The following is a 144179-nucleotide window of genomic DNA, read 5'->3' on the forward strand; positions in this document are numbered from 1 at the left end:
TCCATAAAAGCTACATTTATTATCCGATTTTGCTGAAATTTAAGACTGTGAGTTGCCTTAGGTCCTTCGACATCCTCCGTTAATATGGTTCAGATCGGTTCAGATTTGGATATAGCTGCCATATAGACCGATCCTCCAATTTAGGGTCTTAGGCCCATAAAAGCCACATTTATTATCCGATTTTGCTGAAATTTAAGACAGTGAGTTGTCTTAGGCCCTTCGACATCTTCCGTCAATATGGCTCAGATCGGTCTAGATTTGGATATAGCTGCCATATAGACCGATCCTTTAATTTAGGGTCTTAGGCCCATAAAAGCCACTTTTATTATTCGATTTTGCTGAAATTTGGGACAGTGAGTTGTGTTAGGCCCTTCGGCATCATTCGTCAGTTTGGCCCAGATCGGTTCATATTTGGATATAGCTGTAATATAGATGGATACTGCGATTTAGGGTCATACGCCCATAAAAGCTACATTTATTATCCGATTTTGCTTAAAGTTGGGACAGTGCGTTGCCTTAAGCCCTTCGATATACTTCGTTAATATGGCACAGATTGGTTCAGATTTGGATATAGCTGTCATATAGACCGATCGTCCGATTTAGGGTCTTAGGGCCATAAAAGCCACATTTATTATCCGATTTAGCTGAAATTTAAGACAGTGAGTTGTCTAAGATCCTTCGATATCCTCCGTCAAAATGGCTCAGATCGGTTCAGATTTGTATATAGCTATCATATAGACCGATCCTCCAATTTAGGGTCTTAGGCCCATAAAAGCCACTTTTATTATCCGATTTTGCGGAAATTTGGGGCAGTGAGTTGTGTTAGGCCCTTCAACATTCTCCCTCAATTTGGCTTAGATCGGTCCAGATTTGGATATAGCTGCCATATAGACTGATCTCTCGGTTTTATGTTTTGGGGCCATAAAAAGCGCATTTATTATCCGATGTTGCCGCAATTTGGGACAAAGAGTTAAGTTAAACCCCTCCACATATTTCTGCAATTTGGTCTAGATCGATCAAGATTTGCATATAGCTGCCATATGCCATATAGACCGATCTCTCGATTTAAATTCTTGGCCCCATAAAAAGCGCATTTTTAATCCGATTACACTGAAATTTGACACACTGACTTCTGTTATGCTTTGCGACATCCGTGTCGTATATAGTTCAGATCGGTTTATTTTAGATATAACTACTAAAAAGACCAATATTTTGTTATACACAATTAAATAATGACTTGTACTTATCAGCATTTGGTTCAAATTGGATCATATTTCGATATAACTGCTATGTGACATAAGATATGCAATTTTCACCGAGGTGGTGGGTATCCAAAGTTCGGCCCGGCCGAACTTAACGCCTTTTTACTTGTTTTTAATAATATTTCATGAAAATATCGATCTGGGCCACATTCAACAAAAAGTTGTGGGGATTCTGTCAAAACTCGCTGTTCCAAACTTCATCAAAATCGGCTCCTTTTATGGGCTCAATAATCCACACATGAACGATTTGTTGGGTGTGAGTGCAACCCAAACACAAAGAGAAAGAGGAAACTCAAATTTATAATTACTTTCCAAGATTGGCTGAGTTGGTAGCGCATTTGACTAGCAAACGAGAGGACCCATGTTCAAACCCCACTGGCTGCAAAAAGTAAAGGAAGCGCTTATATGGTAAAATGGTGCAAACTAAGAGTTTAATTAAAAACAACAACATTTTGATGTAAAATAAACAAAGAAAAAAAACAACAGGAAATTTTTTTATTAATATAAAAATATTTAATTGGATCTTTCATATCTGATGCCAGATATAATTGGATCTTACCATATCAACTTTTTTACTTTGGTAGGCAAAATGATGTGTCGCAAAATGCATTGAGTTGGCACCAAAGATTTTATTGAAATGTTGGCTTTAAAAAATAATCTCGATGTCAGGATGTCTTTAGAAAGTTTTTCAATGAAATTTGGTATTTAAAAAAGTGCATTAAAATGTAGTCTTTAGAAAAAAAAAATATTAAAATTTTTCTTATAAACATTTTGTTTTTAGAAAAAAAATGTATTTAAAATTTTGTCTTTAAGAAAGTATGCTTAAAATTGATTAATAACCTAATATAACTCCCATATAAACCGATCTCGGATATTGACTTCTTGAGCCTCTAGAGGCGCAATCATTATTCGGTTTGGCTGAAATTTTGAGTAAAGTGTTTTGTTATGTATATAGCTTCCATATAAACTGATCTCGGATATTGGCCTTATGACCCTCATCGCATTTTGCACGAAGTGTTTTGTTATGACTTTCAACAACTGTGATTAGTATGGTCAAAATCGGTTCATAACCTGAACAAGCTTCCATATAAACCGATCTCGGAACTTGACTTCTATAGCCTCAAGAGGGCGCAATCATCATTCAATTTGCCTGAAATTTAGCATGAAGTTTTTTTTTTGGGTTTTCAACAGCAACGCGAAATTTGGTCTGAATCGGTTTATAACCTCATATAGCTCCCATATAAACCGATCTCGGATATGGACTTCTTGAGCTCCTAAAGGGGCTTGTGCCAAGTATGGTCTTAATCGGTTCATAACCTGATATAGCTTCCATATAAACCGAACTCGGATATTGACTTCTTGAACCTCAAGAGGGCGCAATCATTATTCAATTTGGCTGAAAATTTGAGTGAAGTGTTATGTTATGATTTCCAATAATTGTGCCAAGTATGGTCTCAATCAGTTCATAACCTGATATAGCTTCCATATATGGTCAGTATCGGTTTATAAACTGATATAGCTTCATATAAACCGATTTTCCTATACTATTGGGTTGCCCAAAAGTAATTGCGGATTTTTCTTATAGTCGGAGTTGATAAATTTTTTCACAGCTTGTGACTCTGTAATTGCATTCTTTCTTCTGTCAGTTATCAGTTGTTACTTTTAGCTTGCTTTAGAAAAAAAGTGTAAAAAAAGTATATTTGATTAAAGTTCATTCTAAGTTTAATTAAAAATGCAGGAGATATCGGACAAAGAAGTGACAAATGCGATCTTAGCACGCTTTTATTTGTTTCTCCTGTTTCTTCGGACTAAAAGGTAAAAGTGAATTTGATTGTAACTTGAACCTGATCGAACCTGCTACTAACTATTATTTCTCTTGACAACCATTTTGTCGTGAGATTCCGGACCCTTATGTGGCTTTAATTTTTTTTTCACTTCTTAACAATAGAATTGAGAATAGAATTTAATTTCTGAAGTAAGATAAAGTAGTGGCGACTTTCACCATACAGGCTAGAGGTGTGCACGTGAGACGTGAGTTGACGTGTCACGCGTGAGATCCAAATCCACTCACGTAATCGTGAGACCGTGATTGAATTTAAATCAGGGGTGCACAGAATTAAATATTCTTTAGCGCTAACGTTGTAGCTGAATACACACCTATTCTTATTCTCTTTGCTTTCGTCGTTGTTGAGACAACGAATGAGCACACGCATGACTGTACACGTCATGTTTGTATTTTCAATTCAAAAACAATGTTTTATTCTGATTTAACCCTTGCCAACTTCATTCGTTCTGTCAAATAATTCAATTTTGAGTCTCGGAGAGAATCAGAAAAACTTTAAGAGCGGAAATCCCACATACAATCTCATTTTTATTTTGTGCCCCTCTGATTTATATTCTTCATGCGTGAACATGAATTAAAAAAGTCATGTTCACGACACTTATTACAACTCACGAAACACTCATGACTGACTACTCAAGTGAAAACCACGATTTACCGTAAAAAAAAATAACGAGCAACAAAATTTTTGCATGTTTTCAAATCATACGGTATTTTAACGATAGAATTCAGGCACACTGACACTATTTCGGTAGTACGAGTATGAAAGATGTAAAAAAAAATTTGTCTCGTGAGGGCACGTGAACGTCGACGCTCACGTCGACATTAAAAAGTCGTTAGTGAGCGTGCGTGAGTAACATAATATCTCCTGAGCGTGAGCCACGCGCAAATCTCTAAAACAGGCTCTTTTCCATTTGTGGTACAATTGTAAAATGATATCGGAAAGCGATTTTGGATTTTTTTCTCTTTATTATTTATATCCTATTACCTTAAACAAATTACAACTTTTGAGGATCCATTACATCATCCTGGAGGGTATATAAACTTCGGTTTGCCCCAATACTTGGAGGTTCTCTAGTTAATGGTTCAAATAGCATCAAAATTATCTTTGTAAAGAAGAAAGAAAAAATCATCAATACCTAATTTCAAACTAAAGTCCAATTTCTTGAATTAGTCATAAATCAAGAGCTCTATAAAATTTTGCATAGGTAAGTCCTGTATCGATAAGTCATTTAGGAATCTGCTTCGAAATTTTCACCAGGACTACATTTTTGGTTTATACAAATTAAACATGGTTAATTACAGCATTATAACAAAAAATCACAAGTTCCAGATTTCGAGGTCTTGTATCGATTGCTATCAAAACACAAAAACATCAAAAACGTTGACATATCATTCAACTGAAATCTTTACAAAAAAAAAAAAAAACAATAGCACTGTTCCCTCAATGAATGCAACCTGATAAGAATATTCTTGGAAGAATTTATCAAATATTTTTTTGCATATTTATAGCGACTCGGGGTTAGAACAGAAGCATCAGTCGTTGGCATCCATTCGTTACGATAATACTTCGCAGCCACAAAAATCTCACAACACCACAGTTAAGGAAAAGGAATACCAAAAACTAGGCAGATTGCTGGAAATTTTGAACCATTAAAAATTTTTTGCTTAACATATAAAAATGTTCAAAGGTAAGAAGATTTTCCTCAATGGCAAAAACATAGACCTTCATTTTGTCTTTTGTAGTTTGCATGCTCTCAATGGCCTTTTTGGCTTTAGCCTCAGCCAAATCTGTTGCCAATGATGACAATACTCCCACCGTCCCAGAGTTGTGTGCTCTGTTACCAGGTGCCACCATTCTTCGTCCAAATTCCTGCACCAATTGGGTTAAATGCCCGCCGTTTACAAATTCCACGGACTATGAAGAGGGCTCCTGTGTTTTTGGACTGTACTTCAACAAGGACGAGGGCATGTGCATGTACAAAGAAGAAATGGAATGCCCCTATGAATCCTCCAACACTGTAGCAGGAAACCGTTGCGCTCGTGAAAATGAAGGAACCTTCATGGCCGACCATGGAAATTGCAATGGCTATGTTTACTGCAAGGATGGCAAGGAAATGAAATCCCAGTGTCCCAATAACCTGGTGTTTGATCCTAAACGCTCTGAATGCGTTTATGAATTCCAATACACTTGTCCGTCCGCCAGACCCTCAAATAAGAGCAACCCCATTTGCTTGTCTTTCCCCAATAATGTCTATTTTGCCGATCCCGATGATTGCACCAAATACAGTCATTGCCTCAACGGATCTCTAGTAACCTACGAATGCGGCGAAGATCAAGCCTGGGACCATCACAAGGGTATTTGCGTACCCACCTCCGAAGTTGTTTGCTTGCCCACATCCAAGAAACCTGAACCAGAAAGTGAAGTCTGTGGCACCAAGACCACGGTGCTGGTTGGCCCCATTAGCGATGGTGTCTCATGCAGTGGCTACTACTTCTGCAAGAAAATGGAAAATAACACACGCGATCGCAAACCTGAACATTTCACCTGTGCCCCCGGCTACTTCTTTGACAACGATACTCTCTCGTGTCGCGATCGTTTGAATGTCAAATGTTCGCATGACCGCTGCGAGGGTATGGATAATAAATATGTCAATGTACCTGGCGACTGCAAGGCCTATGCCTTGTGCAAAAACAATGTGTCAACCACCAAGGGCAATTGTCCCAACAATTACTTCTTTGACGAACGCACCCAAGGTTGTACACCTAGAGTGGTGAGCTATGCTGCTTGTTCCGCCTAAGGAAGTGATGGAAAAAAAAAATAGTGAAAAAGAAAGAAGAAAGGCGTTGAGTAATTTTCAAGGAAGTTTTCAAACCATTGTCATTGATCTTTTTGGTGAATTTTAATAAAAATCCCTAAACAAATTAAGCTTGGCATATAAGTTTGTTCTAAAACTAAAAATATTTGTCTGAGACACATTTTAACTACCGCCTGTTGGGCGCCATTGTTCATTGAAAGAATTTTTTTTAGTATGATTTTTTGGAAAGTAGGAGTCATGACGGATGATAGTTTGGTTTAGGTAAGAGGTCATAGTATACGACATCATATGGGAATAAACGGCATAACTATGAGCACCACACAGGCTGGAGCTTTGACCTTCGATCTGTGTGGTGTTCATCGTTAGCTGCAAGCTACCAGGCTTTTGAGTCCACAGGTTGCAGCTACTAGAATGCTCCATTCGGAGTAGCTGATACTGCAGTCGCGGACAATCAGCGCGATCGAAAAAAGAGTTTCAGTGAGAGGCCGGGCGGCACCGGCTCTTGCATAAATTCTGAGCGCCAATGATATCAGTAGACGAGTTATTGGCGCCTTGAATAATCAAAAGAATTTTAACCCCCAAAATTTCGAAATCAAATTTAAAATTTTTTTGTATTGTAACCAATACTATTTTTATACCCTCCACCACAGGATGGGGGTATACTAATTTCTACATTCTGTTTGTAACCACTCGAAATATTCGTCTGAGACCCAATAAAGTATATATATATATTCTTGTTCGCCGTGACATTTTATATCGATCTAGCCATGTCCGTCCGTCTGTCTGTCGAAAGCACGCTAACTTCCGAAGGAGTAAAGCTAGCCGCTTGTTTTTTTTTTCTTATTAGTGTAGGTCGGTTGAGATTGTAAATGGGCCATATCGGTCCATGTTTTGATATAACTGCCATATAAACCGATCTTGGGTATTGACTTCTTCAGCCTCTAGAGTGCGCAATTCTTATCCGATTGGAATGAAATTTTGCACGACGTGTTTTGCTACGATATGCAACAAATCGGTCCATAACCTGATATAGCTGCCATATAAACCGATCTTGGGTCTTGACTTCTTGAGCCTCTAGAGTGCGCTATTCTTATCCGATTGGAATGAAGTTTTGCTGGACGTGTTTTGTTATGATATCCAACAACTATTTCAAGTATGGTTCAGATCGGTCCATTACCTGATATAGATCCCATATAAACCGATCTTGGGTCTTGAATTCTTGAGCCTCTATAGGGCGCAATTTTTATCCGATTAGAATGAATTTTGGCACGAAGAATTTTGTTATGATATCCAACAACTGTGCCAAGTATGGTTCAAATCGGTTCATAACCTGATATAGCTGTCATATAAACAGATCTGGGGACTTGACTTCTTGAGCTTCTAAAGGGCGCAATTCTATCCGATTTGGCTGAAATTTTGCATGACGTATTTTATTCTTACTTTCCACTACTGTGTCAAATATGGTTCAAATCAGTACATAACCTGATATAGCTACCATATAAACCGATCTGGGACCTTGACTTCTTGAGCCTCTAGAGATCGCAATTATTATCCGATTTGCCTGAAATTTGTATATGGCGGATTCTCTCATGACCATCAACATACGTGTTTATTATGGTCTGAACCGGTCTATAGCCCGATACAGTTCCCATATAAGTCGATCTCTCTATTTTACTTCTTGAGCCCCCAAAGGGCGCAATTCTTATTCGAATTGGTTGACATTTTACACAGGTCTCCAACATATAATTTAATTGTGGTCCAAACCGGACCATATCTTGATATCACTCTAATAGCAGAGCAAATTTTTATACCCACCACCGAAGGATGGGGGTATATTCATTTTATCATTCCGTTTGCAACACATCGAAATATCCATTTCCGACCCTATAAAGTATATATATTCTTGATCAGCGTAAAAATCTAAGACGATCCAGACATGTCCGTCCGTCTGTCTGTTGAAATCACGCTACAGTCTTCAAAAATTGAGGTATTGAGCTGAAACTATGCACAGATATAGACCCATATAGACCGATCCGCCGATTTTGGGTCTTAGACCCATAAAAGCCACATTTATTATCCGATTTCGCTGAAATTTGGGACAAAGAGTTTTCTTAGGCCCTTCAACATCCTTCGTCAATTTGGCCCAGATCGGTCTAGTTTTGGATATAGCTGCCATATAGACCGATCCTCCGATTTAGGGTCTTAGACCCTTAAAAGCCACATTTATTATCCGATTTTGCTGAAATTCGGGACAGTGTGTTGTCTTAGACCCTTCGATGTCCTTCGCCAATTTGGTGCAGATCGGTCTAGTTTTGGATATAGCTGCCATATAGACCGATCCTCCGATTTAGGGTCTTAGACCCATAAAAGCCACGTTTATTATCCGATATTGCTGAAATTTGAGACAGTGAGTTGTCTTAGGCCCTTCGATATTCTTTGTAAATTTGGCTCAGATCGGTTCAGATTTGGATATAGCTGCCATATAGACCGATCTCTCGATTTAAGGTTTTGAGCCCATAAAAGGCGCATTTATTGTCCGATGTCGGCGAAATTTGGGACAGTGAGTTGTGATAAAACTTTCGATATAATTTTTAGATTTGGCTCAGATCGGTCCAGATTTGGATATAGCTGCAATATAGACCGATCTCTTGATTTAAGGCTTTGGGGTCATAAAAGGTGCATTTATTGTCCGATTTCGCCGAAATTTGGGACAGTGAGTTGTGTTATGCTCTTCGAAATGTATCTGCAACTTGGTCGAAATCGGTCCAGATTTGGATATAGCTGCCATATAGACCGATATCTCGATGAAAAGCCTTGGCCCTATAAAAGGCTCTTCTATAATCCGATTTCACTGAAATTTGACACAGTGACGTATGTTAGGCTTTTCGACGTCCGTGTCGTTTATGGTTCAGAGCGGTTTATTTTTAGATATAGCTACTAAAAAGAGCAAAATTTTGTTTTACACAGTTGAACAATGACTTGTGCTTATTAGTATTTGGTCCAAATCGGAACATATTCTATATAGCTACTAGGGGTCATAAGGTATGCATTTTTCCCCGGATTTGACGAACGGTGGTTTATACCAGGACCAGTGTTTATCGATGGTACCAAAAATACGATAGCGGTGCTTCGAAACACGTCTATGACATCGCGATAGGTGATGAATCGTGGATTTACGCGTATGAACCCGAAAGTAAGCAACAGTCAACTGTATGAGTGTTTCAAGATGAGCCAAATTCAGCGAAAGTTGGTCTCGCACGAGGCACTTCCCAGCAAATGATCGCCTGCTTTTTCGGAAAAACTGGACATGTCGCAATCGTACCACTAGAACAATCAATTCTGAGTGGTACGCAACCACTTGTTTGCCAGTTGTCTTCCATGAAATCAGGAAAATCAACCGCCGAAGACGGACCACTCTTCACCACTTCACATTGGCTCGAACAACTGCATTTTTGAGCAATCAAAACATCGATTGGATTAGTCATCCGCCGTATAGTCCTGTCTTGGCTCCGAATGAATTCTTTTTATTTCCGTACGTAAAAAATAAGATGACAGGCCAACGTTTTTCGACATCTGAACAAGCGGTTGGTGCTTTCAGAATGCATGTTTTGGAGATACCTCAATTAGAGTGGCATAAGTGCTTCGACAATTGGTTCAAACACATGCAAAAGTGTATAGATCTTAATGGGGAATATTTTGAAAAACAATAAAGCTATTTTCGATGATTAATATTTGTTTTTGTTCTCTTATCCCGAAATATGAATGGCAACTCTCGCTTTGAACCGATTTAGATCATACTTGGCACAGTTGTTGGAAATCAAACCAAAACGACCTTCTAGGAATCAGGAAATCAAATCAGGAGAACGGTTTATATGGCAGCTATCTCAGGATATGTATTGATTTAAACCATACTTCACATATTTGCTGGAAGTCATGCCAAGACGATATGGGCAATTTCAGCCAAATCGAATAAGAATTGCACCCTCTAGAAGCTCAAGAAGTCAAGACAAAAGTTTGGTTTATGTGGCAGCTATATCAAACCATGGACCGATTTAGCCCATTTACAATCCCTACCTACCTAGACTTATAAGAAATATTTGTGCAAAATTTCAAGCGCCTAACTTTACTCCATAATTAGCGTGCTTTCGACAGACAGGCGGACAGAAATGGCTAGATAAACATAAAATGTCATGACGACCAAGAATATCTTTACCTTATGGCAGGGACGTAGCCAGGGGGGCCCTCGGGTCCAAAGCCCCCAAAATGATGTTGTCTATAGAAAAAAAATTTAATTAAATATATACCAAACACTAATCTTTTGTAAAACTTTTTAAAATGACAAAATTTTCGATCATTGAGCTCGTCTCGAAAGAGAAACAAACAAAAATTGTGAAATTTAATAATCTTTGACCTAACAGGCAAGAAACTTGAAAATGAAAAAAAAAAAAAAATCGACAGAGCCCGGCCGGGATATGTAACCTGGGCACATTGAGCAACAGCGAGTGCCGTTGCCTTGTCTAGCGTTCGAAGCCTTCAATACAGTTTCTAACAGATGCACAGAATCATGTGTACCATGGAAGTAGTGTAATTGTCGTGGGAAAAAATTAAACACGAAAACACATGCACTGGGAAAAGTGCAGCTAATAGACAGGGTTGTTGAGCATGGTTAATGTGATAATTGTATCATAGAGGCGTTTTCGTAATAAATACGATTCGAATACAACATACCAACGCAAGGCCCTTAAAGCCATCACACCTAATATGGTTGAGAAGTTTTCTAACTAAAGACGAAACGTGTCCCATAGTAGTTGGTGTATTGCGATTTCTGGCTTACCTTTTCCATTTGCAAAGCAAATCGCCGATCATTGAACTCGCCTTGAAAAAGAAACAGGAAACATTTCAAATTTATAATATATTACAGAGACAAAATTTTGATCAGACCAGGACCACCTTAAAATTATTTTTCTTAAGTACAAAATTTAATGAAAGCTTTTTGAAGACAAAATTTCGCCGTAATATTTTTAAAGGCTAAACTTCATTACAATTTTTTCTTAGGACGAAATTTTTATAAATCAGCGAAACATTCTCTTCAGTCCGGGCCGGACCCCCGTCGAATTTTTTTTTTTAGACAAATTTTCATTAAAATTTTTCTTAAAGACAAAATTAGAATAAACATTTTTCAAAAGACTGCATTTTGATGATTTTTTTCCAATGACAATATTTCATCGAAAATTTTTCTAAAGACGAAATTTGCCCAGCCTATCTCGAAATTATTTTGTAAAGCCAAAATTTCAATACAATTTTGTGTGCCTGTTCAATATATTTTGCGACACTACATTTTGCTTAAAAATTTTTAAAGTTATTTTTATGTTTTTCTGTCAAAAATAGAATCAAAAACAAATTGAAAAATCACAAAAAATACAAAATGAAATTCTTTCTATGTGAAATAAAGCATAAAAGATTTTTTTTCTGAAGGCAAAATTTCAATGAAACAGGAAAGGAAATGTTGCTCAGGATCGGGTATACTCCAAATTATTTTCTAAAAGAAAGATTTCGATAAATTTCAATAACATATTTTCAAAGGTAAACAATTTCCTAAATACTTTTAAAAACAAAATTTTAATCCAAAGTCAAGCATTTCGAAAACCTTGTTCATAACTAAGAGCATTTATATTGACGTAGTAATTTTTTTTGTGAATTTTTAACAACAATTTTATTAAAATTTTTTTTTTTAAATTTTTGAGAAAATAAAAATTTCCTTTTGTTTCCTAACCACAAAGCATTTACAACAACAAAAATATTTGTTTTTTAATATTTTATAACCATTTAGTGATTTGGTGCAGGGATGTTTTTCGGTCTATAGATGAAGTCTTTTTTTTTCTTTTTGAATTATTGATTTTCTTCCAAAAAATCTTTTACAATGAACATATTATGAATGAAAGATCTTAATATCCAAATTATGTGAGAAAATGTGTTAAAATAATATAAGTCAGCAGATTTTAATCTACGAGAGGAAGTTTTATATTACACTTACGGTTGTCGCTAGGTCATTTGACGTCAAATATTTATTTATTTCATTTACCGATTTCAAATTAGTGGGCAAAGAAAGAAACAAGTAAAAGCGTGCTAAGTTCGGCCGGGCCGAATCTTATATACCCTCCACCATGGAGCGCATTTGTCTAGTTCTTTTCCCGGCATCTCTTCTTAGGCAAAAAAGGGCATAAGAGAAGATTTTCTCTGCTATTAGAGCGATACCAAGATAGATTCGAATAAGAATTGCGCCCTTTGGGGGCTCAAGAAGTAAAATAGAGAGATCGACTTATATGGGAACTGTATCGGGCTATAGACCGATTCAGACCATAATAAACACGTATGTTGATGGTCATGAGAGGATCCGTCGTACAAAAAATTTCAGGCAAATCGGATAATAATTGCGACCTCTAGAGGCTCAAGAAGTCAAGGTCCCAGATCGGTTTATATGGCAGCTATATCAGGTTATGAACCGATTTGAACCTTATTTGACGCAGTTGTTGAAAGTAAGAATAAAATACGTCGTGCAAAATTTCAGCCAAATCGGATAGGCATTGCGCCCTCTAAAAACTTAAGAAGTCAAGTCCCCAGATCTGTTTATATGACAGCTATATCAGGTTATGAACCGATTTGAACCATATTTGGCACAGTTGTTGGATATCATAACAAAACACGTCGTGCAAAATTTCATTCCAATCGGATAAGAATTGCGCACTCTAGAGGCTCAAGAATTCAAGACCCTAGATCGGTTTATATGGCAGCTATATCAGGTTATAAACCGATTTGAACCATACTTGGCACAGTTGTTGGATATCATAACAAAACACATTGTGCAAAACTTCATTTCAATGGGATAAGAGTTGCACACTCTAGAGGCTCAAGAAGCCAAGACCCAAGATCGGTTTTTATGGCAGCTATAGCAAAACAATAACCGATGTGGCCCATTCACAATCCCAGACGACCTACACCAATAAGAAGTATTTGTGCAAATTTCAAGCGGCTAGCTTTACTCCTTCGGAAGTTAGCGTGCTTTCGAGAGAAAGACGGACGGACGGACGGACAGACAGACAGACGGACGGACATGGCTAGAACTGTAATAACGTTTAAATCTCTTCGTATTTCTAATTTCTAGTTCTACCACGTTTTCCTATTTTATCTCCAATAAATAAGGAAAACTTTAGGATGCAAATTATAGCCATATACGGCAATAGTTGAATGCAAGTTTTACCAGGCATCTTTTTTATCAAAAAGGATTTTCGATTGATTAATAATATTCGTAGAAGAAATCAACGTCATCATTTAAGCAGAATCTACGTTCGTCATAAAACTTGGTCAAAATATTTTTTTTTTTTTAAATATTTAACATTTATTGGTGCTAAATTTTTAAATTTGTTCGCATTAAATTTTATGCAAATAAAAGTCATTTATAGCCAATTGGCCAACACAAACAATAATCTGTTAAAATCATAAAACTAATTTGAGAGCAAATAAAAAGAGCCCAAAAAAATCTATTTCGCCAAAACTCTCACCATAAAACTAAGAAATGATATTTTCAAAAGAAAGTTTGAGGTACCTTTACCAATTTTACAGTAACAGAAGAATTTTTGCAATCTTTGATTTTGAAAAAAATGTGGGGTGTGCCATCCTATGGTGGAGGGTATAATAACCAAGTAAAATGATGCTAAGTTCTCAAGAAGTCGAATCGAGAGATCGGTTTATTTGGGAGCTATATCAGGTTATTGACTGATTTGGACCGTGCTTGCCACAGTAGATGGAAGTCATACAGAACACTACGTGCAAAATTTCAGCTTGTTGTGCGCTCTAAAACCTAAAAAGTAATCCCAAAAAAGAAAATTTTAAGTCAGGAATTCCGTGCTACTTACAAAACCCTTAATTGTCGTTTGGCACGTGACCCCACCTAAGTTCCGGTTAGCCGCGAAAGCCGAGCAATGACATAGGAAATGCTCCAACGTCTCTTTATCTTCCCCACATGTCCTATACTTGCCGCATCGATTTTGCATAAATGAACTCTTAGTCCTATGTGTCCCATTATACTGACCTCCTCCTAGGATTTTCGCCGTCCTACCGACTGTTCCGCTGTTCCACAGGGCGTTTGTCGCCTGTGCCCTTAAATTGGACTGCGTCGACCCGAAAGGCTTCGGGTTAACCAAGTTTATCGACGGCAGTTCTCTTGCCTTCAATGCCAAATCGTCTGCCCTTTCATTCCCCCTTACTCCGTTATGGCCAGGCACCCAAACTATGCGGATTGTGCCATCCTCAGAGGAGGCCTTAATCTCCTTCATACACTCCAAGACTGTTCGTGACCTTACCGACCTGGTTGCTATTTCCATTATCGCCATTTTACTTTCCGTAAAGATGTTCCTCGCGAAAACACCACGTCACCTGACGCATTCTGTGATCGCCGGGATCTCTGCCCGCAGGACCGTATTATGGTCAGACAGTCTAAAACAGATCTCAGTCCCTGGGCTCTCAATGTAGACCTCCAGGCCCACTCTGTCCCCTAGCTTTGATCCATCCGTGTAAATTGATGGCGGCAATACTAGGGTTCCGTCAATCCAAGACTGTGCCGCTGGCAGCACTGTCTCGCACCCCACCTCAAGTGTCGTCTCAGGTATCCGATCGAAAACCTCTTCCGTTCCTTTTTGGTTTCCTATCGTTGTCTCGATTATACCGCGATGCTATAACCTTCTCCTATCTTCTATCCATTCTCCCATCGCCTTAAGTCTCATAGCCGCAGTGGCTGCCTCACATTTAATATGTATCTCAATGGGTCAGATAGTCCCCAGTGTCTTAGTGGGCGTGGTCTCCATCGCTCCGCCAGTGCCAAGACAACATGTTCACTGAACTTGTTGTACGTTGCACTTTTTCTCCATAGCAGTCCACCAAACTACTGAGGCCTAATATAAGTATTGGTCTAATCACGCTTCTGTAGAGCTTTGGACTATGCTCGGATTCAGGCTCCATTTCGAGCCTACGGCTTGTCTTTATAGTGCCCAACATCTGTGAGCCTTTTCAGTACGTTCCTGAATATGACACTTTCAATAATGTTTCCCATCCAAGATCACTCCTGAGTATTTGACCTTGTCAGATATCGAAATAGTTTTATTAAGGAAACGTGGTGCGTCGTGGCATATTTCTGTCTTCTCTGGGTTAACATTGAGTCATATCCCATATGCAAGACCCTCTTGGCCCTTCTGCATAGCTAATTCGGAACCTTACCACTGTTGCAACGGACGTTGACAACTCTCGGGAAAATACATAAATGGCAGCTATATCCAAATATGGTCCCATCTGGACCACATTTGAGGGAAATGGGTAGGGGTCTACCAGAATACACTGTGCCAAATTTTATCGAATTCTTGAAATAAATGGATCTTTTATGGCCTCAAAACCCTATATCGGGAGATCGAGCAGTTTTTGTAAGGGCAATTTATTGCCACAAGCCTTTAAGTCTGGATATCGGTCTATATAGCGGCTATATATAACTAAAATCCGATTTTATGAGATCGTAAGATCAGGTTTATATACAAAGGTAAACGTTTTTATACCCAAGATATCGGCAAAATTATAAATACCCAAAAAAAGTTATTTATTGGGTAAATATCCAATAAATACCCAAGCGTTGGGTTTTACCCGGTAGAAACCCATCTCTAATCATTGGTCCTCAATTAGATGGGCTTCTTGGGAGTGGGTGATGGTATCATCGTCTGCTCCCTGTTCTTTAAGCTGAGTATTCTGTTCAGCTTTTCAGGCGGAATGATGTCAAACTCCATATTAAAACAAATAAAAAGGCATTAAGTTCGGCCGGGCCGAACTTTGGATACCCACCACCTCGGGTATATATGGTCCGATTTGGCCCGTTCAAGAACTTAACCAGCACACATAAAAAATACGTATCTGTGCCAAATTTAAGCTCAATATCTCAAGTTTTGAAGGCTGTAGAGTGATAACAACAGACGAACGGATAGACGGACAGACACACAGACATCGTTAAATCGTCTTAGAATTTTACGACGATCCGAAATATATATACTTTGTAGTGTCCGGATTCGATATTTCGATGTGTTGCAAACGGATTGACTAAATGAATATACCTCCTATCTTACGGTGGTGGGTATAAAAAACGTCGGCGAAATGCTGGAGGAAACAAGGTGAAAAAGAAGTACTCTGTTTATAATGGGTGAGAAATTTTAGTGGCAACGCTTGACATCATTGTTGGAATATTTTTTGCTTTATTGGTTTCAATGGTTCGTTTTTTCTTCTTGTTTTTTTTTTTTTTTTTTTTTTTTGTTTATTTGCGAAAATAAATCAACCCATAAGTGCAGATAAAAAACATCGTTTGGTATGAAGCTAAAAACAAACATAACAGTCAAATTCCGCTAGCGGAACAGTTAAAGATTTCCGCGACTATTCCGAAAGCAGAATAGAAGACCAACCCTTAGGCTGCATTGAGTTTCCCGTCAGTGCGTCCCAGTCTTCCGAATTTTGCGAAAGTCGATAATGGTTCCATCACCGGATCCCTGTTCGTTTGGCTGTATTGAGTATACCGTCACGCCACTGCCTGATGTTCCAATATTAGCATCTTTGCCTATACTAGTCTTCCAAATCTTGAGTAAATGGGCTTCTTCGGAGTTATGGTCTCATCGTCGGCTCCCTGTGCGTTAGGCAGCATTGAGTTCTCTGTCACTGCACTGCCTGATGTTTCAGCATTAGGATCTTTATCCATCCTAGTCTTCATAATCTCGAGGAAGTCATTGATGGTTCCGTCGTCGGGTCCATGTTATTATACTAAGTATCTTTGCAAAGTTTCAAGCAGCTAGCTTTACACATTCGACCACTATAGTGATTTTAACAGACGGACGGACGAACATAGCTAGATCGACTTAAAATGTCGTGACGATCAAGAACATATATAATTTATGGGGTCTTACACGAATATTTCGAGGTGTTACAAACGGAATGACTAGATGGGTATAAAACATGCTAAGTTCGGCCGGGCCGAATTGTGGATTTTACGAAAAATGTAGTTGAAGCGGACATGTGTATTTAAGGTACAAAATTTGTGCCAAATCGGCCACAAATTGAAGCTTCTTGGGGACGTAGAAGACTTATCGGAAATTCGGTTAATATGGAAACCATTGGAGAAGCTAGGAGGCCCCGCAGGCGGCAATGCCCCCACCAGCGAATCTGTAGCCTGCCATATATAAAGGGTGATTTTTTTGAGGTTAGGATTTTCATGCATTAGTATTTGACAGATCACGTGGGATTTCAGACATGGTGTCAAAGAGAAAGATGCTCAGTATGCTTTGACATTTCATCATGAATAGACTTACTAACGAGCAACGCTTGCAAATCATTGAATTTTATTACCAAAATCAGTGTTCGGTTCGAAATGTGTTCATTCACCGTAACGTTGCGTCCAACAGCATCTTTGAAAAAATACGGTCCAATGATTCCACCAGCGTACAAACCACACCAAACAGTGCATTTTTCGGGATGCATGGGCAGTTCTTGAACGGCTTCTGGTTGCTCTTCACTCCAAATGCGGCAATTTTGCTTATTTACGTAGCCATTCAACCAGAAATGAGCCTCATCGCTGAACAAAATTTGTCAAAATTTGAACACATTTCGAACCGAACACTGATTTTGGTAATAAAATTCAATGATTTGCAAGCGTTGCTCGTTAGTAAGTCTATTCATGATGAAATGTCAAAGCATACTGAGCATCTTTCTCTTTGACACCATGTCTGAAATCCCACGTGATCTGTCAAATACTAATGCATGAAAATCCTAACCTCAAAAAAATCACCCTTTATATATTTTCAAAAAAAAACTCCTGTAGCTCCCCATACATTTTTTTCAAAATTCTGGTAGAACATTTTTAGTTCTGTTGGCTTTGACCTTAGATTTGAGCTCAGTGAAATATTATATGAAACATTTTAAAATTTACTTTTTAAATTTTTGATTTTCTCCCGACGAAATCTTTTTACAATGAAAAGATTTTGCGAAAAATGATTTCCTTATGTGTAATGTACGATAAGTGTTATCAAAATTCGACAAGTAAAATTGCATGTTTACAAAAAGGTGGATACTAAGGTCGTGTTTCACAGTGAAATCAAATGTTTTTTCACGAATACGCTTTTGAAAACCTACTAAAATATCACTGATCACTTAGCACTTAGCACTTTTTTTTAAATTTTATCATAAACTAGCTGACCCGGGCCCGCTCCGCTGCGTCTTCTTTTACTTTATATATAACAAAAGTTTCCTTGGAATATTTATTTTCGACAATTAAAGATCTCTTAGTGAAATACCATGCTAACTTGATTAACAGTTTAACAATATAAGCGTCTTTATCTGAATCCCATATAATCTTTACGAATTTAAGTTGGATGTAAGGTGTACTCCATTCTTGAAATACTTCATTTCAGCCAGATATTCTCATGATATCTGATTTAGTGGCGTTTTCGGGGGAGATGTGGTCCCCCAGATACTTAGCCCTGAAAAAATATCAGCATCGTGCTCTTCTCTCAAATACCATTTATATAAACCCCATATTGATATTGGCTTAAGAGGAGTTTACAGGATGAGGCGTCCCCCAAACACATGGCCCCAAAAAAGGTTATCAAATTCGTTTTCTAATCTCAAATACCTTTCATTTGAGCCACATATTGGCATGGTCGAAAATTTTTCTCCCTTTGGGGGGTGTTTTGGGAAATGGGTGATGTCCTAAACACATGGTCCTACATTTGGATATCAAATTCGAATTCTACTCCCTCTACTTTACTTTAATTGGCTATGACAGAATATTTCTTCCACTAGCCGAACGTGGAATAGCGTTCCAAGTGCCTCGATCTTCTGCGCTCATTCTAAAATCTCTGACACCAAGTTTCGAGGTCTCTCCCACAACTTGATCTTTCCATCGGGCTTTTGGTCTTCCCGGTTTGCGTGTACCACCGTGTTTGCCTTCAAAAGACTTCTTTGCTGGAGCTTCTTCATCCATTCTGACAACATGACCTAGCCAACGCAGCCGTTGTATTTTGATGCGTGTAACTATGCTATCGTCGTCATACAGCTCGTGGTTCATACGTCGCCTATATTCTCCGTTAACGCAAACTGGTCCATATATTTTACGAAGAATCTTTCTCTCAAATACTCCAAGCACTGCCTCATCTGCTTTCACAAGTACACAAGTACTCACAAGTCATGTAAAGTGTAGTCTTCGTCTGTCGAGAGATGGCCTTGTTTCTAAACTGCTTACTTAGTCCAAAGTAGCATCTGTTTGCCAGTATTATTCTTCGCTTTATCTCAAAACTGGTGTCATTCGTTTCGGTTAAGGCGGTGCGGAGGTAGATAAAGTTACTGACTATCTCAAAGTTGTGGTTCCCAACTTTCTCCATGCTCTTTATCTGCTCGGTTGTACAAGGCTTTTTGGGAGTGGAGACTATCCATTTCGTCTTATCTCCATTTACTGCCAGACCCATTTTCACTGACTCTTTTTCGATTCTTTCAAAGGCTGCAGTTACTACTTCCGGTGACCGACCTATGATATCGATATCGTCGGCATAGGCAAGTAGCATGTGCTCTCTTGTGATTAGTGTGCCATATCTATTCACTTCTGCATCTCGTATAATCTTCTCCAGCAGGATATTAAAAAGATCACACGAGAGGCTGTCTCCTTGTCTGAAACCTCGTTTGGTATTAAATGGTTCGGAGAGATTCTTTCCTACTCTTACTGAGGAACGCGTATCAGCAAGTGTCATCCTGCAGAGTCTTATTAATTTTGCAACAATACCAAACTCAGACATGGCTTGAAATACCTTTGAACGTAAAGGAGTATCGAAGGCGGCTTTGTAGTCAACAAAGAGGTGGTAGGTGTTGATTTGTCCTTCTTGGGTATTTTCCAGGATTTGGCGCAGTGTGAATATCTGGTCTAGGGTGGATTTACCAGGTCTAAAGCCGCATTGATAGGGCCCAATGATCTCATTGACTTTAGGTTTCAATCTTTCACACAGTGCGCTCGAGAATATCTTGTATGCGCTGGGGAGGAGACTTATTCCTCTGTAGTTGGCACATTCCGTCTTGTCTCCTTTCTTGTGTACGGGATATAGTATGCTGAGGTTCCAATCATCGGGTATGCGTTCTTCTAGCCAGATTGCGCAGATAAGCTGATGCATACGCCTTATCAGCTTGTCGCCTCCGGTCTTTAATAGTTCAGCGGGTAACCCGTCGGCTCCAGCTGCCTTGTTGTTCTTTAGTCGGGTTACTGCTACTTGGACCTCATTCTGACTAGGAGGTAAACATTCTATCCCATCATCAGGGATTGGTTCTGCGGTATCCCCTTCGCCTCCAACATCGGACACTAGCAGTTGGGTAAAATGTTCTTTCCATATCCTCAGCATGTTGTCTGTGTCAGTTACCAGATTTCCTTCTTTGTCTCTGCAGGAGGATGTGCCTGCACCAAAGCCATCGGTTTGGTGTTTAATTCTTTGGTAGAATTTCCGGACTTCATTCTGACTCCTGTACATCTCAATTCGCTCACACTCACGTCTTTCCATTTCCTTTTTCTTTCTGCGGAATAGACGTTTCTCCTCTCTCCTTTTCTCCCGATACCTCTCCTTCATCTGGCGCGTTGCTACTGATTGCAGGGTTGCTCTATATGCCGCATTCTTGGCTTCAATAGCATCTCGACACTCTTGGTCGTATCATGGGTTTTTTTGGAGGAGGCTTTCGGTACCCAAGTACGGATTTCGCAGCATTTTCCATGGAGTGGGCAATAGTTTGCCACTGCGCCATTATATCATCGGAACAAGGAGTGCTTTCATCAAGCAGTTGGGTCAGTCGGGTGGAGTATGCCGCTGCCATTTGTTGTGTCTGCAGCTTTTCAATGTCCAGCTTCCGTGCAGTGTCAGATCGTACTTTCCTCGCCATGTTCAAACGGGTGCGAACCTTTGCTGCAACAAGGTAATGATCCGAATCTATATTCGCTCCACGGATCGATCGTACATCTAACACGCTGGATGAATGCCTTCCATCTATCACAACGTGATCAATTTGGTTTCTCGTGTTTTGATCGGGTGACAGGCATGTGGCTTTGTGGATATTTTTATGTTTAAATCTGGTGCTACTAACTACCATGTTTTTTGCCGCGGCGAAATCTATCACCCTCAACCCATTACTGGACGTTATCTCGTGGAGGCTAAACTTTCCGACTGTCGGACCAAAAATGTCTTCCTTTCCTATTTTCGCATTAAAATCTCCCAGAACGATTTTAATATCATGGGCGGGGCAGCGGTCATATTCTCTCTCTAGGCGCTCGTAGAAAATATTCTTGGTCTGCTCGTCTTTGTCTTCCGTCGGGGCATGGGCACAAATAAGACTGATGTTGAAGAATTTGGCTTTTATGCAGATTGTGGCTAGCCTCTCATCCACCGGAGTAAAGCTGGAGACTAGGTGTTTCAGTCTTCGACTAACCACAAATCCGCAGCCAAATTCATGCCTCGTGTCATGGCAGCTATAGTATAGTTCGTCACCGTTTGGTGTTGTAGTGACGCCATTTCCAGTCCATCGCACTTCCTGTAAGGCGGTTATTTCTGCCTTGTACTTCTCTAATACATCCGCCAGCGCGTATACTGCACCTTCTCTATAAAGAGTGCGGACATTCCAGGTGCAGATCCGCAAATCATGGTTCTTTTTTCGTTTGCGTGGGTCGTCAACGTTGGGGGGTCCGTTTTTACTATTTTCCGGGGGCGGGTTACTGGCCCAGCGCCCCAACCGCATGGGTTTGTGGGATTGCATGTATTCCTCGTTGTGGCGAGCCGCTTGCTCCAAGATCCGACGCTCGCCGCCAGCCGCCCCTAACCTGGGAACAGACGCTGATGTTGGCCATTGGTTATTTGAAGGCGCCAATAACTCGCCTTGTCATCTCGAGTATCATTGCACTCAGTATTTAGTTAAGAGCCAGTGCCACCTGACTCCTCACTGAGACTCTCCTCTCGAAAATCGCTGACTGCCCGCGGCCGCATTTGCAGCTACTCCGCATAAAAATGGAGCTTTCCACCATCCGCAACCTGTGGACGCGCCCGGTAGCTTTCAGCTAAGCTTCCCGTGATAACGTTGGGCACCACACAAGTCGGAGCTCAAAGCTCCAGCCTGTGTGGTGCTCATAGTCATCCTGTATCCCAAATACCTTTATTTGAGCCCCATATTGCGATGGTCACTAAAAAATTGCTGTTTGTGAGGTATTTTGGGAAAGGAGTAGACCCCCAGAATATTGGTCCCGAAAATGGGTACCAATTCTTGCTCTACCCCCCCAATACCTTTCATTTAATCTCCACATTGACATGGTCGGTAAATATGCCCGATTTAGGGGTGTTTTTAGGATTGGATTGATCCCCCAAACACTAAGCCCGGAAAATATATCAGCAACGTGCTCTATTCTCATATTTCTATATATCATTTATTTGAACCCCATATTGCCATTGCCCTTAAAATTGGATATCAAATTCGTTTTCTAATCTCATTTAAACTCCTTATTGCAAAAGTCAGCAAATACGTCCGGTTTGGGGTATTGGCCCTAAAAACTATGAATATTTAGTTCCACTCTCTTTAAGACCCAAATTGTCTTGGCGAGCAAATAGGTCCTGTTTGGGGGTCAACCCTCAGTGTGTTGGCCTTGAAAATATATATCGGATTCGTGTTCCACTTTAAAAACCCTCTTATTTGAGCCTCATATTGCAATAGTCAGAAATTACTTACTATTTGGATTGTGTTGGGGGGGTGGGGTGGCCCCATAGACACTTTTCCCGAATATTGATATCAAATTCGTGCTTTACTCCCAAATATCTTCATTTGAGTCCCATATTGCTATGGTCGTAAATTTGTCCCCTTTGGAGGATGTTTTTGGTGAGAGGCGGCCCCCCAAACACTTGATTCCATATTTGATTATCAGATTCGCATTCTACATTCAAATACCTTTTATTTAAGCCCCATACTTCCATGGTCAGTAAATAAGTCCAGTTTGGGAATGTTTTGGGGAAGTGGTGGAGCCCCAGAAACGTGGTCCCATATTTGGATACCAGATTCGTATTCTACGCGTAAATACCTTTCATTTGAGTCCCATATTGCCATGGTCGGTAGATATGTCCGATTGAGGGGTGTTTTGGGGTTTCTGTTGGTCCCCCTAGCACTTGGTCCGACAATTGGATATCAGATACATTTTCTTATCCTAAATACTTTTCATTTGAGTCCCATATTGTTGTGATTGGTTTAAATATATGTTTATAGGTTTTAGGGTGGGTAGCCCCCCTAGGTACCCCATCCGAAATTTGGATACCAAATATTTATTTTTAGGGTACTATATGAGCGCACACAAAATTTCGCTTAAATCGCACCACCCATCTCCGAGATCTGGCATACCGAGTAGAATACGAATCTGATATCCAAATATGGGACCATGTTTCTGGCGGTCCACCCCTTCTCCAAAACACCCCCCAAACTGGACTTATTTACTGACCATGGGAATAAGGGGCTTAAACAAAAGGAATTTGAATGTAGAATTCGAATCTGATATCTAAATATGGGACCAAGTGTTTGGGGGGCCGCCTCTCACCAAAAAAATCTCCCAAAGGGCAAAAATTTACGACCATAGCAATATGGGGCTTAAATGAAAAGCACGAATTTGATATCAATATTCGGGAAAAGTGTCTATGGGGACACCCCATCCCCACAACACCACCCAAATAGTAAGTATTTTCTGACTATTGCAATATGAGGCTCAAATAAGAGGGTTTTTAAAGTGGAACACGAATCCGATATATATTTTCAAGGCCAACTCACTGAGGGTTCGCCCATTACCCAAAACACCACCCAAGCCGGTCATGTTTGCCAACTATGGAAATATGGGACTCAAATTAAAGGTTTGTGGGAGTAGACCACTAATATGATATCAACATTAGGGGCCAACTGTCTAGCGGACGTCCCACCACCATAACAACCCCCAACTAGGACGTATTTGCTCACCAAGATAATTTGGGTCTTAAAGAGAGTGGAACTTAATATTCATAGTTTTTAGGGCCAATACCCCAAACCGGATATATTTGCTGACTTTTCCAATAAGGAGTTTAAATGAGATTAGAAAACGAATTTGATATCCAATTTTGAGGCCAATGGCAATATGGGGTTCAAATAAGTTATATATAGATATATGAGAATAGAGCACGTTGCTGATATATTTTCCGGGCTTAGTGTTTGGGGGACCAATCCAATCCCCAAAACACCCCTAAATCGGGCATATTTACCGACCAACAGCAAATTTTTAGTGACCATGGGTATATGGGGCTCAAATAAAAGTATTTGGGAGTATAATACGAATTTGATATCCAAATGTAGGACCATGTATTTATGGCATCACCTCCTTCCCTAAACACCCCCAAAGGGAAAAAATTTTCGGCCATGCCAATATGTGGCTCAAATGAAAGGTATTTAAGATTAGAAAACGAATTTGATAACCTTTTTTGGGGCCATGTGTTTGGAGGAAGCCTCATCCTGTAAACTCCTCTTAAGCCAATGGCAATATGGGGTTTAAATAAATGGTATTTCAGAGAAGAGCACGATGCTGATATTTTTTCAGGGCCAAATATCTGGGGGACCACCTCTCCCCCGAAAACACCACTAAATCAGATATCATGAGAATATCTGGCTGAAATGAAGTATTTTAAGAATGGAGTACACCTTGCATCCAAACTTAAATTCGTAGACCAATAAAGATCCTATGGGATTTAGATAAAGGCAATTATATTGTTTAACTGTTAGTCAAGTTAGCATTGAATTTCACTAAAAGATTTTTCTAGTCGAAAATAAATGTTCCAAGGAAACTTTTGTTCCATATAAAGTAAAAGAAGGTGCAGCGGAGCGGGCCCGGGTTAGCTAGTAATCTATATCGGAACGTAATATGATATAGATGTATTAATGTATAGAGATTTCGCGAATAAAATTCTTGCATTATAAATTTAGCTTTTTATCGTATTTAAGCCAGGCCGAACTGAACATGTTTTTACGGGGATTTGAAGTGACCGAAATTGGGCCACTCCGCTCCCTTCGTCCAAAATATATAAAATCCGTAAAATTCTCCCCAAGTCGTCGAATTCAAATCCTATATTTTCAATCGGCCAATATATCGCTTTGATGGTTTGCTGGAGGCTGGGGCTCCCGTCACGTACTTAGCCCTGCTTTTAAACAACCGATTCGTACTCTACCTGCAAATATAAAACATTGATATTTTGAGATTGATTGATTGACATGATAACTTATGTATTTTTTGCAATTATTGTTTAATTTTTTGAGGTACTTGTGTCTGGGGAAAATACTGCAAGTGCCCTTCGCTGTCACAGATTTTATCTCTCTAAAATTAAAATGGCACTTATCAAATTTGGCCCTGATCGGTCCAGATTTGAATATAGCTGCCATATAGACCGATCTCTTGATTGAAGGTTTTGGGCCTAAAAGGCGCATTTATTGTCCGATGTCGCCGAAATTAGGGACAGTGAGTTGTATTATGCTCTTCGACATTTTTCTGCAACTTGGCCCAAATCAGTCCAGTTTTAAAGTCTTGGACCCATAAAAGGCGCATTTATAATCCGATTTCACTGAAATTTGACACAGTACATATGTTAGGCTTTCGACATCCGTTTCGTATATGGTACAGCTCGGTTTATTTTTAGATATAGCTACTAAAAAGACAAATATTTTGTTATATACATTTGATCAATGACTTGTATTTGTTAGTATTTGGTCTAAATCGAAACATATTTCGATATAGCTGCTGCTGCTAGGTATGCATTTTTCGTCGGATTTTGACGAAAGGTGGTTTACATATATACGCGAGGTGGTGGGTATCCAAAGTTCGGCCCGGCCGAACTTAACGCCTTTTTACTTGTTATTTAATAAATCATAGCATATCTTAGATTGAAATATGTTTTTTACATATGTATCACTTCTTCGGCTGGTGCATATAGTGATAACAAAAAATGTGCAAAGATAACAATATTTTTGGCACTTACATCTTTTTCCCTGTCACATAAATGACCTTGTTTTAAGTAATTTAGAGATAAGTTCAATTAATGCCATTGTTTGAAAGTGAGCTGGGAGTTTCAATTTAAATCCGATTTCAATGCAATTTAGAACAGAAAATCCCATTAAACAACTACACATTTATTCCAACTTTCGTCCTTTTCCGACCATATTTGGATATAGCTGTGGTATAGACCGATCTACCGATTTATATGCTGAAGCTCATATATTATCCGATTCCTATGCATTTTGGAACAGTGAATTATATAAATCCTCGTGACATACAGACAGAATATGGATCAGATGAGACTATATGTGGGTATAGCTGCTATTAAAATGGCACTTTGTTTTTATTGTAAAATGATAACGGCTTGGATTATTGACACAAAATTTTGACACAGGTGGAAACGTCAGTTATCGATTCCTATTAAAAACTGAAAATCCCAAAATTTGGCACTTTAATCTTTTTGGCGGTAAGGGGACGATATGTTCGTGTCTGTGACACTATACGTCGACAAATATGCTTTCTCTTTAAGATCTTATTATATTTTGGCACCTCAATAAAAAAAAGCAAGTAAAAGCGTGCTAAGTTCGGCCGGGCCGGACCCTCCACCAAGGATCGCATTTGTCGAGTTCTTTTCCCGTTATCTCTTTTTAGGCAAAAAAGGATATAAGAAAAAATTTGCTTTGCTATTAGAGCGATATTAAGATATGGTCCGGTTTGGACCACAATTATATTATAAGTTGGAGACCTGTGTATGTTATTATGTTAAGAGTTTTACAACGAATAAAAAATTTATTTTTTCTATTTATACAATATGACAAATTTACAAAAGCAAACAAACTATGTTCTGTTTTAATTACTCAATACAAAGTAGTATATTAGGTTGTTCATTCTCTTTCTTCAACACCCCCACTAGATTGAACTCCTAATCCCATCAGCTCACAGCAATGTAAGTGTCTTATTCTTGATAAAGGTTTCGTAAGGACATCGGCGACCATATCATTAGTGTTTATGTATTCGATAGCTATTTTTTATCTTCGACTAATTCCCTCACGAAATGGTGTCTTATATCAATATGCTTTGATCGTGCATGGTATGTGCTATTATTGGTCAAATTTATCGCACTTTGGTTGTCACATTTAATTTTGATAAAAGAAGAATTTCCCAATTCTTTGAACAAGGATCCCAACCATAATGCTTCTTGTGCAGATGCTGATACTGCCATATATTCTGCTTCAGTTGTTGATAATGCGGTGGTTGACTGTTTCTTTGAATTCCAGGAAATACTCCCATTTTGAAACATGAAAACGTATCCTGAAGTAGACTTCCTTTCATCAAGGTCACCTGCCCAATCTGCATCAGAAAATCCTTGTAGATACTCATTATTGTCTTTTGAAAATTGAAGCTTATAATCCACTGTGCCTTTAAGGTATCTCATTACACGTTTAACTGCTTCCCAGTGTGGTTTTCCATTATTATTGTTATATCTTGACAAAACCCCCACTGCGTATGATATATCTGGACGACAGACTTGTGCAGCATATGTCAAACTTCCTACAGCTTCTTGATACGGCACGTTACAAGTTTCACTCTCCTTTGATGAACACATATCCTTCGTTAGTTTTTGATTTACATCCAATGGCGTAGAAACAGAATTGCAATTTTGCATATTAAACTTTTTCAATACATTTTTGATAAACAGTTCTTGATCTATCCACAATTATCCGTTTTCTCTATCTCTTGTGATTCTCATTCCCAGAATATACTGCGCTTCACCAATATCTTTCATTTTGAAACCTTCTGATAGTTCTTTCTTAATATTCATTTTAGAATCGTTGTTGTTGGTAAAAATCAAACTATCGTCAACATATATTGCAACGTATGTTATTTCAAATTCATTTAATTTGTAGTAGACGCAAGGTTCGGTTTTAGACTAAGTAAGACCAATTTTCTTTAAAGTTTCGTCTAACTTCTTATTCCAAATTCGACTAGCTTGTTTAAGACCATATAACGATTTCCGTAGCTTACAAACTTTCCCATCGTTTTCTTTAAGGCCTTCCGGTATTTTCATATAAATTTCTTCGCTCAAGTCGCTTTGAAGGAACGCCGTTATTACATCCATTTGGTCTATGTCAAGATTATGTTGCACTGCCAAACTTAAAAGGAGACGTATTGAGGAATATCTCACCACTGGAGAGAAGGTTTCCTCATAATCTATCCCATACTTTTGAGAATACCCCTTCACGACAAGTCTAGCTTTATATCTCTCAATTTCACAATTCGAATTGCGTTTTATTTTGAAACACCATTTACTATCAATTGGTTTTTTTTTTCTTTTGGCAAGTCAGTTATTTCCCAAGTTCGATTCTGTAACAAGGCTTGTATTTCGTCATCCATTGCCTTTTTCCATTCTTGTTTATTAATTCCTTCTAGTGCTTGTTGTACGGTCTTGGGTTCCTCATCTTCATCTGATGTATGACATGCATTTCCATATCTACTTACCGGCTTTGAAGTTCTTGTAGATTTTCGTAAATTTTTCGACGGTGCGATTTCAACTTCTGATGATATCGGATTTACATTCTCAGATTCATTTGCAGGCCCATGAGGTAATGAACCATTCGCTTCGTCCGAGTAGTATTCAGATTCTGAATTATCTTGCTCATTTTGATCTTCTTCAGCTGTTTTATCATTTGAGTCTTGCAAGGTATCGTTTAAATCGTCATCATCAGATATTTCCCCCACTGAATCACAACGGCGAAAACTATAAAATGGATCGTCATTTTTAGGCACATCTTCACAGAATTGATTCTCCAAAAATTTAACGTCTCTGCTCAATACGATGTTATATTTCTCAGGATCATAAAAACGGTAAGTTTTCTTATGATCACCGTAACCAACAAATATTGCTTCTTTCCCCTTTAAATCCAGTTTCTTCCTTTTTTGTTTAGGGATGTGTATCACGGCTTTGCATCCAAAAACTCTCAGATACTTTAAACAAGGTTTTTTACCAGACCAAACCTCTTCCGGCGAAACATCGTTGAGTATTTTGGTTGGAATCAGGTTAATTAAATGAACTGCGGTGTTTGCTGCTTCAGCCCAAAACTTTTTTGGCAAACAAGACTGAGCTAAAAGACATCTCGTTTTCTCAACTATGGTACGGTTCATTCTTTCGGATACACCGTTTTGCTGAGGTGAATATGGTACCGTAGTCTGATGATAAATGCCGTTATCAATCATTATCCGCTTCATTTTTCCATTGCAAAATTCTGTGCCGTTGTCACTTCTTAAGGATTTAATTTTTCTTCCTGTTTGATTTTCAACATAATTTTTGAATTCAACAAACTTATCAGCAACCTCAGATTTTCGTTTCAAAAAATAAATAAATACTTTTCTTGAGAAGTCGTCGATAAATGTAAGAATATATTGCGAACCACCAATTGAAGATGTCTCCATTGGACCACAGAGATCAGTATGTATTAAATCTAGTGTACCACCAACTCTTGTTCCCGTGTCGTTAAAAGGATTTCTTGATATCTTACATTTTAAGCAAGAGATGCCGTTATCATTGCTTATTTCACAGTTCACACCTAGAACAGCTCCTGAAGCCATTTTTCTCAACGTTTCATTATTTACATGGCCGATTCGCTTATGCCACAAATTGCTTTCTTCAACTTTTCTTTGAGATATCATAGATTTGTTACTTGAAATATTCATACGAAACATTCCATCTACCAAATCTCCAGTAACAATGGTTTTGCCACTATCATTGATAACTTTGCAACCTTTTCCGTTAAATACAACTTTGTATCCGTTTTCAACAATTTTTGAAACTGACAGTAGGTTAATGCACAAATCAGGAACATGAAGAACATCTTTGAACGAAATGTTTTCCCTGGAGTTTCCTACTGCCGAAACCATGTCAACATTTCCAATTTCATCAACACTCATTGTGGTGTTATTTGCAATTATTACTTCTGTTTTCTTTTCTTCATATCGACTACTAAACAATTCCGAACTTGAACACATGTGGGCAGTTGCACCCGAATCAAAAAACCAGTCATTGTTATTTAGATTACGTACCGAAAAAGCTCCCATCGCAGAATTTCCGCTCTCGTATTTTTTAAATGTTTTCTTGATTGACTTGCTAGGACATTTGGCAGCAATATGACCATATTGATTGCAATTGTAACATTTTAGTCCTTTGTTATTTTTTCCAACTCTCTTTTTGTTACCTGCAAGCGCCATTTCGGTTCCTTCAATCTTAACATCCTGCAATATCTTTAGTTTTATGGCATCTCCTGTAATCTTAATACCTGAACTTTGGATTCCCATAATCATTGGGTTATACTCGTCGGGCAATCCAGCCAGAAGCATTGATCCAATCCATTCTTCATCCATATGAAGTCCAACAGCTCGCAATTTATGGGCGGAGTTGATTATTTCATTCACATATTCTTCAACGTTTGTGCAATCTTTCAATTTTGTTGAACAGAATTTTTGAATTAATCCAACTCTCCTTACCAAACCATTGTCTTCATAAACTGTGGCTAATGCAGTCCAAATTTCCTTCGCACTACCACATTCTCGGATATGGGGATAAACAGATTTGTCAACCAATAAGATTAATTCCCCCTTTGCTTGGATATTCTTATCCTCTTTTTCTTCTGTGTCTTGAAGGGATTTCCACAGACCTTTCATTTGAAAATATGCCTCAACTGCAAACTTCCAGTCTTCAAAGTTTTCACTTCCACGAAGTTTTTCCAATTGCATATTCGTTGCCATCTTGTGCTCAAGACCTCGTTATAAATCACAGAATTACCCTTATTTTCGATCTTAAAACGCGGAAGGGCCCATAACCTGTTATTATGTTAAGAGTTTTACAACGAATAAAAAATTTATTTTTTCTATTTATACAATATGACAAATTTACAAAAGCAAACAAACTATGTTCTGTTTTAAATACTCAATACAAAGTAGTATATTAGGTTGTTCATTCTCTTTCTTCAACAGTGTAAAATGTCATCCAATTTGAATAAGAATTGCGCCCTTTGGAGGCTCAAGAAATAAAATAGAGAGATCGATTTATATGGGAGCTGTATCGGGCTATAGACAGATTCAGACCATAATAAACACGTATGTTGATGGTTATAGGAGGATCCGTCGTACAAAATTTCAGGCAAATCGGATAATAATTGCGACCTCTAGAGGCTCAAGAAGTCAAGATCCCAGATCGGTTTATATGGCAGCTATATCAGGTTATGAACCAATTTGATCCATACTTGGCACAGTTGTTGAATATAATAACAAAACACGTCGTGCGAAATTTCATTCCAATCGGATAAGAATTGCGCACTCTAGAGGCTCAAGAAGTCAAGACCCAAGATCGGTTTATATGGCAGCTATATCAGGTTATAAACCGATTTGAACCATACTTGGCACAATTGTTGGATATCAAAACAAAATACTACGTGCAAAATTTCGTTCCAATCGGATAAGAATTGCGTACTCTAGAGGCTCAAGAAGTCAAGACCCAAGATGGCAGCTATATCAAAACATGGACCGATATGGCCCATTTACAATACCAGCCGACCTACACTAGTAAGAAGTATTTGTGCAAAATTTCAAGCGGCTAGGTTTACCCCTTCGGAAGTTAGCGTGCTTTCGACAGACAGACAGACGGACGGACATGGCGAGATCGACATAAAATGTCGCGACGATCAAAAATATATATATATATATACTTTATGGTGTCTCAGACGAATATTTCGATTAGTTACAAATAGTATGACGAAATTAGTATACCCCCCATCCTATGGTGGAGGGTATAAAAACAAATAAAAAGGCGACCTTTCATCAAAATCCGGTTAAAATTGCATACATTATGTCCCATAGCAATATATATCGAAATATGATCCGATTTGAACCAAATACTAATAAGTAAAGTTATTGTTTAATTATGTATAACAAAATATTAATTTTTTTAAGGATTTTAGTATAAAAGTAAACCGATCTGACTCATAAAAAATATGGATGTCGAAAACGTAAGTCAATGTGTCAAATTTCAGTTAAATCGGATTATAAATGCGCCTTTTTTGGGGCTAAGACTTTAAATCGAGATATCGGTCTATAAGGCAGCTATATGCAAATCTTGATCGATCTAGACCAAATTGCAGAAATATGTGGAGGGGCTTAACTCAACTCTCTGTCCCAAATTTCAGCAACATCGGTTAATAAATGCTCATTTTAAGGGCCCAGCTATATCCAAATCTGGACCGATTTGAGTGAAATTGAAGAAGGATGTCGAAGGGCCTAACAGAACCTACTGTCCCAAATTGCGGCGACATCGGACAATAAATGCGCTTTTTATGGCCCCAAAACCTAAAACCGAGAGATCGGTCTATATGGCAGCAATATCCAAATCTGTATCGATCTGTGCCATAATACAGAAGTATTTCAAGGGTTTTAACTTAACTCACTGTCCCAAATTTCGGCGACACCGGACAATCAATGCGCCTTTTATGGTCCTAAGACCCTACATCGGAGGATCGGTCTATATGGCAGCTATATCCAAATCTGGACCGATCTGGGCCAAATTGACGAATAATGTCGAAGGGCCTAACACAACTCTACGTCTCAAATTTCATCAAAATCGGATAGTAAATGTTGCTTTTATGGGCCTAAGACCCTAAATCGGAGGATCGGTCTATATGGCAGCTATATCCAAATCTGGACCGATCTGGGCCAAATTGACGAAATATGTCGAAGGGTCTAACACAACTCACTGTCCCAAATTTCAGCAAAATCGGATAATAAATGTGACTTTTATGGGCCTAAGACCCTAAATTGGAGGATCGGTCTATATGGCAGCTATATTCAAATTTGGACGGATCTGAGCCAAATTGACGATGGCTATCGAGGGACCTAACACAACTCACTGTCCCAAATTTCAGTAAAATCGGTTAATAAATGTGGCTTTTATTGGCCTAAGACCCTAAATCGGCGGATCGGTCTATATGGGGGCTATATCAAGATATAGGCCGATATAGCCCATCTTCGAGCTTAACCTGCTTATGAACAAAAAAAGAATCTGTGCAAAGTTTTTGAAGACTGTGGAGTGATTTCAACAGACAGACGGATGAACATGTCTAGATCGTCTTAGATTTTTACGCTGATCAAGAATATATTTACTTTATAGGGTCGGAAATGGATATTTCGATGTGTTGCAAACGGAATGACAAAATGAATATACCCCCATCCTTGGGTGGTGGGTATAAAAAACATTACAGCACGTTAAAAATGAAACATCATGAAAGCAAAGAAGCACGAAAAATGCTTTGGAACTCTTTTCTTGCACTCAATCGGCTTTGCTCTGCTCTGCTCGTCGTTCAGTATGTTATGCACAAGCCTATTTGTATTGACATATATGTAACCAGTTTTCTCGCACTCACAACCTTTATCGCATTGTCAATTCGGACCGTTTATACGTGTTATGTTTCAAAACGACTTATAGAGGGTATAGAAAAAATTCAAGTTCAACAGAAACAAAACATTCGATAAAGCAACGTCAGACAATTTATTTTACTAACCTGCAAGAAGAATATTAATCCCAGAAGTCTAATAATAAAAGTGTTTTAATATCTAAATTACGATACAATAAAAAAAACCTACCTTCGAGTTGATACCAATAGCATTATTCGGATCTACCAAATGCTTGATATTACTTTTATAGAACCATACATTTGTTTTATGATATTAGGTTCCAGAAAGTTCGGCCAGTGACCAACTGATAAGAAAATGTTTAAGGCCAATTTCTTTTTGTATCGTTTTATCTAAATTCATTTTTATCTTTTTTGCGTAGAACTAAAATTTACATTTTTTCTTTGATTTTGGACATTAATATTCGATGGTAGGTACTAAGATATACTGCGATCTATCCTTTGGCACAGATGGAGGTACGGTTGTGGGCTTTCTATATGATGTTGGAGTTGAAAGTGGTGTTGATGTGGTGGTTGTATTAGTAGTAGGTGATGCAGTTGTGGAGGAAGTTGTTGAAGCAGTAGTAGGTGGTAATGCATTGGTGGTTGTTGTAGGGTTCTCCGTTGTTGTCTGAGGTGTGGTGGTAGGCTTTGGGGTTGTGGTCGTCGTAGTTGTCGTCGTCGCCATTGTTGTTGTCGAAGGCATTGTGTTCGTTGTTGTAGGCAACACAGTGGTGGTTGTTGCGGTCGCCATTGTTGTGGTAGTTGTCACAGTGTCATCTATTGCACAAGCTGTATACTTAACCTCCTCTTTTACACACAATTCAAATGTCTCATCGAAGTATCGACCTTCAGGACATTCATTTCTCCCAATTTCTTCACCATGTTGGCACATGGCATAACCCCTACAGCCATCACCCTGTACATTAACCATTTCGATGCGATCCGTGCCTTTGGTAACACATCGATCGAAGGAACACGAAACATTTGCTCGTGGCAAACATTGACCACCTTCTTGGGAATCGAAAAACCTGCCCACCGGACACTTGCCATGGATCTTATCAAAACCGCCACCCTCTTTTTTAGCACTACAATAATAATAACCGTTACAGCTGATACCATCCGAAATAAAGACACCATCACTGTAGCATGGCACATTGGGGGGATTTTCGGGTTCTTTCTCACTACACTCCACATTTTGAGGCAGATCACAGATACCTTTTTGGGCATTGAAATAAAAACCCTTTGAACAGCTACCATTATGCAACTGCGAGTTCCAACAGGTTTGATACTCCTGACATGTTTCGGGTACCTTAATGAAGACCCCCTCGGGGACAATGTTACAATAGTCCTCTGGCAGCATTTCGATGTTGCAGGAAAAATCCTTAACGCAGTTTAAGGTTTCCGGATTAAAGAACATATCATTACCGCAAACGCCTGGCTTACCTTCGCCATTCTCACAGTAGTAATAGCCATTGCAGGAGTATGGGTCAGGTGTAAATACCTTATGTTTCCCCAAACAGGGCTGGCTTGAAAGGCACTTAATACACTCAGGCTCTACACAATGCCCGGTGTTGCGATCGAACCATAGATTATCTGCACATGTGAACTTGAAACCGTGGCCATTTCTGCATTCTATGTGAACACTGCAGGAACTGGGATCCTTGAGTTTTGTTCCATCTGCCACTAATGTGCATAGATGCTCAGGATCAAAATTTTCCCCATTTTGACCCAGAACTTGGCAGGTAAAGAGAAGTAGGATTAGTAATAAAAATGTAGGAAAGGATACTCCAAAATTTTTAACTGAAAGATAAGAGAAAAAGGTAAACTTTTAATGAAATAAAACGTAACAATTTTGTCAGAAGCTACACTCAAAAATTAGAATGGAATGGCAAAATTTGGGCGGAGCCGACTGTGCAAGATCTTAGACACTTACACTAAAGCATCAAATTGGGCGTTAACACTGGATGCTTACTCTTAAACTGACCTGATTTTAATAAATAAAGATATCATGACAATCAAGAATATGAAAACTTTGTTGGGTCTCAAGTCAATGTTTCGATGAGTTATAGACGTTAGGACAAAATATAACAAATTTGCCAACAATGTAATCTGTACTTTGTATACAAATGAACAAGTATATGGTAGACGGTCAAGGCTATCAGGAAATGATTCTGATTCGATTGGTTAACGTTTGTTGTTGTTATCATTTTGTTGTCTACACATCGGATACAAAATGTTTAAAGAACAGAACAGATCTCTATCTTTACCTCAAAATTTGTTTTTATTTTTACTCTACACCCGAAGACTTTTCATGTTTGGTTCCGATCAGTCTACATGTTTGTCGCTCGAACCACAAGTTGTGACAGATAGCTTAGTAAAATATACTCTGCTTATATCTGCATCAAATATATATTTTTAGGATAGACAAGGCAATTTTTATTCCAAAATCAGAAAAACTGCATCGCGAAAGTTAATCAATTTTATCCTATTAGTTTGTCATCCTTTATGATAAAGACTCTAGAGAGGTTGATGCATAGTGTATAATGAACCCGTGGTCAGAAAAGGGTACTTCATTTTTTAATTTTTCTGTATCCGAAGGGTAGGAGTAGAGTGGGGGCGGGGCGGACCCTCCCCCTAACTCTTACTTTCAATAACGCCAGATTAACCTTTGTTTGCATTTTTATATAAACATAAAAACAAGCAAAAACCTCTCTAAGTTCGACCGGGCCGAACGTACACACCACCTCTTGTATAAATGTAAACCAACTTTCCGGTGAAAAATGCACACCAGGTATATCGAAATATGGTCTAATTTGGAGCAAATTCGGCACGGACATTGAGTGGTCTAATAAGAACAAGTCATTGTTCAATTTTGTAAAACAAAATATTGGCTCTTTTTGGTAGCTTTATCCAAATATAGACCAATCTGAACCATATCACTGTGTGAAATTTCAACGAAATCGGATTAAGAATGCGCCATTTATGGGGCCAAGACTTTAAATCTAGAGATCGGTCTATATGGCAGCTGTATCCAAATTTGGACCGATCTAGGCGACATTGTAGAGGGATGTCGAAGGGTCTAACTCAGCTCACTGTTCCCAATTTTGGCAAATCGGACAATAAATGCGTATTTTATGGGCCCCAGAACTTTAATCGAGAGATCGGTCTATATGGCAGCTATATTCATATCTGGACCTATCTGGGCCACATTGCAGAAAGTTGAAGGCTATAACACAACTCACTGTCCCAAATTTCGGCGAAATCGGATAAAAAATTTGGTTTTTATGGGACTAAGACCTTAAATCGGTCCAGATATAGTTCGATATAGCCTCGAACTTAACCAGCTAATTGACAAAAAAGAGACCGAGTAAAGTTTCAGCTCAATATCTCTATTTTTATACCCTCCACCATAATTTCGTTATACTATTTGTAACTACTCGAAATATTCGTCTGAGACCCCATAAAGTATATATATTTTTGATCGTCGCGACATTTTATGTCGATCTAGCCATGTCTGTCCGTCTGTCTGTCGAAAGCACGCTAACTTCCGAAGAAGTAAAGCTAGCCGCAGGAAATTTTGCACAAATACTTCTTATTAGTGTAGGTCGGCTGGTATTGTAAATGGGTCATACCGGTCCATGTTTTGATATAGCTGCCATATAAACCGATCTTGGGTCTTGACTTCTTGAGCCTCTAGAGTGCGCAATTCTTATCCGATTGGAATGAAAGTTTGCACGACGTCTTTTGTTGTGATATGCAACAATTATGCCATGTTTGAACCAAATCGGTGCATAACCTGATATAGCTGCCGTATAAACCGATCTTGGGTCTTGACTTCTTGAGCCTCTAGAGTGCGCAATTATTATCCGATTTGAATGAATTTTTGCACGAAGTACTTTGTTCTGATATCCAACAACTCTGTCAAGTATGGTTCAAATCGGTTTATAACCTGATATAGCTGTCATATAAACAGATCTAGGTACTGAGCTTCTAGAGGGCGCAATTCCTATCCGATTTGGCTGAAATTTTTAATGACGTATTTTATTCTTACTTTCAACAACTGTGTCAAATAAGGTTCAAATCGGTTCATAACCTGATATAGCTGCCATATAACCCTCTCAAATAGGAAGAGGTCAAGATCCGAGATAGGTTTAAATGGGAGCTATTTCAGGTTATGAACCGATTTGAACCGTGCTTGTTACAGTTATTGACGGTCAAACCAAATCGGATAATTATTGCGCCTTGTTCAAGCTAAAGAAGTGAAGATCCCTGATGGGTTTATATGGGAGCTTTATCAGGGTCGATATGCATGGCCAAACCAAAACTCTTCATGCAAAACTTCAGCCAAATCGATGATAAATGCGCTCTCTAGAAGCTGAAGAAGTCAAGATCCGAGATCGGTTTATATGGGAACTATATTAGGTTATGGACCGATTTGAACCATACTTGGTACATTTATGATGGTCAAACTAAAACACTTTTTTCAAAATATCAGCCACTTCGAATAAAATTTGCGCCCTCTAATAGTTTTTATGGCAGCTATATCAAAACATAAGCCAATATATCCCATTTACAATTCTAACTGACTCACACTAATAGGAAGTATTTATGAAAAATTTCATGCCCCTGGCTTTATTCCTTCGAAAGTTTGCGTGCTTTCGACTAACGGACGAACAGGGCTAATTCGACTAAGATTGTCAAGACGATCTAGAGTATAAATACTTTGTTGCGCCCTAGATCAATATTTCGATGTGTTACAAACGGAATGACGAAATTAGTATACGCCCCATTATATGGTGGAGGGTACAAGAAGTAAAATAAAACAAGTAAAAACTCGTAGAGTTTCCATGCTTCTTCGCCCATCGTGGACGACGGTTGTCGCATAAATAAAATATGCGGGGCGAAGCAAAAAAGTTTGAACGAGCAGGGGGTCCCGCTTGCATGGATACGAAAACGATGGGACCGTGCATTAGGGTCGGCAGCAGATGAGCCAAAGCTCCAGCACTAGGTACCGATGCGATGGTCCAGTCCATCATCCATCTAAAAATACGATAAGAGAAACATCAATAAGAAATAATAGAACTGACATGGATTCAAAATACAGTTTATGATTGTAACATGGAACATCAAAACTCTCTCAGAATCATCGAGACTGTACCAAGTCCAGAACAAGATATCAAACTGCAACCTAGACATTCTCGGTTTGAGTGAAGTACGATGGCCCAAATCTGGAACTATGGATCTTCAAGGTGGCTACTACTTAAATTTTTCGGGCAATGAATTCACCGAATAAAAGGGGTCGGTCTTTTATTGTCACAAAGCGAGCTCTTCTATCATACAATTACGCAAAATATCTATTGTACAATGCTACGCACTAACCAAACCCGATGACGACGAAATAAAGGATCAATTCTCTTTCCAAAACGATTCTGTGACACGCTCTCTACCAAAGGGAGCCATTAAACTTGTTGCGAGGGATAACACCAATAATCTACAATCAATCATGGGAATGCAAGGACCTTGCGATACCAGGAATGACAATGGATATGTTGATGCCTACGCAAGAAGCCGGCTCTATATTGGAAGCACAAAATTCCCTCATAAAAATATACACAAATAAACTGGGGAATCCTGTGATGGAAACACCGTTAAAAAACCTACCAAAAATTTATCAGCAAACTCTTCCTGGGTTCGAAGATGGATGTGAAAACTTGACATGGAGCCGCCATCGATAACGACCACATGCTCTTAGTGGAGACTCTACGTCTACGCACAGCCGTCGTGAAAAGGACTCAAACAAAAAGTACAAAGTTTAACCTCGTTCACCTAAAAACCCCCGAAACCGCACGCTAATACAAGACAGCTTTAACCGAGAAGCTACAAAGTATCACCCAGACTTGGGCAGTATTTACGGAGACGGCCACCTCTATCATAGAAATTGCTAGACGATCCCAAAAATCATATATAAGTAACGAAACTATACAGGAAATAAGACACCGGAAACGTCAATAAAACAAATGAGCGGCAACAAAATAAGACCAACGGCAATAATTTGTTTGTTTTTGTTTTGGATTCGCTAGTTTATGGATAAATAAAACGCTCTTCCCGCTAAAGGCTTTGTATTTAAACGTTGGCAACACTGACGCACATCCGATATAATAAGATATCAACAAAACAAAAAATAAGTACCTTTAATTTTAAATAAATGTTTCTCGGAGTTCATTAATGTGATTTTTGCATTCCAGAACCTTTAATCTATGCATTCCAGAACCTTTAATTTATGCCATTCCGATTGAATGGTAACACCATATGGCTTAACATACGGTGATAATAAGCGGGGATATATCAAGCTGCTCAGTGAGCATTTTTCTGCACCACTTATAAAAGATGAAGACGGATCGGTATTAAAAAAGTTTACGATCAAGAAGAACACTACGTGCAACATTAAGATTAAGATTTTAACTTGGTAAATCGGGCCAAATCAGGTTGTACACTGTCGTAACAGAACACTATGGGCCAAATTTCGGTCAAATCAGCTAGCAAATTCAGTTTTCAGGGGCTCAAGATCTCAAATCGGGAGATTGGTTTATAAGGGAGCTATGTCCAAATTGTACAAAATTTCGAGCGGATAGAGTGGACCCTCCCCCTTACCCTTATTTTCAGAAACGCTAGATCTCGGAGATGGGTGGTGCGGTTTAAGCGAAATTTTGTGTTCCCTCATATAGTACCCAAAAAATAAAAATTTGGTATCCAAATTTCGGATGGGGTACCTAGGGGGGCTGCTCCACCCTAAAACATACCAAACATATATTTAGACCAATCACGACAATATGGGACTCAAATGAAAGGTATTCAGGATAAGAAAACGTATCTGATATCCAATTGTCGGACCAAGTGCTAGGGGGACCACCCCAACCCCCCAAAACACCCCTAAATCGGACATATTTACCGACCATGACAATATGGGACTCAAATGAAAGGTATTTGCGAGTAGAATACGAATCTGATATCCAAATGTGGGACCACGTTCCTGGGGGTCCACCCCTTCCCCAAAACACCCCCAAACTGGACTTATTTACTGACTATGGGAATATGGGGCTTAAATAAAAGGTATTTGAATGTACAATATAAAGGGTGATTTTTTTTAAGGTTAGGATTTTCATGCATTAGTATTTGACAGATCACGTGGGATTTCAGACATGGTGTCAAAGAGAAAGATGCTCAGTATGCTTTGACATTTCATCATGAATAGACTTACTAACGAGCAACGCTTGCAAATCATTGAATTTTATTACCAACATCAGTGTTCGGTTCGAAATGTGTTTATTCACCGTAACGTTGCGTCCAACAGCATCTTTGAAAAAATACGGTCCAATGATTCCACCAGCGTACAAACCACACCAAACAGTGCATTTTTCGGGATGCATGGGCAGTTCTTGAACGGCTTCTGGTTGCTCTTCACTCCAAATGTGGCAATTTTGCTTATTTACGTAGCCATTCAACCAGAAATGAGCCTCATCGCTGAACAAAATTTGTCGATAAAAAAGCGGATTTTCTGCCAACTTTTCTAGGGCCCATTCACTGAAAATGATTTGCAAGCGTTGCTCGTTAGTAAGTCTATTCATGATGAAATGTCAAAGCATACTGAGCATCTTTCTCTTTGACACCATGTCTGAAATCCCACGTGATCTGTCAAATACTAATGCATGAAAATCCTAACCTCAAAAAAATCACCCTTTAATACGAATCTGATATCCAAATATCGGACCAAGTGTTTGGGGGCCCGCCTCTCACCAAAAGCATCCCCCAAAGGGGACAAATTTACGACCATAGAAATATGGGGCTCAAATGAAAAGTCTTCGGGAGTAAAGCACGAATTTGATATCAATATTCGGGAAAAGTGGCTATGGGGCCGCCCACTCCCACAACACCACCCAAATAGGAAGTATTTGCTGACTATTGTAATATGACGCTCAAATAAGAGGGATTTTAGAGTAGAACACGAATCCGATATATATTTTCAAGGCCTACTCACTGAGTGGCCGTCCATCCCCCAAAACACCCCCCAAGCCGGTCATGTTTGCTGACTATGGAAATATGGGGCTCAAATAAAAGGTATTTGCGAGTAGACCACGTATAAGGGACCAACTATTTAGGGGACGTCCCACCACCATAACAACCCCCAAATAGGACGTATTTGCTCACCAAGACAATTTGGGTCTTAAAGAGAGTGGAACTAAATATTTATAGTTTTTAGGGTCAATACCCAAAACCGGACATATTTGCTGATTTTTGCAATAAGGAGTTTAAATGAGACTAGAAAACGAATTAGATATCCAATTTTGAGGCCAATGCCAATATGGGGTTCAAATATATGATATATAGTTATATGAGATTAGATCACATTGCTAATATATTTTCCAAGCTTAGTGTTTGGGGACCACTCCAATCCCCAAAACACCTCTAAATCGGGCATATTTACCGACCATGTCAATGTGGAGCTTAAATGAAAGGTATTGGGGGATAGAGCAACAACTGATACCCATTTTGGGGACCATTTTGCTGGGGGTCTACTCCTTTCCGAAAATACCCCACAAACAGCAATTTTTTAGTGACCATCGCAATATCAGGCTCAAATGGAAGGTATTTAGGATTAGAATTCGAATTTGATATCCAAATGTAGGACCATGTATTTAGGGCGTCTCCCCTTTCCCAAAACACCCCCAAAGGGAAAAAAATTTTCAACCATGTAATATGGGATTTAAATAAATGGTATTTGAGAGAAGAGCACGATGCTGATATTTTTTCAGGGCCAAGTATCTGGGGGACCACCTCTCCCCCGAAAACACCACAAAATCAGACATCATGAGAATATCGGGCTGAAATGAAGTATTTCAAGAATGGAGTGCACCTTACATCCAAACTTAAATTCGTAGACCAATAAAGATCATATGGGATTCAGATAAAGGCACTTATATTGTTAAACTGTTTTGTCAAGTTAGCATGGTATTTCACTAAAAGATCTTTAATTGTCGAAAATAAATATGCCAAGGAAACTTTTGTTATATATAAAGTAAAAGAAGGCACAGCAGAGCGGGCCCGGGTCAGCTAGTCTATTATATAACAAGTAAGAGCGTGCTAAATTCGGCCTGGCCGAATCTTATATATCCTCCACCAGGGATCGCATTTGTCGAGTTCTTTGCGCAGTATCTCTTTTTAGACGAACAAAGAATAATGGAAAAGGATTGTTATGCTATTGGAGATATATCAAGTTATAGTCCGATTCGGACCATAGGTAAATTGAATGTTGAAGACCATAGTCGGAGTCATTGGTTAATAATTCAGTCCATTCGAATAAGAATTGCGCCTTGTAGCGGCTCAAGAAGCATATTCGATTTAGACAATGTTTGAAACGCATGTTGAAGATCATTGTTTGTTTGTTTGTTATACCCTTTACCATAGGATGGGGGTCTACTTATTTCGTCATTCCATTTGTAACAAACCGAAATATGTATCTAAGACCCCATAGTGTATATATATTCTTGATCGTCATGACATTTTAAGTCGATCTAGCCATGTCCGTCCGTCTGTCAGTCGAAAGCACGCTAACTTTCGAAGCAGTACAAATTGTACAAATACTTTTTATAAGTGTAGGTCGATTGGGATTGTAAATGGGCCAAATGGGTCCATGTTTAGATATAGCGGCCATAGAAACCGATATTGGGTCTTGACCTCTTGAGCATCTAGAGGGCGCAATTCTTAACCGATTTGGCTTAGATTTTGCACGTGGAGTTTTGGTAACACTTCCAACAATTGTGCTAAGTATAGTTCAAATCGATTAATAAGCGGTGAAAATAAGGTGCTACATTTTTTGATATCAGAAGGGCGGGAACCTCCCATTACCACAATTTCCAAAACCGCCAAATATCGGAGATGGGCGCATCGATTTAAGCGAAATTTTGTATGCCTCCTCATGGTACCTCAAAAACACGAAATTCGTATAAAATGTTGGAGACAAGTAACAGGGTGGACGCCCCATTCCAAAACCCACCCGAACGGAAAAGTTTACCGACAATATGGGTATGAAATGAGTACGAACTTGGTATTCAAATTTCAATATAAGCGTTCGGCCCATCCCCCAAAACCCCCCGCAGAACTCTTTCACCGCTTTGGGCAATATGGGTATCAAATGAAAGATGTTCACAAGTAGAGTACAAATATAACATAAAAATGTATTCCTTGGTGTCTGAGAGGCCCCCCCATCGCCCAAAACCCCTCAACAGAACATATTTACCGATTGAGACAATATGGATATCAAATGGAAGGTATTTAAAAGTAGAGTAAGAATTTGGTAAAAAAATGTATTCCCCAAAACCCCTCAACAGCATATTTACCGATTGGGACAATATGGATATCAAAAGGTTTGAAAGTTGAGTACACATTTGTTATAAGAATTTGGTCCAAGGTGTCTACGGGGCCTCCCCAACCTTAAAAACCCCCAAAAACGGACATGAATGTCCAACGTCACAAAATGGTTATCAAATGAAAGGTCTTTGGGAGTTGACTACGAATCTGGAATACACATTTGGCATACACATACCCTTAAATAGGACTTGTAGTTCGATCGAGATAATATGGTAATTCAAAGAAAGGTCTATGAGAGTACAGTTCGAATCTAATATTTATATATGGGTCCAAGTGCCTGGGTCACGTTCAGCAGGACATGTATATGGCGACAATAAAGTACTCAAATAAATTGTCTTTTGGGTCTTAGAATCGGGAGGACCGACCCTCTCCTTCCAATAAAAACAACATCAAACTGTCATGTAGGACGACCGACAATATATTGTATTCAAATGATAGGATGTGTCAAAGGGCAATCCCCTTCCCCCTAAACTAACTAAACAAAAGGAATTTAAAAATAATATATTAAGGCATATCAGGATAGAATAGGACAACAATAAAAGGGCTTTGGTAGTAGAGCACACTTTTAACCCTCATATTGGGATGGGCACAGGAGGACTTGCGGAACTTTAAACATATGGTATCCCAAGTGGTAGCTTTGAAATATAATTTTGAATATAGATAACCAATCTGTGGATCTCAACGAGACCCATTGTCCTGAATAACTTCATAGCCACCATCAAACTGTTTCACATTGTAGAGCTCAAACAAAATTGTAGGACTCAAACAAATAGGTATTTGATAGTAGAAAATGAATTTGATATCCAATTTTGAGGCCACATGTCTGGAGGTAGTCTCAACCCATAAAATCCCCCTAAGCCAATGGCAATTGGGGCTCAAATAGAAGAAATATGAGAGTAAAGTACGATACTTATATTTTTTCAGAGCTAAGTACTGGGGTGGCCGCCCCACCCTACATACCCCTCAAACTGGACATATTTGTAGATTATGGCAAAAAAGGCTTCAATCTGAGATCTGTTTTATGGCCAATGTTTCTGTGACGTCTCACCTTATAAACCCCTCCTAAACCACACATATATACTCACTATAATATGTAGCCCAAATATGGTATTGAGAGTAGAGTATGAATCCGATATCCACTTTCGGGCAAAGGGTTTGGCAACTCCAATCCACCACCAAAACCAACCAACCACTTCCTTGTCCTATTTTTAAAATGCCAGATCTCGGAGGTTGGTGGGGCGATTTAAGCGAAATTAAGTGTGAGTTCAAAACAGAAAGTTGGTTTCCTTATTTAGGGTGGGATATCTAGGGGGCTGCACCACCTCCAAGCCCCGCCAGTATAGGGCTCAGATAAAACAAGAGAGTGAGAGAAGGCGCAGCGGAGTGGGCCCTGTCCACCTAGTCATATAATAACAAGTAAAAGCATGCTGTGTTCGGCCGGGCGAATCTTGGATACTGCTAAAAAGCTCTAAGAACAGAACAAGGATGATCGAGAGAACGGTTTACATTGAAGCTATATCAGGTTATTGACCGATTTGGACCGTACTTGACACCGTTGTTGGAAGTCATAACGGAACACTATGTACAAAATTTCAGCCAAAATTGCGTCTTCCAGAGGCTCAAGAAAATCAGTTTATATGGGAGCTATATTCAAATCTGAACCTATATGGCCCATTTGCAATCCCCAACGACCTACGTACTTGTGCAAAATTTCAAGCGGCTTGCTTTACACATTCGAGCGCTATCGTAATTTCGACGGAGCTTTTAGTGAAATACCATGCTACTAAAATAGTATATCGTTTGACTAACGTTTAACAGTATAAGTGCCTTTTTCTGAATCCCATATGATCTTTATTGGTCTACGAATTTAAGTTTGGATGTAAGGTGTACTCCATTCTTAAAATACTTCATTTCAGCGCGATATTTTCATGATATCTGATTTAGGGGAGTTTTCGGGGGTGAGGTGGTCCCCAAACACTTGGCCCTAAAAAAATATCAGCACCATGCTCTTCTTTCAAATACCACTCATTTAAACCCCATATTGCCATTGGTTTAGGGGAGTTTTCACGATGGGGCGTCCCCCAAACACATGACCCCAAAATAGGTTATCAAATTCGTTTTCTAATCTCAAATACCTTTCATTTGAGACACATATTGACATGGCCGGAACATTTTTACCCCTTGGGAGGTGTTCTTGAAAAGGGGTGATGCCCTCAATACATATTCCTACCAAATACCTTTATTTGAGCCCCATATTGCGGTGGTCAGTAAAAAATTGCTGCCTGTGGAGTATTTTAGGAAAGGGGAAGACCCCCAGAAAATGGGTCCCGAATGTGGGTATCAATTCTTGCTCTACCCCCCAATACAATTCACCATTGACATGGTGGGTAAATATGCCCGATTTAGGGGTGTTTTGGGGTGGTCCCCCAAACACTAAGCCCGGAAAATATATCAGCAACGTGCTCTGTTCTCATATATCTATATATCATTTATTTGAACCCCATATTGCCATTGGCCTCAAAATTGGATATAAAATTCGTTTTCTAATCTCATTTAAACTCCTTATTGCAAAAGTCTGCAAATATGTCCGGTTTGGGGTATTGGCCCTAAAAGCTATAAATATTTAATTTCACTCTCTTTAATATCCAAATTGTCTTGGTGAGCAAATACGTCCTTTTTGGGGGTTGTTATGGTGGTGGAACGTCCCCTAGACAGTTGCTCCCTAATGTTGATATTAGATACGCGGTCTACTCTCAAATGCCTTTCATTTGAGCCCCATATTTCCATGGTCGGCAAACATGACCGGATTGGGAGATGGGCGGCCACTCAGTGATTTGGCCTTGAATGTATATTTCGGATTTGTGTTCTACTCTAAAAACCCTCTTAGTTGATCCCTGTATTGTAATAGTCAGCAAATACTTACTATTTGGGTGGTGTTGTGGGGGTGGGGTGGCCCGATTGGACCTTTTCCCAAATATTGATATCAGATTCGTGCTTTACTCCAAAAGACCTTTTATTTGAGCCCCATATTGATTTGGTCTTAAATTTGTCCCATTTGGGGAAGTTTTTGGGGAGTGGCGGCCCCAAACACTTGGTCCCATATTTGGATATCAGATTCGGGTGATATCCACTTCACCAAAACACCCCCCTGTTTGGGGGTGTTTTGTTGAAGTGGGGGACCCCCAGAAACTTGGTCCGACATTTGGATACAGATTAGTAATGTACTCGCAAATACCTTTCATTTGATTCCCATATTGCCATGGTAGGTAAATACGTCAGATTTAGGGGTATTTTGGGGGTTGGGGTGGTTCCTCTAACACTTGGTCCGACAATTGGATACCAGATACGTTCTCTTATCCTAAATACCTTTCATTTGAGTTTGTCGAGTTCTTTTCCCGGCATCTCTTCTTAGGCAAAAAAGGGTATAAGAAAAGATTTGCTCAGCTATTAGAGCGATATCAAGATATAGTCCGGTTTGGACCACAATTAAATTATATGTTGGAGACCTGTGTAAAATGTCAGCCAATTCGTTAAGAATTGCGCCCTTTGGGGGCTCAAGAAGTAAAATAGAGAGATCGATTTATATGGGAGCTGTATCGGGCTATAGACCGATTCAGACCATAATAAACACAATATTGATGGTCATGAGAGGATCCGTCGTACAAAATTTCAGGGAAATCGGATGATAATTGCGACCTCTACAGGCTCAAGAAGTCAAGATCCCAGATCGGTTTAAATGGCAGCTATATTGGGTTATGAACCGATTTGAGCCTTATTTGACACAGTTGTTGAAAGTAAGAATAAAATACGTCATGCAAAATTTCAGCCAATTCGGATAGGAATTGGGCCCTCTAGAGGCTCAAGAAGTCAAGACCCAATATCTGTTTATATGACAGCTATATCGGGTTATGGACCGATTTAAACCATACTTAGCACCGTTGTTGGATATCATAACAAAACACCTCATGCAAAATTTCATTCCAATGGGATAAGAATTGCGCTCTCTAGAGGCTCCAGAAGTCAAGACCCAAGATCGGTTCATATGACAGCTATATCGGGTTATGAACCGATTTGAACCATACTTTGCACAGTTGTTGGATATCATATCAAAACACTTCGTGCAAAATTTCACTCAAATCGGATAAGAATTGCGCACTCTAGAGGCTCCAGAAGTCAAGACCCAAGATCGGTTTATATGGCAGCTATATCAAAACATGGACCGATATGGCCCATTTACAATACCAACCGACTTACACTTATAAGAACTATTTGTGCAAAATTTCAAGCGGCTAGCTGTACTCCTTCGGAAGTTAGCGTGCTTTCGACAGACAGACGGACGGACATGGCTAGATCGGCAAAAAATTTCACGACGATCTAGAATATATATACTTTATGGGGTCTCAGATGAATATTTCGAGTAGTTACGAACAGAATGATAAAATTAGTACACCCCCTATCCAATGGTGGAGGGTATAAAAAGTATTTCTGCAAAATTTCAAGCGCTTAGCTTTCCGCGTTCGTGATTTCGACAGACGGACGGGCGGGCATTGCTAGATCGACTCGAATGTCTAGATAAGCATACCTCCATCCTATGGTGACTGGTATAAAAAGGAGGTCCCTTATCATTGACCTTTAATTAGTATCGGAAAGCACTAATTGATAAGGGGGAAGTATTTTTGCTGTTCCTTAATGAAATATTCATGAGCTAATTTGCATTTTTGTACCCACCACCATAGGATGAGGGTATACCCATCTAGTCATTAGATATGTAACACCTCGAAATTATCGTCTTAGACGCCATAAAGAATATATATATTTTTGATCTTCTCGACGTTCTGAGTCGATCTAACCATGTCTGTCAAAATCACAACAGAGGTCGAACGTGTAAAACTAGCCGCTTGAAATATTGCAAAGTTGCTAACTATTGACGTAGGTCGTTGGGGGTTACAAATGGGCCATATCGGTTCAGATTAAAATACAGCTCCCATCATGGACGTAGCCAGGGAGGCCCTCGAGAACGAGCCCCGCAAAACTGATTTTGTCCAAAAAAAAAATGTAAATTAAATTTATTCATAACAAAAAATTCCTGTAACATTTTTTGAAATGACAAAATTTCATATTTATAATATTCTACAAAGACAACATTTTGCTGAGCCTGGCGCCGGCTTGAAATAAGTTTTCTTAAGGACAAGATTGCAATGAAATTCTTAATAAAAACAAAATGTTAATGAATTTTTTCTAAACAAACCTATATTTTTCTAAGGACAAAAGACAAAATTTCAGCGGAACATTTTCTAATGACAAAACTTCATCACGGTTCGGACCCCCTCGAAAATTTCAAGAGGATATCTTGAATTTTTTTTTGAAGATAACATTTCATTTAGTTTTTTCTTAAGACAAAATTTTTATAAAAACTAATTTCAATAAAATTTTTTCTGAGGTTAAATTTTAATAAATTTTTTTAAGGACTAAATTTCAGTCAAAGACTCTCTTAACACAACCCAACATCGAGATTCTTTTATAAAACCAAAATATGTTACATTCTGGGACTTTACATTTTGTATAAACATTTTTAAAGTTTTTATACCCTCCACCATAGGATGGGGGTATACTAATTTCGTCATTCTGTTTGTAACACCTCGAAATATGAGTCTTTGACCTCATAAAGTATATATATTCTTGATCGTCGTGACATTTTAAGTCGATTTAGCCATGTCCGTCGGACTATCTGTTGAAAGCACGCTAACTTTCGAAGGAGTAAAGCTAGCCGCTTGAAATTTTGCACAAATACTTTTCATTAGTGTAGGTCGGTTGGGATTGTAAATGGGCCAAATCGGTCCATGTTTTGATACAGCTGTCATATAAACCGATCTTGGGTCTTGACTTCTTGAGCCTCTAGAGGGCGCAATTCTCGCCCAATTTGACAGAAATTTTGCACGTAGTGTTTTGGTATCAATTCCAACAACTGTGTTAAGTATAATTTAAATCGGTTCATAATCTGGTGTAGCTGTCTTGGATCTTGACTTCTTGAGCCTTTAGAGCGTCCAATTCTCATCCGATTTGGCTGAAATTTTATATGAGGTGTTTTCTTATGATTTCCAATAACTGTGCTAAGTATGGCGCAAATCGGTACATAACCTGATACAGCTGATATATAAACCGATCTGGGATCTTGACTTCTTGAGCCTCTAGAGGGTGCAATTCTGTTCAATTTTCATCCGATTTGGCTGGCACTGCTGCCAGCGCAACAGTCGTGGACGTTCGGACCCCAGCATTGCCATCAGAAAGATCATGTTACCCGGGTGGACCAAAGCTGGAGCACAAAGTGGGCCTGGAGGTCTACTTTGAGAACCTAGAGACTGAGGTCTGTTTTAGACTGCCTGACCATAATGCGGTCCTGTAGGCGGATATCCGGGCGATCACGAAATGCGGTGAAGAACGTCGAGTGTGAACGTCTTTACGGACAATAAAATTGCCATAAGGGCAATAACTACCAGGACGGTAAGGTAAATAAGAGTCGTGTAATGTAAGAAGGAGATTAACGCCTTCTCTGAGGATGGCAGATGGAGTAAGGAGGAATGAAATGGCAGGCGATTTGGCAGTGGTGGCCAGATAACTACTGTCAATAAACTTGGTTAACCGGAAGCCTTTCGGGTCGACGCAGTGCGTTTAAGGGCGTGGGCGACATATAACAATGTGGAACAGCGAAACAGTAGGTAGGACGGCGAAAATCCTATGGGGTGATCCGGATCATGAGAGGACGAGGCTATTACTGAAAATAAGTAAGAAGGAGGTGAGTTTAGCTTTTGGTATCATACCGGGACACATAGCACCACGAGCTCACTTATGCAAAATCAGTGATGCAAGTGATAGCATGTGTAGGGCATGTGGGGAAGATGATGAGACGTTGGAGCATTCTGATTGTCATTCCCCGGTTCTCGCTGCGAAAAGACACCAGTACTTGGGTGGACCATCTTAGGGGAGTGGTATGGAAAACAATAAAATATTGTGTAAGAATTACGGAATTTCTTGCTTTCTTGCTTTCTTGCTTAGCTTTTAGAGCTCACAACAAGCCGATTACTGGCTTATGGCTGGTGCATGTCTATAGTGGCATTGGGTGGATTTATATCCGCACCCTCTTTTCAACGAAATCTAACCAAACGTAATATTTGATGACCATTAAGCGAAGAAAGCTGGATTGTATGATTTTGCAATAAAATCGCACCTGCTTTCAAAACTTTCAAAATAAGTAGAATTATTGCCATAAATTTATTATTTTTAATATAGACATTAAAACGGATTCCGGAAATCTCACTCCTAAGAATTTTGAGAAATGTTTTCGTTTGTTTTTAGGGATATAAAAAATTGCCGACTTTCAACAAGCCAATTTTCTCCCAAAACTTGACGGAAACAATTGTTGTAACTGGTTTTAGTCGTCCACTTTAAGATACCCCTTAACCATACTTTTTTATATGTGTACGAAAACTCAAGAAAGGCGAGTTTTAATTCTATGATTGACATTGGCATTACTTATCGCAAAATTGCAAATTTACCCATGAAAATTCCATTAAGGTACAGCGAAGATACTTTCAGCATATCAATAAGTGCTGTCCAATACAAGATTAAGCTGAACAAAAGGAACCTTCTTTTTAATACCGAGTTCGAATGGCTGCAAGCCACAGTTGATTACCTATGGTAATCCTGGCACGGGATAGCTATGACCATCACACAGGCTGGAACTATGAGCTGCAATCTGTGTGGTGCCCATAGCTATCACGAGAAACTTATCCACGAGCTATCGGTCGCGTCCACAGGTTGCGGATAGTGGAACGTTCCATATGGCGTAGCTGCAACTGCAGTCGCGGACAATCAGCAGTATCGAGTGGAGTGAGAAGCCGAGCGGCACCGGCTCTTGCATAAATACTGGGTGCCTATGATACTCGATATGACAGTGGCCACCACGTTCCCGCGGCGATCGGTCCTTTAGACCGAAACGAGCTTGATCACCTACAGGAGCCTCACGAGGGCCGTCAACTCCACATACAAATGTAGCTACAACAACAACAAACTAGTGTAAATACCTCACAAGTGTCGTCAGCGCTAGGAGAGGATAACCATCGGTGAAGTTTATTCCGATGTTCTCATCGGAATTTGAACCAAGGCGTTCAGCGTCAAAGACGAATATCCTAACTCTATCGTAGAGAGGGACACCGTAGCCCTATATTATGCGTTAGCGAAAATCCATCTGTCATTGCTTAAGTATTTATTAAATATAATTAAAGATATAAACCTAGGAATTTCATGAGAGGATAGATGATTTAGTTGATGTTACTTGCAATTAAGGTAATTGCCAATAACAAACTTTTGCATACCCACCAAATGTATGGTTGGTTTGGACCTCTGTGAGCCGTACTCAGCATATTCATCGATATCGAATGAAGGAGACTTGCTTCAGTACAAAAAGTTAAATTAAGAAATTAATCTATATGCCGGCTATGTCGAAATGTGGATATATTTGGAGGGGCTGATATAACTCATTATTATATAGAAACCGAATGAAAAATACGTCCCAAAAGCAAAATCTAGAGTTCGGACTATTTAAGGCTAAGTTGAAATATGGATCTATGGGAGCTATCTCAAGATATAGTCCGAGTCAGACTCGACTACAGTAAGGGGGTCCTGTATAAATGCGCTAAGAACTTCAATCAGATTGCACTCATAGATATGAGAAAAGTATCCCCCGTGCTTTTTTAAAGGTATTTCCATGCCCAATGTACACGAACACTATACCAGCGCGGACTGACCATCACTCAGCACTTTTTTCATGTATTGTTATGTCTTTGAAATAATTTTTTTAAGTTATGGGCATATATAGCAAATAAATGGCACCTTTTCCCTACAAAAAGTACCTTTTTAACTTGTTTTTAATACCATTCCGTCAACCCTATTTATCATCCCTGTTTAGTGGTGGGAGTAAGAGAAACAAATGATGCGAAATAGAGAGTATCACTACTTAGGTGAGGGTGTTGTGGGGGTGGGATGTGCGTGGTCCTACTTGGTGCTGCTTGGCATCTAGGTCGGCCAATTCCTTAAGGTTCGGCTTTGGCGTGCGGTCACTGCAGGTCATATGCAGTAGGTGGGTTTTATAAAAGCGAGTTTGTGGTACATATAACGGCCAAACGGCTGAATGGATTTTAATGAAATTGTGCATCAATTGAAGGAAATTTTTACAGAGAATATACTCATATATGAACATTTTTTGAAAAGAAAATCCATGAAAATGAGGAATTCATTTTCAATAAAAGGAAAAAACAGAAAAACAGCAAATTGTTTTTGCTTTTTACTTAAGTATCCGTTATTTGTGTGAATACAAGAGCATATGTGGAAGTATTAGTGGTGAGAGTGCGAGAGGTGAATGGTATATGCGAGAGAAAGAGTATGCTAAAATGCTACTTCTTTCCACGTAACCAACACGCAGAGGTATCCCCTATAGATGCAGTGCATTGCGTTGGCAATTAAGAAAGTTAAGGGTTGGAGGGGTTCGTCTTAAATTTTTGAACGTCAATGTCGGTGGGAAAGACATTAGCCGGAAGTCGATTCCACATACGAATGGTTCGGGCGAAAAATTAATTTTCTCGGTTATGCATAGTTCGGTAGACTGGCCAATCAATTACGAACGGGTGTGAGTTCCTGGGATAAGAAGACGAATATCCCTGGAACAAACGCCATGAAAATAACGATAGAGCAATGCATGGCTACCCACATTCCGACGATGTTCAAGAGAAGCAATAGAGTTGGATGCCCCACTGTCCCCAATCAACGCCATCGCTCTCCGTTGAACACGGTCAAGTAGCTCCAAGGATGATTTTGGAGCTCCTGCCCATATATGAGAGCTACATTTCATCCTCGGCCTGATGTAGGTAGTGTAAGAAAGCCCAAACACTTGAATGCTTCTTTCGACACTTCGACTACGTGTTTTGACCAACGGACATCACAATGTATCTTCATGCCCAGAACATCAAGAGCATCTGATTGTTCAATATCTATACCGTCGATAGATATCGACGATTAAAGTGGGTCAGTGAATCCCTTGTGAGACAAGAAACAGCACTACGTCTTCTGTGCGTTAAAGTCTACTCTGTTCATTCTACCCAATTCGGAAAAGGACAACAAATCCTGGGAGAGCGTCTCATCCATAATGCGCCTCCTGTCCACAATTTCTTGAGGACTGGGACTATGGTCGAATGAATTTGAATGACACAGACTACTGTCATCGGCAAATGAGTAGACTGGATTCAAAGTCTGACCATATAGATCATCAATGAAAATAAGAAAAAGGGTCAATGTATACACATCGAATGAGAACGCATTTACAACAACTCGTATAGTGCGATCTCTGAGAAATCCAAAAGCGACAAGCTTTGATGAAAGTGCACCGTACCAGCCGTGGAGATATTCAGAGCCACAACCTTACTCTCACCAAACTGGTGGATAGAGCGACTCCATCGTTCCGACAAAAATGCCATTAGGTCTCCGTGGAGCGATTTCTGCGGAACCCATACTGTCTGTCGCTAAGAAGGCCATTGGACTCTAAGTATCTGACAAGATAATGGTTAACCATACTCTTCATAACCTTGGAGAGCGCAGAGCATATCGCAATTGGCCGGTAATTCGCAGGGTTGTTCGCCCACCTTTTTTGGGGATGGGCTGAACGTTCGAAACCTTCCAACGCGTCGGGAAAACTCCCGCACGGTAAGCAAGGCTGAAGAGGTTGCGTAGTGGACGAGCAAGCGCCGAAGAACACTTACAAAGAACAAGTGTTGATATACCGTCCAGGCCCCGAGATTTATTAACGTCGAGATCTAAGGCATCGAACTAGGTACACTATCAATCACGGGGAGTAGTTGATTGCTAAACGGCAAGGAAGAATTTCCTTGTCTGAATCAACCGGGTCAGTGATCATCCTGATCATCCTTAACAAGAGTTGGGATTGCCGATGGGCCCTTTACTCTTTTTAGGAATGACAAAAGCTCTTGTTTCCCCTCGGAGAAGCAATAACTTTGGCACGAAGACGCTGTTCGTAAAGAAACTTTTCGTGTCTAAGTACTCTGGCACACGAAGTTCTTGCCTATTTGCGCAGCATTTCAGTATTGGCATTTTTGTTCAGACCCCAAGTCCTAAATGAAAGGTGTGCCGGTTCATTTACTAGCTGCATCAGGCCATTCTGCGCGGCGAACAGCTCGGCGTGTTGACCCTCCGGAGTCGTATGTCCCGAATGGGAGTTATGGACATTGAAATCGCCAGCAACAACGATTTCACTGTCCGGAAAATCCTGTAAGATTGTAGTAATTAGGTCAGAAAGGGAGTCAAAGCCCCTTAAGGAAACCTCCCTTTCCGAGTTTGGACTTCTATATATAAACCCGAAGTAAAGTACGTGTGTTCCAAATCTAAATTTAACCCAAATGGAATTAAATTCCGGATCTTGTGAGTCCAAGTGTTGCTGCCTATGGAATACTATATCATTACGTCCATATAGCATAAGGCCTCTGTTGGGGATAAAAAGAGATAGAGTGTGATACCCTGGAATGTGAAAATCCTGTGGATCAGAATCCTCACCCACCTGGGTTTCACATAAAGCGAGGACATCAGGTCGATGATAATAAATATGGGAATATACCGCGAAAAATTCGAACGTAACCATCGTATGATGGCAAAATGTATTCTTAACTCACCAAACTTGCTGTTCTTTGGCATGAAGGCCAGTCAGTAGCTTAAGCTGCGGCTAAGGACAATGACGTTTGCTGCATAATATGTTGGCAACGGTTAAATACAACTTTGGCGACACACTTATTTAAACATTGAAGCAAACATTAAACGGATTCAAAGTAACTACTTTGACCCTTATGAATTGAAAAGTTAGCGGAGAATTAAAACAAGTTAAGGATAGAGGCTGCAGTATTTTTGCTTACGTTATGTGATGGTTCCCATATGTTTTAAGGTAAAAAAAACGATATCTTTTTGTATGTTTCTATGTTCATATAAATTTACATTTGCTTGCAATATACAGATAGTTTAAAATGATGATAGTGCACTTTATATTTCGATATCAGAAGGGGGTTCTGTGATTGGGATAGCACTGCCACTAAACAACCCAAAGCGGTATGTAGCGCGATCTGATAATATGGGGTCTCGCATGGGAGGCAGAACGAAGCGTTGGGAGGTCATCTTTTTCCCTAACCACTTATCATGACAATGAGGGTTTTACAAGTACAGTACGAACCAAAGGCTAGCGCTATACCACTCATTTCTGCTTTCAAGACACACTAACAATCATAGAGTATTGCAAGAACTGAACTATTCGTTTAAAAATACAACATTGTATGAGACAATTGAGAACTGAACGAATATATAAAATGAGCCCTTCAGCAAAAATAAAGGTTTATTTGGATTTCAGTGAGTGCACGTTGTACAAGGCATGTGTACGGGTACATTTGCTTCAGATAAAGTACTATTTTTCTTGTCGTCTGCTTTCGTAGTACGAAATTCGTACGAAGGCAACGGGGTTGATTTGGCAAAAGCATGGGTAAACACACACACACGCCTAATTTTTTTTTATCAGAAAACAAACAGTTTGCAGACGAATTATGTGATCAGTCAATCATTTGAAAATGGCAGAGAGACGCTTTCAAATACAGCGAGTAATTTCTCATAACTCACTGTAACGCCTATGAATTCGAGATTAAAATACTCCCGAGTATTGAATGGTGGTTGTTTTCCAAGATTATCGACTCAACAGCAATTTATTCGTTTTACTCTATCTTCAGTGTCTCGCCATTAATAGTCTTGAAAAACAACATCATGTTGGTTCAGTGTTCACGAGTTCAGCAAAAACAGTCACAAATGAATTGTGTTGTGCAGGGCTATGGCGAACCTTACCTTGAAACATGGATATAACATTCAGAAAGTTTTACCCCAAAAGGCACCATACTATGACAATATTCAAGGTATTTGAGAATAGAGTTGGAATTTGGCATGTGACCACCAAACTTGCTCGAAAGGACATGTTCCCGATTCAAAAAAATTTGGGTCTAAATGAAAAGGTTTAGGGAGAAGAATACGAACGTAAAATGCATAGAAATGGGTTTCTACCGGGTAAATACCCAATAAATACCTTTTTTGGGTATTTATAATTTTGCCGACATCTTGGACATTAAAATATTTGGAAACAATATTTGTATATAAACCTGATCTTTTGATCTCATAAAATCGGATTTCAGTTATATACAGCTGCTATATGTACCGATCTCCAGATTTAAAGTCTTGAGCCAATAAATTGGTATTTTTTCATCCCATTTCGATGAAATTTGGCACCGTGAGTTCTGGTATACCTCTTCCCATTTCTGTGAAGTGTGCTTCTGATCGGACTATATTTGGAATGGGTAGGGGTCTACCAGAACATACTATGCCAAATTGCATCCAATTCGGGTAAAGATTGATATTTTATGGCCTCAATACCCGACATTGGGGGATCGGGCGGTCGGTCTAAGGGCAACTATATCCAAATATAGTCCAATCTGAACCACACTTCAAAGAAATAGGACGGGGTCTACCAGAAATCACTGTGTCAAATTTCAACGATATCGGATGAACGATACCAATTTATTGCCTCAAGACCTTAAGTCTAGAGATCGGTCTATATAGCAGCTATATATATAAGATAAATCCGATTTTATGAGATCAGAAGATCAGGTTTATTTAAAAAGAATACGAAATCACAAAAAATTGCTTTGAACATATTTTTATACCCAAGATATCTGCAAAATTATAAATGCCCACCTTTTGAGTATTTGCCCATCGCCTATCCCTAAACATGCAACATTCCAACATTTAAAAAGTGGCTGAGAGTCCGCCTTATACCTTAGTTGACATGTGGCCCAATAATGGCAATAAGATATTCAAATGGAGGGTATATGGCAGTAGCGTAAACATTTTGTTTCGTCCACATGTAAAAGCTCTAAACGGAAAGTATGGTAAACAACTGAAATGGCTAGATAATATCAAGTTTCTAGCGTTCGCCCCTCCTTCAATACCCATGAAAACGGACATATAACCCGAGAATAATAATATGGGGCCTAAATTAATGTAGAGGGGTACCAGTGCGTGCACAATCTCAACTTTTTGATATATGCACTGCATTCAACCCAAAGGTATTAGCAAGTCGCGTATTTCATCAATGTGGAGTATATCTGAAGCCTGAATATCCTATGAGACCTAGAAGTTTAGATTATAAATATAAACAAGTAAAAGCGTGCTAAGTTCGGCCGGGCCGAATCTTATATACTCTCCACCATGGATCGCATTTGTCGAGTTCTTTTCCCGGCATCTCTTCTTAGGCAAAAAAGGATATAAGAAAATAGTTGCTCTGCTATTAAAACGATATCAAGATATGGTCCGGTTCGGACCACAATTTAATTATATGTTGGAGACCTGTGTAAAATTTCAGCCATTTCGTATAAGAATTGCGCCCATTGGGGCTCACGAAGTAAAATAGAGAGAACGATTTATATGGGATCTGTATCGGGCTATAGACCGAGTCAGACCATAATAAACACGTTTGTTGATGGTCATGAGAGGATCCGTCGTACAAAATTTCAGGCATATCGGATAATAATTGCGACCTCTAGGGGTCAAGAAGTCAAGATCCCAGATCGGTTTATATGGCAGCTATATCAGGTTATGAACCGATTTGAACCTTATTTGACACAGTTGTTAAAAGTAAAAATAAAATACGTCGTGCAAAATTTCAGCCAAATCGGATAGGAATTGCGCCCTCTAAAAGCTCAAGAAGTCAAATCCCCAGATCTGTTTATATGACAGCTATATCAGGTTATGAACCGATTTCAACCATACTTGGCACAGTTGTTGGATATAATAACAAAACACGTCGTGCAAAATTTCATTCAAATCGGATAAGAATTGTGCCCTCTAGAGGCTCAAGAAGTCAAGACCCAAGATCGGTTTTTATGTGCAGCTATATCAGGGTATGGACCGATTTAAACCATACTTGGCACAGTTGTTGGGTATCATAACAAAACACGTCGTGCGGAATTCCATTCCATTCGGATAAGAATTGCGCCCTCTAGAGGCTCAAGAAGTCAAAACCCCAGATCGGTTTATATGCCAGCTATATCAGGTTATGGGCCGATTTCAACCATACTTGGCACAGTTGTTGGATGTAATAACAAAACACGTCGTGCAAAATTTCATTCCAATCGGATAAGAATTGCGCACTCTAGAGGCTCAAGAAGTCAAGACCCAAGATCGGTTTATATGGCAGCTATATCAGGTTATGAACCGATTTTAACCATACTTAGCACAGTTGTTGGATATCATAACAAAACACGTCGTGCAAAATTTCATCCCAATCGGATAAGAATTGAGCACTCTAGAGGCTCAAGAAGTCAAGACCCTAGATCGGTTTATATGGCAGCTATATCAAAACATGGACCGATATGGCCCATTTACAATACCAACCGACCTACACTAAAAAGAAGTATTTGTGCAAAAGTTCAAGCGGCTTGCTTTACTCCTTCGGAAGTTAGCGTGCTTTCGACAGATCGACGGACGGACGGACGGACGGACAGACGGACGGACATGGCTAGATCGACATAAAATGTCACGACGATCAAGAATATATATACTTTATGGGGTCTCAGACGAATATTTCGAGTAGTTACAAACAGAATGACGAAATTAGTATAACTCCCATCTTATGGTGGAGGGTATAAAAAAAGTATACAGAGTATTGTAGAAAGCGCAGCGTTGTGTGCTTGCGTGGGCTAGTTAATAATTATTTACCAACAACATTTAATAATAATTAAAAAAAAACATATCATTTTCTTTAATAAAAATTTCTAAATACAATTTTTTTGCGATCAAATTGTAAAAATACATTACAATTAAAATTAAAAAAACAAAAATTACATCTGTACAAAAAATTTCGTTGAACTTTGAGCTTTTGACAAAATTTCACTTAATTTTTGCTTAAGAAAAGGTTTTATGGAGATTTTGTCTTAAAAAAATATCGATGACATTTTGCGAATAGAAAAATGTTGTCTTAAAATATTTTTTGAAATTCTATGAATAAACTTATTGAAATTGTGTTAAAACAGATTTCATTGAAACTTCGTCTTTGAAAACTTTCCTTGAAATTTCATCTTAATTTGGCTTTAAGAAAAAATTTCATTGAAATGTCTTTAGAAAGAGTGTTATTGAAATTTTAGTTTTAGAAAAAATTTATTGAAGTTTTGTCTTAAAAAAATTTTTGGAATATTGGTTTCAGAAATAATTTCATTGAAATTTTGTCTTTAGAAAAAATTCCATTGTAGTTTTGTCTTAAGGAAAAATTTTATTCATGTTCTGTCTTTAAAAAAATTTCATTGGAATTTTGACTTTATAAAAAAAATTTTGAAATTTTGGCTTTTTGAAAAACTTAATTGCAATTTTGTCTTTAGAAAAAATTTCATTAAAATTCCGTGTTTAAGTCAAAGTTTCATTGAAATTTTGTATTTAGGAAAATTTCATTGAAATTGAGTCTTTTGGGAAAAATTTTGTCTTTAGAAAATTATTTTCTTCTACATGTTTTTTTTTCTAAAATTTTGTTAAAAAAAAAAAAAAACATATTGAAATTTTGCCTTTAGAAGAAAAGTGAAGATTGCGGCTTAAAGAAAATGTTGAAAATTTTTTGTTTTAAACGATCTGAAAAATTTTATGTTTTAAAAACATTACATGGCAACATGATCTTTAAAAAAAATTTCATTAAAATTTTGTTCTTAAAAACATTTATTGAAATTTGTATTTATTGTAGAATAAATTTAAGGAAAATGTTGTCGTTTGAATAAATGGCAATGAAATTTATTGAAACCTTTCTTCAAAAAAAAAAAAAAAAATAATTTCACGGTGACCCAAACCTGGGCAACATCTATAGATATAAAATGAATTTGTGTTTGTTTGTATGTTTGTTTGTGGGTTTGTAAATTTTTTTGTTCCGCATAGACTCAAAAACGGTTAAACCGATTTCTTTGAAGTTTCACAGACTGTGGGGAGTGGTCCGGACGGAGCAATTGGCTATATAATTTTTACCAGCCAAAAATAAAAGTGGACCGATTGGGACTATATGGAACTTATATGAAAGTTATTCAAGAGTAGAGTACAAATTCCATAATAAAAATTGGGTCCAATAATTGGGGGGCCGCAATGACCCCAAAAACGCCCCAAATTGGTTTGTTGGAAGAAAATGACAATATGGGAATCGAATGAAAGGTATTCGGGAGTAGATAACGAATATGGTTCGGAAGGGAAATAGGCTATATACGTTTTTGATATCGCAAGAGGGGGTACTCACCCCAAAAGTACCACCCAAAACTAAAAGTGGACCGATTGGCACAATATGGAACTTAAATGAAAGGTATTCAAGAGTAGAGTACGATTTCCATATTAAATATGTCGTCTAAGTAATTGGGGTCCGCCCCGATTACAAAACCCCCCAAATTGGTTTATTGGAAGATAATGACAATATGGAGCTCGAATGAAAGGTATTCGCGAGTAGATTACGAATATATTCAGGAAGGAGGTATAGGCTATGTAATTTGTTGATGTTGGAAGGGGTGAATCATCCCCCGTTAACACAAAAACGCCACCCAAAATCAAAAGCGTACCGATAGGGACAATATGGATATCAAATGAAAGATATTGGGGAGTAAAAAGCGAATGTGGTAAAAAACTTGGGTTCAAGTATCTAAGGGGTAGCCCAAGCTCGAAAACTGCTCCAAATAGACATATTGGACGTATATATCAATAAAGGTCTCAAATGAAAGGTATTCGGGAGTAGACTACGAAAATGACATAAAAAACGAGGTCCAAGTAATTGATAGTCGCCCCACCCCGATAAGCTCCCCAAATGGGAATACTACTCAATCAAAGCTTGATGAAACACAAATGGTAGGCATTTGAGAGCAGATTACGAATATGACATTAAACTTTGTGTACAAGAACCTAGGTGGTGTTTTACCTCCTAAAATCGCCTCCAATAGTTTATTTGACCTATAAAACAATGGGGAATCAAGTGATTGATTTTTTTTGAGTTGAGTGCGTCATTCAAATTTGAGCTCAAGTGGCAGTGTGGCGCACAACCCTCATATAGACGACCTCCACCAAACGGCTGCATACGCCAATCATAACAATATGAGGTTGAATTAAAGGTATAAGGTTGTGTACTGCGAATCTGATATCATTATTCTGCTCATATATCTAGCGGACCACCTCACCCCAAAACAGTGGATCAATTATAATGACCTAACGGGACACTGTGTGATTAAATTAATGTGTAGGCCGCCATAGCCCCGAAATTATAACATTCAGCGAGAAAGAAGAAGTTGCAACCCTTAACGATAAGGTTGCAACCATTTTTAGCTCACCGATAGACGAGACTAAACGACGTGTTGCTGGGCTACACTTTTTTGTTCAAGAGTTTTATACGGTAAGAACTATCGCCACCGCACCAAAATAGTTTTTTACCACATAAAATCGTTTAATATGGCAATTTAATGCGATTTAAAAACAAGTAAAAAAGCGTTGGATACCCACCACCTCGGGTATATGTGTAAAACACCTCTCATTAAAATTCGGTGAAAATTTCATACCTTATGTCCCATAGCAGTTATATCGAAATATGTTCAGATTTGGACTAAATACTAATAAGTACAATTCAATTGTTTAATTGTGCATAACAAAATAGTGATCTTTTAAGTAGCTATATCTAAAAATAAACCGATCTGAACCATATACGTCACGGATGTCGAAAAGCCTAACATAAGTCACTGTGTCAAATTTCAGTGAAATCGAATTATAAATGCGCCTTTTATAGGGCCAAGACTTTAAATCGAGATATCAGTCTTCATGGCAGCTATATCCAAATCTGGAACGATTTGGGCCAAGTTGCAGAAAAATTTCGAAGAGCCTAACACAACTCACTGTCCCTAATTTCGGCGAAATCGGACAATAAATGCGCCGTTTATGGGCCAAAACCTTAAATCCAGAGATCAATCTATAGGCAGCTATATTCAAATCCGATCTAGCGGATCTAGGCCAAACTAATGAAGGAAGTCGAAGGGTCTAACATAACTCACTGTCCCAAATTTCAGCTAAATCGGGTAATAAATGTGGCTTTTATGGGCCTAAGACCCTAAATCGGAGGTTCGGTCTATATGGCGGGTATATACAAATCTGGACCGATCTGAGCCAAATTGGTGAAGGATTTTGAAGGGCCTAACACAACTCACTGACCCAAGTTTCAGCAAAATCGGTTAACTTATGTGACTTTTATGAGCCTAAAACGGCGGATCGGTCTATATGGGGGCTATATCAAGATACAGTCTGATAAAGCCCATCTTCGAACTTAACCTGCTTATGGACAAAAAAAAGAATCTGTGTAAAGTTTCAGCTCAATATCTCTATTTTTAAAGATTGTAGCGTGATTTCAATAGACAGACGGACAAACGGACGTACAAGTCTAGATCGTCTAGATTTTTACGCTGATCAAGAATATAAATATATACTTCTTTATGGGGTCGGAAATGGATATTTCGATGTGTTGCAAACGGAATGACAAAATGAATACACCCCCCATCCTTCGGTGTTGGGTATAAAAAACACTAAATGATGACTATTTAATAGGTAGTCATATGGTATGGTGGTTGTCTATGTATGACTATTTATAGACAACCACCATACAATATGATCCACTCTAAGCGAGTAGCACTAAGATTTAAATTAGCTTCATCTGGCAATTTTCAACTGAAATTGTTTGATCCAATTGGATTTAGTTGATCCAATTAAAAATATGCCAATATGAACAGAGAGAGGGCAGAGTGGTAAAAATTAATCATCAGCATGTATCTTTGTTATGACAACCTATCGGTCCTTTGAAAAAAGAAAAATAAAATATTGGAAGGATCTAAAAGCAAAAAAATTCAGTATCAAATTCTGGGGTGGGATGCCTAGGAGAGCCGCCAACCCCCAAAACCAGGCAAACGGATTAATAGACCAACCAATACAATATGGGATTCAAATTAAAGGTATTTGAGAGTAGAAAACGAATCTGATATCCAATTGCGGAACTAAGTGTTTTATGGGTCACCCCACCACTATAAAACCCCTCAAATCGGACATATTTACCGATCATGGCATTATAGATCTTAAATGAAAGGTCTATGGAAATAGAGCACGAAATTGACTTTCATTTTTGGGACCAAGTGTCTGGGGGTCCACCACACCCCAAGAAGGACTTTTACTGACCATTGCAATGTGGGGTTTAAATAAGAGAAAAAAAAATTGGAATAAATTTTCAACAACAATTACGCAGAAATGTTCTAATTTAGAGTACTTCTCTCCAACATAGCATAACCGGGCGCAGCAGAGCGGGCCGGGCTCAGCTAGTCTCATATATAAAAATCAATTTGTATTTGTTTGTAGGTTTGATTGTTTGTTTGTGTTTTCCTTATAGACTCAGAAACGGCTTTTACGCGAAATTTTGTGTGCTCTCTTACAGTAACCTACAAACAAAAATTCAGTATCCAAATTTCGCATGGGGTACCTAGGGGGATGCTCCACCCCAAAAGTTACCAAATACATATATATACACCAATCACGACAATAGGGGACTCAAATAAAAGGTATTTAAGATCAGAAAACGTATCTGATATCCAATTGTCGGACCAAGTGTTAGGGGCACCATCCCAACCCCCAAAACCCCCCTGAATCGGACATTCTTACAAATAAAAGGAATTTACGAGTAGAATACGAATGTGATATCCAAATTCGGGGCCAAGTTTTGGGGGGTCCACCCCTTCCCCAAAACAGCACCCAAACTGGACTTATTTACTGGCCATGGCAATATGCTGCTTAAATAAATGGTATTTGAGTGTAGAATCGAATCTGATATCCAGATGTGGGACCAAGTGTTTGGGGGGCCGCCCATCCCCGAGAACATCCCTCAAAGTGGACAAATTTACGACCATTGCAATATGGGGCTCAAATGAAAGGTCCTTGGATGTAAAGCACGAATCTGATATCAATATTCGGGAAAGTATCTATGGGGCCACCTCACCCCCATAACTCCACCCAAATAGGAAGTATTTGCTGACCAATATGAGGCTCAAATAAAAGGTATTTTAGACTAGAACGCGAATCTGATATATATTTTCTAAGCCAAGTCATCAAAACACTCCCCAAAACGGTAATGTTTGCCAACTATGAAAAAATGGAACTCAAATGAAAGGGCCCACACCCAAACCAGACATATTTGCTGGCTTTCGCAATAAGCGGTTTAAATGAATGGTATTTGAGATTAGAAAACGAATTTGTTATCCAATTTTGAGGCCAATGGCGATATGGGGTTCAAATAAGTGATATATGGATATATGAGAATAGAGCACGTTGCAAATATATTTTTAGGGCTTAGTGTATGGGGGCCCACCCCACTCCCCAAAACACCACTAAATCGGGCATATTTAACGACCATGACAATGTGGGGCTTAAATGAAAGGTATTGGGGGGTAGAGCAAGAATTGATACCCATTTTCGGGACCAAATTTCTTTGGAAAAAAGGGGTCAACCCAACAAACAAAATTTTTTTTACTGACCATCGCAATATGGGGCTCAAATAAAGGCATTTGGTATTCCCCAAAACACCCCCCATGCCAATATGTGGCTCAAATAAAAGGTATTTAAGATTAGAAAACGAATTTGATAACAAATTTTGGGGCCATGTGTTTGGGGGACACCTAATATTGTAATCTCCCCTTACACCAATAACAATATGGGGTTTAAATAAATGGTATTTGAGAGAAGAGCACGATGCTGATATTCTTTCAGGGCCAAGTGTCTGGGGGACCATCTCAACCCCGAAAACACCCCTAAATCAGACATCATGAGAATATCGGGCAGAAATAAAGTCTTTTAAGAATAGAGTACACCTTACATCCAAACTTAAATTCGTAGACCGATAAAGTTCATATGGGATTCAGATAAAGGCACTTATGTTGTTAAACTGTTAGTCAAGCGATATACTATTTTCGTAGCATGGTATTTCACCCATAAAAGGTAAAAGAAGGCCTTATATTTTGTCTTAAGAAAAGAAATTTATTACTATTTAAAAAAAAAATTATTAACATTTGTTCATTAAAATTTTGTCTTAAGACAAAAATGTCATTAAAGCTTTTTCTTTGCATTGAAAAATATTGTTGGAATTGTATCCAGATAAGACCAATGGATTTTGTTTTTGTTTCTATTTAGAGAAGAAAATCAAAATAAATAGATTTTAAAACAGTTTAGCCAAATGTAGTGTTGCAAAATGCGTTAAGCAGGCATACAAGAATTTGTTGAAGTCTAGGCTTTGAAAAATAATTTGGATATAGGCCCAAAACTGAAACTGAATTTTAGTATTTAGAAAAAAAAAATAATTAAAAATAAAGTCTTAAGAAGATGTTTTATTGAAATGTTATATTAGGAATAAAAATGTTTTATTGAAAAAATTTTGTTTTTTGGAAAAATGTTACTGAAATTTTGTTTTTAGAAAATATTGTAATATAATTTTGTCCTTAAAAAATTAGTTCCGAGCGTCTCATTAGAGAATGAGAAAATAACTTGCTATTTCAGCGAATTCCGGTAACAAATATGCGTTTTATGGGCCCACGGCCCTAAATCGGGAAATCGGGCTATAAAGCAGCTATATCTATGTATGATCCGATTTGGACCTACTCTATACGGATGTCGAGAGGTTAAACTCAACTTACTCTTCCAAATGCCATAATAGGCAATCAGCACAAATACATTTGAAGAAGATAGGTGGTGTACCGATTTTCATGTTTAATAATAGGAAAAATAGTTCACAAAAATTTGTGAAAAGTTTTTTATGGATGGTACAACATATAAGTATACAATTTGTGTGTAAGATATTGAGAACTGAATACTTTGATTCTTCTTTTCGAATGGCTTTAGAACAAACTTGAATAAATCTAAAACTAGTGGACATTGGACTCATTGCTCTCAGCTTTGAATTATATTTGGATGGCATACCACATTTTGATGAAAGAAATTTCCTTAATGTCCTTAACGAAATTATATTGAGATAGACACTCTTCTGAAGAATATTTAAGAACCCTGAATTTTTTTATTTTTTTTTTTTGCTTGCCTATGGAAAGTATTATTTTAGTTAGTTCTTCGATATATTTTAACTCAAGTGCAGGAAAATTTTTATTTGTGTTGCACAGTATTCCAATGCCAACTCATATATATGGCCACTTTTTCCCAAAAATATTGTGAAGTTTCAATATCGGTAGTTAACTTTTTTGTCTTAAAATTTAATAAAAAAAAAATTTTTATCAATAATATTCAAACAGTACTCGCAGCACAAATTATTGTTTCTTATTTTCATTTTAAATCTCTTATTCCTATTTAAAGGTTATTGAATGGAAGACATTTATTATATTATTATTCTTGTTTTAATTTTTATAATTTCATTCATAATTTAATAGTTTTGATCCCTTTTTATTCAATTCTTCCTTGATGTTTTTTTTTTTTATCCTTACACATTTTAAAACCATTAAACACGCAAAGAAACACAATTTCTTAAATATTTTCGGAATTTTCTTTAGCCACCGTTGTGAGGATTTGCACTTTAGATTTATTGGTCAAGACGCAAAGCGCGGCAATTTATAGAAAATATTCAACAATACGAGAGCGAATGAAATTCGTGACTAACATCGCAATTGCCTGTGAGAGCTGGCAACAAGTTGAACGAACATAATCAATATTTGAAAAAAGGGTCCATAAACGTTTTTTATGACTGCATTTTAGGCGAAATGGTCATTTTTTGTTGTTATTATTTGTATGTTTACTGCTTTTCACAAACTAAATTTGTTTATTGTTCTGGCACGATTTCAACAATTTCGATAGTGCTTCTGATACACATGAACGAAATAAAAATATTAACTTCCTGTAAGAGTAGGGAAAGCGCATTAGAAAAATGGGTTTGTGGGTGTAAATGGATAATTTCTTAGTCTGAGATAATAATCACATAGGCGTAGTGTGGTTACATAGGCTTACAATGTTCGCCCATTGCCAAGAACTGTCATGGGCATTAATGTCCAGGCAAAAAAATCCAAAAACGTTCACTAGTGTTTATCATCTCACTAATGGGGATATTGTTTAGTACTTACTTAAGATTATAAATAATCCACTTTACTATCTAAAAGACATCTCCTTCTATGCTATTATTGTAAAATATATACCCATGATAGTTCGTACATAACATGATATAAGTACGATGAACATGATATAAGTACAATATTTTCCCTAACGGCATCTCTATTTGTGGGACTGTCTAAATAAAGGTAATTTAACATTGTCATTGAAAATGTTCCCCCCATTATTTTCTTCTTATAAAATAATATGCGCTCGCCTATGCAAGTGTATGAAAGAATTGATCAAAATAAAACTAGACTACTAAACCGGTCCACAAATTATGTCTCAGCTAAGAGAAACGGGTAAAGGGTGATAAGGCGAATTGCAAGTACACAACATTCGCATAGTTAATATATAGGCGACATTTCTGTCGGTACATCCTCATGTTTCTTTCTAGAATGACCTCCATAATGTGTATTAAATTCCATAAAAAGCACATAAAACCATGATTCTTTTTAAAGCTGAATGAATTAATAAATATATTTGTGACGCAGTCAGCATGCCGCGCATGTGGAAAGGGGAATTTTAGAAAAAAAAAGAAACAAAACCCCTTCTATTGGCAAATTATCACAAATCTAATTTGAGTTGGGAAAAATGTTGTAAATGCATGACAAATTTTCATAAAGGTGTTTGAAAATTCCAAAACGTGGTTTGACATTGAAATTTTTTTTCTACCTACGTACAAGAATCAAAAATTCGTAGTTACTGCCAAATCAATAAGAAATGGTGCAACAATTCGCAAGATACAGTTCTGTGAAAAAGATATTCGTTATGGCCAATTTTCAATACAAAGCATTCCAGAAGTGTAATATAATCAATGGTGGTCTTTAGAGCCCAACGTTGCCCAGAGATTAGCATATCCGGGCGAAAAGATCAGAAAAAAATGTCCACCATTGTAAGGCCGCTTCGGCGGCACAAAAGGTCCTTCTGATGGCAGGATAATTTGACCGGAACGATGGGTGTGCAAAGGAATGGTACGCGGACTTAGAATTCCAGGAATTAACCTTATGGGGAAAAGGAAGAATTAACCGCTCGATTAAGTATTGATTTTTATGCTTAATGGGTCTTATATAAAGTATGGGGAAGGTAATCGAACAATTTTGATTTGCAACTTAGTTATAAAGTAAAAATTAAGTGATATCTTTTAATTTTAACAAATTGAAGTCAGCAATGAAAATTACTGAGATCAAATTAATAAAAGAAAAAAAAAAGTTTATAAATTGTATAAAATAATTAAATAGCAAATTTTAAGTACATATGCATTTTTGCATTTTAACAGTGTGTATCAACAAAGGGGTTATATTAAATAAATAAATTTGCTCAAAATTTTGTCTACCTTATATAACAGAGCTAATTTGAAAATTGAAAAAGGCATACATTAAACATGATAAGGAATTGTTAAACTGATTAGAAATGTTAAGAAAAATATTTACTATGTTAAAAAGATTAAAAATGATTAAAAATCGAAGATTTAAACTGTTTTTCGCTACTTAAAGTTCAGATATTATTGGGAAGAGCATTCCAGAGGCGTATTGCACTGATAAAAAACCATTGCTCCGATATACGATATTGGTGTCGTATGTATTTGAATCACTTGTTTGCCTCTACTAGAATTAGCATAACGAAGTATAGCAGACAAATAAGACGTCTTATTTGTATATTTTATTTTGTGTAGTGCCAGCAGCGAACGAAAGTGACACCATATAACCGTTTGGCAAAGTCCGATATCAGATCTCTCCTTCGCAAACCAAAAACATATCGAGAAACATCATTAACCCTAGAGAGATAACCCTATTGGAAGTTACGGAGTAGATAACCATACGTCTGTGGAACGTATCATTGTTTTTCTTTATGGTGACAATATTTTTGGAATTTTTTAACTTTTTGTACTGAGATGCATTCTGTATATATTTCCTTATTATTCAAATGCATTTTTGGAGGAACTTTTTTTTATTATGTAGGAAAAAAATCACATTTTCAGTATTCTTATAAAATAAACAAAAAAAATCTAGGTATTTTGTAAAACGAACCGCCGTTTTCTTAAAAACTAAAATGAACACATTTCTTCGCTATTTAAGCTTATTTAAATATAACAGTTATGATAAATAAAAAAAGTATTAAGTATGGTCAAATCAGGTACAAGTTTTGCACACTTTGTTTTTATGTTCCCTTAGTACATTTTACACGTACCATTTTAGACATACGCCTTATTTTTGGAGGCAATAGGAACAGTATCTTCTTTTCTTGGGTTCAGGTTCTTCTCTATCTCCATTATTGTCTCTTTCATCCTGTCGAAGCAATGCGTTTTTTATATTTCGCTTCAAAGCGTTATTTAAACTAGAAGCGTTCAAGCGCTTTTCCATCCATGGCGATGTCAACGATCTGGATAAAGTTTTCATATAATGTCTTCGACTACACGGTTTTGGGTTTCGATACTGCAGATTGTGGCTATAAATAACGTATGAATTTACAAAAGCTATATTGAGCAGTCCATAGAATGTTGCCATAGGCCAACGGTTAGTTTTTCTTAAGCACGACCTTATTGAACACATTTGATCGAGCGTGTTGACTTCCCCTTTTGTTTGGTTATACAACATAATCATGTCTGGCTTACCACTACTTTTATCGATAGTGCCTTTTTCATTGCAGGATGATAGCACCATTTTAGAAGGCTTTGGTTTATAGGGCAAAAGCGTTTAAGGTGCATCATAACAAAATCTGACAGTTCCAATCTCTAATTCTAATCCAATCTAATTGGTTGGCATTGTTCAATGAACATATCGCACACTCTTCTGACAGGCAAAAACCGGTCATTAGGTTGAAGAGAAGTTCGCAATGCTTTGTCATCCATTCGCAGGCATCGAATCAAGAATTTAAACTTATCGCGACTCATAGCCGAAGTAAATAGCGTTCCACGGTAGGTATTATCAAATATTTCATCGGTTCCCAGATGGTTATCTTTTAACGCAGCTGTAAAAGCTACAATTCCAATCACAGCGCGGAGTTTGTGTTCATTTGTATCCCCGTAAGTTGCTGCCGTTATTCTATCTTTACGTTTCATGGATATTTTCATATTTGTCCATTTTACAACTTCCAGAATAAGAAAAAACAAAATCACGATCAAAACTAATTTATTTAAATTGGGTGTAAAAGTCACACAAAAGCTAACCATACGTCTCCGAGACGTATGCGATCGCCAAAACTCAAAGAGTATCGAACTTATCGCAACAAAATAACCACCACCGGCAAGCTACTGCAGATGACAGAGAAAAATAAAAACAGCAACGTGTTGCAAAAACATTCGAGAGAGGGAGAGCGAACAATTAAAAGGGCATACTTCTCTCAGACGTAGGTTATCTCTCTAGGGTTAAAGACAACATGTAATTTATTTTTAATTAAAATAAATTTCACAAGAATATAAAAGTTTTGGCAGGATATATGTTTTTGCCAAGAGCATTCTGATTTCGATGGGAGTATACGTAAGGTCCTTAATACACCATACGTTTTGCCAACTGCCGAGTCAATATGAATCGCCCATGATAATTTATCATCAAAAACTACGCCAAGATTACTCGCCATTTCGATTGCAAAAGTATTAATTGCACTGTTAAGATCAAGCGGCAATATTGTGCGATTTCTGGAAATGGCTATGTATTTTGACGCCCACGCATTAATACTGTCAAGGTCGTTATTCAGACGAACTATGGTATCATTTATTTTCTCAGCTGACATGCCTATATACAGTTGAACATCATCGGCATACCTATGAATACTACAACTCTGCAACTGTTTGGGAAGGTCATTGCTGTATAAAGAAAAAAGGAGAGGGCCTAATATTGAACCTTGTGGGATTGGCAACGACTAGAAAGATACGAATGAATCAGATTTGTTAAAGATTCGGAAAATTTAAAAAAATGTTTAAGTTTAAGACAGGATTTTGGGGTCAACAGAGTCAAACGCCTTAGAATGATCGAAAAGAACCAGAAAAGTGATTTTGTTGCGGTCAAAACTACTTCTTCTATTTTTAACAACTTTCAAAAGTCTAAATTCTTGATTATTTTTCGGTACCGGGACTACTTTTGCCTGTTTCCAGGATTGTGGACAGCAGCTCCTTGATATAATATAATTAAAGAAATAAGAATATGGGGAAAAATTATTTTTAAAAATTTAGGATCAATTAGATCAGATCCTACAGCATTGGATTTAATTAATTTGACGGCATCGAAGATGTCAATTGGTTCAAAGTGTTTAACTGCCAGGAATCAAAACACCATAAAAATAAGGCATCAGCGAATTGTTGCGATGGGGATGCTGGGTGTGGTGACTATACAGTGAGTGTCAAATTGAAGTGTACAAAATTATTTGATTTATAAAGTTCTTATTTCAGCCTTTAAATTAAGTAATTATACAAAATATTGTAGTAAAATAAATATTTTTTTTAAACAACGTTCCATTCAGTGGTGACAGAAAATTTGAGTTTTTTTGCTACAAAAAAAGCTTGCAAAAGTATGGCTTTTGTACACATTATGTTGGCGTTTACTGTAAGCTTATTTATATAATAAAAATCTCTCAAATGCCATACAAAATGAGTTATAGAGATGCGCAAGATTCAAATTCGGCGCTATAACTACTTAAAGAACTGTCTGGACCGTATCTGATTTGGGTATTGGAGGCAATAAGTGAATACTAAAACAAGTAAGAGCGTGCTAAGTTCGGCCGGGCCGAATCTTATAAACCCTCCACCATTGATCACATTTGTCGAGTTCTATGAGCGGTATCTCTTTTTAGACAAACATAGAATATTGAATAAGAACCGTTATGCTATTGGTTGTGCTACAGTTATGCAAGTTACAGTCCGATTCGGACCATAAATGAATACTTGAACATTGTAGAAATCATGGTGTAATATTTCAGTTCACTCGGATAAGAATTGCGCCTTGTAGGGGCTCAAGAAGCAAAATCGGGAGATAGGTTTATATGAGAGCTGTATCAAACTATTGATCGATTCAGACCATATTAGACACGTATATTGAAGGTCATGAGAGAAGCCGTTGTACAAAATTTCAGCCACATCGGATGAGAATTGCGCCCTCTAGAAGTTCAAAAAATCAGATCCCAGATCGGTTTATATGGCAGCTATATCAGGTTCTATACCAATTTACACCATACTTAGCACAGTTATTGGAAGTCATAACAAAACACCTTATGCAAAATTTCGGCCAAATCGGATGACAATTGGCTTCTCTATTGGCTCAAGAAGTCAAGCTCCAAGATCGGTTTATATGACAGCTATACCAGATTATGAACAGTTAAATTGGACCAGAATTGCGCCCTCTAGAGGCTCAAGAAGTCAAGACCCAAGATCGGTTTATATGGCAGTTAAATTAAAACATGGACCGATTTAAACCATACTTGGCGTAGCTCTTTGAAGTGCTACCGAAACACTACGTCCAAAATTTCAGTCAAATCGGATGAGAATTGCCCCCTCTAGAGGCTCAAGAAGTCAAGACCCAAAATCGGTTTACATGGCAGCTATATCAAAACATGGACCGATGTAAACCATACTTAGCGTAGTTGTTGGAGGTGATACCAAAACATTACGTGCAAAATTTTAATAAAATCGGATAATAATTGCGCCCTCTAGAGGCAACTATATCAAAACGTGGACCGATTTGGCCCATTTACAATACCAACGGACCTACACTAATAAAAAATATTTGTGCAAAATTTCAAACGGCTAACTATACTCCTTCAAAAGTTAGCGTGCTTTCGACAGACGGACGGACGGACATGGCTAGGTCGACTTAAAATGACATGCTGATCAAAAATATATATCCTTTATGGGGTCTTAGACGCATATTTCGAGGTGTTACAAACTGTATGACGAAATTGGTATACCCCCATCCTATGGTGGAGGGTATAACAAAATGGTTGTGTTAAAATTAACTACTTTCGAATATAGTTGAACTAAATACATACAGCGCTAAAGACATTTTTATTCCTTTTTAGTTAATGAAGATCTACATTATTGTATAATTACATCAAATGAACTTCGTTATGGTTAAATGCTTAATAAATGGAACTAAATTATTCTTTTTTAAGTGCATATTTTGAACAATTGTGAAAGATATTTTGAACTGAAATCAACACAATTGATGGAATAAAATATCCGAAATTTTTACTGTGTGGTTATACAACTGAACAACATTTTGGTAAATTCTTGAATTCTATTCCTTTCAGATTTAATTGTAGATGTATTAGTTATTCTTATTTTAGACCTTTATTGATTTACTAGCTGACCCGGGCCCGCTCCGCTGCGTCTTCTGTTACTTTATTTTGGAACAAAAGTTTCCTTGGAATATTTATTTTCGACAATTAAAGATCTTTTGGTGAAATACCATGCTACGAAAATAGTATATCGCTTGACGAACAGTTTAACAATATAAGTGCCTTTATCTGCCTTTAAGGTGTACTCCATTCTTAAAATACTTCATTTCAGCCCGATATTCTCATGATGTCTGATTTAGTGGTGTTTTCGGGGGAGAGGTGGTCCTCCAGATATCAGCATCGTGCTCTTCTCTCAAATACCATTTATTTTAACTCCGTATTGCCATTGGCTTAAGAGGAGTTTACAAGTTGAGGCGTCGCCCAAACACATGGCTCCAAAATAGGTTATCAAATTCGTTTTATAATCTCAAATACCTTTCATTTGAGCCACATATTGGCATTGTTGAAAATTTTTTCCCCTTTGGGGGTGTTTTGGGAAAGGGGTGATGCCCTAAATACATGGTCCTACATTTGGATATCAAATTTGTATTCTACTCATAAATACCTTTATTTTAGCCCCATATTGCGATGGTCACTAAAAAATTTCTGTTTGTGGGGTATTTTGGATATCAATTCTTGCGAAAATGGGTATCAATTCTTACTCTACCCCCAATTCTTTTCATTTAAGCTACTCTATTCTCATATATCTTTATATCATTTATTTGAACCCCATATTGCCGTTGCTCTCAAAATTGGATATTAAATTCGTTTTCTAATCTCATTTAAACTCCTTGTTGCAAAAGTCAGCAAATATGTCCGGTTTGGGGTATTGACCCTAAAAACTATGAATATTTAGTTCCACTCTCTTCAAGACCCAAATTATCTTGGTGAGCAAATACGTCCTATTTGTTGTTATGGTGGTGGAACGTCCCCTAGACAGTTGGCCTCTAATGTTGGAATTAGATACGTGGTCTACTACCACATACCTTTAGTTTGAGCCCCATATCTCCATAGTCGGCAAACATGACCGGATTGGGGGATGGGCGGCCACTCAGTGAGTTGGCCTTGAAAATATTGTATATATCGGATTCGAGTTCCACTTTGAAAACCCTCTTATTTGAGCTTCATATATGCAATAGTCAGAAAATACTTACTATTTGGGTGGTGTTACGGGGGTGGGGCCACTTTTCCCGAATATTGATATCATCGTGCTTTCAAATTCGTGCTTTACTCCCAAAGACCTTTCATTTGAGCTCCATATTGCTATGGTCGCAAATTTGTCCCATTTGGGGGATGTTTTCGGTGAGAGGCGGCCCCCCAAACACTTGATCCCATATTTGGATATCAGATTCGTATTCAACATTCAAATACCTTTTATTAAAGACCCATATTCCCATGGTCAGTTAATAAGTCCTGTTTGGGGGGGGGGGGGGTTTTGGGAAAGGGGTGGACCCCGACAAACGTGGTCCCACATTTGGATATCAGATTCGTATTCTACACGCAAATACCTTTCATTTGAGTCCCATATTGCTATGGTCGGTAAATATGTCCGATTTAGGGGTGTTTTGGGGCTAGGGTTTTCGCCCTAGTACTTGGTCCGACAATTGGATATTAGATACGTTTTCTTATCCTAAATACCTTTCATTTGAGTCCCATATTGTCGTGATTGGTCTAAATATATGTTTGGTAGGTTTAAGGGTGGGGCAGCCCCCTATGTACCCCATCCGAAATTTGGATACGAAATTTTTATTTTTAAGGTACTATATGAGAGCGCACAAAATTTCGCTTAAATCGCACCACCCATCTCTGAGATCTGGCGTTTCTGAAAATTAGGGTAAGGGGGAGGCCCCCCCTCAAGATATCAAAAAATGTAGTACCCTTCTTTCACCACGGGGTCATTATGCACCATCTGTGAAATTTTCAAGAAAATTGGTTCAGCCGTTTCTGAGTCTATAAGGAACACACAAACTTACAAACATACGAACAAACAAACAAACAAACCAATAAACACAAATTGATTTTTATATATAAGATTTCAAATTTACACATTGCTATTGTAATAAGAATTTTGCATACATTCGGGTATGACATTGGTTTCGTTTCACAGGCTGTATATACATATATTCTTGATCAGCGTAAAAATCTAAGACGACCAAACATGTCCGTCCGTCTGTCTGTTGAAATCACGCTACAGTCTACAAAAATAGAGATATTGAGCTGAAACTTTGCACAGATTCTTTTTTTGTTCATAAGCAGGTTAAGTTCGAAGATGGGCTATATCGGACTATATCTTGATATAGCCCCCTTATAGACCGATCCGCCGATTAAGGGTTTTAGGCCCATAAAAGTCACATTTATTATCCGATTTTGCTGAAATTTGGGACAGTGAGTTCTGTTGGGCCCTTCGGCATCCTTCGTCAATTTGGCCCAGATCGGTTCAGATTTGTATATAGTTGCCATATAGACCGCTCCGCCGATTTAGGGTCTTAGGCCCATAAAAGCCACATTTATTATCCGATTTTGCTGAAATTTGTGACAATGAGTTGTGTTCGGCCCTTCGATGTCCTTCGTCAATTTTGCCCAGATCGGTCCAGATTTGGATATAGCTGCCATATTGACCGACCCTCCGATTTAGGGTCTTAGGCCCATAAAAGCCACATTTATTATCCGATTTTGCTGAAATTTGGGACAATGAGTCGTGTTAGTCCCCTCGACATCCTTTGTCAGATCGGTCCAGATTTGTATATACCTGCCATATAGACTGATCCTCCGTGGCCCATAAAAGGCGCATTTATTGTCCGATATCGCCGAAATTTGGGACATTGAGTTATGTTAAACCCATTGACATAGTTCTGTATTATGGCACAGATCGGTCAAGATTTGGATACAGCTGCCATATAGACCGATCTCTCGATTTAATATTTTGGACCCATAAAAGGCTCAATTTATTGTCCGATGATGCCGAAATTTGGATAGAGAGTTGAGTTAAGTCCCTCCACATATTTCTGCAATTTGGTCTAGTTCAATCAAGATTTGCATGTAGCTGCCATATAGATCGATATCTCCATTCAAAGTCTTGGTCCCAAAAAAGGCGCATTTACAATCCGCTTTAACGATGTTATATTTTTAGATATAGCTACTAAAAAGACCAAAATTTTTTTATACATAATTAAACAATAACTTGTACTTATTAGTATTTGGTGCAAATCGGATCATATTTCGATATAAGTGCTATGGGATATAAGGTAGGCAATTTTCACTGGATTTTGATGAAAGGTGGTTTACATATATACCCGAGTTTGTGGGTATCCAAAGTTCGGCCCGGCCGAACTTAACGCCTTTTTACTTGTTATACCCTCCACCATAGGATGGTGGTCTACTAATTTCGTCATTATGTTTGTAACTATTCGAAATAATCGTCTGAGACCCCATAAAGTATATATATCTTGTTTTGATATAGCAGCCATATAAACCGATCTTGGATCTTGACTTCTTGAGCCTCTAGAGTGCGCAATTCTTATCCGATTGGAATGAAATTTTGCAGGACGTATTTTGTTATGACTTTCAACAACTGTGCTAAGAATAACTCAAATCGGTCCATAACCTGATATAGCTACCGTATAAACCGATCTGGGGTCTTGACTTCTTAAAATTAAATTTTGTACAACGGCTTCTTTCATGACCTTTTACATATGTGTCGAAAATGGTATGAATCGGTTTATAGCCTAATGCAGCTCCCCTATAAATCGATTTCCCTATTTTACTTCTTCAGCCCATAAAGTGTGCAATTCTTACTAGATTTATCTGAAATTTACACAATGACTTCTACTATGGTCCCCAATATCCGCCCGCTGATGATATTTCGTGGTCGAAGTTCGAAACGCGATCCGGGATTACCAGTCAACTGCTTCTAACAACAACACACTTTTGCTGACTTTAAATGTTTTTCTCTATACTTTTTTTTGAATAGAAAGCATTAAACAATGATCTAGAGCCGGACAATATTTTGAAATGGAATCTCAATAAATTTATTTTGCATACATTTTTAAGAAAATCCATGGTGGTGGGTTCCCAAGATTCGGCTCGGCCGAACTTAGCTCGCTGTCACTTGTTAATTTTTTTTCATCCATACCAAAACAACGCGTCCTAATGTGCACGCTATAATTAGAACCACAAAAAATCTTATAATACTGTCCACCATAGGATGGGGAACACCGCATGCAAAATTTCATCCAAATCGGTAAAAAACTGAGGCTTGCGGGGGCTCAAGAATTCAAATCGGGAGATCGGTTTATATGGGAGTTATATCTAAATCTTAACCGATATGGCCCATTTGCAATCCCCAACGACCTACATCAATATTAAGTATTTGTTCAAAATTTCAATCGTTTATCAAAAACGTAATCTTCATTGAATTGATTTCCATCAACTTGATGTTCTTGCTCTGTGTGAGACTCAGGTGCATGAGGATTCTGATCTACACGATTTTCACATAGCTGGGTACCACACCCTATCCCATTTCATTTCCCACAGAGTTGGTGTGGTTCATTGACGTGGCGATATAATGACCCAGAATTTGACTCCCTTTGGTTAAATTCAGGATCGGAACACTCTACTACATTTCGAATTTCTATATAGAAGTCCAAACTCGGAATGGGAGGCTTCCTTTAATCGTTGTGATGCCTTTTCTGATCCAATTTCGATCCTTTTGGAGGATATTCCGGTCGGTGAAGTTGTTGAAGTTGCTGGGGCTGTCAATGTCCACAATTATTTCTGGCTTTCCCATTAAAGCCAGACGACTCCGATAAAAAGAACATTATCAAATCGAAAGGCGCGAATTAGGATTTTATTTTAGAAGCATGGATTCTTCGGAGAATTTTATGTAGTGCCCTAGTGCTCATCTTCCTGCGGAGACAAAGAGGGAAATCTGGTAACAGATACTGTGCTTAAGCCGCTAATACACAGCATGAAGTTGTCTTATGACATGTCACTTTTTGTATTCACATGTAAAAAGTAAATATAATTCTTCCCGTCGTAAAATTCTAAGACGATTTAACGATGTCCGTGTGTCCGTCAATTGTAATCACAGTCTTTAAAAATACAGATGTTGAGTTGCATTATTGTACAGACTCATGTCAGACATATCGACCGATCTGGCGATTTAAGGTTTTAAGAGGGTTAAAACCGCATTTTTCGTCCGATTTCGCTGACATTTTAAACGGGAAGTTGTATTAGGGGCCCCGACATTCAAACCGAATAAGGCTCATATCGGACCATATTTACTTATAGCTGCAATAGTGCACTAACTGTACAATACTGCTGCCAAATCAGCCAAAAATTAAAATTTGTTGGACCGTAGAATGCTAATCGGGAGATGGGCTAATATGGGATTAATATCAGGTTATAGATCGATTTTGACCATATCTGGCACAGTGGCTGGAAGAAGTAACAAAACATTACTTACAAATTGTTAGCCCAATCGAATAATAGTTGCGGTTCACATTGGAGGTTTATCGGATTATAGATCGATTTGGATCGTACTTGGCACTTCTATGTGCAAAATTGCGGCTTCCAGGCGCTCAAGAAATAAAATTGGGAGATGGTAAAAACTTCTTATTTATATGCATATGCCTGAAAACGTACTTCCACAGAACTGAAGGTGAATTCAAAATCCACCTATTCTGGGTCTTAGTCCATTGAGAGTTTATTCGGTAGAAGTAGAGGAGACGGGCTTTTAAGGCTATGAACTACTTACACATCCTGAAGAACTGTAATCTGTGGATATTCTATATGGAGGCCAACGCCATTTAAATCTGTAAATAAATCCTAAAAATCTAATTAATTCCCATCATCAATGGTGGTGAATATCCTAGGTTTGTCCAAAGCTGACATTTTAACTTTCTCCAGAGGATTCGGCATTACTTCTCAGGTCGATAGAGTAATAAAGTTCTATAATACAGACTTCCAGCGGAACTTTATATACTCTCCTCAGTGCATGTACTCCGGTCGATGGCTTATAATAAGAAAATCCGCATTCAAAGTTCAGGTGAGTCGTTGTAAACAACCGACCTACATCAATAAGTAAATAGCTGCATTCTTTCCATGGATATGTGAGACTCATGTGGTCAGTTGGACTTACATGGGCTATTTAATTTATATGCACTTTACAGGGCTTTATATCAACTTTACGAGTTGTTAAAATAGAAACACGAGCAGAGTTCTCCCCTAAGCCACTTTGTCTAAAATTTTTCATATCCTATCTTGTAAACAACTAAACTCCATTTTTATACCCTCCACCATAGGATGGGGGCATACTAATTTCGTCATTTTGTGAGTAACTCCTCGAAATATTCATCTGAGACCCCATAAGTATATAGATTCTTGATCGTCATGTCATTTTAAGTCGATCTAGCCATGTCCGTCCGTCTGTCTGTCGAAAGCACGCTAAATTTCGAAGGAGTAAAGCTAGCCGCTTGAAATTTTGTAATTGGGCTATATCGGTCCATGTTTTGATTTAAACCGATCTTGGGTTTTGACTTCTTGAGCTTCTAGAGGGCGCAATTCTTACTCGATTTGGCCTAAATTTGCTTGAGGTGTTTTGTTATGATTTTAAACAAGTATCTTAAGTGTAGTTCAAATCGGTTCATAACCTAGTATAGCTGTCATATACACCGATCTGGGGTCTTGACTTCTGCAGCCTCCAGAGGGCACAATTTCTTTCCGATTTGGCTGAAATTTTGCACAAAGTGTTTTGCTCTGACTTCGAACAGCTATGCTAAGTATGGTTTAAAGGTAGGTACATAACTTGATATAGCTGCCATATAAACCGATCTTGAATCTTGACTTCTTGAGCCACTAGAGAGCGTAAATCTTATCCTATTTGGCAGAAATTTTGCAAGAAGAGTTTCGTTAGGACTTCCAACGAATGTGTCAATATAGTTGGTCCATAACCTGGTATAGCAGCTATATAAACCGATCTGGGATCTGGCATCTTGAAATTTTGTACAACGACTTCTCTTATGACCTTCAATATACGTGTCAATTATGGTCTGAATCGGTCTATAGCCTGATATAGCTCCCATATAAACCGATCTCCCTATTTAATTTTTAACTACAATATTTTACACAACGACTTCTACTATTGTCTCCAAAATTCAATTCAATTATGGTGCGAATCGGACGATATCATAGTAATTAATTTCTTTCATCATATGTTTGCCTAAAAAGAGATACCGGAAGAAGAACTCGACAAATGCGATCCCTGGTTTAGGGTATATAAGATTCGGTTCGGCCGAACTTAGCACGCTTTTACTTGTTTAGAATAAATATTACCACAAATAAAGAAGACACACTATGTTTAAATTTTACCTACGGTTATCGGTACCAACGATTATAATCGATCGTAATGTGAAGTAAGACAAACCCACAAACAACTGTCAAAATATTATTGACTGACGCAAATCAAAGTGACGACAGCTACGTCAGCGATAACGGCAATTGAAATGAACGATTGCGTTGGAAAACTATATACGAGTATTTTATTATTGATTACAATTGTATTTATGTTCAATCATTTTTAGCACATGCAACATAGGATACCACTTCATCTGTACAACGTTGCTTGACTTCATCAAAGTAAAAGCCATTTGGGCATACATTTGTGCCGATTTCTCTACCATCCTGACACAATGAAAATCCACGACAACCATCGCCATCGATGTTAGCCATTTGCATATGATCAATGCCCATATCGATACACCGATTATAGGGACAACGAACATTTGAACGGAGCAAACAAGAGCCTCCATTTTCGGGAGTGAAGAAACGTTCGGGATTGCAACGACCATATTGCATCTGGAATTCTCCCGTTTGGGTCATCATACAGTAGTAGTAACCATCACAGGATTGACCATCCGATATGAAAACATCATGTTCTAAACATTTTACTTCGTTAGGGATTTCAGGATTTGTTGTGGTTGTTATTTCAGGTGGCTGTGTTGTCTCTGGTTCTGGCGTTGTATTAGGTTGCCCTGTTGAGGTGGGTTCAGTTTCGGGGCTTTCCGTAGAAGTGTCTTGAGTTGTGGCATCAGCAGTTGTGGTTGTTTCTGGGTTAACTGTGCTTTCAGTCACCTCTGGTTCCTGGGTTGAAGTTTCCGATTCTTCTGGTGTGGTTGTTGTCTCAGTTGGCTGAGTTGTTTCAGGCTCAGGCGTTGTATTTGGTTGCCCCGTTGAGGTGGGGTCAGTTTCGGGACTTTCCGTAGAAGGGTCTTGAGTTGTGGTATTAGCAGTTGTAGTTGTTTCTGGGTTTACTGTGCTTTCAGTCAGCTCTGGCTCTTGCGTTGTCTCTGTAGTACCGTTGGTAGTTCCAGATCCTTCTGTAGTTGGAGGCTCTTCTGTTGAGTTGGGGTTTTCAGTACTTTCAGATGGCTCAAGCGTTGTAGTTTGAGTTGGCTTTTCTGTGGTGGCAGGTTCTTCTGTCGTCGTCTCTGGTTCTGGTGTTTCGGTAGGCAATTCAGTAGTGTGGGTTGTTTGTGGCTCTTCTGTCGTTTCAGGATCTTCTGTAGTTTGAGTAGCTACTGATGTGCTAGGGGTTTCTGTTTCCGTAGCTCTAGTAGTTTCTTGTTCTGTTGTAACAGTTTCCGTAGTTTCTGGTTCGATTGTTGTGGAGGGATGTTCAGTACTTCCAGGCTCTTCCGTTGTTTTCTCTGTTGTTGGCGGCTGGGTATCAGTGCTTTCTGGTCTTTGTGTCGTAGTTTCTGGTTTCTCTGGCTTTTTTGCTTTCTCACATTTGCCCTTAGCAGCATTAAATTCATGATCTTTTTTACATTTCTCATAATGCATCTTTGAATTTCTGCATGTGTGATAGCCATCATTGGTAAGGGGATCTTTGATGTGAACTCCATCTGGCACAATATTACAATAGTCCTCAGGCAGTAGAGTAATTTTACAACGATAGTTAGAATCGCATTTTCTGGAATTTGGATTGAACATAGAGCCATCCTGGCAATGACGTTGTACGCCCTCACCATTCTCACAGTAAAAGTATCGTTGACACGAGTAGGGATCAGCTACAAATATGTCGTGCTGACCCCAACATGGTTGACTCGACAGACATTTGATAGTTCCCTTTCTAACACATTTTCCCCTATTACGTTCGAACCATTCACTCTGACGACAGGAGAACGAAGTACTTGTATCACTTCTACATTCTATGTAGACATGACAATAATTAGGATCTTTGATTTTAGTTCCATAGGCTATTAACGGACATAGCTCATCGGGATCGAAGGTGTTCTCCGGCAGTGCAAATGTTGGCACTACAAAAACAAAAGCCAACAATAGGACAAATGCGGGGTTGAAAAAAGCTGGTGCGCCTGAAATTGAAGAATTGTAGGAATGTTTAAAAAAGTAGTGAATTTAATTATTACAAGCAAAAGTTAATGATAAATTCACTCTTATCGGTTAGGTCGAAAAGAGTGTGCGGATATTAATCCTAAGCCAGAGATCGGCTTGTTGAGTACTCTACCAAAAAAGGAAACTCCAAAAAATCTAGGTAAGGAATTAAGTGATACACATAAAAGTTCTCCATTCTTCGCTCCTAAGATGGTTCAAGTCTAGTATTGTGCCGCCGACGAAGTGCCGGAGTCGGTTAGCCGCAAAAGCTGGTCAATGATAAAGAAAATATTCCAATGTCTTCCCAATATTCCCTACACACGCACTTATTTAACGCTCCCTACTTTAAGCCATTCTTTGGATTCGGTTAAATACTGAAGAGCAGGAGAATTTTAAAAGCGTCATTCACTAAACCAAATAGCACTGCCTGCAAGTTAATAGTTTGTTATTTTATTAATTTTGCCTTTTCCAAAATATTGGGTTTGAAGTTAGTTTTTATACCCTCCACCACAGGATGGGGGACGGTTTTTATACCCTGCAATATAAACCGATCTGGGATCTTGACTTCTTGAGCCTCTAGAGGTCACAATTATTATCCAATTTGCCTGAAATTTTGTACGACGGATCCTCTCATGACCTTCAACATACGTGTTTGTTATGGTCTGGATCGGTCTATAGCCCGATGCAGCTCCCATATGAATCGATCTCTCTATTTTACTTCTTGAGGCCTCAAAGGGCGCAATTCTTATTCGAATTGGCTGACATTTTACAAAGGTCTCCAACATATAATTTAATTGTGATCCAATCCGGACCATATCTTTATATCGCTCTAATAGCAGACCAAATCTTTTCTTATATTCTTTTTTGCCTAAGAAGAGATGCCGGGAAAAGAACTCGACAAATGCGATCCATGGTGGAGGGTATATAAGATTCGGCCCGGCCGAACTTAGCACGCTTTTACTTGTTTTATCTAGCAAACTTCATAGTTAGGTTAAGCTTTCATTAAATGGAAAATTATCATCTCCCAAGGATACCGATGCCACCATAGGAAGTACCTTGTATCACCTGCTGAACATAAAACTTCTGACGAACTTACGTCTGGACCATTTTCGTATGTCTTTTATTGACCAATCAGTTCTGTGGCTCCTTGTTTTGGTTCGAAGGCAAGCAGGCTTAGGCGATTCTATCAAGACTTGTTATCAGCTTAGTTACCGCTTGACAAGCATGTCTTTCACAGTTTTCACTTCCTTCATTTCGCTTTCCGCCCGTTTAACGGAGGGTCTACAGTAGTTTTACCATGGCAGAACTAATGTAAAAATGACCAGTGAAATTGGCGTCATTTGCGACTCCCTAGTCACATCTCCTTCCACAGATAGTCTCCTGGTGCAATGTAGATCATTGTCTGTGTCTCTGCTACTAGAGAGAAAATGTGAGTATTTGCCAACCACTGGTTGGCAAAAATACTCACTGTATTGCAGATTACATTGTACGTACACAAGAAAATAAATCCCAAGCAGTTCCATTGGCTTGCAAAATAATTGCAATTATGTGCTCGTCCCTGGTATTGACACATTCTCACACACAACCTTTTTTCCTTTGACTGAGCAAAAAGTAGTCAGTACATTGAGCAGCTCTGTCGCATGCGGGTGGTAAACTTGAAAAGTGTAAATTTTTAAAGTTTCGGAACGAAACGCTAGTATATATAATGACAAAAATCATTAAAGCAACACATAAACGGTTGCCAGGTACAAGAAAACACAACAAGAATATCTAACGCACATACTTTGTTTGGTAACATTTGCGCGATTAAGAAATATCCATCACATAGTAGGTATTTAAATGTGCGAAATCAACAACAACAATTTTCTGTTTAACTAATTGCAAAATGAATGCAGTAGATCATAATACAAAACCATAATAGGTTGTGCGAATATGTAGGATTTTGATCTAACTGTGTACGAAAACATCGAAACAAATCTAAATATACTTTGAAAGAGTTTTAATTACCAACTGAAAATTAAATTAATTTAAAAAATAAAAAAACTAGTTGAAATCCCGAATAACATGTTCCGTATATCAAGAATGAAAGGTATTGTCAGGGCAAAACAACATTTTGTTCGCACAAATTCTTGCAAGAATTAATTGCAAAAAAATTTACTTTTATCGTAAACAAAGTCCAAAATATTTCAGACAAGAAGTTTACATAGCGAAAATTTCCTTTATGCTACAGTAAGAAAACCAATTAATATAACGGCAGCTCAAGAATCTGTAGACCTAAGCAAATGGATCATCGGGTGTGTTGCCTCCTCTACTTTGGAATATAGCCATTATAATATTGTCACTGGAAAAAAAAACGTGTAAAATGGACGTGCTGAGGATGTTGCTGTTGCGGTTAAGGAAACGTTTTCCGCCACTCTTAGAAATTTACTTCATATGTACCTGCAAGAGAGTCATTGGGAAAAGTTGGGGGTTAAGCCATGTGTCATGCACGATTTCGAGAAGAGATTCTTAGTGAGGACTCAGATGGCACTGAATCTTACTTAAAGACAGAGTGTCTATGATACTTGAAATGACAAGGTCAGATATTGGCACCTTTAAATAACCAATGACTAGGTTAGGGACGGGTGGCCAGTAAACCGATATGCTGTACTGCAAGATTACTGAAGAGCGAGATAATGAAGAAAGAGTAAAACGAACACTTTGCTGTTTGAAAAACCACTACCATTCTGTGCTTGGCAGTATTTTTATCTTGAATTCATCGCCTCTACAGTGAGATAGAGAAATTACTCGCTGAATATGAAAGCGTCTCGCTATCATTTTCAAATAACTGTTCACACAAATCGTTTGGAAGCTGTTTGTTTTCTCATAAAAAAACTAGGCGTGTGTGTGTGTTTTTACCCATGTTCTCAATTGTCTCCTACAATATTCTATTTTTAAACGAAGAGTTCAGTTCTTGAAAGATTCATCGGGTCATGATTGTAGTGTGCCTTGAAAGCAGGAATGAATGGCCTTGCGTAGGCCTTTGATACACACTGTGGTTGTATTGGAGAAGTACAATACAAGGCACCTAATGGTGACGCCAAATGGTGACGAACTATACTACAAGCAGCCATAACATGAGGCATGAATTCGGTTGTGGGTTTGTTGTTAGTCGGAGACTGAAACACCTTGTCTTCAGCTTTACTTCGGTCGATCAGAGGCTAGCCACGTTCCGCATCAAAGCCAAATTTTTCAAAATCGGCCATATTGGTGCCCATGCCCAGAAGAAAGATTAGCGCCTAGAAAGCTGCTTCGCCCACGATATTAAAATCGTTCTGGGAGATTTAATGCGAATTAATAGGTAGCGGCGCCGTGGCAAACCATGGTCCACTTCATGAAAATGCCGCGATATCCGTATTTGGGTACCGGAAGCCTCCCCCGAGAAACTTATGGTAGAATCAAGAGTGTCGAAATGCTACTGAAGCCAAGAATGCGGCACACAGAGCAACCCTGCAATCAGTATCAACGCGCCAGATGAAGGAGAATTATCGCGAGAAAAAGCAAAGTCATTACTGTTGCCTTATATTACTTATGGTATAAAAGTGTACTCCGGCACTGGAATAGGAAGCCTAAACCGTCTTAAAACATGTGTCAATCGCATCGTTAGATACGTCTATAACTTGAGATTCTGACCATGTTTCACCACAGACGGTTGAGTTCTTAGGCAACACCTTCGATAATTTTGTTGACCTTAAAGTTATTAAGATATTTTATAAAGTTCAGGAAACCGACATACCTCTTTTGAAATTCGAATTTGGCGTCTCTCAGAGAACTTGTTCGTTACTTTTACCCACATTTCGTACTCTAATTATGCAACGATCGTTTCAAATTCGAGCAATAAGGATATGGAACAACCGAATACATTATGAATTTAGACAATTTTCTTGGTTATGTAGCAAATTTAAGGAATTAATAACATCACATTTATAAAAATTTATGTTTTGTCTGTATTGCAGCTGCTAAGCAAGTTTGTCTTCTTCATGTTCGTATTAAAATTTTTATCTTTAATTATTTATATAGTAGTTAATAATTACAATTAATTCTTGAAATATTAATAATAACAATTGTTGTGATAATGTCTCACATTGTTGAACTATGTAATCGAATTGGCCAATTTTAATTTGGCTTACAGATTATGAAGTAAATGAAAAAGAGAGACGAGAAACGTCTATTCTGCATAAAGAACTAGTAAAAAGGCGTAAAAGTTCAGCTCGGCCAGATACCCACCACCACGAGTATATATGTAAACCACATTTTGTCATAATCCGGTGAAAAATGCTTAATTTATGCCGCCACAGCAGCCATATCGCAATATGGTCTGATTTGGACCAAATTCGGCACAGACATTGAGTGGTTTAATAAGTACAAGTCATTGCGCATTGCATGAGGCCAAGACTTTAAATCGAGAGATCAATCTATATGGCAGCTATATCAAACTCTGAACTGATCTAGGTCAAATTGAAGAGGAATGTCGAAAGGCCTAACACAACTTACTGTCCAAAATTTCGGCGACATCGGACAATAAATGCGCCTTTTACGGGCCCAAGACCTTAAATCGAGAGATCGGTATATATGGCAGGTATATTAAAATCTGGACCAATCTGGGCCAAATTGAAGGAACATGTCGATGGGCCTAACACAACTCACTGTTCCAAATTTTGGCAAAATCGGACTATAAATGTGCCTTTCATAGGCCCAAATCCTTAAATCGAGATATCAGTCTATATGGCAGCTATATCCTATATGGCAGCTACATCTGGACCGATCTGGTCAAAATTGCAGAATGATGTTGACTGGCTTAACACAATTCACTGTCCTTAATTCCGGCGACATCGGACAATAAATTCGCTTTTTATGGGCCTGAAACCTTAAATCGAAATCTGGACTGATCTGGGTCAAATAGAAGAAAGATGTCGGAGAGCCTAACGCAACTCACTGTCCCAAATTTTGGCAAAATCGGGCAAAAAATTAGCTTTTTATGGGCCCAAGACCTAAAATCCAGAGATCGGTCTATGACAGCTATATCCAAATCTCCACCGATCGGGACCAAATTGAAGAAGAATGTCGAGTGGTCTAATGCAACTCACGGTTCCAAATTTCAACAAAATCGGATAATAAATGTGTCTTTTATTGGCCTAAGACCTTAAATCGGCGGATCAGGATGGGGGCTATATTAAGATATAGTCCGACATAGCCCACCTTCAAACTGAATCTGCTTATAGACAAAAAAAAAAAAGAATCTGTGTAAAGTTTCAGCTCAATATCTCTAATTTTAAGACCGTAGCATGATTTCAACAGACAGACGGACGGGCATAGATAGATCGTCTTTAATGCGTCTACTATCAGGAATATATATACTTTATAGGGTTGGAAATATATATTTTGATGTGTTGCAAATGGAATGACAAAATAAATATACCCCCGTTCTTCGGTGGTGGGTATAAAAATGATATGGAAAGAAGTGAATGTGAGCGAATTGAGATGTACAGCCGTCAGAATTCAGTCCGGAAATTTTAACAAAGAATTAAACAACAAACTGATGGCTTTGGGGCTGGCACATCTTCCTGCAGAGACAAATAAGGGGAGCTGGGAATCAGCTGCTAGTGCCCGACGATGGTGGCGAAAATGATACCGCAGAACTAATCCCTAATGATTGTGTAAAATGTTTACTTCGTAGTCAAAATGAGGTTTAAGTAGCAGTGACCCGACTGCATAACAACAAGGCAGCAGGAGCCGATGGGCTGCCCGCTGAACTTATTAAGACCGGAGGCGACACGCTGATAAGGCGTTTGCATCAGATCGTCTGCATGATCTGGCTAGAAGAACGCATACCCGATGATTGGAACCTCAGTATTCTATGTTCCAGGAAAGGATACAAGACAGAATGTGCCAACTTAAGAGAAATCGCATACCACACACTATCAAGCGTACTGTTGGAACGATTAAAATCTAAAGTCAATGAGATAAATGGGCCCTACCGATGCGGCTTTAGACCTGGTAACTCCACCATAGACCAGATATTCACAAAATGTGTGGACCAGTTTGCATTGGTGTAGAATATTGGCGTCAAATGAACCAAGAGCTGTATGACGTCGTTAGCATAGGTAAACGTATCAATATACAACGGTTGCGTTGGCTATGCCATGTTGTCGTAATAAGTGAAGAAGCTCCAGCGAATAAGTTTTATGAAGGCCAGCACTGTGGTATAGGCAAATCGGGACAACCAGCACTCCGATGGGAAGATCAAGTGGTGAAAGATATCTCTAAACTTAGTGTCAAAGATTGGAGATGGAGCGCAAAAGATCGAGGCGCTTGGAAAGCTGTTCTAAGTTCGGCTAATCGGACAATTGCTCTGTCATTGCCAATTAAAGTAAAATAAGTAATGCATTGGGTGTATACTGCAGTAGTCAAACCTATAGTGCTATAAGCTGTTGTGGTTTGATAGACGGCGCTTCAAAAGTCCACCTACTGTTCAATGCCCAGTTGAATGCAATGATGGCTTGTTTGTACATTGCATCCGCAATGAGAACGACACCATCTGATGCACTATCCCATTACAGCCGGTTGTACGTACCGGGTTAACCAGATGGAGTAATTTATCTGCAACCGCTGCCGCCTCAGTGTAGGTGTTCATCCTTTTTTCATCATCTGAGAGTCAAATCCCGGAGTGCCTTCTCCTCACGCTTCAGGTCTGTGCCTGGATTGAAAAGAACCCCGGACCCTGGTTCTGTGCGATTTGCCAGAACCGCCTCCATCATCGGTTAACGTCGGTGAGGTAACCGTTGCATGGAGTGGGTGCTTTTCCAATCTTGCTGTGGCCTTCCGTCACTACGGGAGTTTAGTCACATTTAATATGGTGCAAGGTGCTGTGCGTCCTCGTCATCGAACTAAGTGACCCCTCCGACCACTCCTGTGCGGCAATATAGGCAGAAAGCAGCACTCCAGTCCCAACATTACCGGGCCATTGCCGGTAAGTGTATCATTCTTGCAATTGAATTGCAACGGACATCGAGGCATAATTCTCACCATCGACCGACCGCCCGATTTCATAAACTCTGGGCGCCGTACGTTTGTCAATCAGAAGAAGGCCGAGGCAGAGAATGCACCCTCCTCAAATGTGCTAGTTGTCGAGAGAATATTCCGAGACATCATTAACGCAGCAGCCGCTCGCTTTATAAAGGGTGATTTTTTTGAGGTTAGGATTTTCATGCATTAGTATTTGACAGATCACGTGGGATTTCAGACATGGTGTCAAAGAGAAAGATGCTCAGTATGCTTTGACATTTCATCATGAATAGACTTACTAACGAGCAACGCTTGCAAATCATTGAATTTTATTACCAAAATCAGTGTTCGGTTCGAAATGTGTTCACTCAACAATTGGCTAAACAGAGGAATTTCTAGAGTTGTGACAGCTTGGACAGTTCCAGTTTTGTCTGTTCGATATTCATAAGGATTAGAACACAAGTATAAAATCAAGAAACTTCAGACTCACAAGTCTCCAGCTGATTGAAGGAAACTCAACTTGTCCTAGACATCGGTGTCGCCGTGGCAAGAGCAGAGATTTGAATGTTGTATATATATTGCACTTTTCATTGAAGTTTGGTTCCTTCAAATTTTTGGCGTCTTCCCGTAAACTCCTTAAATGTAGGTAATGACAGCTGTTTTTTTTTTACAAGCTGTCATAACCTACATTTAAGGAGTTTACGAGTAGACGCCAAAAATTTGAAGGAGCCAAACTTCAATGGAAAGTGCAAGTATTATATATACAACATTCAAACCTCTGCTCTTGCCACGGCGACACCGATGTCTAGGACAAGTTGAGTTTCCTTCAATCAGCTGGAGACTCGTGAGTCTGAAGTTTTTTGATTTTAAGCTTGTGTTCTAATCCTTATGAATATCGAACAGACAAAACTGGAACTGTCCACGCTGTCACAACTCTAGAAATTCCTCTGTTTAGCCAATTGTTGAGTGCCAGAATTTCGCATATTTCAGAGTTGAAAACTAGTAGTGCTATTGATTTGGGTCAAAACACTTACCCATTTAGAATGAAACACAAATGCAGCGCTGTTGATGATTCCAAATAGATATCCTTTGTTACAATGTTAGCCGTGAAAATAACTTCTGTACAATGCAAACCAACGAATACCTCTAATTGCGAATAAGTGAAATGAAACACTTTTATTTCCGCATAAAATCTTTATGGAACTATTGCAAAAATACCTTGTTAAGAGGCTCATAAAAATATACAATTATTTCTCATTCCATAACAAAACGTATGTGATAAGGCTTGGGAAAAACAATGCAAAACTTTGCAGTGTTTTCTGAAAACTATTGTAAAGAGAGGCACTCGTAATCAATCTTTATCTATAGGTATTATTGTTTTTTGCAAGTAATCGCAAGGCTTGAGTACTACTAATTATCTCCTTGTCAATTGGCACTACTATCAATCTTTACATTTACGAGGCACTAAGCTCCCCAGTGAAATGAGCGAAGTCATTCCGTAGAAAAACTCAACTGTGGCCATTTAAGCGAAATAAAGGTATTTCAAATATGATTTCACTCAAAATCAAATTTACAACTAGATAAGCAGTTCTATACAACGGGGTATTTGAAATTCCCGATTTAGAATATCAGCCGATTAGTAACCAATAAAGATTAATATAATCTTATGCATAAGCGTGGGTCCCAATAGACCTTTGGCTTATCTATTTGCAATGTTCTGGAACAAATGAAATAAAATGACGAAATAAAAACTTCATGTTCTTAAAAGCTGCATAATAGCTGGGACAGAACAATGAAACAATTCAACCTTTATGTGCTTGAAACTAATTATATCCCCACCAACTTGAAAAACACTCCAATAAAATGGCTGAGCCGTCTGCAGAAACTCCATGGCGAAAAAATGAATCACTGAGTAAGGCAAGCGGGCGAAAGCAACTTCAAGGACAAATCTGAATTCAATTCGAATATAGTCACATTTTACAACGTCATTTTCGGCCCGATTTGGAGCAAAATTTGGCTGGGATATCGAGGGGTCAAAAACAACTCACTGCTTCATATTGCAGCTACATTGAGAATGTCAGGGCTACTGATATTGTGGTTTTAATACCATGAACATTCCACTAAGGAACAGGGGCAAACTTCTCACATATCAATGAGTGCAGTCCGATTCAAGTTTAAGCTCAATGATAAGGGGCCTCCTTTTTATAGCCGAGACCGAACGGCGTGCCGCAATTCGACACATCTTTGGAGATGGGCTTTACGTGGCATAGTACCTCACAAATGTTGCCAGCATTAGGAGGGGAAAAACACCGCTGAAAAATTTTTACTGACAAGTTGAGTTAGGACAAGTTGAGTTTCCTTCAATCAGCTGGAGACTTGTGAGTCTGAAGTTTCTTGATTTTATACTTGTGTTCTAATCCTTATGAATATCGAACAGACAAAACTGGAACTGTCCAAGCTGTCACAACTCTAGAAATTCCTCTGTTTAGCCAATTGTTGAGTGCCAGAATTTCGCATATTTCAGAGTTGAAAACTAGTAGTGCTATTGATTTGGGTCAAAACACTTACCCATTTAGAATGAAACACAAATGCAGCGCTGTTGATGATTCCAAATAGATATCCTTTGTTACAATGTTAGCCGTGAAAATAACTTCTGTACAATGCAAACCAACGAATACCTCTAATTGCGAATAAGTGAAATGAAACACTTTTATTTCCGCATAAAATCTTTATGGAACTATTGCAAAAATACCTTGTTAAGAGGCTCATAAAAATATACAATTATTTCTCATTCCATAACAAAACGTATGTGATAAGGCTTGGGAAAAACAATGCAGAACTTTGCAGTGTTTTCTGAAAACTATTGTAAAGAGAGGCACTCGTAATCAATCTTTATCTATAGGTATTATTGTTTTTTGCAAGTAATCGCAAGGCTTGAGTACTACTAATTATCTCCTTGTCAATTGGCACTACTATCAATCTTTACATTTACGAGGCACTAAGCTCCCCAGTGAAATGAGCGAAGTCATTCCGTAGAAAAACTCAACTGTGGCCATTTAAGCGAAATAAAGGTATTTCAAATATGATTTCACTCAAAATCAAATTTACAACTAGATAAGCAGTTCTATACAACGGGGTATTTGAAATTCCCGATTTAGAATATCAGCCGATTAGTAACCAATAAAGATTAATATAATCTTATGCATAAGCGTGGGTCCCAATAGACCTTTGGCTTATCTATTTGCAATGTTCTGGAACAAATGAAATAAAATGACGAAATAAAAACTTCATGTTCTTAAAAGCTGCATAATAGCTGGGACAGAACAATGAAACAATTCAACCTTTATGTGCTTGAAACTAATTATATCCCCACCAACTTGAAAAACACTCCAATAAAATGGCTGAGCCGTCTGCAGAAACTCCATGGCGAAAAAATGAATCACTGAGTAAGGCAAGCGGGCGAAAGCAACTTCAAGGACAAATCTGAATTCAATTCGAATATAGTCACATTTTACAACGTCATTTTCGGCCCGATTTGGAGCAAAATTTGGCTGGGATATCGAGGGGTCAAAAACAACTCACTGCTTCATATTGCAGCTACATTGAGAATGTCAGGGCTACTGATGTTGTGGTTTTAATACCATGAACATTCCACTAAGGAACAGGGGCAAACTTCTCACATATCAATGAGTGCAGTCCGATTCAAGTTTAAGCTCAATGATAAGGGGCCTCCTTTTTATAGCCGAGACCGAACGGAGTGCCGCAATTCGACACATCTTTGGAGATGGGCTTTACGTGGCATAGTACCTCACAAATGTTGCCAGCATTAGGAGGGGAAAAACACCGCTGAAAAATTTTTACTGATGGTCTAGCCAGGATTCGAATCCAGGCGTTCAGCGTTGTAGGCGAAGATGCTAACCTCTGCGCAACGGTGGTTTTAATACCATACCCACGGCTTTACTGGTAGTCGCGTTGACATTCAAGGTCGAGCTAGTAGTGATGTAATAGCCTCCTATAGAACAAAGCGGTCCACCAATCCAAACCAAACCCTGCAAGGCAACTTTTGCGACAAAAAAGCTTTATATCATTTCTAACAACAAACCAAGGAGCATATAGTGGTTGCCATGATAAGGAGTCGACCACCCAAAAAATTGCTCCCATACAAGCAGTATGCCTACATTAGAGATCGTTGAAAACTGCCCTACATAAGGTTATGTATAATTTATTTATTTCTCGGCGTAACAGGCAAACGGTATAATTTCTTATTAACCAAATTATCAAGTTAATGTCTACATAAATAGTTACTACAATAATTTTTACTGCTAGGAAAAATTTATATATTACAGTCAATAAGTACATATATTAGACCGGGTGGATTTTTTTTTAATCGTATAGCAGAAATGTAAACTACATACAATTCTAAGAAGTTTATCCGAAGAAACAATGTATCAAAAGTAAAATCCTAATCCTCTCGACTTCAAAATTTTGTCCTTGTTCTTTAGATATTCGATATTCTTGTGGTCAAGCTACAGGTCGCAATTATTATTCGGTTATCGTAATATTTTGCACAAGTTACTTTTTTGGTCCAAGGACGAACGCTTTGATTTTGAACAAAATCGGCTCAGATTTAGATATAGCTCCCATACATATCTTTCATCTAATATGGCGTTTTAAGGCTGTGGTAGCCACAATTTTGGTCTGATCTTTACAAAATTTTGCACAAGACGTTCATTTAAATGTTCCAAAATGTGTGCATAATTTTTTGACAGCGGTTCAGATACAGCTCCAATATACATTTCATCCGAAATGATACTTGTAGGCTCTAGCAGCCATAATTTTAGTCCGATCATTACACCTCCTCACATTTTTATACCCACCACCGAAGGATGGGGGTATATTCATTTTGTCATCCCGTTTGCAACACATCGAAATATCCATTTCCGACCCTATAAATATATATACATTCTTGATCAGCGTAAAAATCTAAGACGATCTAGACATGTCCGTCCGTCTGTACGTATGTCCGTCTTTCCGCCTGTCTGTTGAAATCAAGCTACAGTCTTTAAAAAAGAGATATTGAGCTGAAACTTTGCACAGATTCTTTTTTTGTCCATAAGCAGGTTAAGTTTGAAGATGGGCTATATCGGCCTATATCTTGATATAGCCTCCATATAGACCGATCCGCCGATTTAGGGTCTTAGGCCCATAAAAGCTACTTTTTTTTTATCCAATTTGCTGAAATTTGGGACAGGGGGTTGTGTTAAGCCCTTCGATATCCTTCGTTAATTTGGCCCATATGGGTCCAGATTTGGATATAGCTGCCAAATAGACCGATCCTCCGATTTAGGGTCTTAGGCCCATAAAAGCCAAATTTATTATCCGATTTCGCTGAATTTTGGGACAGTGAGTTGTGTTAGAGCCCTCTACATCCTACGTTAGTTTGGCCCAGATCGGTCCAGATTTGGGTATAGATGCCATATAGACCGATCCTCCGATTTAGGGTCTTAGGCCCTTAAAAGCCACATTTATTATCCGATTTTGCTGAAATTTGGGACAGTGAGTTCTGTTAGGCCCTTCGACATCCTTCGTCGGTCCAGATTTGGATATAGTTGCCATATAGACCGATCCTCCGATTTAGGGTTTTGGGGCCATAATAGGCGCAGTTATTGCCCGAATTTGCGGAAATTTGAAACAGTGAGTTGTGTTACACTCTTCGACGTCCTTCGTCAATTGGGCTCAGATCGGTCCAGATTTGAATATAGCTGCCATATAGACCGATCTCTCGGTTTTAAGTTTTGGGCCCATAAAAAGCGCATTTATTGTCCGATTTCGCCGAGATTTGGGATAGTTCGTTGTGTTATGCTCTTCGACGTCCTTCTTCAATTTGGCCCAGATCGGTACAGATTTGAATATAGCTGCCATATAGACCGATCTCCCCATTTAAGGTTTTGGCCCATAAAAGGCGCACTTATTGTCCGATTTCGCCGAGATTTGGGACAGTTCGTTGTGTTAGGCTTTTCGACATCCGTGTCGCATATGTCGCAGATCAGTTTATTTTTAGTTATAGCTTCTAAAAAGACCAATGTTTAGTTATACACGATTGAACAAATGACTACCGATTACTGTTATGGGACATAAGGTATGCAATTTACACCTGATTTTGATGAAAGGTGGTTTACATATATACCCAAGGTGGTAGGAATCCAAAGTTCGGCCCGGCCGAACTTAACGCCTTTTTACTGGTTTCAAGATCGAAAATTGCCAACATTCTTTTGTGACTGTGATAAAGATACTTCAAAAAAATTTTTTTTTTTTGGAAAACTGTGGTAGCTTTTGGGTGTAGGAACTTAACCATCGCGGTGATATTGATCATAAAGTCAGAGATGAATCTTGGACTGAATGCCAATACACTATTTATAGGCCAATCCTTATCTTTCAAAGCCTTCAAAGTGTGGTTGTCTTTGCGAATATCATCATTTTATAGTGAACATTTCGGAGAATCAATTGCAGTATTTAGATGAAATTTTTGCATTTGCGCTCATATTTGCTCTCAAACCAGTTTTATGATTTCAACAGGCTATTGTTTGTGTCGGTCTATTGGGTTTAATGGCTTTTATTTCCATAAAATTTTACGCAAACTAAAAACATTTAATTGGCTATGACAGAACATTTGTTCCACTAGCCGAACGTAGAATTGCGTCTCGATCTTTTGCGCTCATTCTACAATCTCTGACATCAAGTTTCGAGGTGTCTTCCACCACTTCCGGGTTTGCGTGTACCACCGTGTTTACCTTCAAAAGACTTCTTTGATGGACCTTCTTCATCCACTCTGACAAAATGACCTAGCCAACGCAGCCGTTGTATTTTGATACGTCTAATTATGCTATCGTCGTCATACAGCTCGTGGTTCATACGACGCTTATATTCTTCATTAACGCATATATATAGTACGAAGAATCTATCCCTAAAATACTCTGTTTACGTCGAAACACGTTATTTTCTTTTAACAAGTAAAAGCGTGCTAAGTTCGGCCGGGCCGAATCTTATATACCCTCCACCATAGATCGCATTTGTCGAGTTCTTTTCCCGGCATCTCTTCTTAGGCAAAAAAAAAAGGATAAAGGAAAAGATTTGCTCTGCTGTTAGAGCGATATCAAGATATGGTCCGGTTTGGACCACAATTAAATATGTTGGAGACCTGTGTAAAATGTCAGCCAATTCGAATAAGAATTGCGCCTTTGTGGGCTCAAGAAGTAAAATAGAGAGATCGATTTATATGGGAGCTGTATCGGGCTATAGACCGATTCTGACCATAATAAACGTATGTTGATGGTCATGAGAGATTCCGTCGTACAATATTTCAGGCAAATCGGATAATAATTGCGACCTCTGGAGGCTCAAGAAGTCAAAATCCCAGATCGGTTTATATGACAGCTATATCAGGTTATGAACCGATTTGAACCATTCTTGACACAGTTAATGGATACCATAACAAAACACGTCGTGCAAAATTTCATTCCAATCGGATAAGAATTGCACACTCTAGAGGCTCAAGAAGTCAAGACCCAAGATCGGTTTATATGGCAGCTATATCAAAACATGGACCGATATGGCCCATTTACAATACCAACCGACCTACACTAATAAGAAGTATTTGTGTAAAATTTCAAGCGGCTAGCTTTACTCCTTCGGAAGTTAGCGTGCTTTCGACAGACAGACGGACGGAAAGACGGACGGACATGGCTAGATCGACATAAAATGTCGCGACGATCAAGAATATATATACTCAGGGGTCTCAGATGAATATTTCGAGTAGTTACAAACAGAATGACGAAATTAGTATACCCCCCATCCTATGGTGGAGGTTATAAAAAATAGAAAAGTCGATAAATCAAGAAAAGTCTATAGGATTTAGTTTCAATTCGATTTTTGCCGCCGACTGCTTCAACAAATTTTTTTTAGCTATAGTTACAAAAGTACAAAAACTTAAAAAAACAATAGTGAACCTATTGAGACAATATGGATATCAAATGAAAGGTATTTAAGAGTAAAATACGAATATGTTATTATATTTTGGGTTCAAGTACCCAGTATCCTCCAACCCCAAAACTCCTTCAAACAGACATATTGAAGTTCATATCAATATGGGGTTCAAATGAAAGGTATGAGGAGTAGATTACGAATCTTGTGTATAAAAATCAATTTGTGTTTGTTTGTTTGTTTGCTTGTATGTTTATGTGTTCCTTATGGACTCAGAAACGGCTGAACCGATTTTCCTGAAATTTTCACAGATGTTGCTTAATGACCCCGTGATACAAATAGGGCACTACATTTTTTGATATCTGAAGGGGGGGCGGACCCTTCCGCTTATCCTAATTTTCAGAAACACTAGATCTCGGAGATGGTTGGTGCGATTCAAGCGAAATTTTGTGTGTCCACATATTGTACCCTAAAAATAAAAATTTGATATCCAAATTTCGGATAGGGTACCTAGCGGGGCTGCGATCTAGCCATGTCCGTCCGTCTGTCCGTCCGTCTGTCCGTCCGTCTGTCTGTCGAAAGCACGCTAACTTTTGAAGGAGTAAAGCTAGCCGCTTGAAATTTTGCACAAATACTTTTAATTAGTGTAGGTCGGTTGGTATTGCAAATGGGCCATATCGGTCCATGTTTTGATATAGCTGCCATATAAACCGATCTTGGGTCTTGACTTCTTGAGCCTCTAGAGGGCGCAATTCTCATCCGATTTGACTGAAATTTTGCACATAGTGTTTTAGTATCCCTTCTAATAACTGTGCTAAGTATTGTTCAAATCGGTCCATAACCTGGTATAGCTGTCATATAAACCGACCTGGGATTTTGCTTCTTGAGCCTCTAGAGGCCGCAATTTTTGGGTTGCCCAAAAAGTAATTGCGGATTTTTTAAAAGAAAGTAAATGCATTTTTAATAAAACTTAGAATGAACTTTAATCAAATATACTTTTTTTTACACTTTTTTTCTAAAGCAAGCTAAAAGTAGCATCTGATAACTGACAGAAGAAAGAATGCAATTACAGAGTCACAAGCTGTGAAAAAATTTGTCAACGCCGACTATATGAAAAATCCGCAATTACTTTTTGGGCAACCCAATATTATTTGATTTGCCTGAAATTTTGTACGACGGATTCTCTCGTGACCATCAACATACGTGTTTATTATGGTCTGAATCGGTCTATAGCCCGATATAGCTCCCATAAAAATCTATCTCTCTATTTTACTTCCTGAGTCCCAAAGGGCGCAATTCTAATTCGAATTGGCTGACATTTTACACAGGTCTCCAATATATAATTTAATTGTGGTCCAAACCGGACCATATTTTGATATCGCTCTAATAGCAGAGCAAATCTTTTCTTATATCCTTTTTTGCCTAAGAAGAGATGCCGGGAAAAGAACTCGACAAATGCGATCCATGGTGGAGGGTATATAAGATTCGGCCCGGCCGGACTTAGGACGCTTCTACTTGTTAAATTACTAATGTTATTTAATAACCATAAAAGAGCACCCCCACCATAGGATAATGTAAACTAATTTCGTCATGCCATTTGTAACACCCTAAAATATTCGTCCGATACCCCATAAAGTACATATATTTTTGATCGCCATGACATTTTAAGACGATCTAGCCGTATCCGACAGTCCGTCTGTCGAAAGCACGCTTACTTTCGAAGGAGTAAAGCTGAGCGCTTACAGTTTTCCACAAATACTTCTTATTAGTGTAGGTCAGTTGGGATTGTAAATGGGCCATATCGGTCCATGTTTTGATATAGCTGTCACATAAACCGATCTTGGGTCTTGACTTCTTGAGCCTCTAGAGGGCGCAATTCTTATCCGATTTGGCTGAAATTTTGCATGAGGTGTTTTGTTATGACTTCGAATAACTGTGCTAAGTATGGCGTAAGTCGGCATAGAACCTGATATAGCTGGCATATAAATCGATCTGGGATCTTGACTTCTTGAACCTCTAGAGGGCGCAATTCTGATCCGATTTGGCTGAAATTTAGTACAACGGCTTATCTCATGACCTTCAAGATACGTGACTAATATGGTCTGAATCGATCAATAGCTTGATGCAGCTCCCATATAAACCTTTCTCCCGATTTTGTGTCTTGCGCCCCTACAAGACGCAATTCTTATCCGAATGAACTGAAATATTGCACAACGACATCTACAATGTTCAGCATTAATTTATGGTAAGAATCGGACTATAACTTGATATATTGGGTTGCCTAAAAAGTAATTACGGATTTTTTAAAAGAAAGTAAATGCATTTTTAATAAAACTTAGAATTAACTTTAATCAAATATATAATTGGCATTTTGTTCGATAACCTTTTGCTATCTTCCTGGCAAATTTAGAATTCCACGCTCATAGAACTTCTGGCCTTTATCTGCAAAAAACTGAACCATGTGCGATTTTATAGCCCCATCATTGCCGAAAGTTTTACCATTTAAGAAGTTCTGCAAAGATCGAAATAAATGGTAGTCTGATGGTGCAAGGTCAGGGCTATATGGTGGATGGATCAAAAGTTCCCAGCCAAACTCACTCAGTTGTTGGCGAGTGACCAAAGATGTGTGCGGTCTAGCGTTGTCCTGGTGGAATATGACACCTTTACGATTGACCAATTCTGGTCGCTTCTCCTTGATGGCTGTATTCAATTTGTCCAATTGTTGACAGTAAACATCCGAATTAATCGTTTGGTTCCTTGGAAGCAGCTCAAAAATACCACACCCTTCCAATCGCACCAAACAGACAGCATAACCTTCTTTTGGTGGATATCAGCCTTTGAAGTGGTTTGAGCTGTTTCACCATGCTTGGACCATGATCGTTTTCGACTAACGTTGTTGTAAACAATCCATTTTTCATCTCCAGTTATGATTCGTTTTAAAAACGGATCGAATTCATTGCATTTAAGGTGCACATCACAAGCGTTGATTCGGTTTGTTAAATGAATTTCTTTCAATACATGTGGTACCCATATTAAAATTGACGCCAAACAAACAAATGTAAACAAAATTTCGCGCACTTTTTTTCTAAAGCAAGCTAAAAGTAACAGCTGATAACTGACAGAAGAAAGAATGCAATTACAAAGTCACAAGCCGTTGAAAAAATTTGTCAACGCCGACTATATTACTACTATATTACCGACAATTACTTTTTGGGCAACCCAATACTTAATCTTCAGTGCTTAGCGACGGAAGAAGAAAAACATTTAGACAACTCTATGCAAGAATACAGGCTCTTTATCTCACATTCCCTGTACCCTTGAGTATTTTAAATCCCGGAATTCTTAGTCCAAGAACCATGCCTCCACACACCCATGGCTCCTGCATAAGGACCACGTCAAATCCCCTTCCATTAGGAGGAGCTTTAGTGCCGCCAAAGCGGCCTTACAATGATCGAAAATGGTTCCTTCAATCTAATCTTCTTAATGCCAAAATAAGAACTGGTCCCACATTTGGATATCAGATTCCGAAATGAGTTCTGAATGGGGGATGTTTTGGAGAAGGAGTGGACCCCCAGAAACTTGGTTCCACATTCGGATATCAAATTCGTATTCTACTCGCAAATACCTTTAATTTGAGTCCTATATTGCTATGGTCGGAAATTTGTCCGATTTAGTAAATTCAAACCGATCTCCCAATTTTACTTCTTGAGTCCTTACAAGTCGCTGGTTTTGTCCGATTTGGCTTTGCATGCGGTGTTCTGTTGCGACTTCCAACAACTGTGCCAAGTACGGTCCAAATCAGTCTATAACCTGATATAGCTCCCATTTAAACCAGTCTCTCGATTATCCTTGTTCGGTTTCTAGAAGCATTTGCTGGTTTGACAGAAGTTTGGTAGTTTGTAGAATAAAATTATGCCCTTCAACTAAATTTATTTTGTTTAGTTTTTTAGCAGATTCCATGGTGGTGGGTTCCCAAGATTCGGCCCGGCTGAACTTAGCACGCTTTTACTTGTTATGTAAATGATTTGGTTTTTTGACAAAATTTACATTGCCTTTGCCGGAATAAATGTCCACATTTGATTATTCTGTCAAAAAATGTGTATTTTTATACCATCCACCATAGGATAGGGGTATACTAATTTCGTCATTCTGTTTGTAACTACTCGAAATATTCGTCTGAGACCCCATAAAGTATATATACAGCGGTCAAAAAAAGTATTCATCATAAGCAAAATTGATAATAAATTCACTTATTTTGGGTAATTGAAGAAAATTTAAAGTAAACAAATAATGCAGTTTTATGCAATAGTTTATTTTTCGTAATATGTTTTAAAATAAATTCAAAAAATAAATTTAATTAGCGCAAAAAATGCAATTTTATATAATAACACCAAAAACAGAACAAACAAGTAAAAGCGTGCTAAGTTCGGCCGGGCCGAATCTTATATACCCTCCACCATGGATCGCATTTGTCGAGTTCTTTTCCCGGCATCTCTTCTTAGGCAAAAAGGTTGCTCTGCTATTAAAACGATATCAAGATATGGTCCGGTTCGGACCACAATTAAATCATATGTTGGAGACCTGTGTAAAATTTCAGCCAATTCGTATAAGAATTGCGCCCATTGGGGCTCACGAAGTAAAATAGAGAGAACGATTTAAATGGGATCTGTATCGGGCTATTGACCGATTCAGACCATAATAAACACGTTTGTTGATGGTCATGGGAGAATCCGTCGTACAAAATTTCAGGCAAATCGGATAATAATTGCGACCTCTAGAGGCTCAAAAAGTCAAGATCCCAGATCGGTTGATAGGACAGCTATATTAGGTTATGAACCGATTTGAACCATACTTGGCACTGTTGTTGGATATAATAAGAAAACACGTCGTGCAAAAATTCATTCAAATCGGATAAGAATTGTGCCCTCTAGAGGGTCAAGAAGTCAAGACCCAAGATCAGTTTATATGCCAGCTATATCAGGTTATTGACCGATTTGAACCATACTTGGCACAATTGTTGGGTATCGTAACAAAACACGTCGTGCGAAATTCCATTCTAATCGGATAAGAATTGCGCCCTCTAGAGGCTCAAGAAGTCAAGACCCAAGATCGGATTATATGGCAGCTATATCAGGTTATGGACCGATTTAAAACATACTTGGCACAATTGTTGGGTATCGTAACAAAACACGTCGTGCGAAATTCCATTCTAATCGGATAAGAATTGCGCCCTCTAGAGGCTCAAGAAGTCAAGACCCAAGATCGGATTATATGGCAGCTATATCAGGTTATGGACCGATTTAAAACATACTTGGCACAATTGTTGGGTATCGTAACGAAACACTTCGTGCCAAAATTCATTCAAATCGGATAAGAATTGCGCCCTCTAGAGGCTCAAGAAGTCAAGACCCAAGATCGGATTATATGGCAGCTATATCAGGTTATGGACCGATTTGAACCATACTTGGCACAGTTATTGGATATAACAACAAAACACGTCGTGCAAAATTTCTTTTCAATCGGATAAGAATTGCGCACTCTAGAGGCTCAAGAAGTCAAGACCCAAGATCGGTTTATATGGCAGCTATATCAGGTTATGAACCGATTTGAACCATACTTGGCACAGTTATTGGATATCATAACAAAACACATCGTGCAAAATTTCATCCTAATCGGATAAGAATTGCGCACTCTAGAGGCTCAAGAAGTCAAGACCCAAGATCGGTTTATATGGCAGCTATATCAGGTTATGAACCGATTTGAACTATACTTAGCACAGTTGTTGGATATCATAACAAAACACGTCGTGCAAAATTTCATTCCAATCGGATAAGAATTGCGTTCTCGAGAGGCTCAAGAATTCAAGACCCAAGATCGGTTTATATGGCAGCTATATCAAAACATGGACCGATATGGCCCATTTACAATACCAACCGACCTACACTAATAAGAAGTATTTGTGCAAAATTTCAAGCGGCTAGCTTTACTCCTTCGGAAGTTAGCGTGCTTTCGACAGACAGACGGACGGACGGACGGACGGACGGACGGACGGACGGACGGACGGACGGACAGACGGACAGACGGACGGACATGGCTAGATCGACATAAAATGTCGCGACGATCAAGAATATATATACTTTATGGGGTCTCAGACGAATATTTCGAGTAGTTACAAACAGAATGACGAAATTAGTATACCCCCCATCTTATGGTGGAGGGTATAAAAAAGTATTCATCATTGATGTGCTATCATCAAAGTCAAATTCAAATATTATTTGGGAATCCCCCTTTTCTGTTTTATTTAGTAAAGGAGGCTTTGCCCTTGACAGCAAATATTTAATTTCATTGAAAATATAGTTTTTGTCAAAATGGGTCGTAAGCAAAACGAGGTTTCTGATGAGGTAAAAGTTTTGATAATAAAACACCACAGGAATGGTTTAACTCAAAAAACTATCAGTGAAATATTAAATAGACCACGATCTACTATACAATCCATCATCAGAAAGTGGACAGAAACGAAAACTGTTGACAATAAACCAAGATCTGGTCGACCAAAAGCACTTTCAGTTGGAGATGTGCGTTGGCTAGTGCGGCAAGTTCAGAAAACTCCGAAGACAAATGCGACCATTCTTCGTAAAAACACTATGGAATATTTAGGGAAGGAAGTTACTACACAAACAATTCGAAATACACTCAAAAGGCATAGTTACAGAGGAAGAACTGCACGTAAGAAGCCCTTTATAAATAAAATAAACCGAGTGAAAAGGCTAAACTTCGCAAAAATGTATGTAAAACAGCCCGAATCATTTTGGAAAACAGTCATTTTTGCAGACGAGAGCAAGTTTAATCTTTTTGGGTGCGATGGAAAGGTCATAGTGTACAGAAAACCAAATACAGAGCTTGAAGAACGAAACACAGTTGCTACTGTAAAACATGGTGGAGGTGGTTTAATGGTTTGGGGGTGTATGGCGGCTTCAGGAGCGGGAAATCTTGAAATTATTAATGGAGTAATGGATCATAAGTATTACATTGACATTTTAAAGAGGAATTTAAAAGATAGTGCTGTAAAACTTGGGCTTGGTAATAACTTTCAATATTATCAAGATAATGACCCCAAACATTCTGCTTTAAATGTCAAGATGTGGATGCTGTATAACTGCCCCAAAGTCATTAAAACTCCTCCTCAAAGTCCCGACTTGAACCCAATTGAACATCTTTGGGAACATCTCGAACGCAAATTGAGAACGCGCAATTTTTCGAGCAAGAGTGAAATGCAACAGGTGATAATGGAGGAATGGACTAATATAGACCAAAATATAACCGCTAAATTAGTCCAATCGATGTCAAACCGTTTAAAAGAAGTTATAAGACGCGGTGGTCGAATAACAAAGTATTAATTTTTATACCCTCCACCATAAGATGGGGGGTATACTAATTTCGTCATTCTGTTTGTAACTACTCGAAATATTCGTCTGAGACCCCATAAAGTATATATATTCTTGATCGTCGCGACATTTTATGTCGATCTAGCCATGTCCGTCCGTCTGTCCGTCCGTCCGTCCGTCCGTCCGTCCGTCCGTCTGTCTGTCGAAAGCACGCTAACTTCCGAAGGAGTAAAGCTAGCCGCTTGAAATTTTGCACAAATACTTCTTATTAGTGTAGGTCGGTTGGTATTGTAAATGGGCCATATCGGTCCATGTTTTGATATAGCTGCCATATAAACCGATCTTGGGTCTTGAATTCTTGAGCCTCTCGAGAACGCAATTCTTATCCGATTGGAATGAAATTTTGCACGACGTGTTTTGTTATGATATCCAACAACTGTGCTAAGTATAGTTCAAATCGGTTCATAACCTGATATAGCTGCCATATAAACCGATCTTGGGTCTTGACTTCTTGAGCCTCTAGAGTGCGCAATTCTTATCCGATTAGGATGAAATTTTGCACGATGTGTTTTGTTATGATATCCAATAACTGTGCCAAGTATGGTTCAAATCGGTTCATAACCTGATATAGCTGCCATATAAACCGATCTTGGGTCTTGACTTCTTGAGCCTCTAGAGTGCGCAATTCTTATCCGATTGAAAAGAAATTTTGCACGACGTGTTTTGTTGTTATATCCAATAACTGTGCCAAGTATGGTTCAAATCGGTCCATAACCTGATATAGCTGCCATATAATCCGATCTTGGGTCTTGACTTCTTGAGCCTCTAGAGGGCGCAATTCTTATCCGATTTGAATGAATTTTGGCACGAAGTGTTTCGTTACGATACCCAACAATTGTGCCAAGTATGTTTTAAATCGGTCCATAACCTGATATAGCTGCCATATAATCCGATCTTGGGTCTTGACTTCTTGAGCCTCTAGAGGGCGCAATTCTTATCCGATTAGAATGGAATTTCGCACGACGTGTTTTGTTACGATACCCAACAATTGTGCCAAGTATGTTTTAAATCGGTCCATAACCTGATATAGCTGCCATATAATCCGATCTTGGGTCTTGACTTCTTGAGCCTCTAGAGGGCGCAATTCTTATCCGATTAGAATGGAATTTCGCACGACGTGTTTTGTTACGATACCCAACAATTGTGCCAAGTATGGTTCAAATCGGTCAATAACCTGATATAGCTGGCATATAAACTGATCTTGGGTCTTGACTTCTTGACCCTCTAGAGGGCACAATTCTTATCCGATTTGAATGAATTTTTGCACGACGTGTTTTCTTATTATATCCAACAACAGTGCCAAGTATGGTTCAAATCGGTTCATAACCTAATATAGCTGTCCTATCAACCGATCTGGGATCTTGACTTTTTGAGCCTCTAGAGGTCGCAATTATTATCCGATTTGCCTGAAATTTTGTACGACGGATTCTCCCATGACCATCAACAAACGTGTTTATTATGGTCTGAATCGGTCAATAGCCCGATACAGATCCCATTTAAATCGTTCTCTCTATTTTACTTCGTGAGCCCCAATGGGCGCAATTCTTATACGAATTGGCTGAAATTTTACACAGGTCTCCAACATATGATTTAATTGTGGTCCGAACCGGACCATATCTTGATATCGTTTTAATAGCAGAGCAACCTTTTTGCCTAAGAAGAGATGCCGGGAAAAGAACTCGACAAATGCGATCCATGGTGGAGGGTATATAAGATTCGGCCCGGCCGAACTTAGCACGCTTTTACTTGTTTTAAATTATGTTATTTATTTTTTTGTTTTTTTGCAATGATGAATACTTTTTTTGTTTAATTTTTTGTGTTCAGCTGTAAAATGGCCCTTTTTGTTCCAATAAATACTATTTTTTTCTTTAAAAACAATGAAATTGTGTACATATATATCACACAAGCACTACTGCATCATTAGTTTAATATGTTTTTATTCCAATTGTCTTTTGTAGACTTATTAAAAAAAAAAACATTGAATGATGAATACTTTTTTTGACCGCTGTATTCTTGATCGTATAGGACGTATTTGCTCACCAAGACAATTTGGGTCGTAAAGAGAGTGGAACTGAATATTTATAGTTTTAGGGCCAATACCCCAAACCGGACATATTTTCTGCTTTTGCGATAAGGAGTTTCAATGAGATTTGAAAATGAATTTGATATCCAATTTTGAGGGCAACGGTAATATGGGGTTCAAATAAATGAGATATAGATATATGAGGATAGAGCACGTTGCTGATATATTTTCCAGGCTTAGTGTTTGGGCGACCACCCTAATCCCCAAAACACCCCTAATTTGGCCATATATACCCCATGTCAATGTGCAGCTTAAATAAAATGTATTGGAGGGTAGAGCAAGAATTGATACCCACTTTCGGGACCAATTTTCTGGCGGTCAACCCCTTTCCCAAAATACCCCACAAGCAGCAATGTTTTAGTGACCATCGCAAAATGGGGCTCAAATAAAGGTATTTGGGAGTAGAATACGAATTTGGTATCCAAATTTAGGACTATGTATTAAGGGAATCACCCCTTCCCCAAAACACCCTGCAAAGGGAAAACATTTTTCGACCATGCCAATATGTGGTATTTAAGATTTGAAAACGAATTTGATAACCTATTTTTGACCATGTGTTTGGGGGACGCTTTATCCTGTAAACTCCCCTAAACCAATGGCAATATGGGGTTTAACTAAATGGTATTTGAAATAAGAGCACGATGCTGATATTTTTTCAGGGTCAAGTGCCTGGAGGACCACCTCACTCCCGAAAACACCCCTAAATCAGGTATCATGAGAGTAGCGGGCTGAAATAAAGTATTTTAAGAATGGAGTACACCTTACATCCAAACTTAAATTCGTAGACTAATTAAAAATTATATAGGATTCGGACAAAGGCACTTATATTGTTAAATTGTTAGTCGGGCGATATACTATTTTCGTAGCATGGTATTTTACTAATAGCTCTTTAATTGTCGAAAATAAATATTCTAAAGAAACTTTTGTTCCATATAAAGTAAAAGAAGTCGCAGCGGAGCGGGTTCGGGTCAGCTAGTTTTTTATAAAAATACCCCAAATACCCCTTTCAAGCAAAGATGGTTTCAAAACTAGTTTTTTTTGTAAATTTGCTGTAGAGGATACAAATATTTCTAGAAGAAAAAAATTTCTGGATGCGTTTAGGGTACATATGGAGTTAAAAAACATTTGCCTAATTGGGGTATCTGAGGGATTTTCAACTTTTTAATAAAAAAATTCCTTTTTTGAAGTACATATAGCACCCTTTTAAGTTGACGTATATTGTCCAAATTTCACTGAAACCCCTTCTAAAATATGTCATTTTCACAAAAAAGGAAGAAAACATGAAGGTATTGAAGCAAGTTTTTTTTCAATAAAGAGCAATCAGTAAAAATACTTTTTGCCAAAAAATTTAAAAACAAATAAGAGCATGGTTAGTACGGCCTGGCCACCATGAATCGCATTTGTAGAGTTCTGGGCGCGGTATCTCTTTTTAGGCAACCAACGAATATTGAATAAGAACTGCTATGCTATTGTTATAGTCCGATTCGTACCATAAATGAATGCTGAACATTGTAGAATTCATTGTGTAATATTTCAGTTCATTCGGATAAGAATTGCAATATTTCAGCCAAATCGGATGAGAATTGCGCGCTCTATTGGCTCAAGAAGTCAAGACCCAAGATCGGTTTATATGGCAGCTTTATCAAAACATGGACCGATTTGGCCCATTTACGATCCCAACCGACCTATACGAATTAAAAGTATTTGTGCTAAATTTCACGCGGCTAGCTTTACTCCTTCGAAAGTTAGCGTGCTTTCGACAAATAGACAGGTGGACATACGGACAGACGGGCGGACATGGATAGATCGATAAAAAGAATATATATACTTTATGGGGTCTCAGGCGCATATTTTGAGATGTTACAAACAGAATGCTATATTAGTATACCCCCATCCTATGGTGGAGAGTATAAAAATACACTTTTCACATATTTTGACTTCCAAGCTGTATAACTTTTAACTGAATAATCAGATGTGGAAATGAAAATCGAACTACAAAATACGAAACCAATCTTGTCCATGATTTTAACGGCTTAATATTCAAACTTGTATGTACCCAAAAACGGAGAATATATTTTTTGCCTCAAGCGGACTTTTTTGCAAGAGTTTTTGAGCACTATTCAGCAAAGAAAAAAAAATGAAAATCGGACCACAAATGAAGATTTGGCAACCCGAACAATTTTTCGAAATGCCGAGGTGACGAACTTTAATGGCCTGGCAAAAGGACCCCGGACAATCTGAAATTTCAAAGAGATATCTCTACCCCTTCTAGTTTTTTTGTTGCAATTGAATGATTTAACCTTAGGAAGCGGGGATTGGTCTGGCCAGACCAATTTTGATTTTATGGCTTCCCTATAATTTATTAAGCATTTTTAGGCAACGGAACTTCATTTATAAATAAAGTTAAGGGTTCTAAGTAAATTATTGGGTTGCCCAAAAAGTAATTGCGGATTTTTCATATAGTCGGCGTTGACAAATTTTTTCACAGCTTGTGACTCTGTAATTGCATTCTTTCTTCTGTCAGTTATCAGCTGTTACTTTTAGCTTGCTTTAGAAAAAAAGTGTAAAAAAAGTAAATTTGATTAAAGTTCATTCTAAGTTTTATTAAAAATGCATTTACTTTCTTTTAAAAAATCCGCAATTACTTTTTGGGCAACCCAATAAAAAAAGAAAAATTATAAAATTTTGACTTATTTTGGATATTATTTTATTTTTATACCAACCACCGAAGGATGGGGGTATATTCATTTTGTCATTCCGTTTGCAACACATCGAAATATCCATTTCCGACCCTATAAAGTATATATATTCTTGATCAGCGTAAAAATCGAAACGATCTAGACATGTCCGTCCGTCTGTCTGTTGAAATCACGCTACAGTCTTTAAGAATAGAGATATTGAGCTGAAATTTTGCACAGGTTCTTTTTTTGTCCATAAGCAGGTTAAGTTCGAAGATGGGCTGTATCGGACTATATTTTGATATAGCCCCCATATAGACCGATCCGCCGATTTCAGGTCTTAGGCCTATAAAAGCCACATTTATTATCCGATTTTGCTGAAATTTAAGACAGTGTGTCATAAGTTTCGGTTACGGCGGTGCCGAAGTAGGTAAAGTTAATGACTATCTCAAAGTTGTGGTTCCCAATTTTCTCCATTTTCTTTATCTGCTCCGACGTACAAGGCGTTATGGGAGTTGCAGCCATCCATTTTGTCCCATCTCTATTTACTGCCAGACCAACTTTCACTGATTCTCTTTCGATTTTTTCAAAGGCCGCAGTTACTACTTCCGATGACCCATCTATGATGTCGATGTCGTCGGCATAGGCAAGTAGCATGTGTAGAGATGGGCGATGGGTAAATACCCAAATGGTATTTACCCGGTAAATTGGAAAAATAACTGGATATTTACCCGGTAAATTGGGTAAATAACCGGGTATTTACCCATTAATACCCAAAAGCTGGGTATTCATAATTTTACAGGTATCTTGGGTATAAAAACATTTTTCAAAAAATTCTTGATGATTTCGTATTCTTTTTACATAAACCAGGTCTTCTGATCTCATAAAATCGGATTTAAGCATTCAATTCATTTATGGTCCGAATCGGACTAGAAATTATTATAGCTCCAAAAGCATAACAGTTATTATTCATTATTCGTTGTTTGCCTAAAAGAGATACCGCGCAAATAACTCTAAAAATGCGACAATGGTGGAGGGTATAAAATATTCTGCCCGGCCGAACTTAGCACGCTCTTACTTGTTACTATTCCTTTGTTTCTCATAGTGATACTCCCAGCGCCCCAACCACATGGGTTTGGGTTTTGGATCGCACATCAGACACAGACATTGATGTTGGCCATTGGTTATTTGGATGCGTCAAAAACTCGCCTTGTCATATCGAGTATCATTGGCACTTAGACTCCTCACTGAGACTCTCCTAGTGAAAATCGTTGAGTGCCCGTGGCCGCATTTGCAGCTTCACCGCAAAACACAGAGCTTTCCACCAACCAACGGATTTAAGCGGGCATGGTCTGACTGGACCATAACATACATTTCAACATGTCAACAGATTTTAGCTTAAAACAAGGTTAAATTAGTTTTAAAATATAATATTCATTAGTTGAAGTAAATATTTCATTTTTATTTGTTTATGTTTTTATACCCACCACCATAGAATGGTGGAAATGGCGATAGCGCTCGAAAGAATAAAGATATCCGCTTGAAATTTTGCACAGGGATTTCTTGTTGATGTAGGTCGTTGGTCAATTGCTGTAACCGTTCATATTTGGGCCTTATTGTTTCAGATTTGTATAAAGCCCCATGTACAAATACCCATTAGCGTTATTTTCAAGAGTTTGACTTGGATGACATGTGGTTTCAACGAGACGGTACGACATGGCACACAGCACGTGTAACAATGGACTTATTGAGAGGAGAGCTCGGTGAACACTTTATTTCGCGTTCGGGACCGGTAAATTGGCCGCATAGATCGCGCGGTGTGCGGCTATGTTAAAGCTCATGCCTATACAGACAAGCCCGCTTCAAACATTTAATAATATGGACCTTACTAAAGATTCAAATGAAGGTTTCATGTATTTTCTTAATTTTATGTTTTTTTTTTTTTTTTAATTTTCCTATAGCTCTTAAAAATTCACTCTTCAAAAGCTTATTTGACAGCACTTCAAAATTTGAAATGCTGGAGATGACCAACATTCACGCCCTATGTCAGCCCAAACTGTGTATACTTATTTGAAACCACTTTCACATTCACTTTGTCAAGTTTCGTGTAGACATCTTTATCCGTTCAAATGTTATAGAATTGTTTCAAAGATTTTTCGACTGTCGGATATGACCTCCATGCAAAACTTGAACCATGTATTTTTTACATTTTTCTGAGACCCCATAAAGTACAAATATTCTTGATTGTCTTGACATTCCAAGTCAGACATGGCGTGAGGAATAGGTGTTTCAATCCCTGCTCTGGTTATCCTTTCTTTCTGATTCGTTTATTCGCTTTTAACATCAGGATATGGTCCGTGGTCTCACAATTTCTTTTTTGCTTTCTTTTTTTCTGGAGTATCACAATGGGGCAAACCGTCCTCCGAGTGAAATCAGCTATGGCAACCAAGTCAACCTAACCTAACATTCTAAGTCGATCTACCCATATCGCACAGTGAGAAAGAATAAAAAAACTAGTAAAAAATATGCCACTTGAGAATTGATAGTGATAAGTCTTTGAAATTTGTAAAGGTTCGAGCTTAGGTGTTATCGAGATCGTGTACAAAACTTCAAGGTCCTAGCTGTTTCGGGCGCCTCTTGGCAGGGCACTATATTTGGTCACCTCGGTATTTAGAAAATTTGTACAGACTGCGAAATCTTTAAAATCCGTACAAAAAAAGTCCGCTGGAGATATATGATATCTTTACTGGTTTCGGAAATATTAAACGTTTGAAATTTTGGCCGAGATTGGCTTTGTATTTTGCGATTTACGAATAAATTACATTTTGATGCATGATTTGGATTGATGACAAAATTTACAATGACAATGACAAAAGCAGAATTTTGAAATAAAGATTTTGCAGCGCGAACAATTTTTCAAAATGCCGAGGTGACCAAATTTAGGGCTCTACCTAGAGGCACCCGGACCAGCAAGGGCTTTAAAATTTCGTTCATGTTCTTCATTTCAAGGAGCTATCTCTGTCCGTCCGTCCACGTCCGTCTATGACGTTGAACGCTTGGGTTCGAATCCTGGCAAGAACATCAGGAAAATATGTTTTCAGCTGTGATTATCCCCTCTTAATGCTGTCGACATTAGTGACAGCATTAAGTGACAGCATTACCCAGTGGGGAAATTAGTAAGGCCTGCTTAAATCAAGTCTGATAACAGCGCTTCAAAGCCTTCTAATGGAAGGACTGTATCCCTTTTAAAATGAAATTTCCAAGCCATTTCTAAAATTTTGACAATGAATACCTTTACCGTCTTTTAGTATTCCTTCTGAAGTACTTCCGAAATTTTGCACGTAGTTTTCTGTTACGACTTCCAATAACCGTGCCAAATACGATACAATTCGTTCAATAAACTGATATATCTCCCGTATGAACCGATCTCTGGCTTTGATATCTTGAGCCCCTAGAAGCCGCAATTTTTTGCCCATTTGACAGAAATTTTGAACTTAGCATTCTGTTACGAGGAAGATGTCTTTTGGATGCCATCGTGGTGCAAGGTTAGTATGTCTGCCTATAACTCCGAACGCCTCGGCTCAAATCCCGGTGTAATCACCAGAAAAATTTTCAACGGTTCTTATCGGAGAACTAATACTGGCTACATTTGTGATGTATCCTGTCATGTTAAAACTTCTCTACCAAGTGGTGCCGCTATGCGGCACGTCGTCCGAACTGGACATAAAGCAGACACCCCCTATCGTTGAGCTTAAACTTTAATCGGACTCTACCATAGACATGAGAGAAGTATCCCCTGTTTCTTAATGGAATGTTCATGGGAAAGCTAGAAGTTAGTTCTGTTACGACTTTCAATAACCATGAGAAATACGATTCAAATTGGTCTATAACCTGGTATAGCTTCCATATGAACCGATCTCCATATTCTTCTTCTACGTTCCCTATGGGCTTTAATTTTTGCCTGAATTGTTAAATAATTCCTACGGAAAGCACAAATATGCCTTTAAACTAGGTAAATTTGCGTAAATTTTAAGCAGATCCCCGGGTGGTGTGTGTTCAAAATTCGGCCCGGCCGAACATAGTTTTTACTTGTTATACCCACCATCATAGGATAGGGGGTTTATTCATTAATAAAATTCGTTTGAAACAATTAGAAATATTCATTTCCGACCCTACATAGTAAAGAGTGATTTTTTAAGAGTTATGGGAAAATTTTTCAAAAAACAAAAACATATAAAATTCAGAAAAATGCATGAAATCTCTATTTGAGTCGATAGTACGGTCCATTTAATTTAATATTTGAATATTGTTTCATGCAAATGATGGCCGTGACTCCGTCATGCAAGTCAAGCTCTTGCATCTTGGCGAATCCGTGAGCTGTTTAAACCACTGTTGCCAAAAAGATTATAGCTAAAAAATCAGCCTTTATAATATACTAGCTGACCCGGTCCCGCTCCGCTGCGCCTTCTTTTACTTTATATCTAACAAAAGTTTTCTTGGAATATTTATTTTCGACAATAAAGATAGTGAAATACGATGCAAACTTGACAAAACAATTTAACAATATAAGTGCCTTTATCTGAATCCCATATGATCTTTATTGGTCTGCGAATTTAAGTTTGGATGTAAGATGTACTCCATTCTTGAAATACTTCATTTCAGCCCGATATTCTCATGATGTCTGATTTTGTGGTGTCACCCAGATACTTGGCCCTAAAAAAATATCAGCATCGTGCTCTTCTCTCAAATACAATTTATTTAAACCCTATATTGCCATTGGTATAAGAGGAGTTTACACGATGAGGCTTCCCCCAAACTCATGGCCCCAAAATAGGTTATCAAATTCGTTTTCTAATCTCAAATACCTTTCATTTGAGCCACGTATTGACATGGTCGAAAGATTTTAAACCTTTGGGGAAGGGTCCTATATATGGATATCATGGTCCTATATATGGATATCAAATTCTACTCCCAACTACATTTATTTGAGCCCCATATTGCGATGGTCACTAAAAAATTGCTTTTGTGGGGTATTTTGGGAAAGGGGTAGACCCCCAGAAAATTGGTCCAGAAAATGGGTATTAATTCTTGCTCTACCCCCCAATACCTTTCATTTAAGCTCCACATTGACATGGTCGGTAAATATGACCGATTTAGGGGTGTTTTGGGGATTGGGGTGGTCCCCCAAACACTAAGCCCGAAAAAAATATCAGCAACGTGCTCTACTCTCATATATCTATATATCATTCATTTGAACCCCATATTGCCATTGGCCTCAAAATTGGATATCAAATTCGTTTTCTAATCTCATTTTAACTCCTTATTACAAAAGTCAGCAAATATGTCCAGTTTGGGGTATTGGCCCTAAAAACTATCAATATTAAATTCCACTCTCTTTACGATCCAAATTATCTTGGTGAGCAAATACGTCCTATTTGGAGGTTGTTATGGTGGTTAGACAGTTGGCCCCTAATGTTAGTATCAGATACGTGGTCAACTCCCACATACCTTTAATTTGAGCCCCATTTTTCCATAGTCGGCAAACATGACCGGTTTGGGGGGTGTTTTGGGGGATGGGGGCCATTCAGTGAGTTGGCCTTGGAAATATATATCGGATTCGTGTTCCACTCTAATAACCCTCTTATTTGAGCTCATATTGCAATAGTCAGAAAAAACTTACTATTTGGGTGGTGTTGTGGGGGTGGGGTGGCCCCATAGACACTTTTCCCGAATATTGGTATCAAATTCGTGCTTTACTCCCAAAGACCTTTCATTTGAGCCCCATATTGCTATAGTCGTAAATTTGTCCCTTTTGGGGGACATTTTTGGTGAGAGGCGGCCCCCCAAACACTTGGTCCCATATTTGGATATCAGATTCGTATTCTACATTCAAATACCTTTTATTTAAGCCCCATATTCCAATGGTCCAGTTTGGGGGTGTTTTGGGGAAGGGATTTCGTATTCCACTTGCAAATACCTTTCATTTGAGTCCCATATTGCCATGGTCGGTAAATATGTTCGATTTAGGGGTGTTTTGGGGCTTGGGATGGTCCCCCTAGCACTTGGTCCGACAATTGGATATCAGATACGTTTTCTTATCCTAAATACCTTTCATTTGAGTCCCATATTGTCGTGATTGGTTTAAATATATGTTTGATGGGTTTTAGGGTGGGCCAGCCACCCTAGGAACCCCATCCGAAATTTGGATACCAAATTTTTATTTTTAGGGTACTATATGAGAGCACACAAATTTTCGCTTAAATCGCACCACCCATCTCCCAGATCTGGCGTTTCTGAAAATTAGGGTAAGGGGGAGGGCCATGGTCATGTTGACAGTGGAATATGACTTATTCGTACTTTTGCTCTGTGTTTATATAGTGGACGTCCTCATTCCTATCCACAAAAATTCGTTGGTCACTTTTATTCTTTGTTTCTTTAAATATCAGATGCAATTTTCAGATATGGTATTGAGCTGCTCCTAAGCTCACCACGATTTGGTTATGGGATTTCCAATATTATCCTTAAGCCATGCTCATGTTGACCGTGGAGTATGACTTACTCATACTTTTGCTCTGTCTTTATATAGTGGACTTCCTCATTCCCATCCACAACAACTCGTTGGTCACTATTATTCTAAACAAGATAAGATTTCTTTCAGCATAGTGAATATGAATTACATGAAAATTCAAACATAATCAATGAATGCGAAATTCCCGAAACGTCGACTGACTATGGGGTTATTTTTTAATATAAGCACCGCAATCAAGATTTACTGCTCAAGAGAATTCTTTGAAATCGCTTGCGAAAGACAGACGAATTCGTGGAAATCACCACATAATGCTGGCAGTACTTGACCAGCAGCATAATTCCAATGAAAACATATAACTCAGTAAAATCATAATTGGAACAGCTAAGATAATGGAATAACTAATCTAGTAGAAGTCACCTTTGTTATTGTTTTGGCTATCAGAAGCATGCCTGAGGCTATGATAATAGTAGCTGAAGAGTCTTTGAAAGGGCGTCGTCCATTGTTTACTATCGATAATTATAAGCTATGCATACGTCGCCCGCTAAGGCCATAATTGTTCAACTGCTACAAAATGTTCTTTGTTTTAGCACTTGAAGTATAGCAAAAATATTTCAGAGGTACATATATATGGAGTTATAGCCGTATTTAAGATTTATTAGCAATTTTGGTTACATTTTGATGAGACATCAACAAATCAATATCTAAGTTGGTACCTTAACAGAATCTGCAGCTTCTGTTGTGGCTGTAGTGGAAGTATATATTTGAGAAGAGGCCGTTGTTGTGGTTGTACTAGAAATAGTTGAAGAACTTGTAATTATTGTGGATCCTGTGGTTGAACTTGTAGTCGTCGAACTTGGTGATGTTGAACAAGCCGCATATGTTATCTCTTCATCAACACATAGTTGAGCCATTTCATCGAAATATTGTCCTTGCGGACATTCTGCTCTAGAAATTTCTTTGCCATACTGACATATGGCAAAGCCTATACAACCATCGTCATCAATATTTGCCATTTGCATAAAATCCAAGCCCAAGGTAACACAACGATCATAGGGACAGCGTATACTGGTACGAGGTAAACACTCGCCACCATTTGTAGCGACAAAAAAACGATCCACCGGACAGTTGCCATGAATCATTTTATAATCTCCTTCGTCATTTTTCTCACCACAATAGAAATAGCCATTACAGGTTACGCCATCCGAAATAAAAACTCCCGTTTGGTTGCAACTAACTTCGACCGGTATTTCCGGATTATTTTTATCCACACAGTTGACATTTTGCGGATAATCACAATCGCCCCTGAAGGCATCAAACAAAAATCCCGTTGGACAAGTACCATTAAGTAATTGCGATTGCCAGCATGTCTGATATTGTGTACATGAATCGGGAACTTTGATGAAAGCTCCCACGGGCACAATATTACAATAATCGTCTGGCAGCATGGTTATTTCACATGGAAAGTTGCGGATACAATTATTTGTATCTGGATTGTAATTCAAGCCAGAGGAACATTCTCCGTGTGTTCCCACGCCATTGCTGCAATAATAGTAACCATTGCAGCTGTAAGGATCTGGCGCAAATCCAGTAGATTGTTTGGCACAAGGATTACTGGAAATGCAATCGATCGTATCGGGATCTACACACAAGCCAGTATTGAGATCAAAAAACTGATCGCCACAGGAACCCGATACGCTGGTATCATTCATACACACAATATAGACATTGCAGTAACGAGGATCCTTGATTTTGGTACCATTCGCTAGCAAAGGACACAAAGTATTCGGATTGAAAGTGTCGTTGCCTTGAGCCAAGCTTTGTTGAGCGATCAAGAGGACTAGCAGCAGAGATGAGAAAGTGTAAGTCAATCCGAAAGTAGTGGTTTTAACTGAAATGAAGAAAAACAAACAAATTAATGGATTATTTGCAATAGGGCAAAAAAATATTTGGAGATTGAAGGACTAATCAAAAAATAATGAAATTTTTGTGTAGCATATTAAATTTGAGAAGTTTCGAAATCATAAGTTGCAGATGGTAATTCGAATCCCAGCAGTTCGATCAAGAGAATACCTTAAGCAAGTCTTGTTTGATGTCAAACAATTAAGAAGGCGTTAAGTTTGGCCGGGCCGAACATTGGATACACATCACCTCGGATATATATCTGTGGAAATTTGACAAACAACATATCTCGAAAATACCAATTTTACAGGAGAGCGAAAAAAAAACCCAAATTTTTGTGAATCTATGTAAGCAAATGTGCACAGCTTATAAGTTAAAGTAGTCTTAGAAGCCCCTTTTACACCAGCTTTCAAAATTCCCTAGGTTAGGTTGAAAGGAGGGTGCAGATATTAATCCGCCCCATGCCACTGTGGACATACAACTAAGCCAGTAATTGGCTCGTTGTGCGCTCTAAAAACTATAAAGTAACCTCTTAAAAGAAAATTTTAAATTAGGAATTCCGTGCTACTTACAAAATCCTTAATTGTTTTCAATACCACACGCCTAAATTGGTTCATGTCTGGTATTGTGTCTCCACCTAAGTGGACAATGACAAAGGAAATATTCCAACAGGTCCAGGTGACTTAAATGGTTTGAAACTTCTCAAGGATGTCTTCACCATAAATTCTGTAATTATAAACCTTCGATCGACGTCATAATTCCATGATTCCGGTGTCTTCGAGAGTTCCTTCGTAACCTGTGGAAAACTTATTTTCATCAAAAGCTTCAACATGTCCCCCGTTGTCTTTGCTCTCACTCTCATGTCGTCTACTAAAGTTCCAGTTTGGACATGGGTTTTTTGAGAGAAACTTTTTTATCTTGGCGGCGTCATTAACGCTGTCGACCTGTTCGCAGAAAAGCTTCCAGGAGGCACGTTCTGCCGCTCTGGTAAACGTAATGTATTCCTTGAGCTGTGTGAAGCACACATCCCAATAAACATTCGCTTTTTTACGACGTGCTCAGTTAAAAAGTCTGCGGACCTCTTTCCCAATATTGTGAATCTCCCCGGTCATCCAGGGTTTTTCTTGGGCTGATTTCCTTTCCCGAGGAGGGCAACTTACTTCGAAGCATCCCATCAGTGCAGTCGTTATCCTGTTGACATTTTCGTCAATGTCTTCTATGCTTGGACAATCTAAATTATCTTGCCCAAGTCTTCTTCTGAGTAGCCTTCCGAATTTTGTCCAGTTTGTTTTCAACTTATTCCGGAAGCTTATTGGATTCGGCGCTGGCCGTGCGATGGTCAGAGAAAGAGTGTTCCATGGAGACCCTCCAATCCTGAACCTCATCGATCAGATTTTCTGAACACATCGTCACATCTAATACCTCCTCCCTAATCCTATTAACAAAGGTAGCGGTGTTACCATTATTAAGTGTTATTAGGTCGTTAGTATTCAAGAACCCTGCCTGGGCTTTGCCCCGTTTATTAGTGTTAGTACTACCCTACGAAATGTGGCGAGAGTTCGCATCGCACCCTATTAGTACCTCCTTTCCTGTCTGTTTTGCTTTTCTCACCAACCGTTGCAGCTCCGACGTGGGGGCGGTGTCGGAGAGTCGAAAGGCAAATAAAGTGATGCCAGGTATGCTCCACCGTCTCCCTGTCTCGTCAATATTGCCACCGACGTTGACAACTCTTGGGAAAATATATTATTAAATTTTTATGACAAATAACGCAGGTCCTCGGCCGAGTACCAGTGTTAGCATAGAATATTTGGAAGTTGATATGGTTCAGTCCAGAAACATTGTTCCGGGCCGCCATGGCTCCTGAATTAAAGCAATATGAATCTTGCCCTTGCGGATTTTCAGCACCAGAGTGAAGCAATCTCGTTCCTGTGGAGGTTTATCCGGATTACCTCAATCATTGGTCCTCCTGTAAATGGGCATCTTGGGAGTAGGTGATGATCTCATCGTCTGCTCCCTCTTCTTTAGACTGCATTGGCTTTCCTGTCACTGCACTGCCTGATGTAATCGTTTTAGGTTCATTGCCTAGTCTAGTCTTCCGACGTTTTATAAAGTCGGTAATAGTTCCATCGTCGGGTCCCTGTTCCTTAAACTTTATTGGGTTTCCATTCCCTGTTCTACCTGGTGTTTCAATACTAGGATCTTTGCCTATCTTAGCCTTCCAAATCTTAAGTAAATGGGGTTCTTGGGAGTAGTTGATGGTACCATCATCGGCTCACTGTTCGTTGGGTTGCATTGAGACTCCTGTCGCTGCGCTGCCCAATGTTTCAATATTAGGATCATTACCCATGTTAGGCTGTGTTGGGTCTCTTGCCACTGCACTGCCTGATATTTTAGTGTTAGGATTATTGCTTCTACTAGTCTTTTGAATATTGAGAGATGCCGTGATTGTGTCGTTGTCCCGTGTTTGTTGGGCGGTGTTGAGTCACCTGCCACTGCACGGCCTTATGTCGCAGAATGAAAATTTCTGCCTATCCCAGTCTTCCCAATCTCGAAAAAGACAGCATTGCTCCCGTAGCCAAACTTGTCACGGAGACTTGATCAATGCCAACCACAAAGAGAGTTCCTTCCTCCTTTTACTCCCTGTGGAAGACCTCCCACATCTCTGCGACCAAACCTTCGTTTTGCTTACCCAAGAATCCCAACATGCATTCCGTCCCAAACTGACTGCCCCATCCATTGACGAAGACCGTAGCCTTTGTGCGCTGGGGGATATCCATCTTTCTCACCAGGTCGAGCTTTGCGCCCTCCCAGGGAGCGGAATACCTCTGACGAGCTGTTTGACGATATCAATACATTCCGCTGACGCAAAACGCAGCGTAAAGATGTCGCCTCAAAACTCGCAGCTCACCATTTGTATGGGTGGACCCTTTACAGAGTTCCACACATGTTCAAAAATTCGATCGTTAACTAGATCCTTCACTTGGGACCGATGATCTGGTGGAATCCTACCGAATGCACAACCGATATTGATGACTGCATAAGTCAGCTCATCTCTATTGTGCTTCCTTGCCCCTCTGGCGTAAGAGGGCGGCTCCTTACCATTCTTAGCGACCATCTTCCCCTTCCGTGATGGCTGTAGCCTTTTGGAAGTCACAGTCCTCCATGAACACTCATCGGCCGTGCGCGCTTCCTTCGTTCCTGTTCAAACTTTGTCCACCTCCGCAGGACACTGTCTGGAGGCTCCATTGCGGGATGGCTGGCTTGGTTTTCCCAGAGTACTTGAAAGCGGGGAGCTCTTTTTCTTCTCCAGTATTTTAACAGTGTTATGCTCTTCGGGAGATCTGATTCTTTTACAGCACCCGTAGAAGTGCTTGGAATGTCAGTTCCATCCCTTCCAGTATCCTGCACATTATATATGGTGGCTATATCAAGATATAGTCCAATATAGCCCATCTTCGAACTTAACCTGCCTATGCACAAAAAAGGATGGGGCATTCTAATTCAGTCATTCCGTTTGCAACACCTCGAAATATTCGTCTAAGACCCCATAAAGAATATATATTTTTTGATTTTCTCGACATCCTGAGTCGAGCTAGCCATGTCCGTCGGTCCGCCTGTCGAAATCACTATAGCGGTCGAACGCTTAAAGCTAGCCGCCTGAAATTTTGCACAGATACTTAATATTGATGTAGGTCATTGGGGATTGCAGCCATATAGGGTTAGATTTGGATATAGCTCCCATTTAAACCGATCTCCCAACTTCTTGAGCCCCTAGAAGCCGCAATTTTTACCGATTTGGATGGAATTTTGCATGTTCTATTCTGTTATGTCTTACAATAACTGTGCCAAGTACGGTTCAAATCGGTCAAGATCCTGATATAGCTCCCATATAAAATGATCTCCCTATTTGACTTCTTAAGTCCCTGGAATCCGCAATTTTCATCCGATGTGGCTGAAATATTGCACATAGCGTTCTGGTACGACTTACAACAACTGTGCCAAGTATGGTCCACATCGGTCTTTTAACCAGGTATAGATCCCATATTTCAGCATAATCTATGGTAGTGGGTTTCAAGATTCGGCCCGGCCGTCCTTAGCACGCTTTTACTTGTCAAAGACTGTAGTGTGATTTCAATAGTGAGGCGGACGGACGGACGAACAAGGCTAGATCGTCTTAGATTTTTACGAAGATCAAAAATACATATAGTTTAAACGGTCGGAAATGGATATTTCAATGTGTTGCAAACGGAATGAAAAAACGAATGTACCCCATCCTTCGGTGGTGGGTACAAAAATGGTATGGCAGCCATGTAAAAACTTCTCCCCGAAGAGATGGCACACTGCGGCACGCTGTTCGGACTCGGCAATTAAAAGGAGCCCCCTTATCATTGTGCTTAACTGTGAGAAGTTTGTCCCTGTTCCTAAATGGAATGTTCATGGGCAAATTTGCAATTTGCATATCGAGTCAAAGACCAAAACGAACCGTACTTGCAATGGCTGTTAGAAGTCATAGGAAGATTCCTCTTTCAAAAATTCTGGCAAATCGAGTAATAATTGCGCCCTCCAGAGGCTCAGGAAGTTAAATTGAGAGATCGGTTTATATCACAGCAATATAAGGTTATGAACCGATTTAGACAATACCGCCAAATCGGATATGAATTGGGCCATCTAAAAGCTCAAGAAGTTAAGTCGGGAGATCGGTTGATATGAACCGATTTGGCCCATTTACAATCCCAACCGACGCACACTAATAAGAAGTATTTTTGCAAAATTTCAAGCGCCAAGCTTAACTCCTTCAAATGTTAGCTTGCTTTCGACAGACAGACGCACGGACGGACATGGCTAGATCGATTTTAATTTCAAGCGCCTTCGAAAGTAAGAGTGCTTTTAGACAGACGGACGGACATGGCCAAATCGACTTAGAATGTTTAGGACGATAAATAATGTATATTTATTTTTGTTGAGTCTTGGGTGTCAGATGAATATTTCGATATGTTACAAACGGAATGACGAAATGTATATATGTATATATATTGGATATTGTTGCGATATATATTGTGATTTTGTATCTAAATTTGAAGAAAAAAGGTCGTGGAAAGTGTACATTCAGTGGTCATTTTAAACATCCACTGAAACACACATTTACATATGTGTTCTATCTTCATCCCACCACCATAGGATGGGGGTATATTAATCTAGTCATTCCGTTTGTAAGACTTCGAAATATTCCTCTAAGACCCCTTAAAGGAAATTTATCCTTGATCGTCTCAACGTTCTGAGTCGATCTAGTTATGTCCATCCATCTGTCGAAATCACGATAGCGGTCAAACGTAACTTATCACGATGGCCGCTTGAAATTTTGCACTGATACTTAATATTGATGTAGGTCGTTGGGGATTGGAAATGAGCAATATCGGTTTAGATTTAGATATAGCTCCCATATAAACCGATCTACCGATTTTACTTCTTCAGCCACTGGTGCCCGCGTGGACCATACTTTGCACATTTTCTGGATGTTTTAACAGAACACAATGTGCATAATTTCAGCTAAATTGAAGAAAAATTGCGGCTTGTAAGGGCTCAAGAAGTCTAATAAGGAGATCGGTTTATATGGGAGATATATCAGGTCATATGCGTTTCGGATCGTACTGTGTGTGTCTTAACAGAACACAACGTGGAAAATCTCAGCCAAATTGGTTGTAGGTGTAATGACATTCAAAAAAATATCGGATATATAACCAAGTCTTAATAGATATTTTTGATATTCATCAAAAATTTTGCTTTCATCTTCCTTCCTTCCTGTTCTGAATTACAGTAAAATCGAAACATAAATCATAAAGCTATTGTAATATCATTAAATAGTGTAATGGAATGTTCATGGGCAAATTTGCATGTTCTTATCAAGGTTTAAAGCCTGAATTCACGTGGATGTTTAATGATTAAACATCGGTTTGAGCCTGCTTAGGCGAAGATCATTTATTTCGTAATTCTTTGTTCCAAAACAAGCTTAATGATCAGCGATTTTTCTAGCAATGGGTTGGACGCCTTTCGTACTGGATTAGGGGACTTTTCAACGGTAGTAGTTGTGGAGGCTTTAAGGACCATACATTAGTGGGCCGTACTTATATCGAATGTACCGCGAAAAAGTGTTTTCGATGTATGTACGATACTAATCGATACGAGATGGACTTGTTTTCCATTACAAATGTGTCCTTGGTGTACATAGGTTATTTGAGCATCCTTTGTATTGATATCTTCGAAAGCTAGACATCGGCTCGCGCTGTTGCTCCGTAGGCCTAGGTTCGAATACCGGCCGGGCTCTGCCGAATTTTTAATTTATTTTTATAATCTAAACTATATCTATCCGTTTATCTGCTGTGTTTCTATAAACTGACCACACTTTACTGTTTGATATGTACTATGCCCTAAGAAGTTTTACAAAAATGTGCTCAGCATAAACAATTTCTCTAAGAGAAACACCATCCTACTGAAATTTCACACAAAATATACAATCCGATCATTTAACCGGAAATTGTTTTTAATCACCAACAGAACACTTTGAGTCCCACGACATAAAGAAACATGGGTGGTCTAAACCATACAACCATTCAAAATTCGATTCATATTCTTCAATTCTAAATTTTTCCATTTTTAAAATTTAGTCACCAAAACAAAATAACAATAATTGTAAAAGATTTTTAATTAAAGCACTCCAGCATTTGGGCTTAGATAAGATACGACATTCCGTTGTCATTTGTCATGATTTATATGCGTACGTACTTCTGTATGCTAAGACACAAAATTACACTCACTCATTTCTGAAACATCTAGGAAAGAATAAAGTCCAATGGAATAGATTTTATCCGTTGTTTACAGTTATTTTTTATTTGATTTTTATCAAGGAAATTTGTTAAAAAAAATTAAATAAGCCTTTTTTTTTGTCTATGAAATTAAGCACAGAAGCGACGTTTGTACATGGGTACACTCACTAATTAACTATATACACGACTAACAAGGAATTGTTTGCAAACACTTGTTTAAGTATTAATCAGCATTTAAAACGTTTTTGGAATATGTCATTTTATGAATTATTAACAAAACATTTTCAGATAGACTAGAAAAAAACCTAAATAAAGTTTTCTTCGTTAAAACTAATAGAGGTGGACAGTGACGTCTTCTAGAATAGTAAAAAGTGGGAGGAAAAATTGTCACAAAACGGAGAAGACGTCTTATGCGAACAATGTCGTTATACGAGGACAAACATAGAAAATGTAGTCATTAGAAGAGTTTTTATTGTAGTTAGTAGTTGTCGAAACCACAAAGACTTCAGTTTATGACATTACCTCATGATATGGCTAATTTACAATCCCAACCGACCTGCAGTTATAAGAAGATCTTGGGCAAATGTCGAGCACCTAGCTCTGTTCCTTTGAAAGTTGGCGTGCTTTCGACAGACTGATATTAAATGTCAAGGCGATTAAGAATATATTAACTCTGTTGGGTCTCGGATCATCTTTTCGATGAGTTACAAGGTGAATGACGATGTTGGTATACCCCCATCTTATGACGGAGAGTGTTATACAATGGGACAGTAAAATACTATATGCGAAACTCCATGCAAATATATGCTCTCTCTCAAAGCAGGCCTATTTATTTGCTAGCAAAATTGGTTTGCATGTTCAGCAGTAATACATGTTCAATGTTTTACCAGATTCTGAAGTTGAAACAGCAGAAGGAAATGTTTGGCTAAACAACAGCCAAACAAACAGACCAAATCTGTTGTTTTAACAAACATTTTGACTCACAAATATCGTGAGTGCAGCATAATTTTATTTGCAGTACTTTCTTTGAAAGTAGAAATGGTAGACGTGATTCTTTGAAATCAAACAGAGCTTTAAATACATATCGGATGTTTCTAGCATTAGTATGGCGTATGATGGTGTGTGCAGATTAAGCATTCTCTTGATGAAATATGTATATATGATCTTTGTCAACTTCTTTAAAGCGTTTGTGCCCCCATTATTACGCAGGGTATTACTGTATTGATCTGCTTAATACTGGAAAGTCATTCCAGGTGCTATTTGCAAAAGGTTTTATTGCTTGATTCCTTCTTCAACATGCTTGCTCAAGCTCATAGATAGTGTTAAGGTTGCACCTATATAAAAATGTCGGGACGATAAAGAATATATATACTTTATGGGGTCTCAGAATATTTCGAGTAGTTACAAACAGAATGACGAAATTAGTATACTCCCCATCCTATAGTGGAGGGTATAAAAAGAGTCGTCGTTATTATAAGCAATACACAGCACACATGTGCCATAAGTATCAAGTAGTTATGAAGCACTTATGCGGCATTTCCCTGTTTAAGGTACCTTGCACTGTTGGGATTAAAATGCCAAATGGGTTTCCTCGCAGAAACGGAATGTAAGAAGGGACAATGCTTTGTTTTTTAGTGTGCCACACATATATAAATAGACTACACTCAACGGAATTTGTTATTCAAAACAGCAAAAATGTTTGCTAAAACAACAGTTCTCATTTGCTGAAAAAGGGAAAGCAGACATTACTGCTGTTTCAGCAAACATAGCGCACTCTAGAGGCTCAAGAAGTCAAGACCCAAGATCGGTTTATATGGCAGCTATATCAGGTTATAGACCGATTTGAACCATACTTGGCACAGTTGTTGGATATCATAACAAAACACGTCATGCAAAATTTCATTCCAATTGGATAAGAATTGCGCACTCTACAGGCTCAAGAAGTCAAGACCCAAGATCAGGTTATAGACCGATTTGAACCATACTTGGCACAGTTGTTGGAAATAACAACAAAACACGTTGTGCAAAATTTCATTCTGATCGGATAAGAATTGCGCACGCTAGAGGCTCAAGAAGTCAAGACCCAAGATCGGTTTATATGGCAGCTATATCAGGTTATGGACCGATTTGAACCATACTTGGCACAGTTGTTGGATATCATAGCAAAACACGTCATGCAAAATTTCATTCCAATCGGATAAGAATTGCGCACTCTACAGGCTCAAGAAGTCAAGACCCAAGATCGGTTTATATGGCAGCTATATCAAAACATGGACCGATATGGCCCATTTACAATACCAACCGACCTACACTAATAAGAAGTATTTGTGCAAAATTTCAAGCGGCTAGCTTTACTCCTTCGGAAGTTAGCGTGCTTTCGACAGACAGGCGGACGGACGGACGGACGGACGGACAGACGGACGGACATGGCTAGATCGACATAAAATGTCACGACGATCAAGAATATATATACTTTATGGGGTCTCAGACGAATATTTCGAGTAGTTACAAACAGAATGACGAAATTAGTATACCCCCCATCTTATGGTGGAGGGTATAAAAATCTGCTAATATATAGAAAAAAAAAATAAAATCTGCAGAAATGAAAAAATTTTGCTTTTTTATACATTGCATGCTTTTTACGGCCGGTCATATATTCATTGCTTTGGAAATTTTTCTCAAAGAAAGTCAAGCCAATGACCATCAAAAATTATGTTCTCGGAACGGAATAGCTGGGAGCACCACACAGGCTGGAACTTTGAGATCCGATCTGTGTGGTGTTCATCGCTGTCACGGGAAGCTTAGCTGCCGGCTACCGGGCGCGTCCACAGGTTGCGAATAGTGGAATGCTTTATACAGAGTAGCTGCAATGGCAGTCGCGGACGATCAGCGGTATCGACCGTAGAGTCTCAGTGAGAGGCCGGGTGGCACCAGCTATGCATTAATGCTTAGTGCCTGTGATGTTCGTTATGACAAGGCGAGTTATTTGAGCCTTTAAACAACTAATGGACCGGAACGAGCTAGCTCACCTACAGGAGCTTGAAGAGGATCGCCACCTCCACATGGAAATGTGGCTACAGCAACAATAACAAATTAAGTTGGAAGAGAAGTTTTTTTTGTGGAATATTATTAAAAGGAAATGACATGATCAACAGATCCTTGTACAAATAGCCATTGCGACCATCGGTATGAAAGTGCTCTGCTAACATCCACACTGTCGTGGCTACTAGCGTTATAGCTGTTTTTAACTTAAATAGTTACTAGCTGACACGGGCCCGCTCCGCTGCGCCTTCTTTTACTTTATATGGCACAAAAGTTTCCTTGGAATATTTATTTTGGACAATTAAAGATCTTTTAGTGAAATACCATGCTACGAAAATTTTGTAGTATATCGCTAGACTAACAGTTTAACAATATAAGTGCCATTATCTGAATCCAATATGATCTTTATTGGTCTACGAATTTAAGTTTGGATGTAAGGTGTACTCCATTCTTAAAATACTTCATTTCAGCCCGATATTCTCATAATGTCTGATTTAGTGGTGTTTTCGGGGGAGAGGTAGTCCCCCAGATACTTGGCCCAGAAAAAATATCAGCATCGTGCTCTTCTCCCAAATACCATTTATTTAAACCCCATATTGCCATTGGCTTAAGAGGAGTTTACAGGATGAGGCGTCCCCCAAACACATGGCCCCAAAATAGGTTATCAAATTCGTTTTCTAATCTCAAATACCTTTCATTTGAGCCACATATTGGCATGGTCGAAATTTTTTTTCCTTTGGGGGTGTTTTAGGAAAGGGATGATGCCCCAAATACATGATCCTACATTTGGATATCAAATTCGTATTCTACTCCCAAATACCTTTAATTGAGCCCCATTTTACCATGGTCACTAAAAAATAGCTGTTTGTGGGGTATTTTGGTATAGACCCCCAGAAAATTGGTCCCGAAAATGGGTATCAATTCTTGCTCTACCCCCCAATAGCTTTCATTTAAGCCCCACATTGTCATGGTCGGTAAATATGCTCGATTTAGGGGTGTTTTGTTGATATCTAGATCGACTTAAAATGACACGATCAAGAATATATATACTTCATAGGGTCTCAGATGCATATATCGAGGTGTTACAAACAGAATGATGAAATTAATATACCCCCATCCTATGGTGGAGGGTACAATAAGATGCAACATACTATCTTGATGTATTGTTTGAAATGTTAAGCTTGTTTCAACTTTTCGTCATCGGAAAACAGCAGAAGATGTTTGCTATTTCAGCAAAAACTTACTGCTGTCCCATTTTTAGCAGACTTTCTGCTGTTTCAGCGAACATTTTTGCTGTGTTTACTAAAAAATTTCTGCGAGTGTAACAGTTCTATCCCGCTTTTTGAAAATTAGATACATGATGATTTTGTGTAATGATTCAACATCACAACCAGAGTCATACACAATATTGAATGTATTCACAATTTCTTCCTATAGACCATCATCTATCCTCGCCAGGAACCTCATGATCTTTTGTTTTACCCAAAATTTTTTTGAGTAAAACAACAGTATTTTTGGCGTGTTCAAGTTGTGATAAAATTATTAAAGGCCAGTTTTTAGCTTTTATCTTTTTTGCAACAGTGGTTTAAAAAGCTCACGCACGTTTCGTGTTTTGTTTCACTATCAAATTATTCACTTTGGTCTATTATTTCTAATCTGCAGTTTGGTCAATAATTTAACCATCAATCGTCTTACAAACGAACAAAGGGTTGTTGTTCGCAAAATTGTTGTTAATTTAGCAGAATTGTCGATTTTGGAGTAAAGACCAGCAGAATCATTGCAAGAGCACCAATGCATCCAGAAAAAGTCACAGTTTGGTGCGGTTTATGGGCTGATGGCATCATTGGACCGTACTTCTTCAAAGATCGTGCGAATCGTACCGTAACAGTGATCGGACCAAAATTATGGCTACTGGAGCCTAAAATGTCATATCGGATGAAAAATATATATGGGAGCTACTTCTGAAACTAAACCCATTTTACTAAAATTAGACCATTAAAAAGAATATCTTTTACAAAATTTTGTAAAGATTGGGCAAAAATTATGGGTAATAGAGGCAGTATCAGATGAAATAATTATATGGGAGCTATATCTAAATCTGAACCGATTTTGAAAAAACTATGTACAAATGTTGGAACATTAAATAGAACGTCTTGTGCAACATTTTGAATAAATCGGACCAAATTATAGTCCTATCTTTTTTTTCATTTTCAAAGGAAAATGATTTCATCCAAAGAAAAAAATTAATATTAAATTTATTATAAACAAACAAGTAAGGCGTTAAGTTCGGTCAAACCGCCTTTCATCAAATATCGGTGAAAATTTCATACCTTATGTCCCATAGCATTTATATCGAAATATGTTCCGATTTGGACCAAATACTAATAAATACAGTAGCTAGAAATAGAAATAAACCGATCTGAACCATATATCCAAATCTGGACCGATCTAAACCAAATTGCAGAAAAATGTCGAAGAGCCTAACACAAAGCACTGTCCCAAATTTTGGCGAAATCGGACAGTAAATGTGTCTTTTATGGGCCCAAAACCTTAAATCGAGAGATCGGTCTATACAGCAGCTATTTTCAAATCTGGACCGATCTAGGCCAAATTGAAGAAAGACGTCGAAGAGCCTAACTGAACTCACTGTCTCAAATTTCAGCGACATCGGACAATAAATGCGCCTTTTATGGCCCCAAAACCTAAAACCGAGATATCGGTCTATATGGCAGCTATATCCAAATCTAAACCGATAGGTGACATATTGCAGAAGTATGTCAAGGGGCTTAACTTAATTCACTGTCCCAAATTTCGTAAATGCGTAAATTTGGTAAATGCGCCTTTTATGGGCCCAAAACCTTAAATTGAGAAATCGGTCTATATGGCAGCTATATCCAAATCTGATACGATCAGGGCTAAATTATAGAATGACATCGAAGAGCCTAAGACATCTCACTGTCCCCAATTTCAGCAAAATCGGATAATAAATGTGGCTTTTATGGGCCTAAGACCCTAAATGGGAGGATCGGTCTATATGGCAGCTATATCCAAATCTGGACCGATCTTGGCCAAATTGACAAAAAATGTCGAAGGGCCTAACAGAACTCACTGTCTCAAGAGACGCTTTTATGGGCCTAAGACCCTAAATCAAAAGATCGGTATATATGGCAGCAGTATCCAAATCTGGACCAAATTGAAGGAAAATGTCGAAGGGCCTAACAGAACTCACTGTCCCAAATTTCATTGAAATCGAATAATAAGTGTGGTTTTTATGGGCCTTAAACCCTAAATCGGCCGATCCGTCCATATGGAGGTTATATCAAGAAATAGTCCAAATAGCCCCCAAAGGGCGCAATGCTTATTCGAGTTGGCCGCCATTTTACACAGGTCTCCAATATATAATTTAATTGTTGTCCGAACCGGACCATATCTTGATATCGCTCTAATAGCAGAGCAAATCCTTTCTCTTATCCTTTTTATACCCTCCACCATAGGATAGGGGGTGTACTAATTTCGTCATTCTGTTTGTAACTACTCGAAATATTCGTCTGAGACCCCATAAAGTATATATATTCTAGATCGTCGCGACATTTTATATCGATCTAGCCATGTCCGTCCATCCGTCTGTCTGTCGAAAGCACGCTTACTTCCGAAGGAGTAAAGCTAGCCGGGGTTTTGACTTCTTGAGCCTCTACAGGGAGCAATTCCTATCCGATTTGGCTGACATAGTGTGTTGTAGTATGACAATTTTTTCGTTTGATATTTGGGAAATTTTTTCGTTTGATATTTGGTATATTAAAATTGCCGACTTTCGACAAGCCAATTTTACCTCAAAACATTACGGGAAAAATTTAAGCCAATTCAAATTTCATTACAATACCTCTATCCCAATTTGAGCTGGAATTTTTCCGAAGACAGCTCTATTCTTGAATTTTTCGTAATGTAATTTTCTCAGACATTAATCTATATGATTTTGCTCTTAATTCTCATTGTATTATTTTAATTGAAATTTTATCTATAGAAAAATTATTAAAATATTTTTCTTCTTAGTCTGAAAAACTTTTCCAAAAAATAATTAGTAACTTTTCGTTTTATTTCTCTCTGGAGATGAGCTCAATGATCGAAGATTTTTACAATGGAAAAGGAAAGCCAGAGATCACAACACACACCAACCACTATGGGACGCGTTTCGTCATTTGGTTAGAATAACTCATCGGCCATAATAAGGGCTATACATTGGAAGGTCAAAGTTATACCGAATATACCGCGAAAATGCGTCCACGATGTAAGCACGACACTAACACAAGTTTGACACCTTTTACACTAGCTGTTTTTTTCCACCGCATGTATTTTCTTTGCAATGATAGACTGTTTTTCCATAGACTACTTACTTTCCATGGCATACACATGTCATTTGTGCATCTAGTCGAAGTTTTATTAATGACTTTTAACGCTAGACAACGGCAACGGCTCTCGCTGCTCATCTGTGAGCCCAGGTTCGTTATGTAATGAAATTTGACGAGTCAAACTGCATGTTACCAAAAAGGTGAGCATTTAGGTCGTGTTTCACAGTGAAAGTACCTATATTTTTCACAATTACTTTTTTAAAAACTAAAAAAATTTCACTGATAACATAACACTTTTATTAAAATTTATTCACAAATAATGCGAATGCACTAATGAATGAAATCAGAAAGTCATTTGGCTTCAAATTCTATTACCAACAAAAAGTAATTGTGAAAAATATTAATTTTCACTCTGAAACACGAACTTAAGTGAGGAAATGTATTAAAATAATATTAGTCAGCAGACCTTTATCTATGAGAGCATGGACTTAAGTTTGCCGCAAGGTTATTTGACATCAATTAGTGGGCAAAGAAAGAAAAAGCTTTCAACTGCAATAACGTAGAAAGCTCTTTGTGTTTCTGATTTTTATGCCCTCCACCAAAGAATGGGGGTATAGTAATTTCGTCATTCTGTTTGTAACACCTCGAAATATGCGTCTGAGACCCCATAGATTATAATATTCTTGATCGTCATGTCATTTTAAGTCGATCTACCCATGTCCGTCCGTCCTTCCGTCTGTCTGTCGAAAGCGCGCTAAATTTCGAAGGAGTAAAGCTAGTCGCTTGAAATTTTGCCCAAATACTTCTTATTAGTGTAGGTCGGTTGGTATTGTAAATGGGCCATATCGATCCATGTTTTGATGTAGCTGCCATACAAACCGATCTTGGGTCTGGACTTCTTGAGCCTCTAGAGGGCGCAATTCTCGTCTGATTTGACTTACATTTTGCACTTACAACTGCGCTAAGTATGGTTCAAATCGGTCGATGTTTTAATATGGCTGACATACAAACCGATCTTGGATCTTGACTTCTTGAGCCTCTAGAGGGCGCAATTCTGCTCCGATTTGACTGAAATTTTGCACGCAGTGTTTTGCACGTAGTGTTTCCAACAACTGTGTTAAGTATGATTTAAATCAGTTCATAATCTGGTATAGCTGTTGTTATGGTTCATGTTTATCCCTGCTGTGACTTATAAATGATATTCTGACACGGTGGCGTTATCCGGTAGCTCGACGGTATTGGGGTATGGATACTTCTCACCACAAGTCACAACGAACCAAAAACATAAAATTTCTCGTGTCATAAGAAAAATAAAAAAAGGATACATAAAGAAAACAAAAAAAAAAAAAAAAAAAAAAAACATAGATACGTATGCATACGCACACAAGGTCCACTGTCCAATGTCACGTCCGTCATTTGAGCCCCCACCCCATCTACGACTCTGCAAGTCTGTAGCCTATGTATATTCTCATGGCTCCTGATTCCGAAAATATACCCATTTCTGTTCGAATATGTCTGTCCGATTACTGTCTATTGTCCATGTCGTCTGTCCGGTCTCTCACTCGTAATTCCTTCACACCCATTTCCAACATGCAACACCCTACCTCAGCAAAACTCAGTTCACACCATCATTCCAATTAAGTTCTCAGAAGACAAAAAGATAATATTATTCAAATTCATTATAATTTTATTTAAAAATTTAGTTCACATTTTAAAATTTTTAAAGTTTGGTTTTAATTTTTTTTTTTTTTTTTTACCTGTATTTCTTTATATATATCTTACAACTACTGAATTTCTTAAAGCTAATATATGTACATGCCTATATATTTACAAAAAGAATTTAAAAATATAAAAAAAAACTATATAATTCTAGTCTCGATTTTTGTTGTGGTTTCTATTTTGCTTAAGGTTTCTGCCTTCCACTTTGATCCATCCTTCTTACGTTATATTTGAAATTTTGTATCTCTACTTCTTATTTCTGTTTTTTTTTTTTTTTCAAAAATGTCTTGTTTGTTTTGATTATTCTTATTTATTTACATTCTTTATACTAGTTAATTCTTTTATCTTTTTGCTTTCAACTAGTTTCTAAACTGTTATACTTTTTTTGTCTTGCTTTTTCTTCTTGTTCTTTGTTTTTTATTTTTGTTTCAGATCGTTCACTTATTTAAATGCTTTTAGAATAGTTATCTCTTCTTCTTCTTTAGTTGTTACATTTTATTTTGAACTGCTTCGTTACAACATATTTTTTTTTTTATTTTCGTATTTTTGTTTTTTTTTTTTTTTTGTTTACAAGCTGTGCTTGATCTCTTTTATTTTTGTCACAGACAGTTGGCTCTCTTTAGACATTATCTTCTCTTAGTTCAATCATTACTATCTTTGTCTTGTTGCCTTTTTTTTTTTGTTATATTAAGTTTTCTGGGGTTATTGGCAAAAAAGTAATAGAATACATGGTAGCACGTTGGTTTTTTTTTTTTTTTTGGTTATGACATAACCCATCAAATTATGTGCCTTCCATGGCATTCCTTTTGCAAGTCTAGGTTAAGGTGTCTAAGTAAACTTTTTATGTTCTTTGATTTCTTAAAACTCTTTTCTCGGTAATATTGTAATCAATTTTTCTTTTTATATTTTCTTTTCTAAAACTATGTCACTTTACAGATATGTTTTTCATATAGTTTTCATATTTTTTTGTATGGATATACTTTCTATGACAGTTTTTTTTTTTTTATTTTGCTTTATATCTTGTCAAATTTTGCTGTTAATTTCTTTTTTTTTTTATCCAATTGCAATTTTTTTTTTTTTTATAACATCACAAAACTAAAACCAAACTCGCCAAACACAAGACTTAAACATGGGCGGAAATTACCCTTCTCTCCTCATTTTTTGTCTTTTTTTTTCTGAGAACGGAATGTGGTGATGAAAACACAAATTGAAGAAACTTCAAATCAAAAATTTAGATTAATAACATAGTTGCATGTTTCAATAGATCGTTATAAAAAAAAATTTAAAGTTATTGTGAATAGAAAAATAAATTAATATTTTCAATCATATCTACACACAACAGGCTCGCAGCCGTCGATGCCTTAAAGGCATGGAACGAGTGCGAAAATGCTTTGATTGAATCTGAAAGTTTAAACTTTTACAATTTTAGTGAAATAAAAGAAGACATATATCGTGAAAACAAATTTTTTTTTTTTTTTTTTTTTTGCCCCAAAGCCTTGGTTGTCTCTTTCCGGCAGCCAAATATTTGGAATATTGCTATATTTAAATCCAAATAATTCCCGCAAATTCGTAAAGTTATAAGATTCAACCTAACACTCTGAGTCAAAATTACACTTGGAAGAAAGTCGATAGATAATAATGGAATATTAATTAAAATAGTTGGAGAAAAAAAATTGTCTTTTCCTCAGAAAACTAGAAAATTGCCCAACTGAGTTTAAAAATATTCGAATAGAAAAAGGGGTTTGAAGTAACCAAAGACATTTCCTAGCGGTTGTGCTACAAGGGTTTTATTAACCAAATATTGCTCTCCGAGGTATCCTACACAAATGTGTGGCCTCGACCCACGTAACAAAGCTAGTCGGGGAAAACTATACTACAAATAGGTCCTTTCCGTGATAAACTCCTTTACTTTTGCCATCTAAGCTTCCGACCTCGTAAAGAGAATTTTCCAGTACTTTTAAAATAATGCCCTTAATATTCATAGGTGCCAGCTTTGGGTTATAATGGTTTACTTTGCTACTCAGTTTGAAATTCCGTCTATATATGAGCTGGCCTTCTTTAAACTTGACTTCCCTAGCCCTGACATTATATGTCTTTGCTGCACGGTCATGAGCTAGCTTGAGATTATGAAAAATTTTATCCCTTATAAGGTGTTGTCTGTCTGAAAGGTTCTCTAATACTAAATCAAGGTCTTTTATAGAATCTATGTTTCTAATAACATCGTATGCGGATGCATGTTGAACCATACCCAGTCCAAAGACAGCATAGTATGGTGAAACACCAATAGAACTATGGGTAGCACATCTTAGCGCAAACTCAATGTTACCAATGTGTCTGTCCCAATCTCGTTGATCGGAGCCTACATGAGATCTGATCATTTGCAATACTGATCTATTGACCCGCTCGGCGGCGTTAGATTGGGGAGCATAGAGGGCAGTTCTTATGTGCTTTGTTCCGTACTTCGCAAGGAATTCTTGGAATATTTCAGCAACAAACTGGCGTCCGTTGTCCGAGTGCACAAACTCTGGGACGCCAAAGGTCAGGAATATCCGTTTCTCAAGGAATTTGATGACGTTCGCAGCAGTAGCAGTACGCATGGGTTCCAACGACACAAACTTCGAAAAGTGGTCCAGACAAACGAAAAGAAATACATTTCCGTCTTTAGTCCTGGGGTATGGCCCCATAAAATCGATATACAATCGTTGGAAAGGCCTTTCGGTCACATTTTGTCTCCCCATAAATGGCTTTCCAAAGGAGTTTCCGGTCTTACTGGCACAGCAGACGTCACAATTTTTAACAGCATCCTTGACGTCACATACCATTCTGGGCCAATAATATTTTTCCCTCAATCTCGCCAAAGTCTTGTGGATGCCTCCGTGTCCGGCTGATGGTGATTCATGAGACGCTTTTACCAAATCATCCTGCAAAGGCTTGGGCACCCATAATTTCCAGGAATTCTCCTCGTCCAATGGATCACCTGTAGCAAATTTTGTTCGTCTATAGACAAATTTGTCTGAGACACCTAAATCTGGTATCGCCCCTTTGCACTCCTTAACCTTAGTCCTCAAAGCATCATATTCCTCAGAGTTAAAATGTGTGCTAGTAAGGTCCAAATCCAGGAAACGACTCCCTCTGACAACCGCCTCCATAAATGCTCGCGAGAGTGTGTCAGGCACGACATTAAGCGACCCCTTGCGGTGTTCTATCCGAAACTCGAAGGCCTGCAATTTCAAGCTCCACCTTGCAAGTCTTCCCGTCAACTCTTTCTGGCTCATCAGCCATTTGAGGCTGGAGTGATCCGTGATGATGGTGAAGGGTAACCCCTCCACGTAGGGACGAAACTTCTTCACGCTGAGCACCGCTGCGTAACATTCCAGCTCAGTCACGCTATAGTTCCTTTGGGCCTTATTGAGCTTAGCGGACATGTACGCTATAGGGTGCTCATTTCCATCATCATCCAACTGAAAAAGAACCCCTCCGACCCCATGAGTTGACGCATCACACTGGATGAAAAATGGGCGCTTGAAATCCGGGTTAGATAGCAAGGGAGCCGAAGTCAAACTTCTCTTGAGGCTCTGAAAGGAAGATAGGGCCTCATCGCCAATTCGAAAGCACTTAACATTGTCCTTGGTCAGGCAATCGTGGAGAGGGGCTGCGATGGTTGCATAATCCTGGATGAATCGTCGGTACCAACCGCACATCCCTAGAAACCGACGTAGTTGTCTTGGACTCTTAGGTACAGGGAAATCCCTAATAGCCTCTACTTTGGATTCATCCGTTCTTATGCAGCCATCACCCACAATGAAGCCCAAGTAACGGACCTCCCTGAAGCAAAATTTGCTTTTCTCCACATTAATGGTGAGTCCGGCCTTGTCCAGGCAGTGTGCCACCTTCCCAAGCAGCTCAATATGTTCCACGAAGCTGGCAGAAACCACTAAAAGGTCGTCGAGGTAGACAAAGACATTGTTACGGAGTACGGCGGGAATGGCCTTGTCCATAAGTCTGCACATTCTCTGGGCGGCATTACAGAGTCCAAACGGCATAACCGTAAACTGGTATAATGGCCGCCCAGGAACCGTAAATGCCGTTTTCTCCCTCGACTTCTCTTCAAGCGGGATCTGCCAAAACGCGTCCTTGAGGTCGATGGCAGATATGAAGCTTGTGTCCTGTAATCGGCTCAGAATACCTTCAATATGGGGCAAAGGATACGCGTCCTTAATCGTCCTTGCGTTCACCTTACGCGCGTCGAGGCACAAGCGATTCTTCTCACCCTTCCTTACCAACGTAACCGGCGAACTCCAACTGCTGTTGCTGATCTCGATTACGCCCAAGCTCAACATACGATCCAGTTCTTTGTACAACAACTCCTGTATTACAGGTGACACTGGGTAATGACGTTGTTTTATGGGGATGTCCTCATCAAACACGTCTATCCGATGTTCTTCAAGACAAGTCTTACCCAGTCCAAGAACCGCAAATGACGGAAATTTCGCCTTAGCCCTCTCAAGCTGAACTTGCTGCTCCATTGAAAGACTATGTTGTCTACTCTCTGTTTCGCCTTGTTCGTCAGGTATAATCTCTGATATCATGGTGCTTCCTATTAAACTTTCGCCTACTATCGGCAGATGGAAAATACGCCAAAAATCGATTCCAAAGTAACACTCCTGCTCCAAATTTGGTACGACAAGAAAGTCTATATCCTTTGATGCTCCTTTCCATGACACTGGTAACGTCACTATGCCGAGGACTTGAACACTACTACCATTGGCCGTTCTTACTACTTGGTCCTTAATTTTCACAATTTCCTTATCAACATCTCGTAAAAATTCCATTGCATTTTTACCTAAACAGCAAGCTCCTGCACCCGAATCCAAAAGAGCGGTTATTTCCTTACCAGCTACTGTAGTCTTTGCAAAAATTCGGTTGTCACCTCCGGTAGTCAAGATGGTTTCGATCACCATCCGTTTAGCTTTCTTAATCATTAATGTCCTTAACCTAAGTTTTTCAATTTTCTTATAGTTCCGACTTCTTTTCCTTATATCTTCTAAAAAAATTCTTTTCCTTGCATTTTCATATTCAACAATTCTTTGGTGCAAAGATTTCAATTCAACTTTCTTAACTTCATGTTTACTACTAGAATTCTCGCCCACTTCCCTTTTCAAAATTTTAACTACAACTCCTCCGGGGTCTCCGTGGGTTGACAAAGGTACCCCGTCACCTCTGCCACATTTACGTTTACCGCACTGGGCCTATACTCTAAAAAAGAATCGCCTTTGCCACAAACAAAACATTCCATATCATGAAATGTGGACTTACATACGTCCTCCTGTCTACAAGATTCAAGGTTCTTACGAAAAAAATCTGCTGGCATGCCACAAGTGTAGCATAGGTTTAAATGAAAATGTGACATACAGAACACTTTCTGATTATTTCGCCCTAAAGTGGTGTTATCTGCCGGGGAATTTATGTTTGACGTGGGTAAACTAGAGTCTAGCCTCTCTTTTGGAACTTTACGCATATTATCCTGTTGGTAACGAGCCTTAGAAAAATTATCATTTCTATTTTGATAACCAGCACCCTTACTGTTCATGCCTATGGCATCCAGGTTTACCTCCTCGCCACTATTTTCAACAGCTATCTCATTTATGGGCTTATTTCTACTCCTCATATCCTTCAGAAGTTTTTCGGCTCTTTTACATTCCCTTTTGAGGTCTGCCAAACAATCTATCGATGAAGAGAATATCAAAGAAGCAACATTGTGTCTTAAGTTCCCCCTTACAATATGAACAAGCTCCTCTTCTGGCATCTTTTTTCGCAATCGAAATGTCAAATCATGTATTTCGGCATAAAACTCTTCGAATGTTTGACCAGGTTGTTGCTTACAATCCATTATCTCACGTATTATTTCATAATCAGAATCAGCCGATTTGAAATGAGCCTTCAGTTCCCGCTTAAGAGCAAAATAATTAAAATCAATATCATCGGCATGGTCTTCCAATACCTGCCAATACCATTTAGATGCATTACCAGACACGAGACAGTGAAAATTACTAAAGATTATGTGTGATGTTATGCTGTTCTCTCAGCTTTTCTATTCGGAAAATAAAACTTTCCACTGTCATATCCTTCCCACTGCCGTCAAATTTTATGTGCCATCGGTCAAGGTCGACTGATTTACGAATGTCCATCTCACTTCTACTGTAGGAAATATCTGCTGTACCTCTTCCTGACCGATTTGGTCCTATATCGTTCTGGTTGCTGTTAACGCCATGTCCTTCTTTCCTGATGTCATCCTCTAGAGAACGAGTATTATTGCCAGATGCCTGAGTCGGACCCCTCTCCGGTGTGGAACTAGATCCTGGATCATTCATAGTGGTCGTATGTCCTGGTCCTTCAATATCCCCTACTCGCTGGCTAAGTGAAGAAAAGTCGACCCTCATTCTTGCCATTTCAGACAGGCAGTTTGACAACATTAAATTCTGTTGATTCATCATCCTCATAAGTTGACTGAGCTGACTGCCTTCCCCTTCAACTACTGCCGTCGCAGCATCGTTGCCACATGCACCACCAGGTGGGTTATCTACCTCACTTGCGTTATTATTCGGCATGCTAACTATGTTCTCTAGTTTCTGGGAGAAATTCATAGAATTGGAACTTTCATTCACAGAAAGTTCACTAGTAATTCTGACCAACGACGAAGCACCGTTTCCTGTAGTCCTACCCAGCACCAAATCTGCACATCTATTTAAGTACTCCGTGGGGACAAAATCAACTGAACGAGATATACCTGTATCGATCTGAGTTAATATCGAACCTACTACCTGAGGATCTAGAGCCCTAGCCACACTTCTTGTAACTCGTCGATCGGTAGGTACTATAGAAGATACGGGATTATTAGGCTTCTCGCCAGGTTTATCCATGCAAAATTCAAGTTCGAACAAAAATTAAAAATAAAATAAACCTTCTTTTATTTTACCTTTTGTTATATGTGCATAACTTGCTTTGTTTTTCTAGTTTATTTTACACTTTCTCTTCGTTGTTGTTCTTATAAGTAAAAAAAAAATCCTTTTTTTTTGTTTCAAATATTTATCCGTTGGATGTCGCTGTTGGTATTAGGTGTTACACATGATTATTTGGGTATGAAATAATTACTTTCGTAAGAGACTTTGTACACATTAACACATGATAAACTGGATGTTAAGCACATCATGAAGCCTCCATAATCTCAAAAAGCTATCAAGGCTGCTCGGTAGCACAGCTTTATCGATCACATCATAGATAACAGACATTTCAGTTCTCCGCCATATATGCCGAGAATCTATAATGTGAATAAAACAAACGAAAGACAAACACTTGAAGACCTAGCTACCATGAAAATAACTAGCTACTAAAGCCTATATTTCCGTATAGCATTTTAACACACATCTGAAAGAATAGGCTCTATACATACGTTCTACAAAGAAATGTATGTAGCAACCTACTCAAACTAGACCTACCTAAGTAGACCCTGAACAAAAAATTTCCTGGTATCCTTACGTTGGGCGCCATATGTTATGGTTCATGTTTATCCCTGCTGTGACTTATAAATGATATTCTGACACGGTGGCGTTATCCGGTAGCTCGACGGTATTGGGGTATGGATACTTCTCACCACAAGTCACAACGAACCAAAAACATAAAATTTCTCGTGTCATAAGAAAAATAAAAAAAGGATACATAAAGAAAACAAAAAAAAAAAAAAAAAAAAAAAAACATAGATACGTATGCATACGCACACAAGGTCCACTGTCCAATGTCACGTCCGTCATTTGAGCCCCCACCCCATCTACGACTCTGCAAGTCTGTAGCCTATGTATATTCTCATGGCTCCTGATTCCGAAAATATACCCATTTCTGTTCGAATATGTCTGTCCGATTACTGTCTATTGTCCATGTCGTCTGTCCGGTCTCTCACTCGTTATTCCTTCACACCCATTTCCAACATGCAACACCCTACCTCAGCAAAACTCAGTTCACACCATCATTCCAATTAAGTTCTCAGAAGACAAAAAGATAATATTATTCAAATTCATTATAATTTTATTTAAAAATTTAGTTCACATTTTAAAATTTTTAAAGTTTGGTTTTAATTTTTTTTTTTTTTTTTTACCTGTATTTCTTTATATATATCTTACAACTACTGAATTTCTTAAAGCTAATATATGTACATGCCTATATATTTACAAAAAGAATTTAAAAATATAAAAAAAAACTATATAATTCTAGTCTCGATTTTTGTTGTGGTTTCTATTTTGCTTAAGGTTTCTGCCTTCCACTTTGATCCATCCTTCTTACGTTATATTTGAAATTTTGTATCTCTACTTCTTATTTCTGTTTTTTTTTTTTTTTTTCAAAAATGTCTTGTTTGTTTTGATTATTCTTATTTATTTACATTCTTTATACTAGTTAATTCTTTTATCTTTTTGCTTTCAACTAGTTTCTAAACTGTTATACTTTTTTTGTCTTGCTTTTTCTTCTTGTTCTTTGTTTTTTATTTTTGTTTCAGATCGTTCACTTATTTAAATGCTTTTAGAATAGTTATCTCTTCTTCTTCTTTAGTTGTTACATTTTATTTTGAACTGCTTCGTTACAACATATTTTTTTTTTTATTTTCGTATTTTTGTTTTTTTTTTTTTTTTTGT

The 144179-nt window shown here is 38.5% G+C and overlaps 6 protein-coding genes across 6 annotated transcripts in view; 2 read left to right on the forward strand and 4 right to left on the reverse strand.

The window, feature by feature from the left end:
* Positions 1-4614: 4614 nt before the first annotated feature.
* On the forward strand, positions 4615-6031 carry LOC106095010 (peritrophin-44). Its single transcript, XM_013262256.2, has 2 exons — positions 4615-4793; positions 4849-6031. Exons 1-2 carry the CDS (start codon positions 4784-4786, stop codon positions 5901-5903), a joined length of 1065 nt encoding a protein of 354 aa, XP_013117710.2. The 5' UTR covers positions 4615-4783; the 3' UTR covers positions 5904-6031.
* Positions 6032-27070: 21039 nt separating this feature from the next.
* On the reverse strand, positions 27071-27715 carry LOC131995982 (uncharacterized). The gene has a single exon (XM_059365357.1). It carries the CDS (start codon positions 27713-27715, stop codon positions 27071-27073), a length of 645 nt encoding a protein of 214 aa, XP_059221340.1.
* A 6139-nt stretch (positions 27716-33854) lies between these two features.
* On the reverse strand, positions 33855-67773 carry LOC106094520 (peritrophin-44). Its single transcript, XM_013261743.2, has 2 exons — positions 67598-67773; positions 33855-35324 (listed from the first exon to the last, which is right to left on the reverse strand). Exons 1-2 carry the CDS (start codon positions 67599-67601, stop codon positions 33940-33942), a joined length of 1389 nt encoding a protein of 462 aa, XP_013117197.2. The 5' UTR covers positions 67602-67773; the 3' UTR covers positions 33855-33939.
* Positions 67774-82034: 14261 nt separating this feature from the next.
* Positions 82035-92179, reverse strand: LOC106094519 (integumentary mucin C.1). The gene is made up of 2 exons (XM_013261742.2): positions 91991-92179; positions 82035-83893 (listed from the first exon to the last, which is right to left on the reverse strand). Exons 1-2 carry the CDS (start codon positions 91992-91994, stop codon positions 82086-82088), a joined length of 1812 nt encoding a protein of 603 aa, XP_013117196.2. The 5' UTR covers positions 91995-92179; the 3' UTR covers positions 82035-82085.
* Positions 92180-118299: 26120 nt separating this feature from the next.
* LOC106083152 (peritrophin-44) lies at positions 118300-126474 on the reverse strand. Its single transcript, XM_013246011.2, has 2 exons — positions 126383-126474; positions 118300-119559 (listed from the first exon to the last, which is right to left on the reverse strand). Exons 1-2 carry the CDS (start codon positions 126384-126386, stop codon positions 118373-118375), a joined length of 1191 nt encoding a protein of 396 aa, XP_013101465.1. The 5' UTR covers positions 126387-126474; the 3' UTR covers positions 118300-118372.
* A 7873-nt stretch (positions 126475-134347) lies between these two features.
* Positions 134348-144179, forward strand: part of LOC106095049 (peritrophin-48) — a 190005-nt gene continuing 180173 nt past the window's right edge. The window contains exon 1 of the mRNA XM_059371028.1: positions 134348-134358. The gene's annotated coding sequence lies outside the window, so the exon portion shown is untranslated. The remainder of the gene's footprint in view (positions 134359-144179) is intronic.

The sequence above is a fragment of the Stomoxys calcitrans genome, chromosome 1 (genome assembly GCF_963082655.1).
Source record: "Stomoxys calcitrans chromosome 1, idStoCalc2.1, whole genome shotgun sequence".
Classification (NCBI taxonomy): domain Eukaryota; kingdom Metazoa; phylum Arthropoda; class Insecta; order Diptera; family Muscidae; genus Stomoxys; species Stomoxys calcitrans.

Bases quoted from the DNA above. Each gene is read 5' to 3' on its own strand.
- LOC131995982 (XM_059365357.1), bottom strand. From the start codon at position 27,715: ATGCAAAATTGCAATTCTGTTTCTACGCCATTGGATGTAAATCAAAAA.